Source organism: Jaculus jaculus, chromosome 4, assembly GCF_020740685.1.
Source record: "Jaculus jaculus isolate mJacJac1 chromosome 4, mJacJac1.mat.Y.cur, whole genome shotgun sequence".
Classification (NCBI taxonomy): Eukaryota; Metazoa; Chordata; class Mammalia; order Rodentia; family Dipodidae; genus Jaculus; species Jaculus jaculus.
In genome coordinates this window covers 92,010,754-92,154,932 of record NC_059105.1, presented here as the reverse complement: position 1 = coordinate 92,154,932, position 144,179 = coordinate 92,010,754, and the positions used below count along the sequence as shown (strand labels likewise).

The window sequence follows — 144,179 nt, the reverse complement described above, 5'->3', positions numbered from 1 at the left end:
CCTCATGGCTCCATAAGGTCTCCATGTAGGCAATCCTGCTTCACACTGCCCATGGTCATTTTCAAAACACAAGATCATGCTGCAAATTCAATGACCCTCTCTTTCCTGCATGTCTCATATACCACAATACTAGGTGAGGTGCCAGTTTGTTAGCCAGGGGGGAATACGGCAGAGTTTGAAGAGCAAGACATTCCTTTAGCATTCAGTCCCTTTCAAAAGACTGCATTCGTCCTGTCATTCTAAAGCAGATTAGCTGGCCCAATCTCAATTGTTGTATTCTCACATACAATTGCAATAGAACGGGAAGAAGTTTTGGCCCAAAGATTTCATGTCTGTGCCATATCCCTGTGCTCACACCAGTCCATTTCTATGCAATGCAACCCTGCACAAATTCTTAGGAAACAGGCATAACAGCAAGCCTCTTGCACAAACTGCTTCTAGCCCAGTCCTGCCAAAGCTCTTCCTCACCCTCATAAGCTAAACTTCACAGTTCATAGTTCTTACTGTATTCAGGTCTTTCAACTCTGACCAGAATAGTCAGCTCTTAGGCCATGATTTCAGATTCATCCACATTCTCCTGCAAAGCAATTCCAAAAGGCCAAAGCCACACAGTCAGGATCCTAGAAGGAACAATCCCCCTCCTCTGGTTCCAACTTTACTGTTACAGTCAGGTTTGCATTGCTGGCAGAAATCACCCAACCAAGAACAGCTTGTGGGTAAAAAGGCTTATCTTTGCTTACAGGCTCGAAGGGAAGCTCCATGATGGCAGGGGAGAATGATGGCATGAGTAAAGGGTGGACATCACTCCCTGGCCAACATCAGGCAGACAACAGGAACTGTAGAGTGTGCCAAACACTGGCAAGGGGAAACTGGCTATAATACCCTTAAGCCCACCCCCAACAATACACTGCCTCCAGGAGGCTTTAATTTCCAAATTGCCATTAGCTGGGGATCTAGCATTCAGAACACCTAAGTTTATGTGGAACACCTGAATCAAAGCATCACAAATGCCTATGAGCTTATTTAGAATATCCATTTTTATTCTTCCAATTTTTTTTACTTCAAAATATTTTGTTTTATAACTTCATATAAAAATGAACTTTCAACCGGAGAGATGGATTAGTGGTTAAGGAGTATGTCTGTGAAAACAAAGGACCCAGATTTAATTCCCCAGGACCCATGTAAGCCATGTAAGGTGGCATATGCATCTGGATTTCATTTATGGTGGCTGAAGGCCCTGGCGTACCTATTTTCTCCCATTCTCTCTCTCCCTCTCTTAAATAAAATTCAAAAACATAAAGTGAGCTGGGTGTGGTGGCTCATGCCTTTAATCCCAGCACTTGGGAAGCAGAGGTAGGAGGATTGCCATGAGTTCAAGGCCACCCTGAGACTACAGAGTGAATTCCAGGTCTGCCTGGGCTAGAGTGAGACCCTACCTTGAAAAATCAAAAGAAAAAAAAGTGCATTCCTTTAAAAAATGAACTTTATGTAAATCAAGTAATTATTACTTTTCCTTTAAAGGTTTGTGTATAAGTAATAAAATAATTGCACTGCTCCCATTTTTGCTAATTAAGCGTGACAAAATTTACTTGAAAATAATTGGGTGGTGGCACACACCTTTAATTCCAGCATTCAGGAGGCAAAGGTAGGAGAATCCCCATGAGTTCGAGGCCACCCTGAGACTACAGAGTGAATTCCAGATTATCCAGGACTACAGCAGGACCTTACCTTGAAAACCAATAAAAAATAAATACGTATTTTTGGAAGATTCGGTTTAGAAAAAAGTTTGGAGCTTACATATCAACAGGTCTAGTGCGAGGGCTCTAACCTGGTCTTTTATGCTCAGTAGAGAAAGAAGCCAAATGAGCTCATCTTCGTGCACAACCTAAAACCATCTCAGCAATTGTGTATGCTTCCATTTGTAACAATGTTTACAGAAAATCTGTCATGACGCTTATAATGCCATATTCACTGCATGAAATAGTTGGACTTGAAAATTATAATGGAATTTATCACTTGTCTACTTTCTAAGTTTGTCAGCTATTTTTATATCTATTCTATCAATTACCTCAGTAATGTTGGAGAGAGGAGGCTGGGGAGATTGCCCAGTGGTTAACAGCTCTTGCTAAGCCAGTCTGATGACCCAAATTCTGATCCCCAGAGCCCGTGTAAAGCTGGATACTGGTAGCATTTGTGTCTGTATTCCTGTCATGCCTACAGCAATGGGAGATGAACTCAGGAGCATCCCAAAGCTTGCAGGCCAGCTAGCCTAGCATTCCCATTGGCTAACATTGAAGAAAGACCCTGTCTCAATAAAGGAGGAAGGCTAGGACCTGCACCCTGACGGTGACCTCTTGCCTATACATGCACACCATGGCACACACACACTCATACTTACATATACTGTGCATACACATTACTCAACACAAATATTGGAGGTATACCTACATGGTAATTGGGAGTCCATCTCTGCCTGCCTCCCTCCTGACACACACACACACACACACACACACACACACACACACAAGCACACACGCCAAAGTCTAGGTCAAATACTTTATCGTAGATAGCTCACTGGATGCAACAGTGTTCAGATGGACTAATTTGGGATTCCCAGCAAATTTCCTTAGAATTGGCTGTAGTATCAGAGCCACACTTGGTAGCCCTGATTATTTTGAGTGTCTCTGGCTTGCTTTGGTTGTATATTTTTCCCTTGACTTACCAGTGTGGCAGAGAGTGAAGTGAATATGTCATTGTTTTGGTGGATGGACCCACCTTAGCAGCTGGGGTGAATTGTCCAAAGAACAGTCTGTGTACAGATATCAAAAGTAGCAGGAGAAAAATGACCAAAACACCACAGCAGGTCTTAGCATCTCCACTTTGTACATGAAGAAGTAGACACTAAATGATCAGAGTCCAAGCCTAGCTGTCCTTGTATAAACCCTGTTTAGCCTGTCTTAAAGGAAAAGGCAGGCAACAATAATGGATGAGAGAAGTCATAGTTTATTTCTAATCTATCTTCTGAAGTGGAATCAAGCGTGAGTGTTTGCAGACAACATCTGAACCTGCCCTCTGTGTTGTAGTCAAACAAGACATTTGTGGAAAATACAATATTGTAAACTTTCCATATGAGATTGGGAAAAGGTGTTGTGTACTTAATCCTCTTAATCCAAAATTAAGAACTTAGAATTACTAAGGAAAAATAGTTGTCATTTATAGCTATTGAATGTGTCTGATATTTTGCTGTCTTTGACACTTAGCTGTATTCATTTAAGCTTTCAAAATTCCTGTGAAATAGAGATTTCATGTATAAATTGTAAAAGCATAAGCAAAGAAAAATTTAATGTCTAGTCTTAAAGTATACACTAGAAAGGAGGGGAGTCAAGATTTGAACATAGGAAATCTAATGCTCTTACCCACATAGTACCTGGTTTTGTTTATTGTTGCCACTTGAAGTCGTAATGCTTGTGGAACTGTCATGTGCTAACTGGCATAGCAGATGTCTGTCTGCTACATTGTAAAATTACTTAATAGCGATTCATGTGCAGCACATAAGAACTTATGAAGTCTAGTTTTTTGGGCTGGGGAAAGACTCAGTGGGTAAAGAGTTTCCACATAAGCATGGGGACCTGTGTTCAGATCACCAGCACCCACATAATCTGAAATTGCAGTGCAGGGAGAGTGAGACAATTCCTAAGGCTTACTGGCTGGCTACTTTAACCAAATTGATGAGCTCTCAGTTTAGCCAAAGGCCCTGTCTCAAAGAATAAAGTAAAAAGAAATGGAGTAAGACACCAATGTCAACTTCCATCCTCCACATATTTGCTCACTACACACATAAGTAAATGCAAAAATAAATTTGCACAAAATCATTGTGAAAGTTATTTTTGTACTTTTGTTTTATTTTGTTAAAATTACACATACACATCATTTTACAAATCAAGTAATCCTACTAGGCCTGTTACAAAAAAAAAAATCTGTCTTCTTTCTGTACTTCTTTCAACCAATACCCATCCTCCACAGGCAATCATTTCCAAATCTCTTCATCTTTTGCTTTTGGCATTTATTGCTATAACTTTAGATCTTCTATACCTGATATTTCATCACAGTAATCATGCATTCTTCTCAATATACCATTAGTGCATGATAAACATTTACAGTTTTTTTGTCTTTCCCTAAACAATATGGTATAAGTGTTTGCTTACATAGTATTTACATTGGATTTTGTATCATAAATAATCTAGATATTATTTGAATTTTAATAGAGGATATACATCATTTACATACAAATGCTATGCCATTTTACATAGATAAGAGAATTGAGCATCTATGGGTTTTTCAATGACACAGGAACCTGTCACTATACTGAGGTGTCATGATGTTATTAAGTTTAACATGCATAGTATTATAATTACATAAGTCTAGTTTTATGGCTAAACCATATCATGTTACTGCTTTCCCTAAAAATTAAGAATTTTCCTATTTTTTAATTTACGTGGTTCCCCACAAATGTATTTCTGATTCAACTAACAACTATGTCCCACAAGGTACAGATCTTTTTTACTGTCACCTGGGCTTTCTTTTGTCCTTGCTTGAGTTGGACCTCTAGTTTTTCATGTATTTTCATTCTTGATTTACTCTCTAATTTTGAGGAAACATTTTGTACTATTAGCTTTGATCTTATATGTTAAAAATATCTATTCATTACTGATATTGGATTGATGTTGTAACTAAGTGCAGAATTGTTTGGATGAAATTTTCCCTCTGAATTTGTGTGGCCTTCTTCCATTGTCTTTTAATTTCAATGTTGAAAAAAATCAAAGATGCTATAACTATTGTTTTATCAGTTTTTCCTTTCTGGAAGCATTTAGAATTTTCTGGTTGCTCTGGAGTTTAGATATTGTAGTAGATATGCTTTGATATTGCAGTACATTTGCTTTGTTGAAAATCTGTTTTCATTTATTTTGCTCTGCACTCAGTGATCCCACTTAATCTAAAGCATTATGTTCTTTGACTCATGAAATTTGTAACTAGTTATATCTTGGATTATTTTTCTGCTGTATTTTTCTCTATTATCTTTCTGCTAGATGTCAATTACTTAGACCAGTCTTCTAGTTTTCTTTGTCCAGTTTTTTATCTGTCTTTTTACCTATTGGGGGATCTCTAGTCTTCCTCCTAGACTAGACTATTCTTTTATATTATAATGATTATTACTATTAGTAGTGTATGTGTAGATGTGTGAATGAGCACGTTCATGTCACTGAATGTGTGTGAATGTCAGAAGACAAGGTGTTGGTCCTCTCCTCCTACCTTGTTTGAGACAGGGTCTCTGTTGTTTTGCTGCTGGGAAGGCCAGACTAGCTAGCCTGTGAGCTTCAAGATTTTCCTGACTCCACCTCCCATTGCTATAAACTCATTGGGATGACAAGCACAACACACTTTATGTCTAGCTTTATACCAATGCAGGTGATTTTTCTTGTTTCATGGATGCTGTTCTTTTATCTCTTTGAAGGAATCTTTCTAAAAGACTAGGAATTACATATCCTTGAGTAGTTCTATTTTTTTGCTTATGTGTTTATTTTTGTTTGTATGTTAAGGCTTTCCTAAGATAGCTAACAGTCTTCAGCTGTCAGCTTCTATTGAAAGTAGAATGGAAGGGGGATATCTAGATAACACAAAACTGGAGACTAATCATTATGAGTTCCCTGAACTATTGCATTTTGTCCAGGAAGGCCCAATGTCACTTTATTGAATATCTTTCTTTCTTAACAAATTAGATTTACCAAAGAAGACTCCTTTGCTCTCCAACCTAGAGGCTATAAGATGGTCATAAGCATGCTAAGCCAAGTAAGAAGGTTTGAGGTATCTCAAGATGCAGTATATCAATTTCTTTATCTTGTTTTTTGTCCTCCAGTATTCTCCAAAGTTCCATAGTTCAAGAGCTTTCTGTTTTACCAACTCCAAAGAATAAGCATTTGGTCTTTTGCTAGGATAATCAGGTTAGATTACCTGGACAGTTCTAAATTATAATAACTAATTAGGTAATTTTTTCTTTTTCTTTTCTTTCTTTTTTTTTTTTTTCTTTTCTTTTTCAATGTAGGGTTTCACTCTAGCCGAGGCTAACCTGGATTCTTTTTCTTTTCTTTCTTTTTTTTTTTTTCTTTTCTTTTTCAATGTAGGGTTTCACTCTAGCCGAGGCTAACCTGGAATTCACTAAGTAGTCTCAGGGTGGTCTTGAACTCATGACAATCCTCCTACATCTGCCTCCCAAGTGCTGGGATTAAAGGCATGTGACACCACACCCGGCCCTAGAAGTCAATTTTTCAATAGACTTCCAATAAAGCTTGCTTTTTTGAAAGACAGAGTTTGGCATCTTATTAAATATTTTAGTTTTATTTATTTATGAGTGAGAGATAAAGAGAATGGGCACAACAGGGCCTCTAGCCACTGCAAATGAACTTCTGTTGCATGTTCCACCATGTGCTTATAGCTTACATGGGTTCTGGGCAATCAAACCTGAGGATTGTAGGTCCTTAGGCTTTGCAGGCAAGCGCCTTAGCCACTAAGTCATCTCTCCAACCCAAAGCTTGCTTTTATTCCCACTTTCATCTCACTTATAAAAGTAGCTGGGCATGGTGGCATATGCCTGTAACACTAGTACTCAGTTGTTTGGCAGAACAATTATTAATTTTAGGCAAGTTTGAGGTCAGCCTGACCTATATAGTTCTCCCCTGTCAAAAATACCAGACCCACCTCAGACTCCAAATCCCTTGTATAAACCATTGTAATAGTTGATACAACTCATACATGTGTGCCTGTATACTTTAAGCAATACCTAGATCACTTCTATCTCTAAAACAATGCCTAGGTAAAAGTTGTCACATGGTACTATTTAGAGAATAATGATTTTAAAAGAAAGAAGACTGTGTATATATGTTCAGTACAGATATTTCTTTTCCCAAATGTTTCAATCTCAGGCAATGTGCATGTGATTTGATACTTAAGATAGAATTGGTATTTGTAAATAGTGAATAATCCTTTTTAGTTTCTTTTGAGTTTGTTTAGAACAATTAGTTAAGAAAATCAAGTTTCTTACTTTTGAAGCTGAAAGCCAGGTAACCGTAATGCCATAAAGTTGAGATGAGAAATATTTGAAATGTTAGTAGGAATGAAAAAAATGACAGTGTTGTGCTCTGTGAAGGGGCTTTATTAGTGTAAATAATTTCATCCAGGTATTTATTTAAAACATAAAATATAGCATTTAATGCTGTGCCTGGTACTAAAGGTGCTTTATCAATTTTTATCTTAATAAAAACTAAATAACAACTGAGGTAGGGCTACTATTATCCCATTTTTAGCAATTAGGATATTGAGAACCAAAGATGGTAACATTTTCCAGGTCATACAGTGAGCAGGTGGTAATGTTCCCTGCTGTTTTTTGGAAGACCATACTTAAAGCAGGCTACCATCGTATCTACCATATATGCTTGAGGTGATTTTAACTCCTTCCTCTTTCTGCCCTTGTCTCCATATTTCTCACCACACCATGGTAGGTCTTGATTGTGACAATACTACAAGACATGCATATGTGTAACTCTGTGTAAGTGTTCTGTGTATGTATGTGTGTGTATGTATAGCAGAATATTTAAAAGAGTTTCTATTCTTATCACTTTATTTTTTACTATGTTTTTCCTTTAAATATGACTTGGAGAGTTAGAATTACATAATCACAACCTCTGTAGGATACAATGTTCTCATTTAAGCAGTGAGAATACTAAAATCTGTATTATGCTTCACAGAGGCATAAGGTTCATAATGGCTATATAAAATACTTTCCATGCAATTCATACTGCTGTTACTATTTTTGACTTGGTATTTTATCTTTATTTTTACTCTTTTGGTTTTTTGGTTTTCCAAGGTAGGCTCTTACTCTAGTCCAGGCTGACCTGGAATTCACTATGTAGTCTCAGGGTGGCCTGGAACTCACAGTGATCCTCCTACCTCTGCCTCACAAGTGACTGGATTAAAGACATGTGCCACCATACCTGGCCTTTTATCCCTTTAAACATACAAGGTTTGGAGACTTTTTTTTCCCTGTCTTGGTATAGTGATAGTAAAACTTGGAACATGGCACTCTTAAATGGATTATAACAGAAAGAAACTGCACTGAGTATTTAGGATCAAGTCCCAGTACTGAGTGGCTCCACTGCAAAGTAGGGGGTTGCTGGTTACTGACCTATAGTTGTGAAGACACTGAATTTCAATACTTTACATTGTGCCTGGTATAAAGTGAGAACCTAATGAATAAATATCATGATCACCTTTTGAATAAATAGCAAGTAAAACAATGTTGGAAGAACTGAAGAAGATATAAAGGATCTAACACTTTGACCAGTAGACATCAGAAATACAAAAGTTATACCACTGTTCTTAGCATCAATTTTAAAATTATTAAATACATTTCCTAGGAGCATGTTAGCAGCCATGAAAACAGATTGTTCTAGAAAAGATGATATTCTAAAGAATGAGGATAATGATGCCCTAATCCTTTTGTTCATCATCCAAGGCTCATTGATGATTAGAAATAAAAAATATTAGCAGTCATTATGGAATGATTCTGAGCCTCAGTCTCTTAATCAACATGTAGTGTCCATGTTATTACAGAGAGAAGTGACACTCCCTCATTGAGATGCACAAAGGCATAGAGCCTCTGGAGACTTGCTGCCTCCTTTACATTGCTGGATCTCACAGTATTTGTGAGTTGTCATAGCTTCTCTCTGAAAAGTAGGCCTAGTGCTAGCCCTCACTCTTGTCTGTGGACTTGATTGTCTATTACATATGGAAAGTATATGATGTTTCTGACATCTGTAGTTCAAAATTTTAAGTGTGTTTAAAAGTTAAAATGTTTAAACATGTCATCTTTAAAGACTATTTCTATTTTTTAAAATTATAGAAAATACCAGCTTTAAAGAATATACTGAGAAGAGGCAATTGTTGCCCATCAAACTGGGTTTTTTTTGTTTGTTTGTTTGTATTTGTTTTTATTATAGGATCAATATATTTCTCAGTCTTTTTTTATTGAAAACTTCCATAACTATAGACAATAATCCATGGTAATTCCTTCTCTCCTCCATCTTACCCCTTTGAAATTCCACTTCCCCTCCCAATCAGTTTCTCCTTTATTTTGATGTTATCATCTTTTCCTCATGTCATGATGGTCTTGTGCAAGTAGTGCCAGGCACTGTGAGGTCATGAATACCCAGTCCATTTTCTTTCTGGAGGAGTACATTGTAAGCAGTCCTACCTTTCCTTTAGCTCTTATATTCTTTCCGCCACCTCTTTAGTGATGGATCATGAGCCTTAGAAGGTGTGATAGAGATGTTTCAGTGATGAGTATTCCTCTGTCACTTCTTCTCAGCACCATGGTGCCTTTTGAGTCATCCCAGAGTCACTACCATCTGAAGAAAGAAGCTTCTCTAACCAAAATGAGAGTAGCATTAATATATGGGTATGGATATTAAGAAGAGTGTTTACCAGGCAGTTTGGTGAACATAGTATATACATTTAACCAGACACCTGCAGACATTACACCCCTAAGGTTCATGACTACCCCTGCTGTAAGTTTTTAGTATCAGGCATGTATTTCTTCCCAAGGAGTGGGCCTCAAGTTAAATTAGAAGGCAGTTGGTTTCCCCCATAACAGACATGCTACTATTGCACCCATTGGCTCATTTGGCCTGGCTGGCCAAATTTAAGGCTTGTAGTGCCCACTGTTGATTATCTCTCTCTCCTATTAAACTGCATGCAGTGTAGCTTTTTTCCAGCTTTCTGTCAGCTGGCCTACATGGAGGAGGTTTTCAGCTCAACTCCAGCAGGGTTTCTCAGTGACCTTGCAGCACAAGTATGTGGAGTCTTCAGCAATAGGGTCTTACCATCTATTCCTGGTAGGAAACCAAGAGCCGCTGCAATGACCTGTAATGTTTTGGCGGCATCAGGGACCTCCCTGGCCCATAACTCACTGGAAGGTATCCCATCCCTGGCACTGAAAATTTTCTAGTAACAATCTATGGCTTCCAAGTATTCCATTGTCCACATAAGTAGGTTTCCATATGGCTTACTTATATCCTCTTAGATTTTGATTAGCCTTCCCTCCACCTGTCCTTTACTCAATCTCTTCTCCTGACCTTACTTAGGCCTTTCCACCCCCATTAATATGTTTTTCTACTTACATATATACAATACCATCCTAATAAGTCCCTCCTCCCTCCTTTTCTATTAATTTCCTAGTCTTGGATTTCAGGTTATAAATCAGTCATCCTCTCCTAAAATTCTGAGGTATTTAGGGTGTCTTTTCTGGGTACTAGCCACTGCAGGAAGTGAAGAGTCCCTCAGTGCTAGACCCCAGAGCTATTCTTGCTCTGCTGTTGATATTTTCCAAGACAGATGCTTTCATATTTTGTTGCAGTAGATGGAGATGCTTTTCCTCATACAGACATTGCATTTATTTCTCACTTCCCAGCCTTGCTCCACTTTGTGAGGGGTGGGGGGATTCACATGTGTATGTGTATTTACATGTATATGGAATTGTGTGTATGCATGCACGCACAGGTGCCTTTGGAAACCAGAGGTGGACATTAGGTGTCTTCCTCAATCACTCTACACCTTGTTTTTCAAAAGTGGAACTCAACAATTAGGGTAAAATAGCAAGCCAGCAAGCACCAGGGATTCCATCTCCTCTGGGTGCTAGCATCTGAATTCAGATCCACATGCTCATACAGCAAGCACTTTACCTACTAAGCCATCTCCCCAGACCTCTTACTGTTGTCCTCTTAAAAGAAGGCTCTAAGCCCCTTCCAGATTTATCTTTCTTTTCCAGGTTATAGTATTTATTTTAATTTCTCATCCAGCCGGGTGTGGTGGCGCATACTTTTAATCCCAGCACTCAGGAGGCAGAGGTAGGAAGATCACCCTGAGTTTGAGGCCATCCTGAGACTACATAGTGTTTTCCAGGTCAGCCTGGACTAGAGTGAGATCCTACCTCGAAAAAGCAATATCAAAAAAACAACAACCAAAAAAAAACTCTCATCTGTTAGTAGCCCATCTTCAACTTGTTGTGGTATTACTTATTTTTTTAACCCCTGTGATGTCATTTTAGTGGGTTCTAACAGAAATAAAAATGTGTGCATTGTATATTTCATCTGTAACTGAAGTCATTGAAAATTTTAAAGTAGAAAAAATCTATCATGTATCATTTTACAAAGATCCCTCTGGATGCAGTTTTGATTATGGCAGTATCAGCTAAAATACTAGGTTTACCTTTATTTTCCTAGCATTTCTCCTGCTTTCTTTTGTATTAAGTAGCTTCTTTGTATATTTTACTGAAAAGTTTATCATTGAAGAAGCATGTATTGATTATAGACACTTGTGTAGAAATCATTCATAATGCAGATCATGTTCTTATGAAGTTTTAGCTCTACAAATTTAAATTATAATGTTATCCATCTTAATTAATGTGCTAGCATATGTAAAATACCCTTTTCATATAGATTTGCAGTTAAGACAAGTTGTTTATATTTGTCTCCCTTAAAACATAACCTGGCATATATGGAACTTATATACAGTATGGGTTATTAGGGGCCCATGTTTTGCTGAGGAACATATTTAATTCTTATCCTTCACATCCAATTTTGTTATCCTTATGAGAATTTTTAAACCCATATCCTAATATATACAATAGATATCAAAGAAAGAAATATACTTGTGGCAAAGTCTAGTTGAGGTTTCAAATATCTATAACTATATGATTATAAATATAAGAAATTATAAAACTAGTATGCATTTTCCATAATTAAAATACATTTTAACCTTTCATATAAAAATGATTATAATTTCAGATACCAGTATTATCATATCCATTTGCTGTTACTGTTAATGGAATTTGTAATTTCTGATTACTGCTAAGTACTATAGGTTGTCTTCCTAAATTACATTTGCTTTTGATTTATTTTCAGTATATGTCATTTTTATCTATTCCTGACTATTTAATAAATAAAATAAACTAATACATATATACATATATACATGTAACAGAACAGTGAAAACAAAAGACATTTTATTAAGTAAATAACACTTCTGAAAGGTGTTTTTCAGTTTATGTAAAAGAGAAGAAGTTCTTATTTAGGATATTTTTCTTTAAATTTTTAACATAGGAATTATTTTTAAAACCATGTTATACTGTCTTTTCTTACATAATTTGAATGTCATTGTGATTTCTTGGTGGCTCTGTGGAAATTTTCATGCTTTTTTCTTCCTATTCACAGTATTCAAAGTACTCTATGTGACCTAGATATTGAAAATCAAGGTAGAGTGTGTGCTGCATTGCTGATATTTACTGGGGAAACTCAAAAACATCCTACTTCTACATGCTAGAATTACAGAGTGCACACTCCTTTATATTGCTGGTATTTTCAAAGTACTCTGATAGTCTACACAATCACTTCAAAGGCTAGTATTAAAATATTGTTGAAATTAATTTCAAATAATCATATAAATAATGCTTTGATATTCTAGTTAGAATGCAATAATTATTCTTGCATTGCTTCGGTATCTTCCAGATGAGACTCATTATAACTTTCTCATTTTTAACATATATTTAGAATTATAATCTGGTAAATTTAAATATCTAACTCCAACAAAGAATAATTACACTGCTGCCATTTCTTAATTTGGAGAGAGCTCTGTTATATTATAAAAAAGAAAATGTGGTCTAGAGCTTACATTATAAAATTATATTCAGGTTAAGTTACTTTTGCTATATTTCAGACTACTGGAGAGTCTCTCTTGCAAAAAAATTTTTTTAAATATTGTTTTCATTCAAGAAGCCATATGCTTCTCAGTATCTCCCACAGTATCTTCCAGTATGAAAGCTATTTCATTCTTTAATACTTCTATGGGAAAATGAAAGAAAGAAAACAAAAAGGAAAGCATAGAATAGGTTAAGACATCTGCACAGGTAACTACTTTGAGGTATAATTATATATGTATTGAAAGAATTATTTTTATTTATTCTTTACCTGTGGCAGAAAATTCTAAAATACAGGAAGTGGTATTGCAACACAATCCCTAGCAAAGAAAATTAAAATATAGGAATACTGAAGGTCAAACCTGTAGTTTTATGTCCTTTCATTGATATTGTGCACCAAACTTATTGATAGGTTTCTTTGTACAGCTAGAAAGAGCCACCAAGTTATAGACAGACCAGTGCTTGGAATCAAATCTAAAGAATGGAGAGAAGCCAAAATAAGTAATAAATGATTTGTCCCTAGCTCCCAGTTCAACTTATTCTTTATTTCTCCCATATGAATGTTTCTCAATTAGTGTTCAATAGAACAGTCTTCTAAAAGGTATATCATGAAGATACAGAAAAGATAGTAAGTGCTATTTGAATATAAGGAATTAAGATATACATATACTCAGTTACACACATACATTCTTTCTTTATATTTGTCTTTTGAAACCTTTCAATATCCTAGGGAAAATTTCTGGTGAGTCTTAAATAAAAGAAATCTTTAAATCCAGTTTTCCCAAACTTGTTTGACCATCAAACCCTATTTTACAACTAACAAAATCACATGTTTTGTAGCATTGTGCTCCAGGACACCAGGCTGAGTTGTTTCATTATTACTTCAGTATGGAAGAGTCATGCAAAGAGATTTTCAAGAAGTAGGATATTTGTTGAATGATCTAATGAATGAATTTGTCTGATGTTTAAAATACTTACTAGTGTAACTATTAAACTTTGCATAGGATCAAGACTGTGATATTAAAGTACTCACATTAATAGCCAGACTAATAGGAATTTAACCATCTGTCTTCTTCAGTTTCACAACTCTGTGACAAAATATCTGAAAAATACAAACTTAAAAAGGAGAAAAGATTTATTGTGCCTTGGAGGTATCAGTCCATGTTCAGGTTGGTTTGTTAGTAAAACAGCATGGTGATGAGAGGACATGGTAGAACAGGGCTGCTCAGTTCATGGTGGCTGGAAAGCAAATGTTTGCAGTTACAGGATTTTTGCCTTTATTCCTTCTGGAGGCTATCCTATAGATCCTGCCCACCTTAAAGGTGTGTAATCCCATCCCCTTAGCTAATCCTCTCAGGAAATGTCCTCACACACACCCAGAAATATGCTTTATTAATCTCCTAGACATTTTTCAATCTAATCAAGTTAAAAATTAAAATTAACCATCATAGTATACTTACATTTAAACCATTCACTAATCCTATATTTTAAGCAGTAATTACCAGACATTAAGAGTATTGAGGCATGTTTACAGCAATTGTATTCTACTCTTATCACTTCTTGATAAACAGTAACCCATCTGAAAAGGTCCTGAGGTGTTCTTATCTTAATAAATGAAGCAGTATATTGTGACAAGAGGCACAGAATTACCAGTTGCCAGGAGAACTACATTTTCGATTGCTGATTGACCATCAGATAACTACAATGTTAAGAAAAGACCATTCTCTTCTGAAGGATGAGACAACTTTCGTTTCACAACTAGATTATGAATAACTTTTTTTAACTTAGCAGTTCTATGATAAGACTTGGGAAAATCTGGGCTTAAAAATTTAAACCTTTTTTTGTTGTTTTTTCAAGGTAGGGTATCTCTAGCCTGGCTCACCTGGAATTCACTATGTAGTCTCAGGGTGGCCTCAAACTCATGGCGATCCTCCTACCTCTGACTCCCAAATGCTGGGATTAAAGGAGTGCACCATTACGACCAACAAACATATTTCTGTGCTCAGTGTTAGAGCCCTGGCCACTCAGCAGTTACTAAAACTGTCCAAACCAATAGCTCTTTCAAACTGTCCAAGTGACTCTCCACTTCATTATTTTGCAACCCACAAAGAATAGCAAGTGCAGACACCTCAGAAAAACAATTTAAAGAATAAACAAGAGTTTATTAGAAACAAAAGTAAAAGTAAAGCTCAATTGCTCCTGAGCTAGGAGAGGCCCAGAGTGGGTTAGCTGCCTAGTGACTTGGACCCAGGCTTTTTATACCCTTGGGAGTGTAAACTATCCCTTCAAGATGGATTGGATTGGTTACTCTGAATGTATGTAGGGCTGCTTATATAGGCTGATGAGTTAGACAAACTATTAATGACTTTGTGTGGAGCAGCTAACAAGCTGGTAAGTCTGTATGAAATCTGAGCTTTTGACCTGTTGGAAGTCAGGGCTTTTTGGATTTTAGTTCCTTGATACAGCTTTCTGGACATATAAAATCTCTGCCTATGTACTTATTAAGCCATAAAGATAAGTACTTATTTGTTTAGTGCCTATAACCTTAACCAGCTGCCTATAAAACAGGGACTACCTTGCTCCTAATCCATATCAGTATGGAGGTTTCTGTGTCTCTGCCGCATACATTAACTGACCCTCAGAACACAGGACTTATAATTCTGCACAATGGACCCTGAGCTTTGGAAGGTGTGGTAGAAATGTTTTTGACCTTTGGAATGGGTGACAGAGATGTTTCAGTGCTGAGCACTCCTCTGTCACTTCTTTTCAGCTCTATGATGCCTTTTGAGTCATCTCAGACATCACTACCATCTGAAAAGAGAAACTTCTCTAACCAAAAGTGAGAATAGCATTAATATATAGGTATTAATATTGAGAAATGCTTACAGGGCAGTTTGGTGAACATAATATATGCATTTAGCCAGACACCAGCAGGTGTAACATATACCCTAGGGCTCATGACCTTCACTGTCATAGGTATTTAGTATCAGGCATGTACCCCACCCCCCCTTTAGCAGGCCTGTAGTCCAGTTAGAGAGTGGCTAGTTTCCTCCATAACAGACATGCCACTATTGCACCCATTGGCTCATTTGGCCTGTCTGGCCAAAGTTAAAGCTTGCATTGTCCACTGTTGTTATCTCCACCAATGACTTCTCTCTCTCCCATAGAGCCTCATGCAGCATAGCTTTATCCAGCTTGTTGTCAGCTGGTCTACATGGAGTTGTTTTTCAGCTCAGCTCCAGAAATATTTCTCAGTGACCTTGCAGCCCAAACATGTGGAGTCTTCAGTAATCTTACTGTCTATTCTTGGTGGGAAACCAACAGCCTCAGCAATGGCCTGCAATGTCTTGGGGGCTTCAGGGAATTCCCTGGCCAACAACTCACAGGAAAGTATCCCATCCTTGGCACTGAAATTTTTCTAGTAACAACCTATGGCTTCTGGGTGTGCCATTGTCCAAAACAATAGGTTTCCATATAGATTATTCATACCCTCTTAGATTTTGATTTACCCTCTTCCCACCCTTCCTGTACTCAATCTCTTCCTCTGACTCAGTTAGGCCTTTCTACCCCCAGTAATCTTTTCATCTACTTACACGTATAAACATTTTTTAAAAGAAAGTAATTTGACATTGGGCAAACCAAAGATTCTTCCTCTGGTCATATTATATTTAATGTAACACCCATTTCATATGCTTCATGATGTTATGTTATGTTATCTTGTCTTGTCATGTGATGTAATATGGTGTTAGTCTGGTAAAAGAAACAACAGTGGCTCTGTAGTATTTCTACCAAAATGCATTCCTAAATCTAAAAATTAGGAAACATTAAGCTCAAAATGAGGCATACTTAACAAGTCATCCTATGTCTTTAAAAATGGTTAAGAAAAACTAAAGCTGAGTAGAGGCTCCATCTTAAAGGAAACTAAAGATATTTAACAATTGAATTTAAAATGTGATGACAGACTTGACTGTAGATGCAGAGGGTTGAAATAAATTGTATGAATTATTTTAAAGGGCATTCTTTGTGCAGCTATGAAAATGGAGCCTGGTCTGTGGATTTAATATATTTCTTGATATTTATCATTGTGTTGTGATTTTGAAAAGAATGTCCATGTTCTGAGACATATAAACTAAAATGTACTATGTAGGGGTAAATTGACACATTGCTTTAATTTAATTTCAGAAGAGCAAAATTGATTATAGAGGAAGAATAGATAGAATTGGCTATATAAGTCATTGTACATACATGCATACATAAATGTACAACATATATACAGGAAAAATCTAAACATCTGAGGAATCTGGATGATGAGAAATGAAAGTCTGTTGTCTCATCTTTGTAACTTTTCAGTATATTTGAATTTATTCTAAAATGAAGAGTTGTAATGCATTTTTAAACCCACTGCAAATCAAAATCTATTTTACTGTAGTAGGCTATATTATGCTATACATTCAAGGAAAGTCATGCAGATACATATCTTTACATATCTATTCCTGACTTTATCCAAATAAAAGCAATAAACATAAAAAAACAGCACTGGAATAATAACATATTTCCTTTCCTTTTTATTTATTTATTTATTTATTTATTAGAGAGAGAGAGGGAGAATGGGCATGCCAGGATATCTAGCCACTGTAAAGGAACTCCAGATGCATGTGCCCCCTTGTGCATCTGGCTTACGTGGGTACTGTAGAATTGAACCCAGATCCTTTGTCTTTGCAGGCAAATGCCTTAATGGCTAAAGCATTTCTCCAGCCCTACTTCCTTTCCTTAAAGAAAAGATTATTTATAGTATATTTGTGAGCCATATTAATTTATTTACATTAAAAGCCCCATGTGAAATCAGGCTATTAATGTTTTAAGTGAGTGAATTTAGAAGATATACAATAGACAGCTACTGCAAAAGGCACACAAAACTTCTATCTCTATTCTCTCAATATCCACATTAAGTCATCCTTAATTTCCTGGTTTATTTAGGTATAATATAATCCTTATCTGGGGTCATTTTTCTATATTTTATACTGATTTCCTCAGGAAAAATTTAGTATCTTTTTACAAATTGGTAAATGTTTAAGCATTTCCAGAAATAAATTATTTTTGCTGTTTTTAAAGTCTTTCAAGAGCTGGGTATACTGGTATACATCTTTATTCCTAGCACTCAGGAGGCTGATATAGGAGGATCCCCATGTGTTCAAAACCAGCCTGGACTACAGAGTGAGTTTCACATCTGGGCTAGAGTGAGACCCTCCCTCTAAAAAGTAAAACAACAATAACAAAAGTTCATCATAGTCTACATTTATATATTGGATAAAACTTGTTAACAATATTATTCTTTCTTAATGACCAGATAGCTTCTAAGGAAAATAGCCACATGTCATCATGTAAAATTATGTTATAGAATTAAATCAGAGTTTTTATTTACAGTAGAAAGGATTCAGCATCAATATTGGCCTATTTTTTTCCAAGCACTTTTTTTAGCAATCAAATAATGTCTCACACCAGGATATGAAGCTACATTTGTACGTAACATATTTTTGATAGAGACACTCATTTTTGCTGTTTCTATAACCTGAATATAACGGTACTCTATACAACAACTAGCAGATGGAGAAAAAGAACACTCTAGGAAGCTAACTATAAATACTAGATTAATTCAAGAAATTCAAGATTTTACTAAAGCTTCCTATTATTTTTGAAAGAAATTTACAACTCAGAATTTAAAAAAGAATACAAAATTTCGAGTTGAATTCTGTCTATTGTATCACAGTTTTATCATCCTTCTATATTTAATATGAGGGCCTTTTGTGGTTCTCTGAACTCCTAACTTAGAGAATTTTAAAAGTAATTACATCTGGAATAGAAAAGTGAATATTTTTTCCTCAATCAATATGTAAGTCACATTTGACCTGCCTATAAAGCTTTACATATTAAATTTGTCCTTGTGTTGGTTGGTTGAATGCTCTGTTGAAATGATCCAGCATTTGTACATATATCCTAGATACTATAGGTGATCTAAAGTTATAGACATAGAAAACATCATATCCATCCTCAAGTTGTTTCAAGGCAAACACATTGAACCCATGACAGCATACATACCTCCATGTATTATAATGGAGATATGTAATAAGAGCACCAGACACATACTAGGTAGTTGTAGAAATCAGTGGTTTTGACAACCAAAGAAGATATTATAAAATAAGAAATGAATTTTATGATCCAAATAAACTTATTCCTAATCAACATAAATCTTTTTAACAATATCAATTTATTAAATGTTTATGACAATACTAAATGTTAATAAGTACAGTCATCTATATTAGATATCCATAATAATCACAATTTTATTTTTTAGAAATTATCTTATTTCTTCCCATTGTTGGGCTCTGTATGGTTTACTGAGAGTACCAATTCAGGCCACACAACTCACATGCCACTGACTTTCAGAAGGACTCAAGGAAAAGTATGGGTTTGTTACCAGTAGAAATGCAACTCAAATTCATAGTGTACTAATGAATGATTTCAGTCATTGGCTCCATTCTTATGTGTCAAGAAGTAATAAATCATAATGATGAGCCCTCATCAGTAGGAAAACAGCATGACATGTGGCTTGTGAAAAGTACCACAGGTGAATATGAAGTCAACAGAGAATGGGAATTGCCAAAATGGGGGTCTGGGGAGAAAAACCTGAAAGTGCAGCATAAAGATGAAAGTAGTTAAGGAAGGTTAGCAGAGATGGGAGTTAAAAAGAGGTGATTGAAAGATGGTGTACTGGATTCAAGAAGTTTGCAAAGTTTGATAGTTAATTGTTAGAAAAGATAAAAAAAACTGAATAGAAAGCCATTTATACTTGAAGTTGGGGTGTTGGACATCATTCTTACTTTCAATAATTCTTCTTCTGATTTGCTGCCAACTCTGTTAGGGGAAAATAATTTAATCTAAGCTATTGTACTTAGTTCTCAGTACTTTAATGAAGACTTATGCCCTTACTTTTACTTACCTTCTGGAACAAACATATAGCTATATATACTCTTAGTATTTATCCAAATTTTGAAAGTTGGATGTGCTGAAGTAGCAACAGAATTGATTTTTTTAAGTTCAGTAAGAAAGTTTTTTTTAATTAAAAATCGGTTCCATAATGCCACAAGAAAGCCTATTTTTAAGTGGACTTCAAAATTCAAAGATTTCAGAGACCAGAGAGGCGAATTAAATTTACTTTTGTTTCCACTCATGATTTTGGGTGATTCCAGCCAATTCAGAGTATAACTCTTGAACAGTAAGAACATTGCAGTATGGTGAGAAGTACGCATTGAACAACAAATAATAACCTAACACAGTGATGATCGTGGCAGATTTGGATCATTTACAGTTGTAAATCAAACATGTTGTCTTATGCTCACTATTGACAGGACATGCTTTACAAATATCATTTTTGCTCTCGATTATCTTACATTATAAATTTCCAAGAAGAGTCCATAATACTGGGTCATATAGTTAGGACCTGCAGGATTTTGAAATTTTAAAATGGATAGGTTTCTATCTATATGCAAACTACTTATTTTTGAGACTGCTAACTTACATTTATTAGAAGACTATTATTGAAAGTAAAATAAGGCAAATAAGCTATTTTCATCATCAATGACTACATTCCTTTTCTGTATATTTACTAGCTGGAATTATACATAGTACTGTTTAATTTTTGGGGGCCCTTTCTATAAACATTCACCTTACTCCAAATATTCCTTTTAAGTTATGAATCTAGTTTTATTTGTTTTCAGTACTGATATAATATACTGTAATGGTTGGTAGGGCTTGAATGGCTTATTAGATGCCAACTTGCCAAACTGAGAATGTGCCACAGATTAATACATTATATACAAGCCCATGTTCTCGTTCCAGGCTAAATATGTATATGGGTAGACATATATAAACACGGGTGTGGTAGTTTGCTTCAGGTGCCTCCCATAAACTTACAGGTTCTGAATGCTAGATCCACAGCTGGTGGCAATTTGGGAAGTGGATCCTCTTGGTGATGATATATTATTGGGGGCAGGCTTATGGGTTTTATAGCCAGCTTCCCCTTGTCAGTGTTTGGCATACTCTCCTGTGGATGTTGTCCACCTGATGTTGGCCAGGAGGTGATGTCCAGCATCTGCTCAAGCCATCATTTTCCCCTGCCATTATAGAGTTTCACTTCAAGTCTGTAAGCCAAAATAAACCCTTTCCTCCAACAAGCTGCTCTTGGTCAGGTGCTTTGTGTCAACAATGCAAAGCTAACTGCAACAATGGGCATGAATGTTTCTGTGTGGTTTTTACTACACAGTTTTGGGGTTATATTAAGTTCTGATTATGTATTGCCAAAACTTTGACAATCCCCATTCATGCTGTCTTTCAAGATGCAAAAGACCCTTGAGCAATATTAAACAATATGAGTCCAGGTTCTGTTTTTCTAGTTATGGTCTTTAAGTTTTTGACTTCATGTTTTGATTTGTTTTCTATGGTTTTGTTTTTCTAACTGCTGTAAAATATAGTGAGTTAAAAAATGCCTATTGAACACTCTCTAAACATGGCATAAAATCTAAAATATGGGCTGGGGAGGTGGCTCAGCTATTATATGCCTTGCTTTCAAAGCCTGCCTGTCTGTGTTGAATTCCCCAGTACCTATAGAAATCAAGATACACAAATTAGCACATGTATCTACAGTCCATTTACAGTGGCAAGAAGCCCTGGCACACCTCTCTCCTGTGCCCTCTCCCTGTCTCTCTTTCTTACAAATAAATAACAAAACATTTAAAATCTGAAATAGTATTACATAGAAGAAAATTGGGGCCTATTTCCTATTGCTGACCTTCCATTTAAATTTTTTCCCACAGTTGTACAGCCTAAATTTTATCCATTTGTTCCATTTCTCTGAAGGTAAAGAGGGCTGAATATCTCTTCTTAGAACTCTTGGGATACTAAGTGTGGTGATTTGATCCCCCATAAACTCATATGTTCAGAATGCAAGATCCCCAGCTGGTGGCAATTTGGGAATTGAAGCCTCCTAGAGAAGGTGTGTTATTGCCAGCTTCCCCTTACCAGTGTTTGGCACACTCACCTGCTGCTTGCTATTCTCTACCTGATGTTTGCCAGGAAGTGTTGTCCATCCTCTGCTCATGCCATCATTTTTCCCTGCCATCATGAAGCTTAACCTGAAGTCTATAAGTCAAACTAAACCCTTTCTTCCCAAAAGCTGCTTTTGGCTGGGTGCTTTGTGCCAGCAATAAGAAGAAAACTACAAAACTGAGGAAAGATGATGTGTCAATTGGTACAATAGATACAAAATAATAGTAGTACAGGTCTTACCATCCTCTTGAGCCATGCATGCCTGATACTCTCAAAGACTCTGGAAATTATTACATGGGAGAAACTTGAACCAACACAGTAAAGAACAGCTTGGGAAATATAGCAAACCCTACCTGTCAAGCAAACCTCTCTTTTTGAATTGTTGTGACTAGCCTCCTGCCTGCCACATATACCAATGACTGTGGGATTTTTAGGTTGGGGGAAGGGGTACTGGAAATCAAACCCAAGGCCTAGTCCATTGTAAGCAAGGACGCTTATTAGACTACATCTCCTAATATGTTTCTTCTTTTCACTCCTATTTGTGCATGTCCTCAGTATCAAAGGATTACTGTTTAAAATAATTAATTATCCAAATTAGTGGTTTTAGATATAATTTAACCTCTTAGCTCATGTCATTTAATACCTTATGTGCATACATATGATGATAAATATTCATTGTGATGGTCACAACCTTGGACTTCTCTCATTTTAACATCCTTTCCAGGGTATAATACATGGTGTTAATGAAAATACTGTAAGCACCAAATCCAGCACACTATGGTTTGATAACATGTCATAGACCTAGTGCTGAATCTTCAGTCACTTTATACAGAGTTTGAAGAAGATATACTGCTTTATGTTGTCCATTCTTCTATCAATCAAAAGTCCTCATTATAAACAACATAATCGCTTAATAATAAAGGGACATGTTAAAATTATTAAGAAGTTAATAGACATCAGCAGGACCAAAGCGTCCCTGAAATTGTACAGTTAGTAACCTTATGCAAGCACATATACCAAAACCACATGGAATCCATTAATCTTAAAACCACTATAATCTCCAAAGGCCCTGGTATCTTTTTTAATATTTAATTTATTTGCATGTGTACCTGTATGTATGGGCATGTCCAGAGTCTCTTGCTACTAAAAACAAATGCCCATCCAGCTTAATGTAAGTAGATGGGGAAAGCCAGGGAGGCTTCACAAACAAGCATCATCTCATCTCCCAGCCAGGACCTGGTATCTTTCCCAGCAAAAGAAGTCTCCCAAGAAGAGTAGCATTCTCATGTTTCTTACTTGAAACTTCTAAAGCATTTGATTACTATTATCCTCTCTTTCTTCCTTAATTTCTCAGTGTTTTTTATAGTCTGTTTACTAGTGTTATAATTTTGTGGGTTTTTTTCACTGCTTCCCCTAAATTATTTTCATCAAAAACAAATTATGTAAACTTAAAAAAGACTGAAAGAATATGCCTTGGTAAGGCCTACAGTCATTGATTTGGCTTCCATCATCTGCCTTTGATGTCTGTGTACACATATATAAATGCTCTACATATGTATATACATATACACAGATATACAGTGTCTTCCTTCTTCAAGAAGAAACTCAACAATAAAGACCTACAGGAAGGAAGGGAAGATAAAGATGGCTTGTACTTTGAATTAGAACTTTGCTTCAGAAATTTGATGAGTTGAATGAATACATATTTCTTAAGGCTATCATGGGAGTAAATGAAAATCTATCACTTTATCGTTAGACTTGAAAATATGTTCTCCCTAAGGAGCAATAAGCTATTATTAAGTTCAGTTTGGAAGTGTATCTTTGAATAACCTTCCTATATTTTCTTTTGTAATTTAGAGTATATGTGAGGAACTATATAGATAAGCATGTGAATTGGCTTTTTCTTTTAATGCACTCTCCAGTATTCATTAATTTATGCATATTTTACTTTGAAAACATAATGACTTATGTGAATAAAATGGTTTATATGTTAATTATGAGCTATTCTAAGCAGAGATAAAAATAGTCAGTCAGTTTAATGAAATTTTGGTTTCTTAATAAACTTCAAACTTGACCTGGATCATATTACTATTTTACATTAATTTCCAACTTTGTTGCTCTGGTTTAAGAGTTAAGGAGAAAGTCTCTCCAAAATTGGAGAGTAACACCTCCATTTACTTACTTTAGGCTTCTCTTTTACTGCATAATAAGTTACTTCTTTACAAGTATGAAGGCATAATTAAATTTTCCCTCTTACTTTTAAGTAGATTGCATAATTAAGTTCTTTCTTGGGGAAGTTTCAATTTTTGTTCTATATCATAAATAGTACATCAGCTGTTAAATAAAACTTTTTTCCTTAGTAGAAATACTGAAGAATTTTCTATTCTTATAAATAAGAGACATGACTGCTCCTGATGGCATACACCTTAATCTTAAAACCCAAGAGACAGATGTAGGATGATCACCTTGAATTCAAGGCCACCCTAAGACTACATAGTGAATTCCAGGTCAGCCTAGGCTAAAACGAAACCCGAGCTCGAAAAAAATAATAATAATGAGAGAGATTTTATTTTATTCTGTCTTGAAATAAATTACTAGCTTTAATGGACACATTTTTTCAAACTATTCACTTTATCTAAGTTTGTCTTAATATAGCTCCCAAATGCTCATTATTATAATAAAGTTCACTTAGAATCAGGTATAGCCTAGACATGTGTTATAAACATACATAGGAAAAGTATTTAGAAATATGTAATTAGGTAATTGCAAACACAATTGTTGGTTTTCCCCACTGGAAAACAACCATTTTTTTTGTAGTTGAACCTACCTGTATATGATATTAGTGCACTTTAAGTTGTACATCTTATTTTACCAAATAAGAGGAATTTGGAGACATTTGAAATTATAAGATATGAAATTTGTATTCTTTACTTTTTATTGCTAACACTAAAGAAGATATGTCCTTGGGAAGGGTGGAATAATACAGTCTGATTGACATCTGTTTTACTACATTTTTAGAAACTACTAGAATTTTCCTTATATAAATATTAATATTCAATATAAAAATCCTCAAAACAGAAATAGAATGAGTAAGAAATCATTATCAAGATATCCATATCCAGTAGTATATCAGATTAATTACTTTGATGGACTGTGGCAAGACAAATATGATTTGTTTTGCTTAGAGATTATATCAACAATGTGGGTTCACAGAGACCAACAAATACATAAAGAAAAAAGACTTCTGGTTAAGATGGCTGCTTAGGTACCATGCCAAAGCAACCTAGCAGGAGGGAAAAAGACCGAAAAAACTCAACAAAATACACACTTTAAAAAAGTGAGGTGTATAGGTAATCAAAACAGCAGTGGAGAAGTGGAAGAGATCCAGAGCCCACACAGGCCAGCAAAAGTGGCCCTGGCAGGTCTGCCGACCTCAGAGGCAGCAGCGCACCAGAAAGCCACCAGCAGCAGGAAAAGCCAGGTGAGGGGAGCTTCCACTCACACTGAAGCTCTCCATAACTCAAGAAACATGAAGGGAGAGCAGCAGTGAGCAACAGAGGAGCAGATCACAAGGTAAAAGAACACGTGGAACAGTGAGAGAACTAGAACAGCTGCGGCTTCCTCCCCTCCCCCAATGCCTGTGCCCAGCTCCAGCAAACAGAGCAGTGGTCCCACGACCCAGCCACGCCAATTTGAGTCAACAGTGGGACCCAAGCAGGAGCAGAATCCAGCAGCAATATCAGCGGCTCTGGCACCAGCAGCAGTGGCCCCAGCAGCAGCAGATCCAGCAGCAGCAGCATAGGATCCAGCAGTGACAGCTAAAGCAGTAGCAGCAATGGCAGCAGCAGCAGTGGACCCAGCAGAGGCGACAGACCCAGCAGCGGCAGCTTTAGCAGCAGTGGCGACATATCGAGCATTGGCAGCTTCAGGAGCAGCAGTGGCAGTTGCAGCAGTGGGGGTGCTAATCTGCAGGGCCACAGTTGCCAGGCTCGGTTTGCCCCACAGGAAAAGCCAGTGCCCAGCTCCAGAAATCAGAACAGCAGCCCAGTGACCCAGCCAGCAACTTGACTGAGACCAAAATCATCCAAAAAGGTCACTGGGATTGCACCAGGGAAGGGTCTTACTTGGTCACAAACTGACTTGGATCCCTCAACGGAACAAAAATCTTAACATCTTTGTTGATAGAGGATCTGGTTGTTATAATAACTACTCTTACATAAATATTGGTGCTGTTTTTGATTGAATGTGCACAGTGTTTAGTTAAATTTTACAATCTACCCATATTTTATTCCACTCAGCCTACTTGAATACTCCCATACCAGGGAAACTCAACCACTAGGAACACCTTTGTAGATACTCTGAGAGTCTTAATAGCCACACCTAACACCTTAAGCTCCTACGCTCAAGATACATAACATCAAATCAATTGATACAGCTAAGAATACCCAGTAGCTAGAAAATCAAAGTATTAACTCAATCTAAGATGCAAAAATATATACATTATACCACAAGAAAGACTAAAAAGAAAGACAGTATAAATCCACCTAACAGTATTAATGCATCAGAAATGACCTCCAGTGAAAACGAGTTAGAGGAAATGTCTGAGAAAGATTTCAAAAAAAATGATTGTAAACATGTGCAAAGAAGTCAAAGAAAAAATCAAAGGAATCAAAGAAGAAATCAAAGAGGAAATCAAAGAAGATGCAGGACACCAATTTAATGAAATAAAGAAGGCAATACAAGACATATATAAAGAAATAGAAATAACAAAGAAAAACCAGTCAGAATTACTAGCAATGAAGAACACAGTTAATGAAATAAAAAACTCTGTAGAAAATCTCACCAGTAGAATGGATAAAGGAGAGGACAGAATATCTAAGCTAGAAGACCAGGTGGCTGATCTAATACAGTCCAACAAAGAGAAAGACAAACTTATAGAAAAATATGAGTGGGAATTTTAAGATACTCAGGACCCTATGAAAAGATCAAATATAAGAGTTCAGGAAATAGTAGAAGACTTCCACTCCAAAGGCATAGTAGGCATCTTCAACAAAATCATAGAAGAAAACTTCCCCCAAATTGGGAAAGAGGTGCCAATGCAGACACAGGAAACCTTTAGAACCCCAGCCAGACAAAACCTGGAAAGAACCTCTCCTCCTCATATTATAATCAAATTACCAAACACATAAACCAAGGAAAAAATGTTGAAAGCAGTCAGAGAGAAAATCAAGTTACCTACAAAGGCAAGCCCATCAGGATTACAGCAGATTATTCAACACAAAGTTTAAAAGCCAGAAGGGCTTGGAGTGATGTATTCCAAGTTCTAAAAGATAACAACTGTCAACCAAGGTTACTTTATCCTGCAAAGCTATCCATTCAAATGGACAGAGAAATAAGGACATACCATGACAAAAGCAGGTAAAAGGAACATTTGAAGACAAAACCAGCTCTACAGAAAATATATGATAGGATGTTCCATGCTAAAGAAAAGGAAAAGCACACATACAACGAACCTGGAAAAAACAAGCAATACTCAAATACTACTTAACACAAGAAAGCAAAGGTAGAACCGGAACCACAAAAAAAAAAAAAAAAGAGAGAATGGCAAACATAAATACATACCTTTCAATAATATCTCTTAATATCAACGGCCTTAATGCCCCAACCAAAAGACATAGGTTTGCAGACTGGGTTAAAAAGCAGGATCCTACAATTTGTTGTCTCCAAGAAACTCACCTTTCTACAAAGGATAGACATTATCTTAGGATGAAAGGTTGGAAAACAGTGTTTCAAGCAAATGGACCTAGAAAACAAGCAGGGGTTGCTATCCTAATATCTCACAAGGTAGAGTTCAGTCCAACATTGGTCAAGAATAGATTAGGAAGGATGCTTTATATTGATTAAGGGCACACTCCAACAGGAGAACACTATAATCCTAAACATATATGCACCTAACATGGGTGCTCCCAAATTCATCAAACAAACACTATTAGAACTAAGGTCACAGATAACACCAAACACAGTAGTGGTGGGTGACTTTAACACCCCACTCTCATCAATTGACAGGTCATCCCGGGAAAAAAATAAACAGAGAGGCATCTGAACTAAATGAGGTCATAGAAGGAATGGACCTAACAGATATATACAGGACATTTCGTCCACAGGCTGCAGAATATACATTCTTTTCAGCAGCACATGGAACATTCTCTAAAATGGACCATATATTAGGACACAAAGCAAGTCTTAACAAATAAAGGAAAATTGAAATAATTCCTTGCATCCTATCTGACTACAATGGAATTAAACTACAAATCAGTAGCAAGAAAGGCTATAGAACATACACAAAATCATGGAAACTAAACAATACACTACTAAATGATGAATGGGTCAATGAAGAAATCAAGAAGGAAATCAAAAAAATTTATAGAGTCAAACGATAATGAGAACACAACATATCAAAATCTCTAGGACACAATGAAGGCAGTTCTAAGAGGTAAATTTATAGCGTTAAGTGCCTATATTAAGAAATTAGAAGAGGATGAAATCAGAGAATCACTCCCATTCACAATTGCATCAAAAAAAATAAAATACCTTGGAATAAACCTAACCAAGGAAGTAAAGAATCTATACAATGAGAACTTTAAAACACTCAAGCGAGAAATTGCAGAAGACACTAGAAAGTGGAGAAACATCCCTTGTTCCTGGATTGGAAGAATCAATATCGTGAAAATGGCAATCTTACCTAAAGCAATCTACACATTTAATGCAATCCCTATCAAAATTCCAAAGGCTTTCTTCATGGAAATAGAAAAAACAATCCAAAAATTCATTTGGAATCATAAAAAACCTCGAATATCTAAAATAATACTGAGCAACAAAAAAGAGGCTGGTGGTATCACCATACCTGATTTTAACCTATACTACAGAGCCATAGTAACAAAAACAGCATGGTACTGGCACAAAAACAGACATGTAGATCAGTGGAACAGAACAGAGGACCCAGATGTAAGCCCAAGTAGCTATAGCCACCTGATATTTGATAAAAATGCCAAAAATACTCATTGGAGAAGAGACAGCCTCTTCAGCAAATGGTGTTTTGAAAACTGGATAAATATCTGCAGAAGGATGAAAATAGATTCTTCTCTCTCGCCATGCACAAGAATTAAGTCCAAATGGATTAAAGACCTTAACATCAGACCGGAAACTTTGAAACTGCTAGAGGAAAAAGTAGGGGAAACCCTTCAACATATTGGTCTTGGCAAAGACTTTCTGAATACAACCCCAATTGCTCAGGCAATAAAACCACAGATTAACCACTGGGACCTAATGAAATTACAAAGATTTTGCACCACAAAGGACACAGTGAAAAAAGCAAAGAGGCAACCTACAGAATGGGAAAAAATCTTCGCCAGCTATATATCTGATAGAGGATTAATATCTAGGATATACAAAGAACTCAAAAAGTTAACTAATAAGGAATCAAACAAGCCAATCAAAAAATGGGCTAAGGAGCTAAATAGAGAGTTCTCAAAGGAAGAAATACGAATGGCATATAAGCACCTAAAAAAATGTTCTACGTCACTAGTCATCAGGGAAATGCAGATTAAAACTACATTGAGATTCCATCTCACTCCTGTCAGATTGGCCACCATCATGAAAACAAATGATCATAAATGTTGGCGGGGATGTGGAAAAAAAGGAACCCTTCTGCACTGCTGGTGGGAATGCAATCTGGTCCAGCCATTGTGGAAAACAGTGTGGAGGTTCCTAAAGCAGCTAGAGATTGATCTACCATATGACCCAGCTATAGCACTCCTAGGCATATATCCAAAGGACTCATCTCATTTCCTTAGAAGTACATGCTCAACCATGTTTATTGCTGCTCAATTTATAATAATTGGGAAATGGAACCAGCCTAGATGCCCCTCAACAGATGAGTGGATAATGAAGATGTGGTACATTTATACAATGGAGTTCTACTCAGCGGTAAAGAAAAATGAAGTTATGAAATTTGCAGAAAAATGGATGGACCTGGAAAGTATTATACTAAGTCAGGTAACCCAGGCCCAGAAAGCCAAGCGCCACATGTTCTCCCTCATATGGGGATCCTAGCTACAGATGACTGGGCTTCTGTGTGAGAATGAAAATACTTAGTAGCAGAGGCCAGTAAGTTGAAAAGGAGACATAAAGGGTGGAGAAAGGAAGGGAGGAGGATACTTAATAGGTTGATATTGTATATATGTAATTACAATGATTGTAATGGGGAGGTAATATGATTGAGAATGGAATTTCAAACGGGAAAGTGTGGGGGTGGGGAGGGAGGGAATTACCATGGGATATATTTTATAATCATGGAAAATGTTAATAAAAATTTAAAAAAAAAAAGGAAAAAAAAAAGAAATTAGAAAGGTCGCAAGTAAACAACCTAATGCTTCACCTTAACTCTTGGAAAAAGAAGAACAAGGCAAACCAAAAATCAGTAGATGGGAAGAAATAATAAAGATTAGGGCAGAAATTAATGAAATAGAAACAAAAAAAAAAATCCAAAGAATTAATGAAACAAAGAGTTGGTTCTTTGAAAGGATAAACAAGATTGATAAACCCTTAGCAAATCTGGCCAAAAGAAAGAGAGAAAGACACTAATTAATAAAATCAGAGATGAAAAGGGTAACATCACAACAGATTCCAGAGAAATTCAAAAAATCATAGGGACATACTATAAAATCATATACTCCACAAAGTATGAAAATCTGAAAGAAATGGATGATTTCCTTGATTTATATGACCTACCTAAAGTAAATCAAAATGAGATTAATCACTTAAACAGACCTATAACAAACATGGAGATCCGAACAGTTATCAATAATCTCCCAACTAAGAAAAGCCCAGGCCCAGATGGATTCACTGCTGAATTTTACCAGGCCTTTAAGGATGAGCTAACACCATTGCTTCTTAAGCTTTTCTAGGAAATAGAAAAAGAAGGAATTCTACCAAACTCCTTCTATGAGGCCAGCATCACCCTGATACCAAAACCAGGCAAAGATAGAACAAAAAAAAAAAAAATTACAGATCAATCTCCCTCATGAACATAGATGCAAAAATTCTCAACAAAATATTGGGAAACAGAATACAAGAATTTATCAAAAAGATCATTCACCCTGACCAAGTAGGCTTTATCCCAGAGATGCAGTGATGGTTCAATATGCACAAATCTATAAATGTAATACATTACATAAACGGGTTGAAGGACAAAAATCACATGATCATCTCATTAGAAGCAGAGAAAGCATTTGACAAAATCCAACATCCCTTCATGATAAAAATCCCACAGATACTGGGAATAGAAGGATCATATCTTAATATAATGAAAGTTATTTATCTAGAAAGTGGAGAAACATCCCTTTTTCCTGGATTGGAAGAATCAATATTGTGAAAATGGCAATCTTACCTAAAGCAATCTACGCATTTAGTTCAATACCTATCAAAATTCCAAAGGCTTTCTTCATGGAAATAGAAAAAACAATCCAAAAATTCATTTGGAATCACAAAAAACCTCGAATATCTAAAAATAAACTGAGCAACAAAAATGAGGCTGGTAGTATCACCATACCTGATTTTAAACTATACTACAGAGCCATAGTAACAAAAACAGCATGGTACTGGCACAAAAACAGACATGTAGATCAGTGGAACAGAATAGAGGACCCAGATGTAAACCCAAGTAGCTATAGCCACCTGATATTCTATAAAAATGCCAAAAATACTCATTGGAGAAGAGACAGCCTCTTCAGCAAATGGTGTTTTGAAAACTGGATATCTATCTGCAGAAGGATGAAAATAGATTCTTCTCTCTCGCCATGCACAAGCATTAAGTCCAAATGGATTAAAGACCTTAACATAAGACCTGAAACTCTGAAACGGCTAGAGGAAAAAGTAGGGGAAACCCTTCAATATATTGGTCTTGGCAAAGACTTTCTGAATACAACCCCAATTGCTCAGGCAATAAAACCACAGATTAGTCACTGGGACCTCATGAAATTACAAAGATTTTGCACTGCAAAGGACACAGTGAAAAAAGCAAAGAGGCAACCTACAGAATGGGAAAAAAATCTTCGCCAGCTATGTATCTGATAAAGGATTAATATCTAGGATATACAAAGAACTCAAAAAGTTAACTAATAAGGAATCAAACAAGCCAATCAAAAAATGGGCTATGGAGCTAAATAGAGCATTCTCAAAGGAAGAAATACGAATGGCATATAAGCATCTGAAAGCTATTTATGACAAGCCTACAGTCAACATATTACTAAAACGGGGGAAAACTAGAAACTTTTCCACTAAAATCAGGAACAAGACAAGAGTGTCCACTGTCCCCACTTTTATTTAATATAGTTTTGGAAGTCTTAGCCATAGCAATAAGGCAAGAGACACACATAAAAGGGATACAAAATGAAAGGAAGAGATCAAGTTATCGTTATTTGCAGATGACATAATTCTATACATAAAGGACCCTTAAGACTCTGCTAGCAAATTGTTAGAGCTGATCAAAACCTATAGCCATGTAGCAGGATACAAAATAAGTACACAGAAATCAGTAGCTTTCATATATGCTAACAACAAACACACTTAGGATGAAATCAGAGAATCATTCCCATTCACAATTGCATCAAAAAAAAATAATAAAGTACCTTGGAATAAACTTAACAAAGGAAGTAATCTCTACAATGAGAACTTTAAAATATCCAAGCAAGAAATTGCAGAAGACACTAGAAAGTGGAGAAACATCTCTTGTTCCTGGATTGGAAGAATCAATATTGTGAAAATGGCAATCTTACCTAAAGCAGTCTATACATTTAATGCAATCCCTATCAAAATTCCAAAGGCATGCTTCATGGAAATAGAACAAACAATACAAAAATTCTTTTGGAATCACAAAAAAACCTCGAATATCTAGAATAATACTGAGCAACAAAAATAAGGCTGGTGATATCACCATACCTGATTTTAACCTGTACTACAGAGCCATAGTAACAAAAACAGCATGGTACTGGCACAAAAACAGACATGTAGATCAGTGGAACAGAATAGAGGACCCAGATGTAGGCCCATGTTGCTATAGCCATCTGATATTCGATAAAAATGCCAAAAATACTCATTGGAGAAAAGACAGCCTCTTCAGCAAATGGAGTTGGGAAAACTGGATATCTATCTGCAGAAGGATGAAAATAGATTCTTCTCTCTCGCCATGCAGAAGAATTAAGTCCAAATGGATTAAAGACCTTAACATCAGACCTGAAACTCTGAAATGGCTAGAGGAAAAAGTAGGGGAAACCCTTCAACATATTGGTCTTGCAAAGACTTTCTGAATACAACCCCAATTGCTCAGGCAATAAAATCACAGATTAGTCACTGGGACCTCATGAACTTACAAAGATTTTGCACTGCAAAGGACACAGTGAAAAAAGCAAAGAGGCAACCTACAGAATGGGAAAAAATCTTCGCCAGCTATATATCTGATAGAGGATTAATATCTAGGATATACAAAGAACTCAAAAAGTTAAATAATAAGGAATCAAACAAGCCAATCAAAAAATAGGCTATGGAGCTAAATAGAGCATTCTCAAAGGAAGAAATATGAATGGCATATAAGCATCTAAAAAATTGTTCTATGTCACTAGTCATCAGGGAAATGCAGATTAAAACTACATTGAGATTCCATCTCACTCCTGTCATATTGGCCACCATCATAAAAACAAATGATCATAAATGTTGGCAGGGATGTGGAAAAAGATAAACCCTTCTACACTGCTGGTGGGAATGCAATCTGGTCCAGCCATTGTGGAAATCTGCATGGAGGTTCCTAAAACAGCTGAAGATTGATCTACCATATGACCCAGCTATAACACTACAAGGCATATATCTGAAGGAATCATCTCATTTCCTTAGAAGTATGTGCTCAACCATGTTTATTGCTGCTCAATTTATAATAGCTGGGAAAGGAACCAGCCTAGATGTCCCTCAACTGATGAGTGGATAATGAAGATGTGGCACATTTATACAATGGAGTTCTACTCAGCGGTAAAGAAAAATGAAGCTATGAAATTTGAAGAAAAATGGATGGATCCGGAAAGGCTTATACTAAGTGAGGTAACCCATGCCCAGAAAGCCAAATGCCACATGTTCTCCCTCATATGTGGATCCTAGCTACAGATGATTGAGCTTCTGTGTGAGAAGGAAAATACTTAGTAGCACAGGCCAGTAAGTTAAAAAGGAGACATAAAGGGAAGAGAAGGGAAGGGAGGAGGGTACTTAATAGGTTGATATTGAATATATGTAAGTACAATGATTGAGATGGGGAGGTAATATGATGGAGGATGGAATTTCAAAGGGGAAACTGGGAGGGGGAGAGGGAGAGAATTACCATGGGATTTTTTATTAGTTTTGTATTCAGTGAATACAGTCAAGTTGGTACCATTGTTAGCCTCCTCCCTGTCCTCCCCCCTCCACCTGGACCCTCCTTGTTGGGGTATATGGATCATGCATTGTGGGGTTAGCCATCAGTTATGGGTAGGAGGAAATGTCTCTGTGTATCATGACCCAACCTTTGGCTCTGACATTCTTTCCGCCCCCTCTTCTGCAAATTTCTCTGAACCACGTTGGGTTCATTTTAGGTCTGCTTCAGTGATGAGGTTTTGGGAGCCTCTGTGTCTCTGGATATCTGATTTGGTAGGAGTTGATTGTTCTCTGTGTCTATCTCCTTCAACCTCGTGCTAGTACCAGGTTCACCAAGAAAACAGCACCCTTGCTTGTTTTGCCAATTATTCTTAGTTTCAGCTGGGGCCCTTTTGAGGTATGATGGGGTGGTTTTCTCCTTAGGATCTGCGTTTGTCTGAAAAAGAGAAGCAGATTCTCCAGTGGAGAGTAAAGTTAGCACCAGATAAATGGGATAACCATTATTTTTTATAGAGAATTTAATAGGTGTAGGCCTTCTTATAGCCTGTAATTGGTGGTAGCTTGATAATGGAGAGTGGTCTTATTTTTGGATATGGTTCTGACTTGTTTCCCAGCCAGATGGATATCTTAATCAGTGTCTAGTTAGGAAAGCAAATTATTCTGGGTATTTTATGTTATGGTTTGATTGTAAAATGTCTCGCATATTCTCATATGTTTTGAATACTTGTTCTATAAAGGGTGGCAATTTCAGAAAGTTGTGGAACAATTGGGAGGTGGAACCTTAATGGTGTAGGTATGTCATTGAGGGCATGCTTTATGGTAATATAACCAAACTCTAAACCAAATACATGGAATTTGTCCTTCCTGATGCTGTAGAGATGTGATACCCTCTTGGCTATTTGTTCTTGTGCTTTCTTCACCATGATGAAGCGTCCCCTTGAAGTAAGCCAAAAAACCTTTTCCTCCCATAAGCTACTTTTGAGCAAGTATTTTGTACCAGCAATGAAAAGTTAGCTTCAGGCTGTATAGATGGCTTGGCATTTAAAGGTGCTTGCTTGCAAAGCCTAATGGCCTAGGTTCTATTCCCTAGCACCCATGTAAAGCCAGATGCACAAAGATAGTGCATGTATCTGGAATTCATTTGCAGAGGCAAGAGGCCCTGGTGTGCCATTTCTCTTTCTCTCTCTTCTCTTTCTCTCTGCTTGCAAATAAATAAAATATTTTCTAAAAGTTAACCACTAGCTGGGCATGGTGGCATACACCTTTAATCCCAGCACTTGGGAGGCAGAGGTAGGAGGACTGCTGTGAATTCAAAGCCACCTTGACACTAATGAGCAAATCCCAGGTCAGCCTTGGCTAGAGCAAGATCCTACCTCTTAAAAAAAATAAAATTAACCAATACATTTATGTATTTATTCATTCAATTCATTAATTTTGGGGTTTTTTGTTGTTGTTGTTGTTTTTGGTTTTTTGAGGTAGGGTCTCACTCTAGCTCAGGCTGACCTGGAATTCACTATGAAGTCTCAGGGTGGCTGGGATCAAAGGCATGCACCACCACGCCCGGCTCTCATTTCGATTTTTTTTAAGCAATGTCATTAGCCCACACTGGCCTGGTGACAACAGACTTCTTGGCAGCGATGATGGGAGCTAGGAAAAAATGAAATGTATTCTTTTTAAATTTCATTATTTCCTTTTAATCAACACATGTTAATTGTACATTTGGAGGTACAGTGTGATAAATCAATATATGTATACAGAGTGTAGTGATTAATCAGGGTAATTAGCATTTTCTTCTACTAATCATTTGATTATGGTTGGAGCTTTCTACCTCTTATAGTCCTTTAAAAATATATGTTCTGTGATTATAGACATCCTACCATGCTAGAAAACACTAGAATTTATTCTTCGTATCTGTAGTTGTGATGCCTAACAGCCTCTGTCTAACCATCTGTCCTTCCTATCCTATACTAATTACTGTTGTTCTACTTTGAGAGTAAGTTTTTAATTACAAAAATGCAGTTTTTGGCTTTCTGTAGATTATGTCACCTAATATAATGCTTTCTCTTTCAGTATATTTTGCCACAAATGACAAGACTATTCTTAAATTATTCTAAAATTTGAAAGGAAGAGAATTCTTGAAATTTCATTGTAGGGGCTGGAGAGATGACTCAGCAGTTAAGGCACTTGTCTGCCAAGCCTAACGACCCAAGTTCAGTTCCCCAGTACCCATTTAAAGCCAGATGCACGAAGTGGTGCATGCATCTGGAATTGGCTGGAGGCTCTGGTGTACCCATTCTGTCTGTCTCTCTTCTATCTCTCTCTATTTGCAAGTAAATAAGTTAAAATATTTTTAATTCTTTAAAAAATATATTTTAAAACTCATGGTATATGGCCTTTCAAGTTTTTGAAATACTTAAAATAGAATTCGTGTAAAGCTTGATAAAATTCCAGCAGTTAAGTCATCCAATCTTCAGCTTTTCTTTGTTGGAAGAGTTCTTATTACCAAATGAATCTCATTACTCATCACTGGTCTATTCATATTTAAAGTCCTGAATTCTCTCTAATTTCCACTTGTTGGCTTATTATTGTTCATAATAGTCCCGGGTGATTCTTTACATTCTGTGTAAGTTTTAGCATCTCCCTTTTCATTCTGTTTTCCTTTATGCAAGTCTCTTTCTCCTTTCTTGTTTCTTCTCATGTTTTCTTGTTTAGTCTACACAAAGCTTTATGAAATTTCTTTTCAAAATAAGCTGTTGATGTGGTCTTTGGTAATTTTGTCTTTTTTCATTTCTGAGGTTTTTCTGTGTTTTCCCTTCTAATTTTAGACATGGGTTGATCTTGCTCCTCTAATCCTGAAGATCCACTGTTAGCTAATTACTTAATATTTTCTGTTCTTTTTAAAAATCAGATATTTATTTATACTATAAATGTTCTCCTAGTACTGTTTCTACCATATGTCATAAATTTTTATATATTATGTTTTATTTTCATTTATTTCACAAAGTTTTAAATTTCCTTTTACATTTCCTTCATTACCTACCATTTGTTCAATAACATGATGCTTAATTTCCATTCATACATACAAGTTCTAGAATTCCTTTTATTTTAAATTTCTAATTTTATACCATTATTCTTAGAGAAGACACATGCTATAATTTTACCTTTTTTAAGTGACTGAGTCTTATTTTATGCTCTAACATATGGTCTGTCCTGTAGAATTTTCTATATACTAATGAGAGGAATATGTATTCTGAAGCTAATATATGAGATGTTAGGTCCATTTTTTCCATAAGATAGTTCAATTCCAATATTTCTATGCTTATTTTCTCTCTCTCTCTTTTTTTTTTCCTGTGGTCTGCATGATCTGTCCATTGGTGAAAGTGTAATGTTGAAGTCCAAACTATTAGTGTATTAGCTTCTCTCTCTCTTTATATTTAATAATGTTTCATTTATAAAAGTGAGTGTTCTGTACCTCAAAAAACAAACAAAAAAAAAAGTGAGTGTTCTGCATTACCTAATCTTACTGTTTGTTATATCCCTTGTTGGCAGGCCCTTTGATCTTTGTGGCCTTTGTCTCCTCAGAATTTGTGTTTGTTTTGCTTTATGAAGTAGGGTCTCACTCTAGTGCAGGCTGACCTGTAATTTACTATGTAGTCTCAGGCTGCCCTCAAACTCATGATGATCCTGGTACCTCTGCCTCCTGAGTGCTGGGATTAAAGGCATGCAAGAACCAGCTTCACTCATAATTTTTTATTAAAAGCCATGTTATATGAAATAGTGTAGCTGCTCTTACTCATGTTTTATTTCCATTTCTATGAAAATCTTTTCCTGTTCTTTCACTATCATCCTATATGTGTCTTTACTGGTGAATTGTTTGTAGGCAGCATATCACTGGGTCTTATTTTTAATCCATTTAGAAAATCCACTTTTTAAATTGGAGGAGTGAATCCATTTGTGTTCAAGACAATTACTGACCTAAAGACTCTCCCATCATTTTGTTAATTTTCCTGTAGTCATCATGAGTATCTGTTTCTCTTCCCTTATTCCCTATCTTTGTGATTTAATGGTTTTTCCATGTGGATAAAATTTGATTCTTTTTCTCTTTGCCAATCTATGCTAATGAGTTTTATTTTTTGCATGTTTTTTAAAATACTTTTATTTTTTTTGAGGTAGAGTTTCACTGTAGTCCAGGCTGACCTTGAATTCGCTATGTAGTCTCAGGGTGGCCTTGAACTCACAAGTAATCCTCCTACCTCTGCCTCTCAAGTGCTGGGATTAAAGGCATGCACCACCACATCTGGCTAAATACTTTTATTTATTTATTTGCAAGCAGAGAGAAATGGAAGAGAAACAGAGAGAATGGGCATGTAAGGGCTACCAGCCATTGTAAACAAATTCCTGATACATGTGCCACTTTGTGCATCTGACTTCACAGGGGTACTGGGGAATCAAACTAGGGTCACTAGGCTTTTATTTTAGTTTTTATTTCTTTAACATTTTATTGACAACTTCCATACATGTAGAAAATATACCACAATCATAATCCCCTCCCATTACACTATCTTCTCCCCCTCCTCTATATGTCCTCTACTGAATCCCTTCTTTCCAAATAGTCTCTCTTCTATTTTAAGGTCAATTTTTTTCTCTCCTGTTATATGGGTCCTGTGTAGATAGTAGTATCTGCTACTGTGAAGTCATGAATACCATGACCAATTTATGTCTAGAAGGCAGTATTACAAAGCACTCCTCCCCATCTTTTTGCTGTTACATTCTTTCTGCCACCTTTTTCATAATGATCCCTGAGCCTTGGAGGGCATGACAGAGATGTGTCACTTATTACTGAACACTACTGCCATTTCTTCTCAGCACTTTGGAAGATTTGAGTCACCCCAGTGGTCACTGCCATCTAAAAAGAGAAGCTTCTCTAAATAAAACTGAGAGTAGCATTAATGTGTGGGCATATACATAAGTATTTAGTTGGCAGTTTGGTGGGATAACATGCATTTAGCCAGATAGCAGTAGTAGTTTCCTCCCTTAGTTTATGACCTCCCCAGCTATGGGCTTTTCATTAGGTTTTCAGTACTGGGCAGGAATTCCATCCTGTGTAGTAGGCCTCATAATCAGTCAGAGAGCACTTGACATGCCACCATTTCACCAGTTGGTATATTTGGCCTGTATTTCCAACCATAAAGCTCACAGTACTTTTCCTCTTGAAAAGAAAAATTTCATTTGTTATGGACACACTCATATAATACTTCATTAGATCCTGCTTTTGTCCAGCTGTGTTCACATCCCCATCTCCCTATAACTTTCATCTTGTTACTAGACTGATATTGCAGCTTTCTCCTATGCTCCTGGGACTGCTTTCACCATGGCTCCAGGGATCCTTTAAGTAGCATAGCAATTGGACATCTTTTCGATCCTATGTATATTGACTGCTCTTTCTTGAGCATCTCATATTCATTACAGCTTTCTTCTACAGATAATTCTATTCCTTTGTTTTCTTGAACCTGCACTTTTACAATTCTGGTTATAATCTTCTGGCTATTCTTGGTCTTTCTGTTTTGGTTTGGCTTGGTTTTTCAGGCATTTTCTGCACCCCTTTCTTTTTGAATGTTGTTGTTCCTCACAGTACATATTTACCTACTATTCCTTTTACCCTGTACTTTCCAATGTTAATGTTTCAGCTATCACATGGAAAGTATTGATTCCATGATTCCAATCATCAGCTTCATCTTTCACACTGAACTTCAAATTTCTATAGCCATGAGAGCTGTGATGGCTAGTCTGCATTGTCAGTTTGACTGTAGTAAAAAAAAAAAAAAAAAAAAAAAAATACCACTATGGAAACATACTTCTGACTGTATCTATAAGGACATGTTTAGAAAGGTTTAACTAAAGAAGAAAGGTCTACTTAGACTATGGATGACAGCATTCCATTGCCTGGGACCCTAGACTGACTGAGTAAACAGGAAAAAGTGAGTGGAACAGCAGCATTTCTGTCCCTTTTCCCACTCCTCAGTAATGTTAACATTATTGGCATTGAATGTGCAGTTTGCCAAAGAAAAGTCTTATTTATATTATATGTTATAAGTTATATCTGTACTATTTTCCATTTAATTCATTCAATCAATAAAAGTATATTGACTTTTGAATTATCACCTAGATCATATTTTTAATCTAGTTCACAGTAGGTTTTTTAACAACTTTGTCAGTGCTTTTATTTACGTGTGTGTGTGTGTGTGTGTGTGTGTGTGTGTGTGTATGTGTATGTGTGTGTGTGTGTATACACTGGTATTTTTTCAGTACTGACAACCAAGTAATATTGAGATCAGCCTGCCATGACTTGTTTTTGTGAAACCAAACTAGCTGTCACTGACTTCCTTGCTAAGCACATGTACAATCACCTGTTCATAAATGTTTCTGAGGGTCCTCGCTATCCCTAGAGGTCATTGGCCACCAACATCCCAGGTGCAGGAGGAGTTAGGGGGAGCAGGGTGAGTGCAACAGGCAGTGAACCACCCAAGAGACAGTCTGATGAGTAGTGCTTTGTCTCGTTTATTTATAAACATTTGGGAAAGGTTGAGAAGGCACACACAGATTAGATACATAGGTTTATGGGTTGCTATCTAATGGACTGGTGTTGGAAGGCATAAGTTGTGAGGCAGAAGTTGCAAGTGAGATAACAGAAGCAAAGGGAAAAGCTACGTGACTTCAGCCACATGTTGTATGGCTACAGCAACAGGGAGACTGTTTACTACCATATAAGGGTCTCTTGGGCAGCTGGCCACAAGGTCAGGAACTGTGGGGGTTGCAGAACCTTAGACTATGGAATGCTCAGGTGCTTTGGAATAGAAGGGAGGGCCTGGTCCCTTTTCCTCTGGGCAAAGATGAGGCACAGTATGACCTCCTCACAAGAGGGGAGGGCCAGCTCCAGCACCAGAGTGGGTTCTTGGTGATAAGGCTGGCTGCAACTCCCACAGCCCAAGGTTCCCAGCCATGTCCGACAGCCCAGGCCAACTTTCTCACAGTCCCAGTCCATGGTTAGCAATGCCCGACATGTTTCTTATAAATATTGATGCTCTAAAACCTAATTAGTTTGTGGTCTCTACATTCTTTTCCTTGAATGTTTCTTCAATTACTATATTTTCTGAAAAAAATATATTGTCTATTAAAGAGTTTATGTGTATAATGGACAAACTACTAACACAGATTTTTATTGAAGGATCTGTCTTTAAGTCATCTGAAATATCACAAACATGCTTGTGGACTTTTTGATTATTGCTACTAACAACCTTAACATCTAAAGTTTGAGGGATTTAGGATTATTTTCTTGTTAATTTTGTGCCTTCCTTTTATTTGTTCTTGTTTTTAATGTGAAAATTTGCAGTTATGTCTTGTAGTTGCATGCTGTGTTTAATAGATAATTTGGGGCTGGGGAGAATGGTTGCAAACCCAAAGAACCCAGTTTTGATTGCCCAGTACCCACTTAAAGCCAGATGCACAAGGTGGTGCATGCATCTAGAGCTTGTTTGCAGTGGCTGTAGACCATGGCATGCCCGTTCTCTTTCTCTCTCTCCTTTTCTCTCTCTCCTTCTCTCTCATAAATAAACAAATAATTTTTTAAAAATAATTAATTTGCAGGTCAACATCTATTTTTTATTCCCTTTGGTATATCTTTCTAATATAAATAATGAATTAATACCAAGTCATACTGCTTAACCATGAACAATACATGCTCCCAAACATTATCTAATTTATTTCAGAGGTGTTGACTGTATAGGTCATTAGACAGGCTTAATAACCAGTTGGTCAGTGTGACTCATGAGTATCCATCTTGAGAATTATCAAAATTAAAATAATAGGGCTGGAGGGATGGCTTACCAGTTAAAGTGCTTGCCTAGATAGCCAAAGACCCAGGTTAGATTCCCTAGGACCCACATAAGCCAGATGCACAATGCACAATGTGGCACATGCATCTGGAGTTTATTTGCAGTGGCTGGAGGCCCTGGAGCTTCTATTCTCTCTCTCTCTCCCCTCTTTCTCTCTGTCAAGCTAATTATTTAACTAATTAAAAATAATAAAATATATCCCAGTTAACCATTAAAACAAAAGCTATAGTAAAGTCTTCAGTTGGTGCCAGTAGTTAGAAATAAATATTATTCTGTATTGGTTACCATGGATATTTTTCACTCACTTTAGATTGATTTGCCCAGAAAAAAAAAAATTGCTTATGTCATTATTTTTCAATGTCCTTAAAGCCTCTGAAGATAACTTCAGTATTTTGACCTCAAATTCATTCCCAGTTTCTAAGAGTTTCTCTCTGCTAAGGATTCTTGAAACCCAGATGTAACAACCTGATATATTCAGTGTCAGTGTCAAGGTCATCATCATGTTTTTCTTTCTTTTTTGGTGTTTGCGTTCTCTTTTTAAGTACTTTAAGTCATCAAGGAAAAAAACTAAAGAATACGAAGCATCTTCACATTAAAAAAAAATTGCAAATGTCAGATGCTTTCATAAAGGTTTTTTGAAACCTTTATGAAAACTCCATAGTAGTGAACCTAGAAAAATATTATCTGATTTGACTAATTAGGTTTTGTATATCTCGATGTTATGTGTGAATGTTTGTGCATCTAAGTTAAATATTCAACTAATGAAGACTGCCCTAGAATATATATAACTTGGTCCTTCTTAAGTAGTCTAACTTCTTCATGCCACTTATGTGAATCTCCTAACACTGTCCAAAGTTAATTCATACACTATAAGGAAGCATGCTATACATTACTTAGTTTTGAGCCTCTAGATTTATAATATAAGTTTAGGACATGTTTTTTGAATTAACATTTAATGTAGTACCTGAAGATAAGATAAAAAGAACATGTTCACTATGTCACCTAGTTAAAAAAAAAAAAAACCTGAAAATTGATGGTACTTTGTGTGAAAAGGAAACTAATTTTACTATAATTTCTAGACATTAACATACTACAGTCATAGCTGTGATATTTAAATATCATTTACAGTGAGAAAAACTTCTTCAACTCCCTTTTCTTTGCTTGACATTGAGAAACATCTCACAGTCCTTCCATATCACCATGAAACTACTTTATTCATCTAGGTTTTGTAATCTCCATAATGTAAATGTTTATAATTCATTTGCTCCTTTCTAGTTAATAGGAATTTACCTATTTTGTAATTTTCACCCTAATGATCAATAAATACTACAGGGACTAATATTTTACTTAACTCTTCCTTTGTGTGTTTGATTACTTATCCTATATGTATTTGATTATTTTTTTAATTTTTTATTTTTTATTCATTTATTTGAGAGCGACAGACATAGAGAGAAAGACAGAGGGAGAGAGAGAGAATGGGCGCGCCAGGGCCTCCAGCCTCTGCAAACGAACTCCAGACGCATGCGCCCCCTTGTGCATCTGGCTAACGTGGGACCTGGGGAACCGAGCCTCGAACCGGGGTCCTTAGGCTTCACAGGCAAGCGCTTAACCGCTAAGCCATCTCTCCAGCCCTGATTATTATTTTATGAAAATGTTTGTTTGTTTGTTTGTTTGTTTTTGAGGCAAGGTGTCACTCTAACCCAGGATGACCTGCAATTCATTCTGTAGCTCCAGGCTGACCTCGTACCTCAGCATCCAGAGTGCTGGGATTATAAGCATAAACTATCTTGTTAGGATGGAATTTACTGTTTGAAATGATACAAATGTTTTTGTTTGATATAGATATTGATTTTATGAGTAAATGAATACTTTCATCCTTTTATTTGTATTTTCTGATTGCTATTAGGATTATTTCTTTTGCTTACTAGCCTTTGTACATATCTTTTTCAGTCTTTGGGGGGGGGGTTGTGGAGAACCTTTGATATTTTTCCAAATAATTTGTGGGTGTTATATATTCCAGATATTAATACTTTTTTGACTCATATATTGTATATCTGTTCTCCCAGACTATGACCGTTAAAGGATATATATCTATATATTTATATTTATTTATATATTTGCAAGCAGAAAGAGAAAGAAAGTTAGTATAAGTATTTGCCACTGCAAATGAACTCCAGATACATGCACCACTTTGTGCATCTGGCTTTAAGAAGGTACTTGGGAATCAAACTTGGGCCCTCAGGTTTTGCAAACAAGCACTTTTAACCAATGACCCATCTCCCTAACCCCTGAAGCCTTCTTTTAAATATTTTATTTCTTTATTTTAGAAAAAGGAAAAAAGAGAGAGAGAGAGGGAGAAAATGGCTGTACCAGAGTCTCCAGCTACTGCAAACAAACTCCAGATGTGTGTACCTTCTTATACATTTGGCTTACATGGGTCCTGGGAACCAAGCCTGGGTCCTTTGGCTTTGTGTTTGTTTGTGGTAGTACTCTTCTGTTAAACTATTTGCCTGTTTCTCCACAGTACTAAAACTTTTTAATATATTTATATTAATAATGGAAGAACAATTTTCTTGATTTTGTATATTAGCATTATGTTCAGCTAACCTCCCCTTTCTCACTGGTTCTAACTTTTCATTTTGAAGTTTCTGGATAAATGATCTTAATGACTTTAAGTCCTGACCATCTTTTCTCTTTGTTTATATAAGTATGCCTATATAAGATGCATATTCGAGACCAACTGAATTACACATAAACATCTGTGGACGAACCCGTTTGTATCAACTTTTTCAGATTTTATCTTTCCCTACTTGTTGCCCATCCAAATTCAGTATGTACCCTTCCACATCAGGTAGACTTGAGATATTTTCCACAATTTCTATTGTACTCTTCCTTCCATGCTTTAAAAATGTATTTATGAGCAGTCCTTTGCCTTAAACTTGATTCACTCTAATTGGTATGTGAGTCTGGGGAAAGTTTTGAAGGTACAATATCTCTTTGTGACATAAATCTTTTCTGATCTGTTATATAGTTACTGTTCTTTCTCATTTATATGAGCATTTATCAGTCATTTTATTTTATATAAGTCTGTGTTTGTGCCTCTCACATATTAAGTCTTTAAGCCCAGATTATTTCTGTTATTTCTCCTTCTTCCTCTTAATGCCTGTGCTATACATTTTTTAACTTCCTACAGAGCTTATTACAATTGAGATTCTGTTGTTCATATCTGCAGTACCACTCACCTCGTGTCTTGTACCCACAAATCCTCAGAACCTTTGCTCTATTTTACATTGATTTTCTTACATGTTTAAAAACTTTTAATTTTGAAATAATTTAAAACATTCATAGTAGTTACAATAGTACAAAGAAGTTGTTGTACAGATTCAGCCATTGTTAGAACTCTGCCACAGTTACATTGCCTTTCTCCCTCTTTGCCTCCCTCGGTGTGTTAGGTAGAGAGCATGTGTGTGTGTGTTGTGTATTTTTACAATTTGACACTAAATTGTAAATGTTACGTGATCTGCTTTGCTTTTGCTTCTTATGCTCAATAAATTAGATAAAATGTCCAACTCTAGCCAGGTATGGTGGCACACGCCCTTAATCCCAGCACTTGGGAGACAGAGGTAGGAGGATTACCATGAGTTCAAGGCCATTTTGAGACTACATAGTTAATTCCAGGTTAGCCTGGACCGGAGTGAGACCCTACCTTGAAAAACCAGAAAAAAAGGTCCAACTCTATCCAATGTTCACTTGTCTGATAAGTCATGTTCTGCTCCATAAGGTCCCACTTTGTATTGGGCCATAAAATCATGACCAATGACTTCAAATTGCCATTCAATACTATCTGTCTGTATGAATAATCACTTTTTAAATCTGTAAACACATATTGGGGGGTATAACATATCTATGGTGCCTTAGTACCACAGTTTAATCAGGTGATCTATTCTTTATGATTTTAAGTGTTCTAAATCATTAAGATTTTCTTGAGGACTTCTGAGTAAAAATGGCAGCATAGGAGCCATACCAAACCAGCCTATGAAGGGATTTAAGCAAAATCCACTCTTCTTCCAAAAAATGAAGGTGTATAGGTTTTTTATTAGCCACAGTGAAGAACCAGAAAGAAGGAAATGGCCAGAATCCCACTGAAGCAATTGCACCTTGATCTGCACTGTTAACACAATCTGCACACCTGCCAGACACTGAACTCCAGGAACAAAGACCAAACAAGGGAATTTTCCAACCTCATAAGCCTCCTTGCAAAGTCAAGAAACTTGAAGGGGAGAACGTGGAGATTAGCTAAGAAGCTGCTGAAAGATACAAGTGAGACAAGCTAAGGAGTTCCAGTCCAAATCCAGGCTTTCTTCACTCTCCCATCCCCTGGACATCAGAACCATGAATCTCCAGAGATCACATTCAGCCACCACTCCCTTCACCCCACCTCAAGGCATTCAGCACAGCTGATCAAAACACCAGCTTCACAGTGCAACATGGAGGGATCAAGGTGAGCACTTAGCATTGGTGAGATTGGAAGCCACCCCTAAAGGTAATGAAGCCAACTGACAAAAAAGTAGGTACAGAGACCTGCACTGGAAGTACTAATCTCTCTTTCATTGTCAGGACAGGTTATAGGTTACAAATTCTTGGGTTGGCTTGCCATTATCAATTAAGCTGTATTTGGGGGATGGTTATTATTGCCTTGGATGCATTCAGATGTATAGGGCCTATGTCTTTTCCTTCAATAATGATTTATTGGGGGAAAATCTGATTCAGATCCAGGCTGAACTGGAACCTATTTCAGAATAGAAATCTTAGTCTCCCAGCTGACAGGTTAAGGGTCTTGAGCAACAAACTCTTAGGGATTATGACTTTATAAGGTTATCTGTTTGTTTCAATCCCCACATTTGGATACTTTGTGCTGGTTTTTATTGAATGTGTATATTGCTCAATTGAATTTTAGAATTGGCCAGTAAATTGCTCCACCCAACCCACTAGAACACTTGAATAGCAGGAAAACTCAACACCTAGAATAACTTCTATGGTTGGATTAGGGTACAGGAGCTACAAACTTGGCACCTTAAACTCCTACTCTTAAGGTACATAAAGTTGGATTTCCAAACCTAAAAGCACTACAGATTATTAGAAAACCCAAGCATCAAATTAACTCAGGATGCAAAAATCATAATATTATAATATAAGAAACACAAAGAATAAAGATAAAACAATCCCACCAAAAATTATAAAACCATCAGAAATGGACCCCAATGAGACTGTTTTAGATGAACTGCCTGACAAATATTCATTAAAAATGGGGCCTGGATCGGGCTGGAGAGATGGTTTAGCGGTTAAGCGCTTGCCTGTGAAGCCTAAGGACCCTGGTTCGAGGCTCGGTTCTCCAGGTCCCACGTTAGCCAGATGCATAAGGGGGCGCACGCATCTGGAGTTCGTTTGCAGAGGCTGGAAGCCCTGGTGCGCCCATTCCCTCTCTCTCCCTCTATCTGCCTTTCTCTCTGTGTCTGTTGCTCTCAAATAAATAAATAATTTTTAAAAAATGGGGCCTGGAGAGATGGCTTAGCAGTTAAGACATTTGCCTGAAAAGCCAAAGGACCTCAGTTCAATTCCCCAGTACCCACATAAGCCAGATGCACAAGGTGGCGCATGCATCTGGAGTTTGTTTACAGTGGGTGGAAGTCCTAGTGCACCCATTTTCTTTCTCTCTTCCTCTTACCATCTCTCAAATAAAAATAAAAATATTTTTAAAAGATTTCAAAAATGGTAATTTTATCTATATTCAAAAAAATCAAAGAAAAACCAAAGGAATTAAAGAAGAAAACAAACTCCTGAAGATATTCCAAGAGAACACAGGAAACTAGCTTAATGAAATAAAGAGGTCATTAGAAGACATGAGTAATGAAATAGAAATACTGAAGAAAAACTGGGCAGAAATTATAGCTCTGAAAAACACAGTCAAATAAAAAACTGTGGAAAGTCTCACCAGTAGAATGAATGAAGAAGAGAACAGAATATCTAAACTAGAAGACCTGGTGGCAGATCTAATACAGTCCAACAAATAGGAAGACAATCTAATAGGAAGGTATGAATGGGAATTTCACGAGATCAGGACACTGTGAAAAGGTCAAACAAGAATTCAGGGTGTAGAAGAAGGAGAATTTCAATCCAGAGGCTTAGTAGGCATTTTCAACAAAATCATAAAAGGAAATTTTCCCCAAATTGGGAAAGAAATGCCAAATGCACATAGAGGAAGCTTTTAGAATACCAAACAGAAAGAACCTCTCCTCACTATGTTATAATTAAACTACTAAATACGCAAATCAAAGAAAATATATTGAAAGCAGTTTGAAAAAGTAAGTTACCTACAAAGGCAAGCCCATCAAATAACAGCAGATTACTCAACACAAACTTTAAAAACCAGAAGGGGGCTGGAGAGATGGCTTAGCGGTTAAGCGCTTGCCTGTGAAGCCTAAGGACCCCGGTTCGAGGCTCGGTTCCCCAGGTCCCACGTTAGCCAGATGCACAAGGGGGCGCACGCGTCTGGAGTTCGTTTGCAGAGGCTGGAAGCCCTGGCACGCCCATTCTCTCTCTCTCCCTCTATCTGTCTTTCTCTCTGTGTCTGTCACTCTCAAATAAATAAATAAAAAATATTTAAAAAAAAAAAAAACAGAAGGGCTTGTAATGATATATTCTGAAAGGTAACTGTCAAGCACATTACTCTATCCTGCAAAGTTATCTATCCAAATTGATGTAGAAATAAGGACATTCCACAACAAAAACAGACTAAAGGAATTTATGACAACTAAGCCAGCTAGAGAAAATACTTGAAGGACTCCTTCACACTGAAGAGAAAGCAAAACATACACATGAGGAAATAGGAAAAAATAAACCATACTCAAATAAGAGTTAAAACATGCAAGTAGGGCTGGAGAGATGGCTTAGCAGTTAAGCACTTGCCTGTGAAGCCTAAGGACCCCGGTTTGAGGCTCAATTCTCCAGGACCCATATTAGCCAGATGCACAAGGGGGCGCACGAGTTCGTTTGCAGTGGCTTGAAGCCCTGGCATGCCTGTTCTCTCCCTCCCTCCCTCCCTCTTTCTCTCTCTCTCTCTCTCTCTCTCTCTCTCTCTCTCTCTCTGCCTCTTTTTCTCTCTGTCGCTCTCAAATAAATAAATAAAAATGAACAAAACATGCAAGTAAAGAGAAAACAGGAAGCACTACAAAACAAGAAGAATGGAGAGAATAAATACATACCTTTCCATAATAACTCTTAATATCAATGGCTTCAATGCCCCCACCTGAAAACATAGGCTTGCAGATTGGACTAAAGGGCAGGATCCTGCTGTTTGTTGCCTCTAGGAAACTCATCTCTAAATAAAAGATGGGCACTGTGTTGCGGTGAAAGGATAAAAAAAAATGATCTTTCAAGTAAATGGGCCTAGCAAACAAGCAGGGCTTGCTATCCTAATATCTGACATGACAGACTTCAAACCAACATTAGTGCAGAAAGATAAAGAAGGTCATTTTATACTAATTAAAGGAACACTCCAACAGGAGGACATTATAATCCTAAACTTACATGTAACTAACATGGGGGCTCCCAATTTCATCAAACAAATAATACCAAACACAATTGTAGTCAGTGACTTCAATACCCTACTCTCATCAATTGACAGGCAAAAAATAAACAGAGAGACATCTGGATTAAATGATGTCATAGAACAAATGGACCTAACAGATACCTACATAACATTCCATCTAAATGCTGCAGGATAGATATTTTTCTCAGCAGCACATGGAACATCCTCTAAAGAGACCATATATTAGGACACAAAGCAAATCTTAACAAATACAGGAAAACTGAAATAATCCCTTGTGCTCTATCTGACCATGATGGGATCAAATTACAAATCAGCAACAAGAAAAACTACAGAGCGTACACATATTTATGGAGACTAAACAGTACATGATTGACTAATGAATGGGTCATTGAAGAACTCAAAAATGAAATCAATAAATTCATAGAATCAAATGATGATGAGAATACAACATACCAAAACCTTTGGGACAAAATGAAGGCAGTCCTAAGAGGGAAATTTATGGCTCTAAGTGCCTATATTAATAAATTAGAGGGCTGGAGGGATGACTTAGCAGTTAAGGCATTTGCCTGCAAGCCAAAGGACCCAGGTTTGATTCCCCAGAACCCAAGTTAGCCAGATGCACAAGGGAGCACATGTGTCTGGAGTTCATTTGCAGTGGCTAGAGAACCTGGCATACCCATTCATTCTCTGTTTCTCTCTTTGTCCCTCCCTCTTTGTCAAATTAATAAATAAAAATAAAATATTTTAAAAAATAGAGAGTTCACAAGTAAACAACTTAATGCTTCATGTTAAAGTACTGGAAAAAGAAGAATAAGGCAAACCAAAATACAGGAAGAAATAATAAAGATTAGGGGAAGCCAGGTGTGGTGGGGCACGCCTTTAATCACAGCACTCGGGAGGCAGAGGTAGGAGGGTCATCATGAGTTTGAGGCCACCCTGAGACTACATAGTGAATTCCAGGTCAGCCTGAGCTACAGGGAAACCCTACCTCAGAAAACGGGGAAAAAAAAAAAAAAATCCAAAGAATCAATGAAACAAAGAGTTGGTTCTCTGAAAGGATAAATGAAATTGATAAATCCTTAGCAAATCTAACCAGAAGAAAGAGAGGAGAAGCAAAAATTAATTAGAGATGAAAAAAGGCACCATTACAACAGATACCAAAGAAATGCAGAAAATCATAAAGATATACCTTGAGAATATATATGCCTCTATGTTTGAAAATTGAAACAAATGGATGATTTTCTTGAGTCATATGACCTACCAAAATTAAATGAAAAAGAGCTAAGTCAATTAAATAGACCTATAATAAGTACAGAGATCCAAGTATTTATAAAAAGTCTCCCAACTAAAAAAATTTCAGGAACAAATGGATTCACTGGTGAGTTTTACCAGACCTTCATGGAAGAACTAACATCACTGCTTCTCAAACTTTTCCATAAAATAGAAAAGGAAGGAATTCTACCAAACACCTTCTATGAAGCCAGCATCACCCTGATACCAAAACCAGACAAAGAAGAAAAAAATTACAGACTAATGACCCTCATGAATGTAAATGCAAAAGCTCTCAACAAAATATTTGCAAACAGGGCTGGAGAGATGGCTTAGCAGTTAAGCGCTTGCCTGTGAAGCCTAAGGACTCTGGTTCGAGGCTCGGTTCCCCAGGTCCCACGTTAGCCAGATGCACAAGGGGGCGCACACATCTGGAGTTCGTTTGCAGTGGCTGGAAGCCCTGGCGCGCCCATTCTCTCTCTCCCTCTATCTGTCTTTCTCCCTGTGTCTGTCGCTCTCAAATAAATAAATAAAATATGAACAAAAAATAAAAAAAAATATTTGCAAACAAAATATAAGAATATATCAGAAAGATTATTCATCCCAACCAAGTAGGCTTTATCCCAGAGATGCAGGGATGGCTCAACATACACAAATCAATAAATATAACATGTATAAATGGACTGACAGACAAAAATCACATGATCATCTCAATAGATGCAGAAAAGGCATTTGACAAAATCTGACATCCTTTCATGGTAAAGGTCTGGTGAAATTGGGAACAGAAGCAACCTATCTCAACAAAATAAAGACTGTTTATGACAAACATACAGCCAACATAATACTGATTGGGGGAAAAGTTGAGCTTTTCCACTAAATTCAGGAACAAGACAAGGGTGTTCACTGTCCCCACTTTTATTTAATATAGTACTGGAAGTCTTAGCTTTAGCAATAAGGCAAGAGACACTCATAAAAGGGATACAAATTGGAAAGGAAGAGATCAATTTATCATTATTTGCAGATGATATGATTCTATACATAAAAGACCCTAAAGACTCTACCAGCAAACTGTTAGAGCTGATAAACACTTAAGCCACATAGCAGAATACAAAGTAAAGACCCAGAAATCAATAGCTTTCCTATATACTAACAACAAACATGCAGAAGATGAAATCAGGGAAACTCTTCCATTCACAATTGCCTCAAAAAAATAAAGTGTCTTGGACTAAACTTAACCAAGGAAATGAAGGATGTCTATCTACAATGAGAACTTTAAAACACTTAAGTGAGAAATGATTTTTCCAATCCATGAACATAGGATGTCTTTTCATTATTGTGAAAATGTCAATCTTACCAAAAGCCATCTACACATTTAATGCAATCTCCACTAAAATTGTAATAGCATTCTTTACAGAAATAGCAAAACAATCCTGAAATTCATTTGGAAGTACAAAAAATTCAAATAGCTGAAACAATTTTGAGCAACAAAAATAATGCAGGTGTTATCACCATGCCCAATTTTAAGCTATATTACAAATTCATAGTAACAAAAACAGCATGGTACTTGCACAAAGACTCATAGATCAATGAAACAGAATAGAGGGCCCATCTGATTTTTGACAAAAATGCCAAAAATATTTATTGGAGAAAAGACATCCTCTTGAACAAGTGGTGCTGCAAAAACTGGGTATCTATATGTAAAAGGATGAAAATAGATCCTTGTTTTTCTCCATGCATAAGAATCAAGCTCAAATGGATCAAGGACCATAATATCAGACCTGAAACTCTGAAATTGCTAAAGGAAAAAGTAGGGGAATCCCCTCAATATGTTGGCATAAGCAATGACTTTCTGAATATAACCCCAATTGCTCAGGAAATAAAACCACTAATCAACCAGTGGGATCTCATGATATTTCTAAGCTTTTGTGCAGCAAAGGATGCTATGAATAGAGCAAAGAGACAACCTACAGAATGGGAGAAAATCTTTGCCAGCTCTACATCTCACCAATTAGGCTACACTGGATGACCTGTAACCTTCAAAGACCTGCCTGTCTCCATGTAATGGTATGAATGTAAAATGTCTCCCATAGCCTCATGGGTTTGTGATTAAGCCTCATATTCGATCTTTGGCTTATAGAGCTTTTGGGAGGTGGAGCCCTGCTGGAGGAAATGTGTTACAGGGAGCAGGCCTTGCTGTTTTATAATTTATCCCACCTTGCTAAAGCTAACTAGTCTTTTTGCTTCCTTCCTGCTGATAGGTGATATTGTGAACCAGCTTCCTGCTTTTGCCATGCTTTCCCCATTATGAACCTTTCCCTTGAAGAAACTAGAAGTAAAATAAATCCTTTCATTCTAAATGGTACTTTTGGTCAATTGTTTTGTCCCAGCAACAAGAAGGGAACTGCTACACTCTACCTCAGCAGCACAGTCACTAGAGGCATATGCCACCTGCCCAGTTTTTATGTGGGTTTTGGTGATCAAATTCAGATCTTCATGCTTGAAATTTGCTACACCCCTGCTTCTTTCTTTCAATTTTTATTTATCAGTTTCAAATGAAGAAATATTTGCTATGAAACTGACCATTTTCTTTCTTACCATGATTCTCTCACTTTGTGACAGGTATTATTAGGATATTATTCGATATATCTACTTGAGAGTTTTAAGTGTTCCATTTAATAATTTTTAAACTAATAAAAATAAAATTCTTCAGTGACATCATCATTTCAATATGAAATTCAGACTCCCAGTCATAGTATTTAAATACATATATGTTTTATCCAATATGATCTAAACTGATGGCCCATTGATAGAAAAGATTAATTAAAGCAGAATAACAAAAAAAGTATTCATAATTAAACATTTGTCTTAACTTGGGGAAATATATAAGTCAAGGCATTTATCTACTCTGTTGATTTTCATTAAGTTTATAAATTGGTATCAGTTGACTTTATACCAATAAGGTGATATCAAATAATTCTCTTTTTTATTATTTATTTATTTATTTGAGAGCGACAGATACAGAGAGAAAGACAGATAGAGGGAGAGAGAGAGAATGGGCGCGCCAGGGCTTCCAGCCTCTGCAAACGAACTCCAGATGCGTGCGCCCCCTTGTGCATCTGGCTAACGTGGGACCTGGGGAAGCATGCCTCGAACCGGGGTCCTTAGGCTTCACAGGCAAGTGCTTAACCGCTAAGCCATCTCTCCAGCCCTCAAATAATTCTCTTAATTTTACTCACTTTCAGTAATAACAACAAGTTAGGGAAAATTGCAATATGATCTCAATGCAGAACTACTTAAGATTTTAAGGGTTCTCTAGATGAGAACCTCATTGTTAGTTCTTAAGAGACTGATATTAAGCACTGGGGAGATGGTTTAAAACATTTATCCTGCAAGCGTGTTTTCCACTACCTACATAAATCAAAATGCCTAAGTGATGCACACATCTGTCATTTAAGCATACTTATGGCAATAAATAGCCTCTGTCTCAAACAAGGTGAGAGAACCAACAGTCTAAGATTGTCCTCTCACTTGTAGACACATGCAGTGGCAGGTTCTGCATAGATATAAGCATCCTTTTATATAGTCCTTTTTCATCAGCTTATCAAGTATTAAGTTCCTAAACTAAACCAAGAAAGTATGACTGACAGAATGATTGGTTGGGGGAATCATACAAGAAATAAGAGCAGAAATAATCATCCCATCTGCTTTCAAGAGGAAATGCAATTTGATTAATCTAGCAATTTAAGTGGAGGCAAGCTAAGAAAGTTTTTTTTTCTGTAGTTTATATCACAGTATGTTCTTCAAGTAAACAAAGGCAATATTGCTGGAAAGTTATTCTACATCTGGCAAATGTCATTATCAGAAAGTAACTGCTTAGGAGTAAAGTGGCTTTTACAACTTAACATATCTATATATGAGCAGCCCTTACGTCAGAGGTGCTATGTATCTGTGGCACCAAGGCTGTTGTCACAGATGCATTAGGATGTACTCTGCTCTGGGAACATTGTCAGGATTTTTATAAGCTGTATTCCTGATACTTTCTAAAACAAGTTTTCTCTAATCAGTCTGTTACCTATCCCAAGAGTATATAATCTCAGTAAACATACTCACTATTGAACTGAAAATTATAAAGTCAGTTTTATAAAACTTTTCTTGTTTTTCTAGCTTGTAGAGAAATAATAGGACCAGGAAGAACGTCCGGTTCACAGGAGACTCTTATAGGATTTCCAAATATTACACACAGCATTCAAATTTTCCAAAATCTATTTTAAAACTCTATCAAAAATAAACATGCACACCCAACAGTGCTACAACAAGTTGTAAAACCTTCAAGATCACAAAACAAAAAGCTAGGTTACTAGTCTATATTTTCATGAACTGATGACTGAAGCTTCCCTACTAATTTTCATGTGAATAAATATTTCTTTTGTTTTTAAGTTTATGGTTTGTCTTTTTTTTTTTTAAGGTAGGGTCTCAATCTGGCTTAGGGTGACCTGGAATTAACTATGTAGTCCAGGGTGGCCTCGGAATTTACAGCGATCCTCCTATCTCTGCCTCCCAAGTGCTGGGATTAAAGGTGTGCACCACCACACACAACTATTGCCTTTTAAAAGCTTACACCCAGTATTACATACCCAAATGAAATTAAGTGAACAAGAATACTGTTAGAGCCTATGTATATCAGATTGAGTAAGTGCATGCAAGATGTGTCAGCATCTGTCTGCCATGAATCCTTACCATTCCTCAAAAATGTTGCAATGACAAGTTATTCATAAAATATTATATTAAAGGAAATTTTTTACTTAATTTAAGTTTGCCTATTTTTATATTCACGAACATAAAGTTGAATAATGACTGGATACAATCATTCCATTTTGGAACAAGGTTTTCTTTTCCTTCAGGCTTCTGGACAATTTTAGTAGCAGAAAATATCAAATTAGCAATTTTAAAAAATTATTGCCATGTACAATAGGTTCTCTATAGTAATATGATTCCTATCAATGATATAAAGGCAAGAAGAATATAGAAATTATTAACAAAGATGATTTCCAATGGTAATTGTCATGAAAATCCTTTGATGTCTTGCATTACAGTAATCAAAATAACTCCATCTTATTGATGAATTTAACTAAGAAATATTATGATTTGGCCTTTTAAAATAATTTTTTTACTGGCAAATAGCATTTTGTGTTTAACATATGAGAAAGTTCTTTTTTATTAAACTTTTTATTGACAACTTCCATAAATATAGACAGTAAACCTTTTTATACCTCATTTTCAGTGGAAACACTGATAAAATAATTGGAAACCAGTAATCTGGTCCAATCTATTACAAATTGAAAAATTAAAGCTCAATCTAAGTGTGTCATGCTCAGTCATATAACTAGAAAATTGCAGGTACTAATAAACTCTCTGACTCTGAGTTAACTGCTCCTTCCATGATATGTTAAATCAGGAAATCCTTAAGAAAAATGGATTCTATTCGACCTCCAGTCAGTTTTGGTTGGATAAACACCTGAGGTTACATACCTTCTATATGTTTGTGAACTAGTCTGTAGTTTGAAATATTAGTAACAATAACTTCTACTTATGATTATATTTCATTCTGAAAGGTGAGAAAAATGAATTCATGATAGAGCACATTACTTGTAAATCATATATCTGATTAATACATTTGGCAATTATAAACATAAGCTATAAACAAGGAATGTATGTACACTGAAGTAGAGTGTAAGAACTGGTATGGCATACGTGTAAACAGAATTTAGGGAGATTAATGAACAAATAACTCTTAAGCAGAAGAACAGATTACTCTTCTTGTTTTATGCCCTAGGAATTCCTCATGCTTCTACCTTATTCTTTTCCTGAATGTTCTTTAGAACAAGGACTATACTTTATAACTCTCTATCTTTGGTGGTGGGTGTATATGTGTGTTTGTGTGTGCATGCATGTGTGTGTGTTGCTAGTGATTGTACTCAGGGTCTTCAGCATGCTATGCAAGTGCTCTACCACTGAGTCTGTAGAACCAATCCTAACCCTTATCTCATGATGACTAAGTACTGAGCCTGGAAAGTAGTCCATCCACATTTTCATTATCCTTTTACCTGTTGCATCTAGGCCATTTATAGTTCTTAACTATCATAAATAGAGGTAAAGTAAACATGAATTTGTAAGTATCTTGACAATAGAGTATGGAATCCTTAGGGTATTATACCCAGGAGTGATATGACTGAGCCCTATGGGGTGAGGCAGATGCTCTTGCTGATCCCAGATTTTACTGTTTTTCTTTGTTTCAGAGCTCCAGAGATTTTCTGGTCTCTGCTCCATTACAAGATTGGGGTTACTAACAATGCACGGCCCTACCCAGCTGTTTGATATGGGTCCTGGGAATGAAACTCAAACCATCTCTCAGGTTTCATTGGGCCTTTCTGCTTGCATTGAAGTGCCCTTAATTGCTGAGCCATCTCTCCAGCCCGAAGCAAGAATTTATGTATGTTGTAATGATTGCTACATGCCCTGTGCACACAGAGTTTACTTTCTTTTTATAGAAGATAAATACCGGAAGGATAAGCAGTAAAATATAAAGTGTGCTAGATAATGATAATACAGAGGAAAAGGCAAAGGGACTATAAATGAGCAGACATGGCAAGAGAAGATAAAGTTACTTAATTTCTCCTGCACTAGTTCTAATTCTAGAATTAAAAAAAAAAAAAGAGGAAGCCTTAAAGGGCTGTAGTAAAGTATAGCTAGATGAGTTAATAACATTTGTATGTATAAAGTGTTCAACATGGTTTCTAGAAGATAGTAACATAGCTTTAGTAGTATTCAGACATTTGGCTAAAATACCAGCACTATAGACATCATTTTAAATATTTTGTTTTTATTTGTTTATTCATCTGACAGAGAAAGAGAAAGAGCAAGAATGGGTGTACCAGGGCCTCCAGCCACTGCAAACAAACTCCAGACATGTGCACCCCTTGTGCATCTAGCTAATGTGGGTCCTGGGGAATCGAACCTGGGTCCTTCGGCTTTGCAGGCAAACACTTTAACTGCTAAGCCATCCCTCCAGCCACTTAGACATCATTTTAAATGTTTTTTGTTTTGTTTTGTTTTGTTTTTTGGTTTTCAAGGTAGTGTCTCACTATAGCCCAGGCTGACCTGGAATTCAGTAGGTAATCTCAGGATGGCCTCAAACTCATGGCAATCCTCTTACCTCTACTTCCCAAGTGCTGGGATTAAAGGCATGCGGCACCATACCCGGCTCATCTTAAACTTTTTATTGATAATTTCAGACATATGGACAATACCCTGATCACAATACCCTCCTATCACCTTCCCTTTGCCCCCCCCATACTTCCTCTGCTGAATCCCTTCTTTTTTCTAATTAGTGTCTCGTCTATTTTGATGTCATCATGTTTTCCTCCTATTATGCAGGTTTTTATAGGTAGCATTGGCCACTATGAGGGCATGAACAACATGGCCACTTCATGACTGGAAGACAATATTGCAAAGCAATATTAACAGATATAAAATCTTTTATATTAATCTTCTGGAATGGAGATCTTTTTACATGGATTTGGTGAAACTCCAGGTTTCCTGGTATTCTTTGCCTCTTTAACTCCTGAGTGCTGAGATTAAAGGTGTGAGCCACCACATACAGTTTCGATTAACTCTAAGCTAATTTAGCATTCTATGCTTACTTCTGTCATAGTCAGTACCATTCAAAGTTAACCTGACTGCCCAACTTCCTACTCTCTTCCCTTAATGCCTGTGCAGTAAGTTCCTTGAGTGTGGGAGGAGTTCTCCTCATGTTTCAGTTTTCAGGGATCATCACAGTGCTTGTTCACACAATTGGTGCTCATAAATATTTAAGTCATTAAATATGATGTCGGGAGTGCCTTTAGTATGTTAAGATTATTGACACAGTCATTTAACCTAGGTCCTTCCTCCCTTCAGCTGCTCTTTTGTCTCTCCTGGCCCCTCTTGAGGAACAGAAGCCTTCAAGGATATTGTCATTCTTTTGTTCTTATATATCCCCAAATCATTTCTGGTTTCAAAGTAGTAACATTGTTGAAGAAAAGTGGACCTAAACACAAACAAAAACTCACTAGGCTATCAGGAAGACCTACAGGTATAGTAGTACCCTGTAAAATAACTGTGGTCCAGGATGTGGAATTTGCTTTTACTTTTTGGTCTAAAACAATCTAGAATTATAAAAATGTAATATCCATGCCAGGTTGCTTATTTTTGTTTGTTTGTTTTCTGTGACTGAAATGCTTAACACCTGCTGTCCAGATCACAGTGCTTATGAAATACACCAAAAAATTAGAAAGTTGTACAGTGGCTATGGGAACAGAATAAAATAAATTAAATGACTAAGCAGATTATTTTACCAAGGCTGAAAAGAGCCATGTCGCAAAAATGGTTAAAGCAATGCCTCTCTGAAAGCCAGGGGAAAGATGCCGTAAAAGTTATAAGGTATCAAATAGACCCTATGAAAAACCTTGTGAAATTTGTTTACTTATTTTCTAAAAGAAATAATCTTTTAAATCCAGGATGGGAGATAATTAGTGGCATTTTGTATATTTTTATAATGATTAATTCTTTGATTCCAAGATGAATTCCTGAGACAACAGTAACATGATATTGCCACCAGTGGTGCTAAGAAAGAAGGCAGAGGATTGGAGTTACTTGGGTTACATCTACTAACTCAAGAATACTACCATCTCAGGGCCAACACAGATTTATTAACAAGAAAATGACAGTGGGGGGAGGGGTTACCTGTGTGCTTGGGATTTTAAGTGGTTTGCTACTGCTCCTACACTTACTAATAAAGCATGCCAGTCTGCTTACCTTTTGCTATTCTGAAGAAACTGAAGTATAGGATAAATGATGAATAAAAATGAGTTGTACCTCTAATCAATGGTGCTGTGAGTTCTGAAGGCCTTATCTCAAGATCCTTTCTATTCCAGAAGTTGGAAACCCAGATGCCTACAGAGGCCAGACTGGTGGGATGAAGCAGGAGGCCACTGCAGTGAACCGGAAATCCAAGTCCTGTCCAGAGGAGCAGCTTCTGCACTGCTCCAGATAATTGTGGCAGGGCAGGAATGTTGACGTAGTGTTACCACATTGTCTAGTTTCTCAGGTAAAGCAGGAAATTTAAGTTTTCATGTCAAATTTTTAGATTTAAATATTGTCAATTTTCTTATATTATTATCTATAATCCACATACAAGGCAAATACATTTATAGATGGGAGTTGGTTTAAAGTTCATTTTACAACTAGTGATATATATGTACATATATATGTATTATTTTTATTATGTATAATATATGTAATTAAATAAATAATGCTATATTTATTATATTAAACATATCACATAATAATATCAGGACTTTTTTATTTTCTGCAAGCTTTGTTATTCATTAATACTTCCTTTAAGATACTTTTTGATTCATTTTGTGATTTTAAAATTTGCTTCCAAATGTCCACGTTCTGTTTTCTTTGGTTACACTTTCTCTACCACCCTCAGCATTCCAGTGAGTGGTAATTCCCATGCTAAATGCAATCTCCACAAGATACCACATGTGATTCCTCACAACAGCTATAGATATTACTACTTACTTATTTTGTTTCTTATGTGTCAGTTCAATAACAGATCATGTATTGCTTGTAGCTTATATACTTTATGGACTCCTCTTTTCAAAATCTATATAAAAACACACTCTTCTTACTCTTGTTTCTTGGTAAATTTTACAGGTATTTTATTAGGCCATAGCTATCCTTTACATATAATTATGTTTGATGTAGATTGATTGAATTTGAGTAATCCTAATTATTTATACATATTCAGAGATCATGTCTTTGGATGAGTTTCTCAATGGCTAAACAAAATAAATAAATAATCCAACCTTAAAAGGGGCAATAATCTGTCTCAAAAGATGTCTACACACCAGAAAAATAAAAAATGAGATAACACTTCACTCCAGCAGAGTATAATTATTGGAAAAACAAACAATACCAAATGCCAGGGTAGATATAGACAAAAGAGAACCCTACACAGTGTTAGTGGGAATGTAAATTAGTGTAGGATAAATGTATGTGAGTCCTCAAAGACACAGAATTGCCTTATGCCTCAGCAATCTCACTAGGAGGTATATATATCCAAAAAAAAATGAAATTAGTGTGTTAAAGAGATATTCCATAGAATGTTCATTGTAGCACTATTCACTGTAGCTCAGATATAGAATCAACTTAAGTTTATATTAGAAGATGAATGAATTAAGGAAATGTGTTATGTATGCACAATGGAATATAATTCAGCCTTTACAAAGAATGAAATACTGCTATTTGCAGCCACATGGAAAAATCTGGAGGATATTATGTCAAGTCACATAGTAATATCATAATAAAGACAAATACTGGAAAATCTCACTCATGTGGACTCTAAGAAAGATGATTGACTTCATAGACATAAGTAAACAGTTGTCAAAGGTTGGAGTGGCAGGAGAAAGGGAAGGACGTCAGTCAGAAAGTACCTAATGACATTTAGATGGGAGGAAGAAATTTGAAGATATTATGCAAAAAAGTGACTATAGTTGATAAAGATAAATTTCATTTTTGAAAAAATATAGACATTAACTGTTTTATGTTCTCAATACAAAAATGATAATTATGTGAGGTAGCATATTTGTTAATTAATTCCATAATGTATGTAATAACTTCAAAAAACCATGTTGTATATGATAAAAACAGATAGTATTTTCTATATGTCTAAAAATACATTTAAAATTTTAAGAACAGGGCTGGGAAGATGGCTCAGCAGTTAAGGTGCTTGTCTTCAAAGCCTAACAACCTGGGTTTGATTCCCAGTACCCACATAAAGCCAAATGCATAAGGTGGCACATGTGCCTCGAGTTCGTTTGCAGTGGCTAGAGGCCCTGACATACCCATTCATATCTCCCCCCCCCCCTTTGCTTCTTCCTCTATCTTTCTCAAATAAAACATTTTTATAAAGAAATGAAGCTGGTTGTTGTGGCACACACCTTTAATCCCAGCACTCCAGAGGCAGAGGTAGGAGAATTGCCATGAGTTCAAGGACAGCCTAAAACTATGTAGTGAATTCCAGACCAGCTTGGGCTAGAGCAGGACCATACCTTGAAAAAAAAAAAAAACACAAGAAAAAGGAAAAAGTCAAATTATTAATAAAAAAAAAAAGAACAAATAATCTAGAAGTCAGGCATGGTGTCTCATCCTTGTAACCCTAGCACTTAGGAGGCTGAAGATCACTGTGTGTTAGAGCCCAGCCTGGGCAATATAGTGAGTTCCAGGTCAGCCTGAGAAAGACCTAGCAAATATATATATACTTTTTTAATTTTTTTATTTACTTATTTGAGAGTGACAGAGAGAAGTAGAGAGAGAGGAAAAGAATGGGCATGCCATGGCTTCCAGCCACTGCAAATGAACTCTAGATGCATGTGCCCCCTTGTGCACCTGGCTAACGTGGGTCCTGGAGAATCGAGCCTTGAACTGGGGTCCTTAGGCTGCACAGCCAAGCGCTTAACTGCTAAGCCATCTCTCCAGCCCTATATTTTTTTTTAACTTGATGTTTAAGGTTGCTGGGGAAAGGATAATTTAGGAATTTGTATGCACTATCAAATTAAAAGTACAAAACTTTTTTCATAAATTTATTTATTTACTTAAGAGAGAGAAAGAATGGGCACACCAGTTCCTCTAGCCACTGCGAATGGAATGTCAGACACATATGCCACCTTGTGCATCTGGCTTATGTGGGTACTGGGGAATCAATCAAACCTGGGTCCTTTGGCTTTGCAGGCAAATGCCTTAACCACTAACTGGGACAACCTTGGCTCTCATGGAAGGAAAGATGTACTTTGGATCATATCCTCATATACTTGCATTAGACAAATATAATTGTGCTAGTGGTAGATTGAAGGGATGAAGCCTGACATGTGTTTCAGGTCTTTTACAGAGGAATTATCTGAAATGTGTATTTTGGAAGAAGTTGCCTGGCCATCCAGCAATGACAAGAACCAAGTGGAAATAATAACTGGTGTAAAAACGGGGTTATCCAATCTCAAACCTTTTTTTTTTTTTGAAGGAAGTTAGTTAGTTAGTTAGTTAGTCAGTCAGTCAATTAGTTGAGACAGAGAGAGTCAGAGGGAGAATGGATGCACCAGGGCCTCTAGCCACTGCAAACAAACTCCAGATGCATGTATCACCATGTGCATTGGCTTACATGCATTGGTTCTGGGAAGTCAAACTTAAGTCCTTAGGCTTCTCAGGCAAGCACCTTAGCCACTAAGCCATCTTGACAACCCTTATATCATAATTTCTTGAGGAGATAACATCTGATTTAAATTGAGCGGTCAGAAGAAGTCAGTGCAATAAAAGAAAAGTCACAACTCGAGTCATCCAAAGCCAATTTGCAGAGAATAATTTTCACATTTAAAAAAAGCAAGAAAAAATTAAAACATTCATTTATCAGTCATATCCCTCAAAACACACATAATGTGCAAAAACATACTTCAACCTTCCTTTTTTTCTTTTAAAGGGAGGAAAGGTTTATTTGAGTTTGCATGTCCAAGTCACACTCCATCATTGCTGGGAACACATGGTAGCAAGATTCTGAGGCACCTGGTCATAGTCCATCATAAGGAAGCAGAGGTGTATATGTATATATGTATGTATGTATATATTTATATTCCAGGACCATCACCTATAGAATCGTGTAGTCCACAGTTGATAAGGATATTGCCACCATAGTTAATATAATCATGATAATTCCTCACAGACTTGCATAGAAGCTAACCTAATCTACATAGTTCTTAGCAGGTGATGCTAGACCCTGTTGACAGTCAGCATAAACCATCACATTCAGCCTGGTCTGACCCAGCATAGCACACAAAATCCAGAGAGGAGTCCTTACATACATATCATGATTTATACAAAAGATATTAGAGCTACCATTTTTTGTGAGAAACAAGATACTGTTTTATGTACAGATTTCTGTGTAGTTTTGTTTGAAAATTCCCATGTGTGCATATGTGTCCTTATGTATGGAGGTCAAAGAATAATCTCAGGTATTATTCCTCAAAAACCACCCCCCTTTTTATTTCATTTTCTTTTGTTGTTGTTGTTAGTTGAGAGCTTTGATGTATGAACATACTATTGCATATTGGTCTCATTCCCATCAGGCTATGCTTTTATGTCACTCTCCCCCACTCCCATGTCATTGAGGTCCCTCTTCAGTGGGGCTATTGGAATACAACAGTCTCTATGAGGTGGGGAACCGTGCCTCAAAATACATCTTCCCACCCTGTGGTTCTTATATTTTTTTCCACCGCTTCTTCCACATTGTTCTCTATGCCTTGGAGGGTGTGTTATGTCTCTTTTAGTGTTAAGCTTTCAGCAGCCTCTGATTTTCTGTTTTGATAAGTTTTGAGGCTCTTGGGGGATAGCTACCACCATCTCCCTGAAGGAGGTCCTCAGGCTAGCATAATCTGCAACTTCCTCTGTAATGTTTTCTGGCCCTGACAGATGTGATACAGATGACCCCTCTTGAACGGGGCAAACAGCTTTCTTCCTTGTGGTACTGATGGGTCTTTGGTATCCCCCCTATTCTCTGCTATCTGTTAAAAACCAGATCTCTAGCCAGGAATGAGAGTATCATGGATCAACAGGGATAAGCATAGACATTTAGAAAACTTTTTTTATGGGCATATCCTCTCCATTTTTTTTTTTTTTTTTTTTTTGAGTCAGGGTCTCACTTTAGGCTGGCCTGGAACTCACCCTGGAGCCCGTAGTTGGCCTCGAACTCACAGCAATCTTCCTACCTCAGCCTCCTGAGTGCTGGGACCAGAGGTATGCACCACCACACCCTGCTTGGTTTTCATTATTATCACTGCAGGACTGTTTGTGAAATAAATACAAATTAAGTCTGAAATATAAGGTCTGTCCTGGAACTCTGGTATCAGTGAGATGGAGATAGTTTTGGTATCACAGTATCTTTTCTGTTTTAACCTGGTTATATCAGGCTTTAATGATACCACATAAATGAGAAGGGTCTCCAGGAGACAGGAGGGAAAGATGTGCAATACACCACAAGGAGTAATATTAAAATGCTAAATCTGAAAAACACAAGAAAGTGTTCACTACTTTTTACAATAAAAACTATTAAAAGAAACCATGACTGCATGATAGATTTCTATAAAAGAAAAAATTATCAGAATCTTGGAAGCAAAAGAAACTTTACTGTTTTTCAAAAGAAACCGTACAAGAGTTTCTGAAGTTTAAGAAGCACACATTAAAGAATGTACCAAGGGACCTAAAACTGGGAGAATTATCAAGATGAGTACAGCTTTATTAACTGTAATATTTCTCTCCAATTTATTTTATATTTATAAAAGTTTTGGAGAAAAACTATATACACAGAAGGAGTTAAAGTAAATAAATTAATGCATGGCTTTTCTCCCAAACTTTGTGTAGAAGGTGTTGTGTATGTATGTGTGTATTTGTGTTCATGTTAGCATGCACATGTATGTGTGTCTAATATACCATAATTACAAATCTTTCTCTGGGAGTTAGGGAGTTGGTTGAAGTAAAGAGCAAGTAAAATGGTTTATGTAGAGTAAGTGGGTCAATTTGGATGAAAGCAAGTTTAGTATGATGTATGGTTTTAACGGTAGAGAACACCAAATCATTGGGTATACCTAGTAGTTTATTTCTGTTATAAAATTATGCAGCTTCTCAGGTTTCTATATTAAATGTACAGTTTACATATTTACTTATGTTTCAGGCTACATTATTGGAATTTTGAAGTCATGAAAGCTTCAGATGAATCAACCTACAACACCGTGGATTCATATTGGAAAATAAAGAGAAAGTTTAAAGAATGTGGCCTATAAATGCGGGTAGTACCTGAAAGTATTAACTGACTCATGCTGTAAAAATAAGACCAATTCTAAAGAGTAGAGATTATTATAGTCCAACTTCAAGTTTCAAGACAAAGTAAAGACTACACTCCTCCCTCCCCCACTTCAGACAGGTACCAGCATAGGTGAATTATGATCTTCCCTAGTTGGAAATACTCATTTTTGCCCATGTAAACCATGCCTAGGAATTAAATATTGGTTATTTAATGTAGGTTATAATGGAAAACTGATTTTCGCAATGGCAGATTTCAAGGACTTAGTTCCAAACTGAGCTGAAGCTTCCCAATGCACTTGGTACAGGCTGGGGAAAGCTGTGCTGCACTGGCCCATTTTTGAAGGCCATCATGCTCTTTACTATAAGGATATCATCTTACTGCTGATATCTTTGGAGCGTCCCAAGCAGACACAGAAAATGAATGGAGGCAAAGAGTGTGACGGAGGGGACAAGGAAGGAGGTCTTCCTGCAATACAAGTTCCTGTGGGTTGGCAACGACGCGTGGATCACAATGGAGTACTTTACATCAGGTGAGCTCTTACCTGTTATGTGTGAGACTGCCAAGCTGGCAACCTTAAGATTAAGGAGGTGGAGACTGTTTCATTTTGAGGGAACAAAATATTGTGACTGACAGCACCTGATGCAAATTTGAACAAATGAACTCTGTGATAGAATTACACAAGTATTTTTATTCTATATTGTTTTGCAACATCAATTGCCTTAGATTGCCAAAGAGAATTTTTATGCATTGTTTGGATCTACCTACATAATGTATCATTTTCATTCTCTGTAATAAGGATTTGAAAAAAATGAAAATGTTTAAAAGAGACAGACAAGCAACAAAATCACACTAACAGCAAAATGGAAAGCACTGACAGTGTCACTCTGTCTTCAGTGTGCTTCCACTTGCTTTTCTGATACTCAGGTTACCTATATACCTATCCATATGTAGTTTTAGTTATTGGACTTTTTAATGCCTGGTCTTAACTAAAAATAGCTTCCTTGAACTTTTGGAACAGTTTTTAAAGAACTTTCTTGAATGTAACAGTAAAAACAAAAATGTTGCAATGCAATGTTTGGAGACTCAGATTTCTGGTTTTAAAAAAAAAAGGTAGATGGAATAAATGAACTGCTACCAAGAAGTTTTAGAGCTTTAAGTAATCGGCGCCTAATGTATTTCTTTGTAGTTTTTCAACAAATACATGAAAGATTTGAATATCATAAATCTTACTTTGTGATGTAATTTTTAAAACTAGGAAAAATAGAATTTTTAAAAAAGATACTACATTGCATCATTAAATAAATGCTACTACTTTCAGCATGGCTTTGTATCCCAGCATCATCAGAATTCTGCAATTTTTAAGCATAAATTTATTTGCTAGAAATGGCAGAATATGCTTGTCATCCCAGTACTTGGGAGCTAGAAACAGGAAGATCAAGAGGTCAAGACCAGCATAAGCTATATAGTGATTTTGAGGCCAACCTGGGCTACATTGAGACCCTGTCTCAAAAAAAATTTAACAAAATAAATAAAAGCCCAAAAGAAGGATTTGTGAGATGACTCAGTGGGCATAGCACTTGCCACACAAGAATGAAGACTTGAGTTTGGATCCCAAATACCCAAATAAAAGCCAGGTTCAGAAGTACATGCCTGCAATCCTAGTGCTGGGAAAGTGGAGTCTGGAGGAATTTCTTTTTTTTTTTTTTTTTTTTTTGGATCACTAGTTTGGTTGACTTTAGGACCTCTGAATTCCACAAGAGACCCTGTCTCAAAAATAGGGTGGAGGGCTGGAGAGATGGATTAGTGGTTAAGGTGCTTGCTTGCAAAACCTAAGGACCTAGGTTTGATTTCCCAGGACTTGTATAAGCCAGATGCACAAGGTGGTGCATACATCTGGAGTTCATTTGCAGTGGCTGGAGACCCTGCCATGCGCATTGCCCATTATCTCCTCTCTCTCTCCCTCTCTCTCTTCCTCTCTCTCTCTCTCTCTCTCTCTCTCTCTCCCTCCCTCCCTTCCCCCTTCCCCCCCTTCCTTACTCTCTCTCAAATTTTTTTTATAAATAAAACGGGGCGGATAACTACTGAGGAAAACAATTGATTTCATCCCCTAGCACATGCATACATATACACCTGCATACTTGCATGTGTACACACTATACATACCTATAGAGACAAAAAAAACTACATTTATATGACTGAGATATTTTTGTTTTATAAACACAATTGATTTCATGCCATATCTCAGAAAGTCAGTTCAGATAAGGGGCTATTTGTGTGTGTGTGTAAGATTTTTCTTCAAGTAAATTTAACTCCAGTTGAAATTCCTTTGTCACATAAATTTCTTGTTTCTGTAATTTGAAGATGTTAACTGTGGTTCTAGGATAGAAGAGTAGAGAAAGTGAAGCTCTCATGGTAAATAAATGGACAGTGACTTGGGGGTTAATCTTCTTAAAGTCTGCTTACTGCCAGCATAGTCAACAGTTGCTAGGAATACTTTGCCATTAGCATAACATTACAAGATACCAATGATACATGTTCAAGTTCATAAAGAGAAAATTTATGTTAAGCCTGGACAAGTGACTCAAAAGTTCTTTACTTCAGTTTTATCCTTAGGAAGGATTATGGCTATGAGCAAAAATTAAGTTAAACAATCAAAACCCAGGTTAAGGTCTAAGAACCTGTCAGTTACCCTTATCATGATGTTCCAAAGTTTCAGTAGAAACTTGACTGCCTGATATTCCTGTTAGTTAGTATGTTAGTAGTTAGTAGTTCTCCAAATCTGAATTTATATATTCAGCTTTATTATTATCATGAACTAACTTTTACAGGTAAGAAAAGACACTTTCAAATTAAATATAGCAAGCCAGCATGGATCTGAATTTTTTTATAGTTAATCAAATTACTGCTTGAACATTAGCCTACCTTCTATTCCTTCCTCTTCAATGTAGTTTACTTATCATTTTTAGGGTGGCCCCCAGCTGTCCCTGCCTTTCAATGGCATTTAAGTCAAACATGAGACTTTCCACCTGCTTCAAATCTTTTGAGCTTTATTTATACTTTAACACTAGTAACTGTTCTTCAAATTGTTACCCACAAGTTAATCAAAGAACTACAACTGAAGGAAAGAATCTAACAAAAAATTGAAAGTATTTTTTAAAGTATCTCATGTACTCTTAATGGGATTTAGGAATTCTTGACTTCAGTTTAAATTTTGCAATTAAATTCATCTAGGAGTCTATCCATATACTTTGTTTGAAGGAAAATATTGAGTGATTCTTTCCCTCAAATTCATTGATTGTTCTTGTGAAAAGATGAATAGTATATTTTTGTCACCTATTTTTTTAAATTTTTTATTTATTTATTTGAGAGCAACAGACACAGAGAGAAAGACAGATAGAGGGAGAAAGAGAGAATGGGCGCGCCAAGGCTTCCAGCCTCTGCAAATGAACTCCAGACGCGTGCGCCCCCTTGTGCATCTGGCTAACATGGGACCTGGGGAACCGAGCCTCAAACCCGGGTCCTTAGGCTTCACAGGCAAGCACTTAACTGCTAAGCCATCTCTCCAGCCCTGTCACCTTTGTCTCATTAAATTAATCAAACTTCCAAAAGCAGCTTGTTGCCCTCTCTGTCATAGCAGAACTCATCTAAAAAGTAGCCTATGTAGGTCATGAGGCCACATTGAGCGTTTTCTTTTGTGCCCAAGTCACTTGCTCATAAACAAATTATGAATTGCACTTAAAATATGGTTCATTTCTAAGTTCAAAATAAGAGTATTGTTTCAGGGTGGATTTAACCAAAGGGCATAAGTGGGTTTTATAATCATAAATGAAAGATTTTTCAAATTAATTTTTCAAATTAAATCTAAGTATGATGTTCATTTAAGTTATAAATTCAACCTGTTAATGTTAAAATGTCCTAAAATGTAAACTGTCAATTTTAAAATAACCCCCACTGTAAGTAAAAGTCAGGCTTGTATTTATTGTCTAAAATAAGACCTAATCAGTAGACCTGAAGTTAATTACTATGTAAAGATTTTACTGATGGAAGAACCTGCCCAGTTTCCAGCCCCACAGCTTATAGGTACCTTTTGACCATCTCAAAAGTCAGAAATATTCTATCTTCTGTCAGCTCTACTTGACTCCTCTCTCCCTCTGCAAAACTTGGCTGCTTAGTATAATTTTGAGTTGGACCACACTCATCTACCTTCAAAGAAACACACTGGTAGATTGGGGTCAAGAGGAAAAACATTATTTCACACAGGAATAGCTTGGTTTTAGACTCCAAGAAATAAGGGAAATCCTGTATGTGCTAACTTTTCAGATTTACCAACTGTCTAGTTGGAACTTTGACATGCTCCTAAATTTCACTTTCTCTTTGAAGAGTCTTAAAAGCAAATATTATAGTTTAAGATTGATAGCAATTACTTCTATGTAGTTTTCTTGTTCCTTTCTTTCATATTTCTGTCCTTACTTAAGAATAGTGTTTTTCCCATCATTAGTCCATCCTTGGTTTTCAAAATACTTTTGTTGAATTTTCTATGAAAATCTGTATTTTTCTGAGAAATATCTTGGTTCAAAAGAAAGAATAGCATTAAAGGCTATAATTTAGTAGCTAGCATAATATTGACAAAGAAAATGCTTTCCCTAGTGGAAAAATATCCTGTAAGGACAGTAAGACTATAAATTACACCTTTTCATATAATATGTGCAATCAAAATTATTTCCTGATGTTTTTTCAAACTATTTTTACAGTCCCAGTGGTTCTTTGTTATCTTGCTTGGAGCAGGTTAAAACATACCTGCTTACTGATGGAACATGCAAGTGTGGCTTGGAATGTCCTCTTATTCTTCCCAAGGTAACCATTTCACAATAGAGCTACAGAATTTTTTCTTTTTTATTATTTAGGTATTTTATATATTTCCTTTTCTCATTTGGCATTTCATTTTTATATTAGTTTTCTAATCATATATTCATTTCAGTTCTTTTATTAGTAATCTTTTATATATACATATAGAAATACTTAAGGACTAATGTGATTCATTTTGAAAGGTGCCAAGCCTATATTCATATTAAATATTTCATTGTACCTTTTGCTTAGAGCTCTGTCTATGGTTAGTGTTTTACAGTACAATATTTTTGTTCACTAGTATAGTTGTTCAAATCTACTGTGTTCCTCTTAGCATGGATGTTGGTAAATCTTTCACTACAATCACAAAACTCCACCCTCATAGGAAAAATATGAAACTGTTTTACTACTTTACAATGTAAAGCAAATCATTTTAAAATGGTGGAATATTATTTACTATGGAAATAGATTATTCTCTGAGTCTATACTACAGTGCTATTTTTAAATAAAGATTAAACACCTTTTTCCTTTTTATTTGTATGTCACACTTTAAAAATAAGATTTGCATAAGTAAGATTTTCTAAACAGATAATACATTTTCATACCTATGAAGATAGTCTAGTAACAGAAGGAAATGAAAAGTAAGCATGTGTTAATATCATAGCTTTTCATTTTATTCTTTTAAACTGTGCTTCATATGTTTTGTAGTATTTTAACATCAAGAAGTATCTAAAATTAGAAATATCCCATATTATGTCCTTCCACATTTTTTGGCTATTTTAGAGTTAGTATAATTTTCATTATTTATTATGCCACTAAAAATTGTGAGCTCAGCAGAAGTATTAAATTATATGAAGTTGTTTTCCTTAGATATAAAACTGTGAGAAAGTTTTATTCACATTCTTGGCTTAACCTTTTTGAAAAAAAAAACAAGAAGATCTTTTGTTAATGTTTTCACAGACATATTCTAAATGAATGCTGTGCTTTTTCCAGGTATTTAATTTTGATCCTGGAGCTGCTGTGAAGCAGAGAACTGCAGAAGATGTTAAGGCAGATGAAGATGTCACAAAGCTATGCATACATAAGAGGAAAATCATTGCAGTGGCCACGCTCCATAAAAGCATGGAAGCCCCACATCCTTCTCTGGTCCTTACCAGTCCTGGAGGAGGAACAAGTATGTTAATATGGCTATCGGGTTAGGAATCTTCCTCTCACTCCACTCTGAGGGAAGGAATTGCCAAATATTTTTCCCATTCCACATTTCAAGCATATGTAGTGCTTTTAAGGTTTTGTGTAATGTATCATTATTTTTTTACAAATAGCAAATTTGTCCCAAAAAATTACCATGGAGCTATTTTTCAACATCTCTTGTCCAGGTTACCTAGTTACAAAGTCAAAATAAATATTATTTAGCAAATAAAAGTGTTATGTAGGTGAGTGGAGCCTAGTTAGCAAGAAAAATTGATAATTGGTTTTTAGGAAATAAATATAGCCGTTTTATGAAGGCCTGGATTTCATTGTGTAATATCAAGTCCTAAACATACCTTGACAACTTTTTTTTTTTTTTTTTTTTGAGGTAGAGTCTTGCTCTAGGTTAGGCTGACCTGGAATTCACTATGTAGTCTTAGGGTGACCTCAAACTCAAATGATCCTCCTACCTCTGCCTCCTTAGCAATTCTGTTAGAAGTTAAACCTGTTATTCTTTTAGTCATTTGACAGCTATTTATTGAATATCCACCCAAATAGGAATCATGTGCCCAACAAACACACTTTTTTCCTAAAATATTTTCAATGCTGCAATTAAAAAATGCACATATAGCTCATTGAATATTTATCTATGCTTAAGTTTGATTTACCAATTAACATGTTATTATAGAAGTTGCAGATAGTATCATAATTCACCTTTAAATATTTGCTTTGACATCCATTAATTCTTTGTTAGAAAGGCTAGAACATCATTATGTGGTATATCACTAAATGTATAGAACTGAAGGATATTCTACTTTATAACCACCATCTCATAATCACATTCAGAAAATTTAATATTGACCTAATTCTGCTTCCTAATATTCACCCTATATTCAAATTAATTCAATTTTTCTAACTTTTTTTAAAGTAGATTTTTTAAAAAGAATCTGGGATGTAATCAAAGATTGTACACTGTAATGAGTTGTAACATTTCTTTAATCTTCATGAGTTTCCCAGCTTTGCAGGTCATTCCTTAACTTGGATTTACTTGGTCGTTCACTCATATTACATTTATGCTCAGGTGAAACATATGTTATTGGGGAAAATGTATGGATAATGTGATACCTTCATCAAGAAGCTCATCATGGGCTGCGTGTGGTGGTTCATGCCTTTAATCCCAGCACTTGGGAGGCCAAGGTAGGAGGATCACTATGAGTTCGAGGCCACCCTAAGACTACATGGTGAATTCCAGGTCAGCCTGGCCTAGACTGAGACCCTACCTCAAAGCCTCCCCTCAAAAATCATCTCATCATGTCAGTTAACCCCATATTGATCATATTGATGGCATTAAGTTTGATTACGTAAGGTTGAGCCCATCCTGTTTCTCCCCTAATGGTTCTTGTGTACCTAGAATTGAGGCTGAGGAACTTCTGTTTGTAAAGGTTAGAATATGAGTTCCCTTCAAAAGAGTACAGTATACTTAACACTAAAACAACAATTCAGAATAAAATGCACATAAGTACTAAAGCGTTTGTTGATGAAGGACAAATGATGCTGTTCTACAAAGTTCTGAAAAAATAGGAATGAAAAATGTACAGTAGTCAAAGATGGCTTTCTGGAAGAACTCACAAAATAGTACAATTTAGATATAAGAGAGATGAAGAAATTATCTTCAGTATAAGTCTAGATAATTAAGATATGATGTGGTGGGCTGGAGAGATGTCATAGTGGTTAAGGTGCTGGCCTGAGAAGCCTAAGGACCCATGTTTGACTCACCAAATCCCAGACCCACAAAGGTGAGGCAAGTGGAAAGTATATTCTTTGAGTGCTGTGGCTGAGGCCCTGGTGAACCAATTCTCTCTTTCTCTCTCTCTCTCTTAACTATTTCTCTCTCGCTTTCTATAAAATAAAAATTAAAAAAAAGATATGATGGGGAAACTAATCTGGCTGAAATGGGAGATTAAGTAAGTGTAAGTAGAACAGCTACACATCATACAGATATTTAAAGATTCACGCTTAGAATTTACATGAAGAGGGCAGAGAAAGGCAGATTTGGTAATTGTTAACATAGAGTGTCTTTCTACTAACTCATTAACCTTGAAGCTTCAACAGGAATCATTCAAAAAAATTGCCCACACGTGTAATCCCAAGCATTGAGGAAGTGGAAGCAGGAAAATCAGGAGTTCAAGGCCAGTTCCAGCTGCATGGCATTCATGAGACCAGCATAGACTACATGAAACCATGTTTCAAAAAAAAACAAAAGATGTCATGTACACGGTACCACATACTATGAACTAACCTCTTGGGACTGACTTTTTGGATATAATGCATGAATAGTTTTCTCCTTGTTATTGCTAAGTACAATCCAGTGGTAGGGACATACTGCAGTCTACTTAATCATTCACCCCCTGAAAGATGTCTGGAATGTTTCTAGTTACAGGCTATTACAAATAAAACTGCTGTCAATGTAAAAAAAAAAAAAAAAAGAAATTGTCCCACTAGGATAAGTGAGAATAAAAACCTTTAAGGAAATATTTCTTTTGACATAATATGGTTTTATTTTATTTTCTAGGCATATATAAATTTACTTCAGTGAAAACACATGCAAATCTGGCATTATGTGGGCATTGGAGAATTAACCAGGGCTGGTAGGCTTTGCAAGAAAGTGCTTTTAACAGCTGAGCCATCTCCCAGCCCTAATTTTAATTTTTAATTGACAGTGTTAATGCTTGAATATAATTTTATTTGATCATCATTCCCTCTTAATACCTTCTTTTGTTCCCCCTCCCCTTCTCCCCTTCCACTGAACTCCTTCTTTCTAACTTAATCTTCTATTTTGATGACTTTTTTGTTCTTGTTTTGGCCAACCTCCATCATCCACATTGAAATGTTTATAAACTCAATATTGTGTACGAGTCAGTAGAGGTCAGGGACTTAGAAAGGAACCATGGGAGGAGGATGGGAACATAAGGGAAGGGTACAATAAATATGTAAGCAGCAAGACAGAATACTGTAGAAGACTAAAGTGAGTCTCAGGCAAGGGAAATAGAGAAGAGGGGAGGGGACAAGGAGAAGAAGGGAGGAGGGAATGAAGGAGAAGAGGGATAGGAAAGAGCTGACCAAACCTAAAGAAGTTATGAAAAAGCCATGGGGAAACCTGCTTCTTTGCCAAATAAATAAATACAATTAAGAAAAAAAATATAAGAAAGCTCTGGTTTGGGCAGACTGTGTGGAGGTGGATAATTCTGCTTGTAGAAGCTATAAGTTAGTACAAGGTACAGTTTTTATTTTCTTTTTTTAACTTCTTTATTAATTAGTTTTGTATTCAGCAAATAGAGTCAGTTTGGTACCATTATTAGGCTCACCCGTGACCTACCCCCTCCCCTTGGCCCCTCCTTGTTGAGATACATGGGTCATGCATTGTTGAGTGAGCCCACAGATATGGGTAGGATAAAAGTCTCTGCATATCCACAAAATTTCCCTGAGCCATGTTGGGTTCCTTTTTGGTCTGCTTCAGTGATGAGGTGTTGGGGGCCTGTGGGCCTCTGGCTCTCTGATTTGGTAGGAGTTGATTTTTCTCTGTGTTGATCTCCTTCACCCTTCTTCTGGTATCTGGTTTACCAGGAAAATAACACCCTTGCTTGTTTTGCCAATTTTTCTTGGTTTCAGCTGGGGCCCTTTTGAGGTATGATGGTGTGGCTCTCTGCTTAGGATCTGCATCTATCTGAAAAAGAGAAGCAGATTCTCCAACAGAGAGTAAGTTAGCACCAGGACAAATGAGATAACCCTTACTTTTTTTTTTAATAGAGGATTTAATAGGTGTAGGCCCTCTTGTAGCCCATGATTGATGATGGTGGCTTGATAATGGAGAGTGGGCTTATGTTTGGATATGGTTCTGACTTGTTTCCCAGCTCCAGCTATGGGTCCCATACCATTGAGGGGATCAGTTAGCCAAATCAAGAGCAGTTGGTTCCCCACCATGGCTGTGTGCCACTATTGCACTTGTGTGGGCATCACAACAGGCTACTTGCTGCTAAGTAGGTTAGACCATGAGTTGCTTGGACAGATATTGGTCATTTTCCCCCAGTTGCCCATGTAGCACCTTCTGGCACTAGATGAACTGACTTCCTGGGGACTGACTCTCTTCCAGCTTCCAGCTTCCAGCCATGCCATTCCATTTTACATGTCAACCACATAAGGTGTCTTCAGCAGTTGGGTCTTACCACTAACCTTTGGTGGGTTATCAAGTACTCTGACAGAAATCTGTCTTCTTTTTAGGAAACCTTGTAGGTCTCTCTTATCAAAAGCTCATTGTGGATGTTAGCCACATGCTGGTACTGGGAGTTACAGGTCAGTGCCCACTGAGAAAAGGAGGAAAAAGATAACTAATATACAAGAGCTAAAGAGAAGAGAGAGAGGGAGAGGGAGGGCAGCAAGCTGTAGAAGATTAAGGTTAGTCTTCATCATACCCTCTCCAGTGTCTTGTGGTTCAGTTGTTCCCATTAAGGGCCTGGTAAAGGTTCAGTCATTTGGTCTTTTAGGAAGTAGAATTTTATGGTACCATTGCTGTTTCAGTCTGCATTTGTGTTTCCCATCCCTCTGTTATCCTTCCCTCCCTCCCCACCCATCTTAGTGTCTAGTCCACAAGATGCTTACTGGGTATGTAAGGTATCTTGGGTAGATTCAGGTTAGGTGTTATAGATGAGTGAGACTATGTGGCGCTTTTTTTTTTCTGTGATTGGGTAAGTTCACTGAGAATGATCTGTTCCAGGTTCGACCATTTTTCCTCAAATTTCATTGTGTCATTTTTTTCTTACTGCTGTATAGAATTCCATTGTGTAGATATACCACATCTTAGTTACCCATTCTTCTAGTGATGGACAAGGTACAGTTTTTAAAGTACAAGCTAGCAGCCACAAAGTAAAGGAATATTTGATAGTAATAAATTATTAAATATAAACCACTGACTTGACTTCTAGGTGTAGCTATTTCCCATGTTTTTTTCTACCTACCTTTCCAGTGTTCTTGTACATGCTCTTATATGTGCCAATGTCACATCATTGCATATCAAAAAGTTTTGCTCACCAAGTTGAGGTTTATGTATTTAAAGTTTCAGAAATATAGCAGAGTAAGTTTGCCTCTCCTTAAGTAAGTGCATAAATATATATTGCTTCTGTTTATTCTTTTAGAATATCCATTTTAATACATGTGCAAGTATCTGGTGTGTGCCTAGCACAATGTCCTATGTATTTGAATACATTACTTCTTTAATTAAAACCTTGTATAATCTCCCTTAACAGGAAATAAGCTTCAGCTCAGTTTATCTTATCTTCTATTGTTCATTCCCAACATTTCATGTATTACACACAATCATTATTCAATCAAAAAGCCTCTACTGGGCTGAAGATATGGCTTAGCAGTTAAGCACTTGCCTGTGAAGCCTAAGGACCCTGGTTCGAGGCTCAATTTCCCCAGGTCCCATGTTAGCCAGATGCACAAACGGGGTGCATGCATCTGGAGTTGGATTTTAGTGGCTGGAGGCCCTGGTGTGCCCATTCTCTCTCTCTCTCTCTCTCTCTCTCTCTCTCTCTCTCTCTCTCTCCCTCTCTCCCTCTCTCCCTCTCTCCCTCTCTCCCTCTCTCCCTCTCTTTCTCTCTCTCTCTCTCTCTCTCTTTCTCTCTCTCTCTCTCTCTCCCTCTCCCTCTTTCTCTCTCTGGCTGTCACTCTCAAATAAATAAATAAAAATAAATAAATAAAATTTTTAAGCCTCTACTATACTAGAATCAGAAAGTCTACATTTCCCAAAGGAAAAATAAATATTCATTGCTTTCTGATACTGCTTGACTTCTGTTGAGAAACACTATCTTAGAAGTTTATATGATTTAACCTGTATACTGTCTTGCAAGTAGTAGAAGTATATTCATCTTAAAAGTGTAATTATCCTTTTAAGTATATATGCCTCTGATTGCAAATGGGTCTAACTGCTAATATGCTTTAAGTCTCAAAGTGGGCCTGAAAAATATACAGTGTGATTCGTGCTGCTTTCCTCTCCAGTGCTTTAGTAGACTCATTGGCATTTTCTCAGAGAGCCCAGCTGGAACCTAGCATTCTTTTCAGTACCACTCTGGATACAGCCACCACAAATTGATGGGAATTGCAATATGAAACCAGTATTATTTGCTATCTCTGTATTAGAAGGCACAACTTCATAAAATACTTAAACATCCTTAGGGGGCTTAAAAAAAAAAAACTTAAGCCCAAGATTCTGACATGATAGAATGAAAATTCTGTATGATGAGCCAACTTGCTTTTGTTACCTATATTCTGTCTGATCTCCAAAAGAACTGAAGGGATTCTGAAATGGGAGAGAAGGAGAAGTGTGGTACTGTCAAAAGAGAATACTCAACTGGAACTAGTATTAAAGGTTTTAGCACCCCAACTAAATTTTGCATGAGACGTCTGTACTAATAAAAGAATTGCAGCCTCTTACCTAAACTACCTAGCCAATCCAGCCAAAGCCAGCTTTATAATTAAGAAATTCTTTTAGAATGAGTAAGGATAAGCATGGTTACTATGATTACATTTATGCTTGTTATCACTGCTACTATAAAAGATTGGGAATCACATTCATTCAATTCACAGAAATAAAGATTCTTACAGTGAAAATGTGCGAATAAGGAAATGTACTGTAACTAACCTAAGAAAGTTTTAATAAGGTAACAGTGTTAAACCGTTAGAAGATAACACATTTTCTTGTAGAAATAGTAACTCATTTAAATAACATAGAATAGATGCCACACAGATTGATTTTTTTTAAGTCTTTCAAGTGAGTCTACACTTTTTCATTTTCTTTTTATAAATATTTTTTGTTCATTATTTACTTATTTATTTGAGAGTGACAGACAGAGAGAAAGACAGATAGAGGGAGAGAGAGAGAATGGGCACGCCAGGGCTTCCAGCCACTGCAAACGAACTCCAGACGCATGCGCCCCCTTGTGCTACTGGCTAACGTGGGACCTGGGGAACCGAGCCTCGAACCGGGGTCCTTAGGCTTCACAGGCAAGCGCTTAACCACTAAGCCATCTCTCCAGCACACAGATTGATTTTCTATTGCAATGTAACTGTGCTCTTAAAAACTTCAGATCCAACAAAATAGTAACATTACCATTTTTACCTGAGTTTCAGTCTTAATTTTGTGTATTCTAAATATTAGTATATTAGAATAATGTCAGTATATAATGATTTATATGCCCATGTTTTCCCAACAGATAAGAGGTAAGACCAACCAAGGATAAATAATGAACATAATACAACTTACAGACCTTTTTCCAATAGCATAGGCTCACATCTTTTGTTTACAAATTTGTATTCCCAGATGCCCTACTTGATTTCCTCATTTTCCTCCCTCCCTGCCAATAAAAAAAGAATTGAGACTCATAACAATTTTTTTTTCTCTTTCACATCAGATGCAACTCCTGTAGTACCTTCACGGGCAGCCACTCCAAGATCAGTAAGAACTAAATCTCATGAAGGAATTACAAATTCTGTAATGCCAGAATGTAAGAATCCTTTCAAGTTAATGATTGGGTCATCTAATGCCATTGGAAGGCTGTATGTACAAGACCTGCCAGGAAGCCAACAGCAAGAACTCCACCCTGTCTATCCCCGGCAGAGATTGGGCAGCAATGAGCATGGACAGAAATCTCCATTCCGTGGCAGCCATGGAGGCCTGCCCAGCCCAGCATCATCAGGTTCCCAGATCTATGGAGATGGCTCAATCTCTCCAAGGACTGATCCTCTTGGAAGCCCTGATGTCTTCACAAGAAATAATCCTGTTTTTCATGGAGCTCCCAATTCCAGCCCTATTCACCTGAATAGGACTCCTCTTTCTCCACCTTCAGTAATGCTACATGGTTCTCCTGTACAGTCATCCTGTGCAATGGCTGGAAGGACTAATATACCTCTTTCCCCAACCTTGACTACAAAGAGTCCAGTAATGAAAAAACCAATGTGTAATTTTTCAACTAACATGGAAATACCACGAGCAATGTACCACCACAAACCACCCCAAGTCCCACCTCCCCCTCCTCCACCTTCTTGTGCTCTTCAGAAAAAGCCATTAACATCTGAGAAAGATCCACTTGGCATTCTTGACCCTATTCCTAGTAAACCAGTGAATCAGAACCCTATTATCATTAATCCAACCAGTTTCCATTCAAATGTCCACTCTCAGGTACCTGTGATGAATGTAAGCATGCCTCCTGCTGTTGTTCCTTTGCCAAGTAATCTTCCTTTGCCAACTGTAAAACCTGGTCACATGAATCATGGGAGTCATGTACAAAGAGTTCAGCATTCAGCTTCAACCTCCCTGTCCCCTTCTCCAGTGACATCCCCAGTGCACATGATGGGGACTGGAATTGGAAGGATTGAGGCATCTCCCCAAAGATCACGCTCATCTTCCACATCTTCAGATCATGGAAATTTCATGATGCCACCTGTAGGACCCCAGGCCACTTGTAGTGGCATGAAAGTTCCACCCAGGTCACCAAGGTCAACAATAGGTTCCCCAAGGCCATCAATGCCATCAAGCCCTTCTACCAAGTCCGATGGACATCATCAGTACAAGGATATCCCTAACCCATTAATTGCTGGAATGAGTAATGTACTAAATCCCCCAAGCAGTGCAGCTTTTCCCACTGCACCTGCTGGAAATGGTTCTGTAAAGAGTCAGCCTGGTTTGCTGGGAATGCCTTTAAATCAGATCTTGAACCAGCACAATGCTGCCTCCTTTCCAGCAAGTAGTTTACTCTCAGCAGCAGCCAAAGCACAGCTAGCAAATCAAAACAAACTTGCTGGTAACAACAGTAGCAGCAGTAGCAATTCTGGAGCTGTTGCCAGTAGTGGCAACACCGAAGGACACAGCACTTTAAACACCATGTTCCCTCCTACTGCCAACATGCTTCTCCCAACAGGTGAAGGTCAAAGTGGTCGAGCAGCATTAAGAGATAAGCTGATGTCTCAGCAAAAAGACTCATTACGGAAAAGAAAACAGCCACCTTCCACAGTGTTGAGCTTGCTCAGACAGTCTCAAATGGATAGTTCTGCAGTTCCTAAACCTGGACCCGACATGCTAAGGAAGCAGGGTCAGGGTTCTTTTCCTATCAGTTCAATGTCTCAGTTACTGCAGTCTATGAGTTGTCAAAGCTCTCACTTGAGTAGCAATAGTACCCCAGGTTGTGGGGTCTCAAATACTGCTTTGCCTTGCTCTGCTAACCAGCTGCATTTTACAGATCCTAATATGAACTCCAGTGTTCTTCAGAATTCACTGACCCAGAACATACCTTTAAGAGGGGAAGCTGTGCACTGCCACAATGCAAACACTAACTTTGTTCACAGTAACAGTCCAGTCCCCAACCACCATCTTGCAGGTTTAATAAATCAGATTCAGGCTAGCGGGAACTGTGGGATGCTCAGTCAGTCGGGCATGGCTTTAGGAAACTCATTACATCCCAATCCACCTCAGCCAAGAATTTCAGCGTCCTCCACTCCAGTGATACCAAACAGCATTGTTAGCAGCTATAATCAAACAAGTTCTGAAGCAGGTATGGTCGTATTAGAAAAAAGTACCCAAAGGTACTAAACTTTTCTACATTTAAAAAAATATGTACCAAAATATTTATTATAAGAAATGTTCCTTTCCCCACTGTGAAGATTCTCTTCATTTCTTTAGTATTTATAATTTTATTTACAGATCTCTAGGGATTTGTCCATTGGAAAGAATACCAGTAAAGGGGATTACATAGGTTTCTGTTATTTGTTGTCCATCTGTGTCATACTAAATATGGTCTGACTTTCAATTGGTTCTATAACCATTTGACTACAAACTGCAAAAGCAAGTTTCCTGGTTTAAGGGGCATGTCTATGATCTATACCAGCCGAAAAGCCATTTCCCTCAGCTTTTGTCTGTATTCAGGTAAATGAGAAGGTCATCTTGAAAAACACAAAAGGGCAAAAAGAAATGGATGCTATTTTTCTTGCTGCTGAACAGAAAGAGATGAATGGATAGGAAAGGGTGACTGATGTTGTATGAAGCAGGAAGCTATCTTCTAATGTGTTCCTCATCTTAGTTTGCTCCTCTTTATTATTTGTTTGAGAAAATTCAAAAAATGCTTATTGGCTACTTCCTTTAAAAGATAATAATTTAAGTTTTCTAATAAAAAAGGCTTGAAAACCTGATTTCCAGAATTTTGCTCTTGAAATTGTTTAAATTTTCTTATAGAACTAAACCATGATTTTTGTGCATTGACTTTTAGGTTTTGAACTCAAACTTAGTTTAAATATTCATGTCTACTATTAATGTAGATAAATTTATTTTGAAGTAGACACATTAGAAAATGAAGCATGTTTTGTGCAATAAAACCCTCAAAATTGTTATAAAAAATGAACCGAAGTGCAAAAGAGGTAAATTCATTAAGACATTTGGAAAGTTTACCATAAACCACTAGAGAGAAAAATACTCAAAATTGACACTGAAGATTTCAGATTTATGGAGAAATGTCAGGGAGAAAATAAAAGATGATTTCAGGGACACTATAATTCATATAATTTGAAACCATCAGAATTTTAAAAGTAGATTGTTTGGGGCTGAGGATATAGCTCAGTGGTGGATCCTTTACCTACCATATACAGAGCCCTGAATTCAGTCACTAGCACCACAGTATAAATTGACAGAAATAGAATTGCTACTAGTAATGAGAAGATTGACCAAGGCTTTTACCAAGAAGTTATCATGTAGATATGTATAGGCTGTTACACCACTGTACTGGATGAGCTTTATAATCTACATGTCTATTGCTGATAGTAAAACCAAGGGTTCTCCTTCCTGGTGTTGCCAACTTATACCTGCCATGCTTCATAATTTGCCTTATGTGTTGTTTTGATGTCAGTATGTAATGAAATGCATCTATAAGCTTAGAAGATATTTGAAATGATTAGTGCCTTAATATTCTTAGTTTAAGGAATCTCAAGAAACTTTATGTTTCTGAGGGCAATTAAAGGATGCAAAAAGGGCTTCCAATTTTCACTGCCTTGTATGTCATTTTAGATAATATCACACAACAAATAAACACAAAGTTTAATCATATGCACTTAGAAGGTTAAAGCTACAGGAAGTCTTTTAACTGTTTTAAAATGTATAATATTTATTAGCACCACACCGTCAATCACTTTAGTGAAACATTTTAGTTTCATTATATAGTTTTGATACCCTTTACCTCTGTTTACATTATGTCAGGTCTAAGTTCATATATGCAAAGTATATATATTCAATAATGATATGTTTCAGTGCATTTAGGATGAAAAAATGCAAACGCTTATTTATATTGTTTCCTTTGTCAGATTTTTAGACTAATTTCAATGGTCTTGGTCACTTATTCTCTTCTTCCATTTATCTGTGTAAAACATATGACCTGGACTGCTAGTGCTGGGGGTATCAAAGCACATGAGTTAAGACTTTATCAATATAAGAAAAACTTTATCATTACAAGTAACTAAACAGAATAAGAGCAAGTATCTAGCAGTGTTGTAGATGTAACCAGTCATGTGTAAGCTAACATGAAGCATGTGCTTAATAAAAGTCAAGGTCAATGGTAATTTTGAGAATAGTGGATGTCATAAAATTAAATAATAATGGATGTACTTAGATCTCATTGCATCTGGTTATGAAACGGGATTGATCTATTAATGAACTCTTTTGATGAGGTAACTGTTAAGGAGGTCTTCAGTGCCATGTTTCTTTTTGCTTTCATTGAATTATGTCATCTAAATGTACTGTTGAAATTGCCTAGCTTAAATACCTGTTTACTTTGACATTTGTTCATTCATCATATAATCATTCAACAGTGAAGTTGGTCATTCAGAATGAGACAACAGAGGATAGTGACAACTATCCCTGTAAGAGTGAAGGAAGACACATTTTAGTTGAGTTGTTTTGTTTTTTGGTTGTTTAGTTTTGAGGCATGTTCTCACTACATAACCCAGGCTGGCCTGGACCTCATGATCCTCCTGCCTCAGGCTCCTGAGTGCTGGATTATAAGATGCACTACCACATTTTATTCTTAATGTGTTGCATATAGCTATCATGGAGTAATTACTATGTGCCAAATTGTTTTCCCGTATTATTCATAATCCATGCAGTTTTCTAGGGTTTAAGGTATTATCCTCATTGTATGGATGAGGAAATCAAACTTCCAAAATTCCAAGCATATGTAACTTAATCAAGATAAAACTGAGGTTTATCTGATATGAAATAATTTTCATCACATATATCTAAAATATTTATCTAAAACATTTAGTATCCAAAAGTGCTGTTTTCAATTTCAAAATTGTTTAAAGTGTTTAATAGAGCACAATTAAACACAATAATATATATGATAGACCCACATTTGTAAACATTTAATGTATATTTAGATTAAAGTCAATTTTTCGTCCTCTTTTTGGACTCTTATAGTATATAATAATTAGAATGTCTTGGTCAGAGCAGATGAAATGTTCAAAATATCAAGAAAACTGCACCTTACGTTTGAAACACATTTAGTGGCCTTTGTGTTAATTAACTGTCACCTGACTCAGTTAAGAATAAATTTTGTAGTGAGTGATATGACAGTTGGCCTTCAAAAGATGTGATTGTGCTGGTTATGTCTTTGCAAGCATGGCATCATGGTAACGATGACACACCTATAGGTAAGATGGTCCAGATTTTTTTTGCCAACAGAGCCTAAACACAGCTCAAATGACCTGCTCACCCCAGTGCCTTGCCATTGTCCTAAACAGCAATTCAGAAATACTACATGACACACAATTAGAAGAAGAAATGATTTTCTCTTGTCATTTTAAAGCGCTTGATTCAATAGGTAACTAATGTTCAAAATCTCTTTGAAAGAGCACTTTTCTGTCTTAGTCACAAATACTGATTTTTTTAAAGCCTGTGAATTCTTTGTGTTCACACTTAAAATGTGCTATAACTCAAGTATACAAATTGAAGGCAAAGATTGTAATAATCATATAAAAGATACTATATACTTAGAAAACATTTCTTAAACTTAAGATTACACAGTCTTTACTAATTCTGTTCATTTTTAAATTGTCTTTCCTCAAATGCTTCTGAATACTATGTATTAGAATATTTACAGGTGTCTAGTAGCTTTTTGAATATCAACTTGCAAAGCAAGCTTGGTTATTCCATTAAAATATTTACATCCTAGAAGTGCCACTTAGTGATGTTCTTCCCACGGTAAAGCAATGTTCCTGTGGACCTGGAAATCCATCAGTAGTGTGTATTTAAAACATGTTAAGTTTTTTAAAGAAGGACAAATTTAATTACCTCCTAATTTCCAGTATGATGAAATCATGAAAATATTTCACTATATTTTTCTACTCCTTTTTCTAATACAAAAATAAGACATTCAGCCAACTCTGTTAAGCATATGATATTATCCTCTGAGGGAAAAGAATATGAGCTTGTGACAGAAAAGAAAATAATGCATTGACTAATAAGAATAGAAATAAATCTGTAAATAAATATATGTTCATGAGTATATATATATATATATATATATATATATACGTATATATATATATATAATATATATGTATGTATGTATGTATGTATAGTTTTTAAGCTGCAAAAGAAAGTGTTTTCTTTCTGTCACAAAATATGTTTGAAACTCAGGATAGCCAATGAAATGGTAGGTACGAGACAATAAAATAGAGAAACCACAAAAGAACACTTTGAGTAAAAGACTACAAAGTACTGAGTTTGGTAGTTTTGCTCCATGTGTTTACTTATTCTTAGAACATATCACTGAAGAAAACAAAGAGAAATTATCATCCCCTGCATTTCCTAAATGATGTGACAGGTGCAGAAAGATTAAAAATGAAAAGACTACAGAGCAGACAGTACTAAGCCACCCTCTTGATGTAGGAGGTTTGTGCAGATATTGCAATACCACCCTCTTAGGATGTGGGAGGTTTATGTAGACTAAAGGAAACAGAGGCTCGCTGGAAGTTGTAACCACATTACTTAAAGTTGCTAGTGAAAGTACTTCTATCCGAATTTTTTAAAACATAGAGTTTTATCCTCTTATGATGCACAGGGTATATAGATCAAAATTGTCCTTTGTTCCTGTTATATAAACAAACAGTAAAACTTTATAAAATTATGGACTGGTGATTAAAAGTATGTCTATACTTTCAGTTAAATTTTTGCAAAATGAGCTGTTGTTTCTTTGCTGTATGATATTTTTATTATAGACAATGTCTTGCTCTCTAAGGTCTCCTAATGGGGCTACAATATTTGTTTACATATTCCAGGTTTAATGTTTCATTGTATACAATGAAGTTAAAGTATATTTGACTTTAGACACTGAGTCTATGTAATCAAGAATGATAACAGAACTCAGAGTGATATATGTTTGCTGATTAAATGATCTATTTTGTACCTTGGAAAAAATAAATGGTCCCAGTGTACAAGTTGGGAGAACTTTATTCCACTATAATACATTAAGTTCACTTATACAATCACCATAAATTTTTCTGTTCTCTAGGAAATGCCTGAATTGTATAAACTAGAAGCACATAGTCCAAAAGGATTTAAGCAGTTTTGAAAGTATCCACATTCAACTCTCCCAAATTTTACTCATAAAAAAAGAGTTATAGGGGCTGGCAAAATGGCTCAGTGGGTAAAGTGAGGACCTGAGTTTGGTCCCACTCCTCATGTAAAGTACCCATTGTGGTGGTATGTGACTTTAATCCTGGTGCTAGGAGACTGAAACAGGGAATCTCTAGGGACCTCTAGCTGGCAAGTCTTGAAGCAGAATTGGTAAACTCCAAGCTCAGTAAGAGACCCTGTATCAAAGAATAAGGTGGAAAGTAATTTAGGAAGACATCTGACACTGTCCTCTGTTGCCCACACACACATGCAAACATAGCCATAAACATATGGACATGTATGCATGCATGCACACTACATGAAAATGTTTTGAAATATCCCTATAGTCTTCAAAATGGATTTCATTTCCACATGCATGTAGTACTAAATAATTCAAACCTGTAAAATTCTCACACTCTAGGAAATTAACATTAATGCCAGCCAAGCAATGAGTAAACTAAAAATTTATTGTTCATTATGATTTCAAATTCAAAATAAAAACTCACCTTTTACAGATCAGAAGTGAAACTAGACAACAAAAGTCTTAAGGAGTTGCTAAAGGACTCCTGAGGTTGGAAGTAGTCCAGGGAAGCTTAGAGTATCTATTCAGGCCCCACGGGCACAGATGTAAGAGAGCACTTATCACAGATACCCATGAGCAGGGCGTCTATGCTGCACAACTCCCTAGGGACCCTTTTTCTACCACAATTTAACAAGCATTCCTTCAGCACAACGCCACAGACCATCCCCTGGAGAATAACAGTTCTGAGACCTGATCCTAAATTGGTGTTTTTCAACTCTTTTTATAAAACTTTTCCCACATTAAGAAACTCGCTAGCATAAAAAACCACTAGAAAATTTTTTTCCTTTTAAATTTTATCTATTAACAATTTTTATACATGTTTATAATGTATTTATCTCACAATCCCCTCCCATTACCTTCTCTTTCCCACCTCCTCATCAACCTCCAACTGAAGTCCATTTTCCTACTAACTAGTCCCTTTTCTACTATGCTGTCCTTTTCTAACTTGCGTGTGCAAGATCTACTGAATTTAATTAAGGTTGCTTGTATGAGTATGGGTGTAGGGGGAGATGCAATTTACCAGAGAGCTCATATAACTTATCAGTGTCTACATCACTGAAGAAAATTAGTCATATTGTTAATTTTTTATTTATTTTTTTTATAAAAAGATTGTACTCTTGGACCCACTCACCCCTGCCCCACTTTTGCTGAGGGTCCTCTTCAAGGGGTTATTGGTCATTGTGGAGAACAAGAGGCCTCAGTCAGTCTCTGGGGGGAGGGAGCACAGTGTTGACATTTAAATATATAATAAGTTTTAGTAAGAAAGACTACATATTGTGTACTTTGGCATTTGCAATCTCAATCTTTCTTATCTCATCCTGTTTTGCCTAATTTTTTCATCATAGTCATGACACATAAAATTATTTCAACACCCACTTACAATTCATGACCAAGCACTTATGTATATAAGCTATCAGGAACAGTTTCCATTCTAGGAATTTAACACAAAATACCTGAGCCATACAGTAGCCTATTTTTCCTTTCTGTTTTACTTGTTTAAAAACACTGGTTGTAGCAAGTTAAATTGATTTTTGCAGCCCACCAATATGTCACAATAGTGTTAGACTTCATGAAGTAATTAATTCAGCATTTATTATGCACCTGGGATATTGTAGTCAGTCTTAGCACTACAAATAAAATAGAACCTAATGGGATACAAAGTTGACTACATTTATTACAAATTCAGCACGCTGTTCATTAAATAAGGTAAAACTATCACTTGTGATATTGATGAAGCATTTCAGCTCATCTCCACACAAATATTAAGAAAAACATGATGAAAAAGACATTTATTTGCCTAATAGAAAAGAGCTTTGTTTGATCTGATACTTGTAAAGTCTCTTAAAATTAATTCCAGTAGATTCCAAGGTATTTCTGTGTTGAGGTAATGAATATGATCAGTCACAAAAAAAAAAAAAAAAAAACTTTCCTGATTTTCATTCCTTTACCACCATCAGACTGACCTAGACATAGACGTAACTCATAGACGTCCACCATATCCCTTTCTGCTTTCCTTTCTCGTCTCTAGCAGCTTGTCCTGCTACTCTCTTTTCCCATCCAACTCGCCTTCTTTGTGCTTTTGTGTTGGGTGCTTTTCTCCCTTCATTGTGGAGAACAAAATAGCCACTGGTCCTTAGCTAGAGCTTCCTTTCAATTGCGTAGAAAGAAATGCTAAGAATTTGTATCAGAATTCAAAGCAAAAACTAGAAGTTAATATATTTTTGTAAATGTACACTATCATATCCTATTACCAAAGTTTTAAAGTACTAATAAAGTCTTGTTGGAATACTTGGATTTCTTACAAAAGTCATCTTTTAATTTATTATGCTATTTGTATTAAATCAGACCTTTAATAATGAGGAAATTTCAGTATTTCAATGGGATTAAAAAGTAAAATATAGGCTGGGCATGGTGGCACATGCCTTTAATCTCAACACTCAGGAGGCAGAGGTAGGAGGTTTGCTGTGAGTGAGAGGCCAACCTGAGACTACAGACTGCATTCCAGGTTGTCATGGGCTAGGAAAACAAAATAATAAAGTAAAATGTATTGTACTCAATACTATGTTTTATCTCCAAAGGGTCTATTTTTATTAAGGATTACCACTAACCCTGTGTACAATGAAAGTACACTTAGCAAAGCAAATTATAAAGTTTCAATGCTGATGATATATTTTTGAGACTTACTTATATTCTTAAATTTTATGGATAAATTCTCGATTTGGCCACATTAATTTTTTTTTTTTTTTTTTTTTTTTTTTTTTTTTTTTTTTTTTGGTTTTTCAAGGTAGGGTCTCATTCTAGCCCAGGCTGACCTGGAATTCATTATGTAGTCTCAGAGTGGTCTCGAACTCATGGCTATCCTTTTACCTCTGCCTCTTGAGTGCTGTGCTGGGATTAAAGGCATGCACCACCCCTAACCTGGCTACATTAATTTTGAAAAATCCTTACCCATAGTATTGTGTTTATTCAAAATTGGAGATTAAAGTAAAGTGATGACATTTTTAAACTTCATTAGTCTTCTAGGTATAGGCTTTTTGGTCCTTTTTGTACATATAAGATGTGTACCAATATCAACATTTAAGAGTGAGCCATGTAAGAATTTAGCATGATATGGACTGACTTCTCAAGGAATGCTGGTGCTCCAAGAGGCAAATTGAAACTAAAGCAAATAAAAACATGTCCACAACTTAATAGTAAGAAATAGCCTTCAAAAACCCTTTCAGAAATTTTGCTGATGCTATTTCTGTATACACACCCTTGTACATTCACATCGGAGTTGTGTGTGCCCTAAAATGTTTTTATGCAGAAGTCTACCCACTAAGCAAGGTAGCAGGGTCATTTCCTTGTTGATCCAGACCCTCTCAATCTTGTAGGGGGAGACTTGTGGTTTTACAACAGCTAAGTTTATTTGAGCAGCTTTCTTACCAGTTCTTCTCTCCTAGTCTGAAAGCAACACAAGGAGAAAGAAACTGCCAGTTCATGGTGCCTGTGGTGAAATCATCTTTTTCTGATTAAAGGACTTCAACCTCCTAACTTGTTCAAGTATCCTGGTTGCCTTTTGATTATTTAACTGCAAATGTTTAATGAATAATTTACTCTTTAAATAACTTTAACTGTCCCTTTTGTTAGATCAAGATTAAGCATCTTGACTGGGAAAAAAAAAAACACTTTCTTCAAGTATTTCAATGTAATATAAAATTTTTATGCAGAACTATGCAATGGGTTCGCCACATAGTGCCTTTTTATGGTTAGTGGTTCAGAAATAAGACATCTCCATGATTCACTCCAGCTATAACAATTTATATAAATTCACATTCTACTTTGACTGACTCCAGACATTAATGCATGACTTTAAGAACTCAGAACTTTGGGAAGGGCCTTTCCCACTGTGAAGTAACTTTTGTACATTTTATAATTTTCATAAATGTTTACAATACATTTTCATAAATGTGTATGTTTTATTATAAGGCTCTTGTTACTTTCTTTTATCTCTTGTTTCTCTTTCACTGAATCACTCTTGCCAGCTAGTCTATGAGGTGATTTTTTTGGGGGGGTGGGTGGTTGGGAGGGTTAGTGTTTTGAGGTAGGGTCTCACTCTAACCCAGGCTGACCTGGAACTATGTAGTCTCAGAGTGGCCTCAAATTCACAGAAATCCTCCTACTTCTGTCTACTAAGTGCTGGGATTAAAGGTATGCACCACCAGTGCCCTGCTGATTTTTTACTTTTTAAAATACTTGGGAGCATTCTAAAGTAACTTGTCATCTTTTAACCATCTCCTGTCCAATGTCCTTATTTCCTCACACTGAACTAGTACATTGGAGAGTTTTCATTTCATTCATATCCACCCGCACCACATCAAGTTTTCTTATTTCATGAAGTTGAATGCAAAGTTCATCTCAGTGAATTCATTCAACACACACATTGAATATCAACCATATGATAGATTGTGTTAGTTTTTGGAAATATAGAGGGAAGTAAGTAAGTGGCTCTTGCCTTTAATGAATTCAAATTGTTCCCTGCTTGTTTAAAGTGAAAAGTTTTTAAAATATTTTTATTCATTTGTAAGGAGAGACAAAGAAGGAAAAAAGGAAAGACAGAGTGGGGCATGCCAGGACATCTTGCTGCTGCCAGCAAACACCAGAGGTATGCATCGCTTTGTGCCTCTGGCTTTATGTGGGTACTGGGGAATCAAGCCCAGGCTGTCATGCTTTGCAAGCAAGCACCTTAACTGTGGAGACATCTCTCCATCTCTAAGTGATAAGTTTAACCATGACAGGGAGCCAGAGATTGTAAGCCATACGCATATTTTCAGTCATATTTCTTTGTTTTAGGGAAACACACAATTTTATTCCCCTCCATGAACCTTATTATCTCCTATTTTTAAAAATTACTTATTTCTGGGCTGGAGAGATGGCTTAATGGTTAAGGCACTTGCCTGCAAAGCCAAAGGACCTTGGCTCGATTCCCTGGGACCCACATAAGTCAGTTGCACAAGGAGGCGCATGCATCTGGAGTTTGTTCGCAGTGACTGCAAGCCCTGGTGTGTCCATTCTCTCTCTCTCTCTCCCACTCTGCCTCTCCCTGTCTCAAATAAAAATAAATAAAAATTAAAAATTACTTATTTCTACCTAGATGTACATCAGTCAAAAAAATTATTAGACTGCTTAAGCATTTTCATGTAGAATAAACTATTAAAGTTTATATAGTAAGTGTTCTATTTATATTATACCATCATATAGCTATTTGTTTTTTAACTTTATATTGACAACTTCCATAAATAAAAACATAGCATGATCACAATCCCCCAACCAATCCCTTTTCCCCCCACCCAAGCCCCCTCCAATGAAACGCTTCTTCTTTACAACTAGTCTCCTTTCTAGTTTGATATGAACATTATTTTTCTCCTATTATGTAGGTCTTGTGCAATTAGTGTCATCCACTGTGAGGTCATGAATATCAAGATCACTTTGTGACTGTGTAATTCTTAACTACTGGTTTATTTATATGTGTATGTAAGAAAATCTTGTTATTTTGAAAGTTGTGTATGTCAGACAGAGACAAGTGAAATGCTAATGTTGGCTTTTAAAATATTGAACATTTTGAAATTATTTTGTTTCACAAAATTAACTTCATAAAACATGTAAAATTCATAAAGGGTAATTATAACTTTCATTGACAGCTTCCATATATATACACAATGCACCATGATCAGATCCACTCTCACCACCCTTCTTTGTCCCCCTTCACACATTTCCCCTTCACTGAGCCCCTAAGAAGCACTTTCTGTCTCCTTTGTATCTCTACAAATGCCAGGCCAAATGTTACCATTTATGTGGTTTTCTCTAACACCATCAGTTTTATAATTGTCCCTTTATTATGTACATATACACATATAGATGGATGTATAGCTTTTAGCATGCTGCATTATAGTAAACACTTGCTAGTACCTAAAAAATAATTTCAAAATTCCTAGTTTATAATAAGTTATCAATAAATGTATATTTGAGAGAGCAAAAAGAATAGAGATTTCTGTATTATCACTTTACCTAAATGAGTTCCTATAAGGGAAATAGCTATGCTTTTTTTTTTTTTAACTTGTATCACCTTTTCTATCCTGTTGGCCAACAGAATATAACTGTTTCCTGAATATATTTATTGGAAATTAAAGAAAATAAGTGTCTTGATCTACATATTATTTTTAGAAAGCTGATACTATTCAACCTTTCTTGCTGGCAAGGTGAAAACGTACCCACAGTAACTGTACTTTGTATTCTAATTTCTCAAGAATATTTTGATGGATAGCTTTTAAAATAATGTCATCCCCAAATGGCTACTTCCTTGAATCATAAATATTGATGTTTCTCTGTTGCAAATTAAAGTAATAAAAATAATCTCTAAGGAAAACTTTCATCTACAAAGGCTTACCACATATAAGTTACTATTCTGAAAATATGTTCTTCCTATGTTCAGAAGAATGGTGAACTCTATGTTTAAATATGTCATTATTTAGCAGGCAGGAAAAATTGACAGGGATAGTGATTACTAGTGAATAGATTTTCACTAGCTTATTTAAAAGATTGTTTCCAGATACAAATAATACACTTTTGTAGGTATGGAAATAGCAGCAAAATTTTAAAAACAATGCAATATTTAAGATGTTGATTGTTTTGTGAAAAAAATCTGAATTAATATTTAAAGAATTGTATACCATATGCCTACCTCAGCATTTGGTATGTCTTCTTATCCTAATCTTTGTGAACATAGTCATTATTTCATGATAATGTTTCATAAATATTTATATATTTTCAAAGGGTTTTTTAATGTCAGTCCTTAAATAAAACAGAGATTTGAAAAAGCCAACTATGACAGATGGGAAAAATACAATCCTTGCTATAGAGATGCTCTGTAAGGGGTGATGGTATGTTGAGTTGACTGACTAGTGTTACCACAACACCCCTACTATTGATTACTAATGTTTATATATATACTTACTTATTTGTAAGGACTTTCACACTTTGAAAGCCTTTTACTTATTTTGATTCTCACAATAATCATGCCAGTGATAGAATTTGTTTTCTAAGGATGTCCTGGAAAAATTTTTCTTTAGGAAAAATTCAGAGGTAGTTGGGTGTGGTAGTGTATACCTGTTATCCCAGCATTTAGAAGGCTGAGGCAAAAGGATCATAAACTCAAGGGCGATCCTGGAAATTGGGCAAAAGCCTATATAAAAATAAAACGTTCAATGATATAATTACAAAGTCTAATCAAAAATTAAAAATGTTCACTATTGAATGAAAATAAAAAAACATCATATCACTACTACTATTACAATTATGGAAAATTCCTATGTATTTGGATAAAACTTAATGCCAGCATGCTCAAGTGTAGTTTATCATAAGAGCACAGCACAGAAGTAAAGTGTTTCAATGATTTTGGATTTTGGGTGACACTTATTCATTATACCATGTATAAATTTAATAGCATAAAAATTTTAAAGGTTTAGCAGTATTATTCAAATGCATTTATTACATAAAACCATGAATCTCTTTTACGTATGTGGGTGTTTTTAGCTTCTTTTCAATAGAATATTGTTTTTTATCCTGTCACACTCTGAACATCTGGATCACTGAGGGTGATTTCAAAGACTGTATGTGCCCAGGCTTATAACCCAAGAGGTGAATGTTTGGCTGATCTGGGTTAGGGCCCATATTTTGGTTTGTTTTGGTTTTGTTTTGTAGTTCATTTCTGCACGTAATCCTATTGTATAACTTGAATTCAGAACCATTAATACAATTATAAATAACAGATGAAATTGCATAATAATTATATTAAATTCTCTCAATTTTAACTTTTAGCATAGACTTTAAAGAATAAGGTTGCTATTTTGGATGAAGACTGATTTAATTTAAAGAACTTTAAATGCAAATTATCTTTATACTATTAAGATGACAATAATTATTAATCATTACTTTTATTCACTCTTAAAAATAATGATAGGGTGTTGGTGAGATAAGCACTATTGTGCATTGTTCATGGAAATGTACATCAGGTGTGTATTGGTGTATATCCCTTGAGAGTAGCTTAACAATAAGTATTTAAAATCTTATAATATGTAAGGATTTGTGTCTCTGGAGTTCCACATTCAAGAATTAATCCTTAGAAAATACTTGGGCAAAATGACAAAGATATATTAATAACAATGCTAATCATATTGTTGCTTACAATAGTAAAAGATCAAAACAATCAAAAAATTCATTACTGGTTTGGTTAAATTATTATGGTAATATATAAACCTAGTAAAATTATGCTTATGTAGCTGTATCAAGGGAAGATATTTACAATATATTGATAGATGAAGAGTTATAAAATGATTCTGCTTAATTTTAAAGCATATATGTAAGCCTAAATGTGTGTATACATACAGGTGGGAAAAACCAAAAAGCTACCAGTAAAATATTTGTTATCAACATAGGTGCTTTTCATTATCTGCTTTATGTTTTCAAGCACCTTCTAGTTAAAGGGGTTTCTTTTATTCAATAAAAGAAAGTGATAGTCTAATAAATAAAGGCCAGAAACTTCCTTTATAAAATCTACCCAGTTGAATGAACAAACCACAAAGCCTTCTCCTGTGTTCTTTGCCTTGGCCAGCTGTGAAAAAGAAGCTGTGTAGTATGAGTATGCCAAACTTTTTCAAAACATTTAGTTGAAAGTAAGTTAAGTCTTATTAGCAGATGCAGAGTCATCTATGATACAGTTATTGCACTTTCAATGAAGGTGTCATGTAACAAACTGAAATATAACTCGAGAAATTTAGGAGTATTCTTGCTTACTATCCATAATAAGTAACAGGGTTTCTTTTCTCTCATTTTAGGTGGTTCAGGCCCATCGTCCTCCATAGCTATAGCTGGCAGCAACCACCCTGCCATCACAAAGACAACATCTGTTCTCCAAGATGGCGTCATAGTCACCACTGCAGCTGGACCCCCACTTCAGAGTCAGCTGCCCATTGGGAGTGATTTTCCTTTTGTTGGCCAGGAGCATGCACTTCATTTTCCATCCAACAGCACTTCAAACAACCATCTTCCACACCCCTTGAACCCCAGCCTCCTCAGTTCTCTACCTATCTCTTTGCCAGTGAATCAACAGCATCTCCTAAACCAGAATCTATTAAATATCCTCCAGCCTTCAGCAGGAGAAGGCAAGTCTGAGATCAACCTCCACCCTTTAGGTTTTCTCAACCCCAATGTAAACGCTGCTTTAGCTTTTCTCTCCGGTGACATGGATGGGCAGGTCTTACAGCCTGTCCACTTTCAGCTTTTAGCAGCCCTGCTGCAGAACCAAGCCCAAGCAGCTGCCATGCTTCCCCTGCCATCTCTCAATCTGAACATCTCAGATCTTTTGCAACAGCAAAATACCCCGTTACCCTCATTAACGCAGATGACAGCCCCACCAGACCATTTGTCAAGTAATCAGTCAGACAACAGCCGAGCTGAGACCCTTTTAACCAGTCCCCTGGGGAACCCCTTACCGGGCTTTACAGGCAGTGACACTACTTTTAACCCCCTACTCCTCCCAGCTGTCACTGGGGCCTCAGGATTAATGGCCTTGAATCCCCAGCTGATGGGAGGTGTCCTGAACTCGGCATTGGCCAACACCGCTAATCATCCAGAGGTTTCCATAGCAACCTCCCAGGCAACCACTACCACAACCACTACATCATCAGCAGTGGCAGCACTGACTGTCTCAACACTTGGTGGGACAGCAGTGGTGTCAATGGCAGAAACAATGCTGAATATATCTAATAATGCTGGGATTACACCTGGTCCAGCTAAACTCAACAGTAACTCTGTGATGCCACAGCTACTTAATCCTCTACTGGGGACAGGTCTGCTTGGTAAGTTAAATTTTTTTCACAAATTTTTTAAAAGAAACGTTTTTCTAATTCTAATTTCTCCTTTTTAAAAACTCAATTTTGTCACACTATTTTTTAGAAGTGTTTTTGTTATGTCACAGCTATCTTAAGGAACTAAATAGGACAACTACACAAAACCATAGTTATACAAACATGAAAATGACTTTTTCCTTTACCCTATTCTAGCAATACTAAATATCATTTTAATCTGCTTTCTCTTATCTTCTCACTCTGATGCCACCTAAAACCTAAACCTAGCCTACCATCATTCTCTTAAGCCAAGTAGAATCATTTTTAAATAATAAAGCATAGGTATATCTTAAAAAATAAATTTTATTTCAATATTATTGGTGTGGCATCACAGGGTTGGTATGAGCAGCTGCACTGTGGATGGGAACAATTTGTAAAAGTTTTCCAAGTGAACCTTAAATAAGTAGAATTAAATACTTGTCCAGCAAAGCAAGAACCAAGGTGTCAAAACACTCAAAGCCAAAGTGTGCCCAAGATCAAGTTTCAGGTCCCTCTTGGTGATGCTAGATTTCTTACATCAGAATTGTGTGTTCATTAGACCTTTGTGACTTTAAAACAAAGCCTTTCATGTATATTACCTTTAAAAAATATTAGAAAAAAAACTCAAGTAGATATAACTGATGTGTACAGGTAACTGCAAAGTATAGAGATGGTATCCATAAAGCCTAGGAAGACAGGATACTGTTCATGAGGTTGTCAAAGGCACCTCCATGTGTTAAAAACAATAATTGTTCACTATCCTACATTTTATGAGCATCTTTAAAAAATAACATTATCTACTTTTCAAATAATTGTGGTAATCATTATAGTTAGATAACCTAAAAAGTATTACAGGTTAATATGTTTCCAGCTATAGAACAATTTCTATGATATTGTTCTCAAAATAATGTCAGCACTTTTAAAACAGTTCTGAAATTTAAATATAAACTTATTTATCAATGCTGTTCTTGGATATAATTAATAAAATAATATTTATAATAAGTTCACAATGAATTCTAATATATTATTAGCTTCTTTTAAATTTTGATATGAGGTGGCCAACCTTTTCTCCAAAGCAAAATGCATAATTCTAAAATCCTTAATTTTATTTAGTAGTACTTATTATAATTATGACTTGGAACTAAAATTTTGAATGAGACCATATACCTCCTCACTTTAATCATCTGGTCAAGTATTTATTGCTAAGGAGATATTTCAACCTGTGATTGTAGATATTTTCGTAAAAACAAAGAGAATTATTAACTCTTAAGTTCAACATTAATGAATAGAGGAAAGGCTAAATAGTCTTTATAGAACATAAAACAAAGAAAGCTATACAAGATAAAACTAAATAACAAAGCTATTCATTTCTTACTACTTAGTAAGACTGAAAAAAGATGAAAAAATTACCCACCTGAGTTCAACTTGTACTTTTTTTTTTTTTCAGGAATTCTCAGGTACAAATATTAGCATGGAATCTCTGAAGAATCACTGACTTACACTTTATGTTTTTCCAACTGTAGGTGATATGTCATCAATAAACAGTACTTTGAATAACCATCAGTTGACTCATCTGCACTCACTGTTAAACAACAATCAGATGTTCCCTCCAAATCAGCAACAACAACAACTTCTCCAGGGGTACCAGAATCTGCAGGCCTTCCAAGGACAATCCACAATGCCTTGCCCAGCTAACAATAACCCAATGGCTTGTTTGTTTCAGAACTTCCAGGTACTTTTCCTTCTTGGGCACCTCTAGTAGAAAACAATGTTTGGGTTTGTTTAAATGCTTGAGTTAGGAGAAAGAGTGAAAAAAGTAAGTTATATGGTCTTTCATATCTATTTACTCTAATTTCTCAGTGTTAAATATTATTAAACATCCCAGTCTTATATAAAGGTAATTTTGTTTTGTCTGAAGAAGTTCTACCTTTGGTCGTGTTACCCTCTTGAGCCTTCTTGTGTTTCACTTTTCTCTCATGAGTAAGACTCATTTTCTTAACATGGCACACTGACCTCTCTCTTCAGCCTTAGTTCTCATCCCTCTTCTACTGGCTTAAGAACATGGACTTTTGGTTCTACAAAGCAAATAAATTCCTAGTAGATTAAAGGATTAGATGGAAAGAGTAACATTAAATGAATATAGAAAAAATAGATAAGACTTTTAATAAGATACATAATATCTTTGGAGTCTCATTGCATATTCTAGGTTGGCCTTGAACTTGCAATTCTTTTCTTTGACCTTCTAAGTCATGGTGTTACAAGCATGCAACACCACACACTATAGATAATGATAAAATAGAGAAACTCCTTAAGAAAGACCCAAAACCTAAATCAAAGGGAGAAGTACAAACATAAAACCTTTCACTTCTATATTGTCAAAGATACTCTAAATACAAGTCAAAGGGAAATACAAGATTTCAGGAAACATGTGCATAGTGCATATAAAACAATTGGCACCTATAACATAAAGACATATGAATTAATAAGAAAAGGCATAATTAGCATGATAAGCAATAGACATATACGGTCCACAGAAAATGAAAGATTAATCATTATCAAACATACAAAAATAATAGTTCTATACAGCATTGTATATCAAATTGATGATATCCATGGCTGACAAGGCTATAAGAAAATAGTTCCTCTCAGATTATGTTAGTCTGTTGAATACTAGTTCAGTTGTTTTTTTTTTTTTTTTTCCCTGATTTTTCCTTTTGTGCCAAGGCCTCAGGCCTTGTCCGTGCTGGACAAGTTAGCCAAGTGCTCTACCACTGAACATTCCCAGCCTGGTTCAGTTCTTTTGGAAGATAATTTTGTAGCATGTTTTATCTATTAGCCCAGAAGTTCAACTCCTGTGTGTGTACTTAAGAGACATCTTCAAATGTGAATGAAAGAGCATATGCCATAATGTTCCTCACAATATGATTTATGGTATCCAGAATTATGAATCATTTAATTTTCAGTTAAGAGGGAAACAGTTAAGTAAGATACCATATGCAGCCTCCTAGTAGCTTAAAACATTATATAATCTTACATAAACCAATATGAAATATATAAAATATATATTAAAAATTCTAATACCATTGCATCAGCAGAACAGAACTGCAGTACAATTCCACTTATGTTGAAGAGGAAGAGGAAAGGGCAGGTGGGCAGGAGACTAGGTATCTACCTACATGTTTTACCACACTGAAAAGTGTCTCTAAGGATGCTCAATGGCTCTGGTAACTTCAGAGAAAGGAAATAGGCTTGTAGTTGAGTGGGAAAGTATGAGTCAAAGTGAAAAGCAGTGATGATGACTTCTCTTTTGTGACAATAATAAAATATTCATGCACATCATATGTAGTGAAATAATTCAGAAAGGAAGATATTATACATAACTATGTTAGCAAGAAATGAAGCTAAAGCTTGAAAACAGTCTACCAGACTTGGGCATTAGGAAATGGCAGTGACTTGGTAGAATGCCATTTAGTGGGGAAGGTAGATGCTGTAGCCAGACTGTGATGGTAGAATGGTGAGTAGGATTCGGGGAATTAAAGAGTGGGGATTATTGTTTCAAAAGCTATACTATGAAGAATATAAGAAAAATGGGGCAGTACTCCAAGGGAACCATCAGGTTAAACACAAACTTAAAATGTGGGACCAAAAAAAAAATGTGGGATCGATTCACATAATCATTGCTAAAAGGAAGACCCAATGAGGCATGATCCCTGAGAAGTCTTGAGATCAGAGCCTAAGTGGAGAACTTTTAAAACAGGCATAATTGCTAAGAAATGCATGCTATCAGAGAGCAGGGAATCAGAGTATAAGAAACAGTGGGAGCTCTTACCAGGAGCTGTTTTGTGTTAAGATCATCTCTCAAGATTATAGTGGGAGATGGTCTGACAATCATCTTGAAGAATTAGAGAAAGATTTGAGCAGTTGTGGAGAAAATGATATCTAACCAGAAGATCACACAGTTACAGATGGGCAAGAAGAGGCTCTAGTACATGATAGAAAACATAAACTGCTGTTCATAAGACACCCATCATGTGGATATAGACAAGGCAAGCAGTTGAAATAATCCCAGATTAGAATTGTGTCTAGCAAGTTATCTGTAACTTGAACCCCAAGTTTCAAAGACCTATAACACCACTATGTCAGTGGAGTCATACCTAACCACATCCTGTGTCCAAACACTCCAAGTGTAATTTTTCTATAGAATGTTTGCCAATGATAACTTTTTTTAAAAAAAATGTTTAATTATTTCAACCGAAGAAATCAGACAAACATACTTAAGATATAAGGTTTTTCATATCAGAGTGACTTTTTATTTTATGATGATTGGCTTTTCTTCTTTCTACTTCCTTCCTTATTAGATCATTTTATCTCTTTGTAAATCTTCAAAATTATAGTCTTTCTCTTTACAGTCCCTCTCTCTCTCCCTCTCTCTCCCTCTTCCTCCCTCCCTCCCTCCCTCCCTCCCTCCCTCCCTCCCTCCCTCCCTCTCTCTCTCTCTCTCTCTCTCTCTCTCTCTCACTGTTTCCTGTCTATTTATTTAAGGTGAGAATGCAAGAAGATGCAGCTCTTCTAAACAAAAGAATAAGCACTCAGCCGGGGCTCACTGCACTTCCTGAGAACCCCAACACTACACTTCCACCTTTCCAAGATACACCTTGTGAATTGCCACCGAGGATTGATCCATCTCTTGGTCAGCAGGTGAAGGATGGCCTCCTTATGGGTGGCCAGGGGGATGCCTCCGTAGATGCCATTTACAAAGCAGTTGTCGATGCAGCCAGCAAAGGAATGCAGGTTGTCATCACCACTGCTGTCAACAGCACGACTCAGATCAGCCCTATTCCAGCCCTGAGTGCCATGAGTGCCTTCACTGCCTCTATTGGTGACCCATTGAATCTCTCCAGTGCTGTCAGTGCGGTCATTCATGGACGGAACATAGGAGTGGACCCAGACAGCAGACTGAGGAATGCAAGAGGGGCTCGGCTGCCCAAGAATCTAGACCATGGGAAAAACACAAACGAAGGAGATGGGTTTGAATATTTCAAGTCAGCAAGTTGCCACACATCCAAAAAACAGTGGGATGGGGAGCAGAGTCCCAGAGGAGAAAGAAATAAGTGGAAGTATGAGGAATTCTTAGATCATCCAGGCCATATCCACAGTAGTTCTTGTCATGAAAGGCCCAACAATGTCTCTACACTGCCATTTCTACCTGGTGAACAGCACCCAATACTGTTACCACCAAGAAACTGTCAGGGGGATAAAATTCTGGAGGAAAATTTCAGGTATAATAACTACAAAAGAACTATGATGAGTTTTAAGGAGAGACTAGAAAACACTGTGGAAAGATGTGCACACATTAATGGGAACAGACCTCGACAAAGTCGGGGCTTTGGAGAGCTCCTGAGCACTGCAAAGCAAGACCTAGTCCTAGAGGAGCAGTCTCCAAGTTCCTCCAACAGTTTGGAAAGTTCTCTAGTCAAAGACTACATCCATTACAATGGAGACTTTAATGCCAAAAGCATGAATGGGTGTGTGCCTAGCCCTTCAGATGCTAAAAGCATTAGTAGTGAAGATGACCTAAGGAACCCAGACTCCCCCTCTTCAAATGAGCTGATACATTATAGACCAAGGACGTTCAACATGGGCGACTTGGTCTGGGGCCAAATCAAAGGACTAACTTCCTGGCCTGGGAAATTAGTAAGAGAAGATGACGTTCACCATTCATGTCAACAAAGCCCGGAGGAAGGGAAGGTATACCAATCTTTACTCATTGTCACATACTAACCTTTGTTGAAATACCAATTATTCTGTTTTGTTATCATCACTTTGGATTTGAATGTAACATTCTTCATGACTCTGAGGTCTCACAAGCTTCTGGAGCATAAAAATAAAGAGGGGATGGTTATAGTCAACAAAATGTCCTATTGACAAGGAATGAGTTGTGAAGCACCTGAGATCCCATTAGGCTTGGGGTCTCTCTAACTCAAGAACCAGATTTCCAATATTTTATCAACTCTACTTTCTTCTCTGTTTTTACCTAGTTCTTTATTCCATAAACAGAGGAGAAAGGCAAATATTTATGAGTGGGAAAAAATATAGCTGGAGGAAATCCAGGAATTTGGCAGAAGTAGGAGTGCTCATAGGTGGCAGGAAATGCCAAGGGACAGCTCCCCTCCATATGCTTACACGTGACATTTGGCACTGAGGAGTGGGCAAAAATCTAGGCAGAGCTGGAGCCATTTCTGACAGCAGAAGGTAGCATCTGAGTTTAGAGTGGTATTATTTCAGGGCAAGTTCTAGGCTTTTGTAACATGTGGAAATGTTTAAGCTCACAGTCTGTTTCCACTTGATGCACTCTGATCACATAAATTAAATGAAAGCTTCTCCATAAAACTACTATTCAATTTAGAAAAATTAGTAGGGGTTTTCTGGCCTTCCCTCCCCTTTCTTACAAATGGTAAGACTGGCTTCAAGAAATATGCAACATGTTTAAAGTTAATAGTAACAGTTTTGTTTGACCAGGAGAAAATTATGACAATTTCGTTTATATGATGAAGAAATATACTTTTTCATCTTCTTAGATAATAAAAAATGGTGTATGTTGTTCTCTGAAAGAGTGTGTTGTGTAGAGCTATTTCAACTCTGCTCAAACTTTCACTAGTGCTTAGATTTAACAGCAGGAAACCAAAAGCATTTTTGCCAACACAATAAAAGGACTGTCTTTCTCCAAAGGACCAGGAGGTCCTTAAACCTTTGCTTACAATACTTAATATATACTTATCAAAATGCACACTGGGCCTGATGTTTCTACTTTTGATAAGAAAATGAATTCCATACTCCTAGTCACAAAACATTTTCTTCTTATGCTCTCTAAAGCCAGACAAACATCAGTTAGGTTGATAAAGCTAAATGTTTTTGACAGTTTGCTCAAGAAATAATTAGAAACAGCAGAAGTAGGCTTTTGTGATATAAATGAATTGTTACAAATACTAGATACAGACATTGAATGCCTTACTCTTTCTGTACCAATTAACCAAGGTTTTTTTTCAGGCACCATTTTATAAACATCTAAAGAAAGCTCATGCACCCCATTAACCATTTTTCCTGTGCTAAGTTCTGTGTCTAGTTATCTTTGTACATTCCTTATGAGAATAAAATAATGCATTTTGAATACACTTCACATTAAACATTGTTTGTGATTCATCTGTATTTGAAAACTGCTAAGATTGAGTTTTTTAAAACCATTATCTAAGACTCTAAGAAACATTTATTTTGGGTCATTTAAAAAAGCAACTAGTTTTTATTCCTATAATAGTGTTTTAAAATCAAGAACTTGCTTCTAAAAATTCAACAATCTTACCCTCATTGACTGTCATCAAAATTGTGTGTTCTTAAGTTAAAGCCTTTAGACCAAGATATACATTAGAAGCATTTGTTGGTAATCAAAACAACATAATTTAACATATTCATTGTGAAGTTAAAACTGAAAATATATAATAAAATAATAATATATGAAATATTTATTCATTATTAAAAAGCAAAATACAATAGCCTCAAAAGCTTCCACGCACTTAGCATTTTTTAAAATGTCTGCTTTTCAGAGACTACCTCACTTTTACATACAAAAAAAAGAAAGTATTACTTTACAGAACTCATTTTTCTTCTGTAGTTCACAAAACAAAGGAAGGACTTTCTCACCTCATTTACTGATGCCCATGTCTCTGATAGGAAAGGTAAAATTTCACACAGATCTGTTAGATGTCAAGCTCAGTGGCCTTTGCCTAATTTATCAGTGACCCTGATTCATGACAGAAAGATTAACCATGTTTGACATATATATAAGGGAAGGCATATCTATTTGAGAAATATCTCTAGTAGCACACTTTTTAAAAATTGTCCTTTTGGGCTAGAGAGATGGCTTAGCGGTTAAGCGCTTGCCTGTGAAGCCTAAGGACCCTGGTTCGAGGCTCGGTTCCCCAGGTCCCACGTTAGCCAGATGCACAAGGGGGCGCACGCATCTGGAGTTCGTTTGCAGAGGCTGGAAGCCCTGGCACGCCCATTCTCTCTCTTTCCCTCTGTCTTTCTCTCCCTGTCTGTCGCTCTCAAATAAATAAATAAATAATTTAAAAATAAATAAATAAAAAATAAAAATTGTCTTTTTATCCAAGTGAAACAATTATGATGGGAGTTTTATTTGTGTAGAACCCCTTGGTGCTCAGCAGTGTTGGATAAGTAAAGCCTTGAGCATTAATAAGCAAACTTTTGCTTTCAGGAAGAGAAGCAGTACCTGAGATTCCCTTCTATGTACTAAAATGCATGACACTTTAATAAAGTCTGCAGAGAAAGAGACTTACTCATAAACAATTTGTTTGTTATAGTAAAACTTTATTAGTTTCACCTTGTTGTAATGGAAAGTAAGATCATTTCCCCTGGTGTCTATCTTTGTAGTCTCTCAAAGCAGTATTACCTCAAACTTTTTTGTCTTTCATAGTATTTGTAGGTCCAGCAAAGTAAATTAAGCCAAGATTACGTGAGATACCACCAGATAAAATCTATCTTAACTCAAATTTTTAAGTATTTATGATCTCTGCACTTCCACCTCCTCCCTACAACCAGTCATTTATTATTTTCAGTTATAGTCTTTTCCTAAGAAAGCCACTCCCAGCTCTTCCTGGAAGCAGACAAATAGAGCAATCAATAATTAATAGATCACAGATTACTGTATTCAAACAAGCTAGGCAGATCTTGTGTTTCATGTTGCATGCACAGCCTCTGATCTATATCAGGACACTAGTATCTGCCAATGTCTGATAGTACATTGTCCTTCACTAGTATTCTAGCAGTATAGTAAATAATTTAGTCAGTTGATTATCTTCATGTTTGGTGAGGTATAGTAGGTATCAGAATTATTGATAATTCATTAAATCAGTCTTTAGATTTCTGAGATAATTTTCCAAGGTATACTGAATGACTACAGCACAGAGAACAAGAAAGAAAGCAGAGCATTGCAGAAGGAAGGATGGGCCTTGGACATTCTGATGTGAGCATAATCAAGGGCTACCATGTTTCCACCCCCGTCAGTGCTGCAGCTGTAGGCATGAATGGCCATTCCCAGTCTGTTATGTGGAATCCAGCTCCAGTCTTCTTCTGCAGCAAGTGTTCTTACCCACTGAGACATCTCCCATCTCCCTTTATTCTCTATTTAAGACAGTTATATTAATTTGGACTCTACTATTATGATGTAGTTGATCTTAGTTATTTTTTATACATTATCTGTGAATAGAGATTTACTAACCAGACTATGGGTGAAGGATGTGATAGGATAGGTACTCAATAAAGAAATAGTTTGTGACTCTTTATGAATTTTAGCACATAGCATACGAATTGTATATCTGAGTATAAATTAGTGTTAACTGTCAATGTCAAGCAGTGTTCTACCTGGAAATATTTTATTTTTAATTTTTTTATATATTTGCAAACAAAAAGATTAAGAATGAGAATGGAAGGCTGGAGAGAAAGCTCAGCAGTTAAGGCAATTGTCTGCAAAGCTTAGTGACCCACGTTTGAATCTTCAGGACCCACACAAAGCCAGATACTATAGTACATGTGTCTAAACTTCATTTGCAGTGGCTACAGGCCCTGGCATGCCCATTTTCTCCCTTCCTCACTGCCCCTCTCGCTCACTCCCTCACTCTCTCACTCTCTCTCCTTGAAAATAAATTAATAAAAATATTTTAAAAGTTAAAAAAAAAAGAATGAGAATGAACATACCAGGGTCTCTAGCTGCTGCAAACAAACTCCAAACACATGTGCATGCCACTTTGTGCACCTGGCTTTACATGGGTACTGGGGAATCAAACCCAGACCATGATGCTTTGCAATTAAGTGCCTTTAAACACTGAGCCATCTCCCCAGCCACAGCAAGTATTTTAAAAGTTTCTTGAGTGAAAATTAAAGTCTTTGTTTCATCAATATTTCTAAAACGTATCATTCAAGCTTTCTTCCTCTACCTTTCAACCCCCTGTCCACAATCAATATTGACCAGTAGCAGGGCTGGAGAGATGGCTTAGCGGTTAAGCGCTTGCCTGTGAAGCCTAAGGACCCTGGTTCGAGGCTCGGTTCCCCAGGTCCCACGTTAGCCAGATGCACAAGGGGGCGCACGCGTCTGGAGTTGCAGAGGCTGGAAGCCCTGGCGCGCCCATTCTCTCTCTCTCCCTCTATCTGTCTTTCTCTCTGTGTCTGTCACTCTCAAATAAATAAATAAATAATTTAAAAAAATAAAAGTAAAAAAATATTGACCAGTAGCAATTTTTAGCAGTATAAGAAGCAAAGTTGGCCTGAATCTTATGTGTATTCCTATTCCAATATGAAAGCTTTGTGACCTCACTGGGAGTGTTGTGTGCCTTGTATTATACTGTTCAGGAGGTGGCATCTCCTTTTTCTCCTGGTTAGTTTGTTGTGAGGGGCAGTTATAATTGTTCTAAATGTACCTGTGCAAGTTTCTTTCTGAACTATGAACTTTAGTTCCTTGTGGCTTAATGACCATGAATAAAACCTGCTGTGTATCCATGACCAGATACAAGCACTTCCAGATCTTACAGATCATAGAAAAGGAAAATGGTACCCCTGGTATCACATATATCTGTCATAATGTGTTATGATTTTTTTTAAATCTATGCAGCCCTCAGAGAATATGATGATATGGTTATCATTTTTTTTTTTTGAGGTAGGGTTTCGCTATAGCTGAGGCTGATCTGGAATTCACTATGTAGTCTCAGGGTAGCCTTGAACACATGGCACTCACTCCTCCTACCTCTGCCTCCCGAGTGCTGGGATTAAAGGTGTGTGCCACCATGCCAGACACAATTATCTTAATATACTTATTTTAGTAATTGTTTTAAAGTTAAGAAGATATGCAGTTTTTTAAAGATATGATAAAAATTTTCATATGCCCTTTTTGATGTTACATGACCTAGCCTAAAAAGTTGCTTCAAATTTTTATTTTGTTTGCATAGATCAAATGCAAATGAAATATTTCTTTTCAATGAAATATTTGTTATTAGACAGGTAGAGAGATATTTCTTAATTGCCAGGAAAAACATCCACATGGAGCACCAATGGGAGAAAGCCCCCTTCTGATACCACACTTTGACTTTTTTCTACATGGCTGTATTTGGCAAGTAGTAGTAAAGTGCCTTTATGAATAATTGTTCAGAACTGACAAAACATTATTATTAAACTCATAATCAGAGCCAGAGGGATGGCTTAGCAGTTAAGGCACTTGCCTGCAAAGCCAAAGGACCTAGGTTCAATTACCTAGGACCCATGTAAGCCAGATATACAAGGTGGTACTAAATAAATAATTAAATAGAAAAAAATTTTTCAAGCTCATAATCACATTTATTTTCAGGCAGCAGTTTCTTTCTGTCCATTGAGCAGCAGCATGGACAGTGGGGTACATGACCAAAAAGGCTGTGTTCATGTGCTGGGGTTATACAGTGCAACTTAAGAAGCTGAGTCTGAAAACCCACTTTGGGAGGAGTGGCCTCCTGTGAAGTTGGAATAGTTCACTGTTAAGAGCGTTCTCTCTATGTTTGATTAGCAGTGGGACATAATTTGTGTTCTTTGGCACTAGAATCCTATGTCAAAAGTGTTCTTTGTGCATTCGCTTTGCCTTACCTACCTTCCCAACCACTGTCAGAAATGAATCCTTTCTGTATTCAATCAATATCCGTAATATTTGGGCTGCCTGTTGGCTGGTTGTGTGACAGGGCAATCAATACTCTGTAATATCAGGGTCTCCTTCAAAAGGAAGAAGAACCATTTTTAGAAGTAATAAGATAAAACCCAGCCCAACAAAGTCAGTTCCTAGCCAAAATTTGAAAGATAGTAAGAAAGAAAACCTAGGTAAGGCCAAAGATGCTGAAAACTAAGGAAAAAAAAAAAAACTCAACTGAGTGATAATCTAGGGTAAGGCGATAAACTTTGCTGGAGTGAACTGCGGAATATCATGACCTTTTTTTTTCTGAACAAGATTAAGCAGGATGGGCTGGAAAGATTGCTTAATGGTTAAAGCACTTGCCTGTGAAGCCTAAGGACAAAGATTCAATTCCCCAGAACCCATGTAAGCCAGATGCATATGATGGTGTGTGCATCTGGAATTTTCAGTAGCTAAAGGTTTGGTGCACCCTTTCTTTCTTTCTTTCTTTCTTTCTTTTTTTCTTTCTTTCTTTCTTTCTTTCTTTCTTTCTTTCTTTCTTTCTTTCTTCCTCTCTCTCTCTCTTTCTCTCTCTCTCTCTCTCCCTTTCTCTCTGCCTCATAATTAAATAAGTAAAAATAAAACTACTTTTAAAATAATTTTTTAAAAAGATTAAGCAGGAGTCAGAGGCCTGTCCTCCTTTATTCAGGTACCTAGACTTAGCAGTTCACAAGCTGTAGGTGCCAATTTTCTGTAGAAGCAAAAATAGAATTTCAAATCTGAGACAAAAATATGCTTCAGTGACATGAATTTGAAAATACTGTCTCCTAGAAATTCAAGATTGCCCCAAACTTTTCTTCTCTTATATAGTATGGCTTTATAAGAAATTTGTTATCACATTAGAGTAGACTTACTCTCCTACTATAATATAAAAACACTGCTGTCTCAGTCAAACAGGAAAGGCAACAGCAGAAAATGCCAAGGTGCCACTGGCTAAGGTTGAAACACTGAGGATGTGCTTAGCTCATCTGCATCATCAGGGTTTCGTGTATGAGTTTCCTTTAATGCTATTGGTGTTCTGTTGTTTGGAAAATTAGGTTTATCCTTGCTTTTACAAATAAATCAACTTTTTAAGCCTAAAAATTGATGTTTATCACTAGTTCTAATTCCTTCAAAAATATTGAATGTCAGCCGGGCGTGGTGGCGCACGCCTTTAATCCCAGCACTTGGGAGGCAGAGGTAGGAGGATTACTGTGAGTTCGAGGCCACCCTGAGACTCCTTAGTGAATTCCAGGTCAGCCTGGGCTAGAGTGAAACCCTACCTCAAAAAACCAAAAAAATAAAAATGAAAAAAAATATATATATATTGAATGTGCTGGGCGGGGTGGTGCACGCCTTTAATCCCAGCACTTGGGAGGCAGAGGTAGGAGGATCACCGTGAGTTCAAGTCCACCCTGAGACTACATAGTGAATTCCAGGTCAGCCTGGACTACAGTGAAGCTCTACCTCAAAACAACAAACATATATATATATATATATATATATATATATATATATATATATATATATACACACACACATACATACACACACACACATATATATATGTATATATATATGTATATAAATATATATATACACATATATATACACACACACATATACACATACACACATATATATACACACACACACACACACACACACACACATATATATATATATATACACAATATATAGTGTTACACTTAAGTTAGTAGTTTCAAAAGATGAATTTTTAGGGCTGGAGAGATGGCTTAGCAGTTAAATGCTGGCCTGTGAAGTATAAGGACCCCAGTTCGAGGCTTGGTTACCTAGGACCCACGAAAGCCAGATGCACAAGGTGATGCATGCATCTGGAGTCCGTTTGCAGTGGCTGGAGGCCCTGGCACACCCATTCTCTCTCTCTATCTGCTTCTTTCTCTCTTTGTCTGTCACTCTTAAATAAAAATAAACAAAAATATTTTAAATAAATTTTTTAACTTACTACAAATATGAGTGTTAATACATAATATTTTTCAAAATAATGAGCCCAATGAATACTTAATACTTGCTTATTGCTTCAAGTCTTTGTTTTCTAGACATCAGCTAAAGGTACATATTACCTATATTACTATTTACATTTTTTCTTCCAATTCACTTATAAATTTATTTAGTCAACAAATATCTTTGAGCATTTATGTACTAAGCACTATTTAGGCCACTTTTTAAATTTAAACTTTTTTATCTTAAAGTATCGTGTGTGGGTATTTTGCTAATATAAATTTACATAATGATTTAAATTTTGTAAAGGTTTGCTAATGTTCCACTGACAGTAACTTCACTGTTGGTAAGCAGTGGTACTTAGGGAAAGACTACCTTGGTGTTTGTAAAGCAGTTTAGTGTTCATGGTCTTCTGAGATGTCGGCAAACTGTTACCATGTGCATCTTCACCTTCACTTTACAGAGGAGAGAACTGGAGTTCAGAGAAGAGACATTGCTGAGGACACAGGTCACAGGTAGTTCAGGCAGACCCAGCCCTGGTCTTCCAACTTAATCAGTGTCCCACACTCCCAGAACACTCCAGAAAGAAAAGGGAGGTTGAAAACAGATGTTTCATCTCTGTCATGAAATCTGTGGTGTGGCCTCGCTCCATCCTTTGTCTTTAGTATGACAGTTTTACCCCAGCACTGAGTAGAAGAAAAGAATCAAAAAAAAGAGATGTTGTCAGAGGCTGGAGAGATGGCTTAGCCATTAAGGCATTTGCCTGCAGAGCCAAAGAATCCCGGTTTGATTCCCCAGGACCCACATTAGCCAGATGCACAAGGGGTGCAACACCTCTGTAGTTCATTTGCAGTGGCTGGAGGCCCTGGCACGCCCATTCTCTCTCTCTATCTGCCTCTCTCTCTCTCTGTCACTCTCAAATAAATAAATAAAAATAAAAAATTTAAAAATATTTTTACTTATTTATTTGCAAGAGAGAGAGTGCACATGGGCATGCCAGGGCCTCTTGCCCCTGCAAACAAATTTGAGATGCATGCACCAGGTTTTACAACTGGATTTACATGGGTACTAGGGAATTAAACCTAGGCCAGTAGGCTTTAAAAGCAAGTGCCAAGCCAAATGTGGTGGCACATGCTTTTAATCCCAGTACTCTGGAGGCAGAGGTAGAAGGATTTCCCTGAGTTAGAGGTCAGCCTGAGACTACATAGTGAATTCTAGGTCAGCCTGGGCTGGAGCGAGATCCTACCTTAAAAAAAGAAAGTGCCTTTAATTGCTGAGCCAACTCCCTAGCCCAGACTTTATTACTTCTGGAATGTGCTATATGCTACTATGTTGACCTTAAATCAAAATTAAATTATCAAATGTTTAATATGTGCCTTTTGAACAAAATAAACAACTAGAGATTCAACTTTGTTCAGAAAAGCTCTTTTGTTACCATATAATATTATCTAGCTTTATGAGTCAATAACCCCACTAATCAAACTCTGAGACTATACATTGGAAAATTATGTCTAAAGAAATTGAATAAGCCAGGCATGGTGGCACACGCCTTTAATCCCAGCACTTGGGAGGCAGAGGTAGGAGGATCGCCGTGAGTTCGAGGCCACCCTAAGACGACATAATGAATTCCAGGTCAGCCTGGGCCAGAGTGAGACCCTACCTTGGAAAACCAAAAAAAAAAAAAGAAATTGAATAACTGAAAAAGTTTTCAGAATCAAAAATATTTACCATTTATGTATTTATACATAAGGTAATATGTGAATTATAAATACATATAAATTCTAGATACTTTTATAATCTTTAGTCACATGCAGAGTTATGCAATTATTAGTGACAGCATTACTATTAATATGAGGCTGTGTAGGCAAATTATGACTATAAATGAATTATAAAGTCCTCTACTAATTTCTCACTAAGTTAAGAATTAAATAACTTAGGAAGTCCTGGCTGATAATCATTACAAGAAACTAAGATTATAATTACAGGTAAAAGTATTAAATGTGAAAATTACTTGCTACTTTGGTGTAAGTTTAATAAAAATATTTGTATATTTAAACTTTTAAATATTATCTTTATATAGTTGATTTCTTCCTTCCTTCCTTCCTTCCTTCCTTCCTTCCTTTCTTTCTTTCTTTTTTTTTTTTTTTTTTTTTTAGGTAGGAACTTGTTTTAGTTCACACTGGCTTAGAATTCACTATGTAGTCTTAGGCTAGCCTTGAACTCATAGTGATACCCCTACTTTTGCCTTTCAAGTACTGGTATTAAAGGCATAGACCATCATTCCTGATTTCCCAGTACTTTCTTGATTTACAAGGTTAATTTATAAGGGAATGTTCATTGAATGAGTAATCATGATTTCCATTTGATAAGAATTTGAATTTACCTTATTCTCCTCTGATATAAATTTGGGAGGGTTTTTTAAAGAGTTTCTTGAATGTTGTGCACGTATGCCAATTTTTACCTAGAATTATTATGTATATATAAAATTATATGTGCATTTCACAATTGAGAAAAATACTAAAGTTCTGAGAATAATCATATGTTTTTCCTCTGTATATGTATATCCTGTCTTAGCAGAAATGCACAATGATATATGACTTATTTACGTCTAATTTTAGAAACTGCTGTCATTGCTTTCTCTTTCAAGGCCAATGAATCATTTATAAATAATATACTTCATTATGACAGTGCCTTGGAGCTTCAGAGGTAGATATGAAGAAACTATAGTAGATGAGTATTCCAAAATAAATTTTATATTTCTGGAAAATCATTCAAGTATTTAAAAACTGAAGGTGAAATTGGGTTTTTGTCACATAACATGTTATGTTGGCACATAATAATTTCTATAAAACTATATTTTGATTTAAATAATTTGACCTAGTTTCCATACATGTGTGTATGCTGTATAAACTACATATATACTTTTCATATATGAAATGACTATGTATTTCAGTGTAGGGTCGAATTAGTATGATGAAAAGAGGTTGAGTGTTCAGGGGTCAGAGCTAAGTTTCAATCATAGCCATACTGCTTAAACTCAGTCTTATCTGCAGTACAAAATAATATTACTTTGCAATATTGTCATATTAAATGCTAAAACAATGTCTTACACATAAAAATGCACAAAAAGTAGCCAGGTGTGGCAGCACATGCCTTTAATTCCAGCACTTGGAAGGCAGAGGTAGGAGGATCACCATGAGCTCAAGGCCACCCTGAGTCTACATATGAATTCCAGGTCAGCCTGGGCTAGAGTAAGACCCTACCTCAAAAAAACAAAAAGTTTTTATTGTCACTTATTCCTTATTTAATTTAAAAATAAAAACTGAGGATTTAAAAATTAATTTGACATAACAAGTTTTTAAAATTAAGACCAATAGGGTAATGTTGCATCTTATTTTGTTTCATGTGAACCTAAATTCTGTGACCTGATCACTCTTTTGAGATCTTTCATAGCAACAGAGATCTAATAGATGCAAAATGGCTTTCTTTCACCTGACAAGAAATTCATTTAAATAGAAATGGAAGCCTGGCCTGACAACCCATGAGCTACATAGTCAAAGTCTGTCTCAAAAAAGATGCAATTACTCAATGATTACACAGTGTGTATAGCATCGTCTACATTCCCTCCATGTGAGTGAATTCAAGGTAAAAATCTCACTTCTAACATGAAATATGGAAAATATATTCAGAAACATTTATTTCTTTTAATGTATGGATACATTCTGCTTACTTAGGCTCTTCTACTCCTCCAAGAGGGCATGGAATGTGAAGTGTGATGGGAACAAAGATGTCCCTTGTCCTGGCACATACTGGATCATGTTTCCCTAAAGAATTTGTGTGTATGAGATATTTGGATTCTTTATGGTAAAAAACCAGACTATGATAAAGAATACATCTCCATTACTTGACTGAACAATTTGAAATGCCTGCAGTCGGACATGACAATGGAACATTTTATTTTTATTGTGTGAGTTTGGAGACGCCACAGAGAACTTATTTATAAATGATATTCATGAGTGATTCATGAAGGTTTAAAGATAAAAGTCAATAATACATTCTTTGCTTATAAGTGTTTATTTTCTTACCCATCAGGCATTTTCACAAACTCCAAGTTTTTATATAAAAGTGCTCAGTAATGAGGAGCAGACAAATAAGGGATCGTTTGGGTACTTGCCTTGAAGCTGTGTTTACACAGCAAGCAACACTGTTTTCCTTACATTGATTTTTTTTTTTTTTATAGATCAATAAAAATAGCAAAGTTTTTCTAAAGGCATTTTTATTCAGTGGTTGAAAACAAGTTGTCCTCTTTATTGTTTATCTTGGGATAGAGCAGCAAAGGCCACACACACACACACACACACACACACACACACACCACAGCCCCACTGTGTGGTAAAACTGTGAGGACGGAGCAGACTTTACAGACTGGCAGTGATAAGGCAGGAATACTACACACCCACCAGTATCATGAGGTCTTACCATCTTCCTGTGGCAGCAAGGACTACACGAGGATGCAAGCCCACTTGTTTCCTGGCTTCTGCAGAGCCTAATGTATCCTATGGAACAGTGGCTGTCCACTAGGCTGTGTCTAATATGATGTTTCATTCTAATGTTCACAGCAGGAAGGTAGACCACATAGCATTTTTAAAGTGGGGGAGGTATGAGACTTAAGGCCGGGATTTATAATATATAAGATTTAGGGAATTGAAGTTTATTTCAATTCCAGGTTCTGAAAACAATATTTTCAAAATGTTGTTGATTTCAAAGCCAAAGTATCTTTCATTTCTACTGAATCTACAGACTCAACCATTCATTGAACAAGGACAGAAAATGTAACAGGATACTAAAGATTAAATGTCCCTTTCCCAGTTCATCACCCACTGTCCAGCAAGAAAGTAAAAGTCATGTTTAATAATTACAGGTCTGGGTAATGTGGTTTGGTCTTCATACCTTCACTCAGGTGGAGCCCGAGAAATTGAAGACACTCACTGAAGGTTTGGAAGCCTACAGCCGTGCCCGGAAAAGGAACAGAAAGTAAGCACAAAATTTTGTTTTCCACTTTGATTTCCAAGGATATGATTCACTGGTTTTCCTTCAAAGGGTCAATGAAATCTCATTGATTTGGTACATGTTGTGACCTAAGTACCATTTGATAGTTATCATCAAAGAGCACCATGAGAGACATGCTGTGTTAGCTATTACAAAAAAATTTTTCCTTAATAAGTTATAGTTACATGGTATGTGAGATATGCCTACTCATCAAGTCTCCCTTCCCTCCATACTCATCCCCCTTATTTGTTGGGAATGAAAATGTGATTAATATTTCTTTGAGTGGTAAATATGCTCTGGAAGTTTAGTGAGTTCTGTCATTTTTTGTTTTTCGAGGTAGGGTCTCACTCTAGCCCAGGCCAACCTGCAATGCACTATGTAGCCTCAGGGTGACCTTGAACTCATGGTGATCCTCCTACCTCTGCCTTACGAGTGCTGGGATTTAAGGCATGTGCCCCCATGCCCGGTCAGATTTCTGTCATTTTTAATTCAGATAGTTTTGGGGGGATTGTACCCAGCTGCAAATGTAAAAATTTTAGTAGATTAACCATGAAAGTGATGCTAGTGATTTTTTAAAATTTATGTTATTTACTTGAAAGAGAGAAAAAAGGCAGAGAGTGAGAGAATGGGAGCACCAGGACCTTCAGTCACTACAAATAAACTCTAGACACATGCACCACCTTGTATATCTGTCTTACATGGGTCCTGGGAAATCCAATCTGGATCCTTTGGCTTTGTAGGCAAGCACCTTAACCTCTAAGCCATCTCTCTATCTCATAATGCTAGTGATTTTTTTTATGTTGTTGAATGTAAGTTGTCTTTGGAATTATAACAAGAAATTGAACTTTGTGTATTATTACTCAAATTTTCATGAGTTCTCATTTTCTAAATAAAGTATATAGATAAGTAGATGATATTAGAAGCTATTTGGATGCAATGTGGTTTTATGTATCCTAATTATTAAGATGTCATAAAAAGAAGTAGAAGGAAGGAGTCTGTCTTAGATCTAAGTCTGGCACATCACATAGTTATTATCCAGACTGAGATGGAGTGTGTGTTATGGGACAGTGTTTAGATAAGGTCAGAAGTGAACTGAGGGAAAGCATTATATAGGAAGTTATAAGAGATATGACCAGAGGTATAATGAGTAGCAGCTATATCTGAAGGGCTTAGTAGGACCAACAGAATCTTTATTTGAAGAGGCTGAAGGAGTTTGATAATGAGAGTTTTCATGTGATGTGTGGCTATGGAGGCAGATAAATTTTAAGAGAACAGTCTTGGAGATGGAAGGACATGTAGTAGAGCATACTACAGTAGACAAGGGAGGATGAACACAGAAACTACAAGGGCAATAAAAGGAATAGAAGAGAAGGCCTGGAGAGATGGCTTAGCAGTTAATGTGCTAGCCTGCAAAGCCTAAGGACCCAGGTTCAATCCTGTATAAGCCAGATACACAAGGTGATGCAAGCACACAAGGTCACACCTGTGTACAAGATGATGCACATGTCTGAATAATTGCAGTGGCTGGAGGCCGTGGCATGCCAATTCTCTCTCACACACGAGTGTGGTAGCACACACCTTTAATCCCATCACTCAGGAGGCAGAGGTAGGAAGATTGCCAAGACTTCAAGGCCACCTTGAGATTACATAGTGAATTCCAGGTTAGGCTGGGACAGAGTGAGACCTTACCTTGAAAGAAAAAAGAAGTCTGTTGGGCTTGCCTCAAAAATAAAATATAATAATAAAATAAAAGGAATGGGAGAGAAGAAATGTGGTCAGGAAATATTTAAGAGGTAAAATTAACAACATGGTGAGTGATGAAACTATGAAGACAAGTAACCAAGGACATATAAGAGACTTTAGCCTGCATAGCTGGGAAGGGGAGTAGAAACAAAGGCTAAAATAGGAAGATCGAAGGAGCTGTTGTATGCATTCAGGGTATTTTTGGGATAGCTGGATACAAGTCTAAAAATGGAGACATGTCATTTGACACACAGAGATACTCTGACCCATTTGAAAACTAGGGAACTCATTCCTGAATGTAAGGAGAAGTGGATATTGAGTAGAATAAAGAAGACATGAAGAGTGACCCAGCATTAAGAGGAGAACCAGGAGAGAAAGTAGAATCTTAGAAAACAACTATGGAGAACTGTGGTAGTCACACCTGTCATCCCAGCATGCGAATGAGATGATGCAGGAGGATTACTGTGAGTTTGAGGCCAGTCTCAGCTACAGAGTGAGACCCTTTCTCAAAAATTAAAACAGGGCTGGAGAGATGGCTTAGCGGTTAAGCGCTTGCCTGTGAAGCCTAAGGACCCCGGTTCGAGGCTCGGTTCCCCAGGTCCCACGTTAGCCAGATGCACAAGGGGGCGCACGCGTCTGGAGTTCATTTGCAGAGGCTGGGAGCCCTGGCGCGCCCATTCTCTCTCTCCCCCTCTATCTGTCTTTGTCTCTGTGTCTGTTGCTCTCAAATAATAAATAAATAAAAAATGGACAAAAAAAATTAAAACAAAAATGGGTGGAGAGATGGTTTAGTGGTAAAGCACTTGCCTGTGAAGCCTAAGGAAACTAGTTTGAGGCTTGATTCCCCAGTACCCACATAAGCCAGATTCACAAGGTAGCACATGCATCTGGAATTTGTTTGCAGTGGCTGGGGGCCCAGGTATGCCCATTCTCTCTTTCTCTCTCTCTCTCTTTCTCCCTCTTTTTTTTTTTTTATCTCTCTCTCTGTCTCTCTCAAATAAATAAATACAAATAAAAAAAATTTTTTAAAGACAGGGCTGAAGGGATGGTTTAGTGGTTAAGTGCTTGCCTGCAAAGCCAAAGGACCCAGGTTCGATTCCCCAAGACCCATGTAAGCCAGATGCACAAGGAGGCAAATGCATCTGGAATTTACTTGCACCTGGGTTGATTCCAGTTGTTAGCCATAATGAATTGAGCAGTTGAGCAAATATCTCTGCAGTGAAGCATGGAGCACTTAGGATAAATGCCCAGTAAGGGAATGACTGGTCTGTTGGTAGCTCTATGTTCATCCTTTTCAAGAGTCTCCATATTGGTTGTACAAGTTTATATTCCCACCAACAGAGGATGAGGGTTCCTCTTTCCCCGCATCCTTACCAACATTTGTTGATGTTAGGTTTTTTAAATGATTGCCATCCTTATTGGAGTAAGGTGGAATCTCATAGTTGTATTAATTTGCATTTTCCTAATGGTTAGGAATGTTGAAACTTTCTTAAGTGTGTGCTAGCAATTTGTATTTCTTCCTCTGATATCTCCCTATTCAGTTCTCTGTCCCATTTCTGGAGTGGGTTGTTTGATTGTTTTTTTAATGTTCATTCATTCTTATTTATTTATTTGAGAGTGACAGAGAGAGAGAGAGACAGATAGGGAGAGACAATGGGCGCGCCAGGGCTTCCAGCCACTGCAAAAGAGCTCCAGACATGTGCGCCCCCTTGTGCATCTGGCTAACATGGGTCCTGGGGAATCAAGCCTTGAACCCAGGTCTTAGGCTTCACAGGCAAGCACTTAACAGCTAGGCCATCTATCCAACCCTGATTTTTTTTTTTTTTAGTATTATCAGTTTTTTATTCAGCAAATACAGGCAGTTTGGTACCATTATTAGGCTCATCCGTGGCCTACCCCCTCCCCATTGGCCCCTCCTTGTTGAGATATAGGGTCATGCATTGTGGGGTCAGCCCACAGTTATTGGTACAGTAAATGTCTCTGCATATCATGACCCAACATTGGCTCTGACATTCTTTCTGTCCCCTGTTTCACAAAATTTCCCTGAGCCATGTTGGGTTCATTTTTGGTCTGCTTCAGTGATGACGTGTTGGGGGCCTCTGGGTCTCTGGCTCTCTGATTTGGTAGGAGTTGATTTTTCTCTGTGTTGGTCTCCACCCTTCTGCTGGTATCCAGTTCATCAGGAAAACAGCACCCTTGCTTGTTTCGCCAGTTTTTCTTAGTTTCAGCCAGGGCCCTTTTGAGGTATGATGGTGTGGCTCTCTCCTTAGGATCTGCATGTATCTGAAAAAGAGAAGCAGATTCTCCAACGGAGAGTAAGTTAGCACCCAGGACAAATGAGATAACCCTTACTTTTTTTATAGAGAGTTTAATAGGTGTAGGCCCTCTTGTAGCCCATTATTGATAGAGTGTGGGCTTATGTTTGGGTGTGGATCTGACTTGTTTCCCAGCTCCAGCTATGGGTCCCTTACCACTGAGGGGATCAGTTAGCCAAATCAAGAGCAGGTGGTTCCCCCCCATGGCTGTGTGCCACTATTGCACTTGTGTGGGCATCACAACAGGCTGATTATTTTTTATTGTTTAGTTTTTTGACTTGTTTGCAATGGCTGGAGGCCATGGCATGCCAATTCTTTCTTTCTCTCTTTCTCTTTCTCTTTCTCTTTCTCTTTCTCTCTCCCTCTCCCTCTCTCCCTCTCTCTCTCTCTCTCTCTCTCTCTCTCTCTCTCTCTCTTTCTCACACACACACACACACACAAATAAAAAAATAAATTTAAAAAAGAAGACAGAGTCTGAAATTTTCGTTGGGGGTGGGGGGTAAACAATCAAAAGAGGTCCAGTAAGACAAAAACAGCAACTTCTCCATGGGGCTGCCAATTTAGAGTCCCAGTGATTAAGTGATTAAGCAGAGTGCTCATGAAGGAAAGAAGATAGGGACATAGAGAGGGAAGGTAACAAGTTATTTACTCTCCTTTTTATCCAATATGAAAACCTGGAAGATCACAACAGAAGAATTTTATGAAAATGACTTACTATTTTGTAGACTAAGGGGCAGAAGAGGAAAAGGCCAAAACCAGAAAATGCTAATTGGTGCAAGAAAATTAAGAGATTGATTTTTGGTTCAAATCTTATATCTGCCACTTTTTAGCTATATGCCCTTAGGTGTGTTGAACTTAAACTCCCTGAGCCTAAATTTTTAATTTCTAAAATAGGATATTAATTCCTTCCTAAGGACTGTTATGATATAGATAATACAGAGATCCTTATATAGAGACCTGCATATATAAAAGGTGCAAAAACCCACAAAATTGTAATATTTTTGCCAGCAAAAAATAATCTAGGATCATATTAAATATTTAGAACTTTGTGCAGTCATTTTAATTATTAAGATTTTAAACTCTACTATACAACAAATACATATCTGTAAACTGACAAACTAACTACATCCCAATCACATAAGAATTGCTAACTTAATTATTTAACACATTACTCAGAATAATACTTAAAATAATACTTAAAATCAGACAGAGCATAATTAGAAAATATTCCATAGCTTTTTGATATGTTACCATTTTTACCTAAAGAGAAGTAAATCTTCTGTTTATATCTACAATATTTTTAGTCACCTGATATCATATAAAGCTGGAAAGTGATAAAGACATACTTTAACTTTGAACCCAATAAATACTCCATAGCTTATTAACTTTTTAAAATTTTCATACTTTTTAATGGGTAATATTTTTCTAAAGTGGCCATCTTGAACAGAACTATGCAACTTCTCAGTCAGTGCTCTCTCCTGCTATCATTCTGGCATTTGAGATATGTGTATGTGAGTGTGTGTGTGTGTGTGTGTGTGTGTGTGTGTGTGTGTGTATATATATATATATATATATATATATATATATATATATATATATATAAATTTTTATATGAGGAAGGAGGAAGAGAGGGAGAGTGAGAAAACTGTCACACCAGGGCCTCCAGCCACTGTAATCAAACTCCAGACATGTGTGCCACTTTGTATACATGTGCAACCTTGTAGTCTTGTGTCACCTTCTGTATCTGGCTTACGTGGGACTTGGAGAGTCAAACATGTGTTCTTAGGCTTCTCAGGCAAGCACCTTAACTGCTAAGCCATCTCTCCAGCCCACATTTGTTCTTTATAATTAGTGAATAATGTGTGACAACATTGTTAGTGGAGATAAGAAGGTGCAGTTATCTCCATTAAAAACTAGAAATGTGATTATACTAGCATCTATTGCTTAATCAAGTATGGTTTACAGTATGTATAAGTAAAATATTTGTTAGTAAATGTCAGCAGGGAATGGAAAATACTAACAAAAACTCCACAGGGTGGCCCTCAGGGCAGGAAAACTGAACTTTGGCTAATGGTTCATTTCCTGAACTCACAAAGCATTCTCTTCTCCTCTGGACTTCATTCTTCCTCAGCACAAGACAGTGTGAAAATTGGTCAGTGCACTGATATATAGGGAAGTCAGTGTTTACTTCCTGATTCTGCCTGTGTCCTCAAATAATTCCATGCTCTACATCTGTGCACTTCTTTACCTTCCAAATAGTCCTTTATTCATCTATGAACTGTTTATTACAGGCAAAACATTTTGCTATGTATCTTAAGTTAATACCTGTTTTTACAAATATTTTCAGTAACTTACTGAACATCAAGATGACAAAATTCCTAAAATTCGAATTTTTCATGTAATAAGTAATGATGTTGAATCATTTTTATACTTTCATGGCAATGTTATATTTTTTCATAGATAATTAAAATTTATTGAAGTTATTTGTAATTAAATGTTTTCTTAATTATATAATTATAAGTGATTTTACTCATTATACCTAAAAAGTCAGAGAGTATTATACAGTTGTTACAATGCCTACATCATACGATTGATATAAATATTAAATGAGATGCTATATGCAAAAATTACCACAATTCTTGGCACATGGAAAATTTTCAATAAATACCTATTTTGTCATTAAGATTGAAGATAAGAGAAACATGTTCTCTGATGATTTTTATTGAAATATTTTAGCTTTTTTTTTTTTAGCTATTTGGGACTTTTTAGGTATAATCGATTTCAAATCCATAGACTCATTATCAAAATGCACAAAACTATCTTTAAACTATTTTATTTTATTTTATTTTGAGAGAGAGAGAGAGAGAGAGAGAGAGAAAGAGAAAGAGGCATTGAGAAAACTTAAGTCTAAGCCAGGCATGGTGGCTCATACTAGGGAGGCAGAGGTAGGAGGGTCACTGTGCACTCAAGGCCACCCTGAGACTGTATAGTGAATTCTAGGTCAGCCTGGGCTAGAGTGAAACCATTCCTCAAAAAAAACCTTAAGTCTGGCCAGGCATAGCGGCGCACGTCTTTAATCCCAGCACTTGGGAGGCAGAGATAGGAGAATTGCTGTGAGTTCTATGCCACCCTGAGACTACATAATGAATTCCAGGTCAGCCTGAGCTAGAGAGAGACCCTAACTTAAAAAAAAAATTATATAAAAACCTTAAGTCTAACAGTGATTAACCAAAATATATCTAAGCAGAAACCCCAGAAGCTACAGAGAACTTAGCACTAAACTAGACTGCTAACAGACCCAAGGCTCAGGGACTATTGCAGAAGAGGGGTTGGGAAGAACTTCAAGGGAGTAGAAATTTCCTGAAGCACAGCTGCCCCCAATGTGCATGCACATGCGCACACAAATTGATGTTTTAATTGCCTTACACTGAAAACCAATAACTCAACCTCTGCCAACTTTGATGACTGGAGTATACTGGGCTTGAGTTTCTTCCCAGTTACCCAGGATCATGCTTAGTAAACTCCTCAAAGTAACTCCACATGATGACCATAGTGCCTAAAACTGGAATGGGTAGGTCAATACATGGATAGGTATATTTATGATGATATGCATACTGTGCACAAGGCAAAAGGAATGATTAGCTTATGTTATGCCAACTTGACTAATGCTCAGAAATGGTATGGTAGAGCTAGTGCATACCTTTAATCCCAATATTTGGGAGGCAGATTCAGGAAGATTGTGAGTTGTAGAGCAGCCTGGGCTACAAAATGCTGTCTCAAAATAATAGTAATAATGATGGGAAAAGATGAGATGTATATCATGACACTCTTTGTATGCACATAAAAGGACATGAAATAATACTAGGTCTTGCTCATGGATATGTCATATACAATATAAGAACAACCTACAAGCTGGGAAGGTGTGTGGGAGAGAGTGTGATTAGAAATAGTACACAAATAGTAATAACAGATTTATGTTTTAATTCTAAAAAAGACAACAGAAACCTGTAAGCTATTTGTAATTTATGTTGGGATTGTTATTTTATTTTGTGAACTTCTTGGCATTTTTAACTTTCTAAGAATGTAAATAACATAAAAGATAGAGGCTAGATTATGTAGCCAGAAAAAGTGGGGGAGAATAGTGTTGAAATTATCTTTAGAATTTGATTAAAACCAACATAATAATCTTTCAGTTGAACTGACTTAAATGCACATGTGTTTCCCAAAAGCCATAGTGTTTACTTTGGGTGATATATTTAGCAAGTAAATGCACACTCTATGTGCTTAGAAGTGTAGTACTCCGAGGTGGAAAACTCAGAGTTCTGTAATGTGCAGAAAGAAACAAAATGAATTGTCAGGTCACTGCGTATAAAACCTAGTAAAGCCTATATGCTGAGAAGTGTTATCTAAAGGCATTCCACTGAGGTTCAGAAAGGTTCTAACTACTTATGTAGCCACACTAACTGGAACTGTGAGCCAAATTCTCCAAGAGTTTTAAAATTTCCAGCCTCTGTGTAGATGCGGAGATTGGAATTAACTTTTGGAAGGCAGAGGCAACAGGCTGTGGTTAAAAAAAAAAAAAGTTTGCCTCTGTAGCTTTTCTCTTAATTTTCCTGATAGGATAAATGGCCACCTTAGTATTCAGAAGATTTGAGAGTAATTACTTATATGTACAAAAGAGGAAATCAAGTAACAACTCACAGTGAGAAAAGAGTATATGGCCGCAGAGAAGGGCAGTGCAGATTTACTTGATTGCAATAGTTGGTGGCATAACAGCCTCATAGAAGACACGTTCAGAAATGACATATGGGGCTGGACAGATGGCTCAGTGACCAAGGTGCTTGCCTGAAAAACCCAAAGACCTAGATTTGATTCCCCAGTTATGTTTTCACATAAAGCCAGATGCACAAAGTGTCACATGCATCTGGAGATCATTTGCAGTGGCTAGAGTTCCTGGAACACCCATATTCTCTCCTCTCTCCCTCTCCCCTCCTTCTCTCAAATAAATAAAAAAAAATTTTAATTTTTGAGAAATGAGAGATGCATTGTACATTGTTCATAACAAACATATAATGGTATGTTGAGTAGCGAACAAAAGTAGAAGAAATGATAAATACCCTGAGATCATTGCTGTTTATTAGTCCAAATGGTCACACCATTTAAGTTTGAAAATGGTGTGGACCAAGCTTCCAGCATTATGCATGGCAAGGTAATAAGCTGTTCCTCACATGTAACCTAAAGTGCCCCACAATTTCCGCCTTCGCTTGCTTAATTCCACAAGCCAGGTTACTCCAGAGAGGGCCGAGGGAGCACCCTAGTGGCCATAGCCTGTAATTCAGTCCCTCTGCCCTCCAGCCGCACAGCCTGCAGACACCATATGCAGCAGACTGAACCTGGGAGGATATATTGCGTTCCAGGGCAGAGACACCTGGCCCAAGTTTCTCTCAAATTCACCAGAATGTGGAAGCGTGTAGCAGGTGGTAGGATCCATTTCCCCGCTTCATGTGTTCAGTTGTTTTAGTTTTGTTACTTTACTTATCTGTATTCAGTGGAGAACTTCAGAGTGATGTTTTTGTCAGCTGTATTGTTCAAATGTGAATATAAATTGAATTTCTCTGATGGAATTAGTACTTTTGTTTTCTAGTTAGGTAATTAAATTGAGATTTTTTTGTTAATTTATTAATCTGGTATGTTTTCATTAATTCCAGAAGTGGAAAACTGAACAACCATCTAGAAGCTGCTATTCATGAGGCCATGAGTGAACTGGACAAAATGTCTGGGACTGTAAGTTGATTTATTTTTTCATTAGTCTATGCTTCTTTGAAAATGAATTATATTAAAATTTCTTTAGCAAATTCTCTTGCATACTGTCAAGAAACTTACAAATCAATACTAAATTACTAGGCTAGACAGAAAGCCTAGCAGTATTAACTATGTCTTTTTTCTGAGATAAGTAAATTTTGTTTGCCTATATAATATTCTTTTAAAATGTAAGCAGCAGTATTCTGTATTTGGCTCTGTGAACACCAGTGGCCTTTCCTTTTACCAAAATAGTCAATAATGTAAGTTTTATTCTATCCATTGTGCAAGGGAAAATGAAATAACATTTTGCTTAAAAATCAAGAGTATGTTGAATCCCCATTTTCCTTCTGCTACCTTAAAAATAAAATAATTGGTACAATATCCTGTTGTTCATATATACTATAAATTCTGAATTTAAAGTAGTGTCAGAGCCGGGCATGGTGGCGCACGCCTTTAATCCCAGCACTCGGGAGGCAGAGGTAGGAGGATCGCTGAGAGTTCGAGGCCACCCTGAGACTACATAGTGAATTCCAGGTCAGCCTGAGCCAGGGTGAGACCCTACCTCGAAAATAATAATAATAATAATAATAATAATAATAATAAAGTAGTGTCAGGCTGGAGAGATTGCTCAGTGGTTAAGGCACTGATGACCTGAGTTTGATTCCCTAGTACACATCTAAAGCCAAATGCACAAAGTGGCATATACATCTGGAGTTCATTTGCAGTGGCTAGAGGCCCTGGTATGCCCATTTTCTCTCTGTGTGTGTGTCTCTCTCTGTCTCTCCCTCTCTCTCTCTCTTTCTTCCTCTGTGTATGTGCCTGTGTCTTCTCTCTGTCTCTCCCTGCCTGTAAGTAAAATTAAAACATACAAAAAAAATGAAGAAGTAGTATCTACTTTACATTTTTTATTAAACTATTTATATCTTAGTGTTGAGTGTAAAAAGTTTTATCGTTGTCCTCTAGTTCACACATGGGTCCATATGAACACATAAAACATAATTTTATCAATCTATAAAAAATATGAAAGAGCTGACTTATAGTCTTAATAAATACTTCATAAAAAGTCATTTCTTTTACCTGACTCTAGTTAAAGTTAGCTGAATTCTAACAACCCATTAATAATGGGTTTACAAAATGTTGGGATTAGTGTTGGCCTTCTCAATTTTGTGATCCAGATTATCATTTCACAGAAAGATTGACTGAGTCCCTAAAACACTGAATTCCTGATGGACTTATAGGAAAAGTCTAGACCAGAGATTATAAACTCAATGTCTTTTAAGGCTAGACAAATTGGGTGTCAGGATAACTGCACTTTCAGTGAGCTAAGAATTGCCAACTAAGATGCACTGGTTAGAGTAGAAGATCTACCAGCTCCCAGGCTCAGATACTAGCGCAGCAAAGGCCATTGCTCGCCTGAGTCTGGTTGAGAAAGGGATTATCCATATAATCACTCAGGGGCCTAGATTCTTTCTGTGTCTAGAGCCCACCATTTCATAGGACCTTGTAGTATTCTATATATCCTTTGGTCCGGCTTGGTAAGTGAAAAGGAGTACGCTGAAGGCTGTCAGTACAGTTTCTATGAACTCATCTCAGAAACTTATCAATTTTGACTTCCATTGACCTGGACCAGTTAAATTACCATTTTTACTCCATTGGGTTATAGTATGTACTATACAATGTGTCTTACCATAAAAAAAGGAGATGGGTTTGGCCATCATCTACTACTCTCTGCCCCAGGACATTTAGCTTTTGTGGCCATCAGGCACTGGAGAGTGACAAGGCAACCTGGACCATGCGCTCCATCCAGAGGCCCATCCTCCTTCATGCTGCAGCAGAGTTGAGCCTTGTGGGAGGCTAGGCTGATACTGCAAGATTTCCCCAGCTTTCCTGAGAACCCAGAAGTACAGAACTAAAACCTCTCGTGCTACAGTTACCTTCTTGGTACTAGACAGAACAGTTGACAAGAAGCAATTCATAGAAGAAAAGGTTTATCTTACAGTGTTGAGGAAAAGTTTCATCATGGTGAAAAAAAGCTGAAAGCTGGCTTGCATCATCACATACAGCAGCAGCAAGGGAGTAGCAAAAGTGAACTAGCTAGCAAGGGGGCAGGGCTGTCCAGGCCCAAGGTCTGCCCTAGTGACAAACCTCCTGCAGCAAGGTTCCACCAACCATAGGTTTTACCAGCTGAGAACCAAGTATGAAGCTTAATTACAAATACATGAGGCTATGGGAGACATTTCACATTCAAACCACCACATTTCACTTTTGCAATTATTTGAAAAATATTATACACTATATGGCTAAATTAAAAACCTTTTTAGGCCACATTTAGTCCACAGATTACTAATTTGTAGTTATAGATGAAAATACCATTCTTCAATTATTTAAACCTTTTCATTTATGGAATTTAGTTATGGTTGTTTTAAATATATTTAAATATATTTAGAAATGTTTTGGGGGCAAGAGACAATTTGAGAGACTCAAGAACATTATCTTAAATTTTTAAATACTGTTTTTATAAAGCATTTTATATTCAACTCAAAACTATTAGCTTTTGCTATTGTCTAAGGGGGTGTGTATATGTGTGTGTGCACACACATGTGTGTATGTATAAACTATGTATGGGGTGTGTGGCATTTGCACACGTGTGTGAAGATGCACGAGCCCAGTATACGCATGTACAAGACCAAATGAGAACTTCTTTCTCTATGGCTCATTTGAATATTTCCTTTGGACTGAGAGGTCTGCAAGCCCCAGCAATTCTTCATTCTTCACCTCTCAACAGGGCTGGGTTTACAGACACACAAAGCCATAACCACCTTTTAATATATGAATTGACCCCAGGTAGTCTCACACCCTAATACCTAAGTGGCAAGTGCTGTTAACCACTGAGCCCTGTTCCAGTCCCCGAAAAACACATAATTGAGACAGCTGATGGTAGACCTCAAGAACTATTCATGCATATCTCTTTTTAAATCTAAGTTCTGTGATAATACATTGGTAGGCTGAAACTGGCTTGGCAGAAGTGTTTATACCATGGAAATTGGCAAATGCTACAATGAACTTGTATCCTAACATTGATTGTTAGATATTTGTTTGCCTTGAGTCCCTTTATTCTTCTGGGTCTTACTTTGTTACTTCCCAGTAGTAGCCATGTTACAATTTGGAGCACCTGATTGCCTTTCTCCTGTCCCCCACAATATGTCTACTATCTAGTGCACGGGTACTGAGCACAGCCTTGGTGCTACTCATTCTTGCATTAGTATAAAATAATGGGTCATGTCCATTGTTCTCTTGAGCTCACATAAGCTGAGACCTGCCAACTGATGGTAGTAGTATTCTGTTTTCCATGCAGATTCTTCTCCCATGCAAACATCTTGAGCTACATGTGCATTGTCCTAAGATCTCTGGCATTTCCTTGTAGCTATAGTGTGAACACATGAGAAAGCAAGCGTGTTTGGCATGTGCGCACCTTCCAGGAGGTGGTAAGATGGTGACCCAGGGGTCTCTGGCAGGAAAGGCTCTATATTTGTTTTAAGTAGGCCACAGCTGCTTCTTGCTCTCCCCTCCCTTGCTTTTCTCCAGTTCCTCCCTGTGCTCCACTGTTCAATAGCATCCCCAAAGTGCTGCCCTGTTTAGGTTCTACTGCTGCTCATGCCTGTCGGCAGACTGGGGTTTGCTAAAAGAAAATTTTAATGTCTTAGGATATCAGTGATAAAATGTGAAGCCACAGTGCTTCCTACCCTGCTTATTTGTCAGAAGTTTTATGATGTCCGTGATTTCAGCCTGACTTGTTTTTTTTCCCCCACCTTTTCATTTCCAGGTTCACCAAATCCCACAGGGAGACAGACAAATGAGACCCCCCAAGCCCAAGAGGAGGAAGATCTCCAGATAACAGAGACTACTCCTCTAACACGCAGTGTTTATCATAGGAGCATTCACAGATACATCTGTATATAGGTGTGTTGATATGGCCACTGTTATATCAATATTTAGACTATGGCAGATTGCTACCCCATGACAGGGTGCTAAAAGGGACAATGATAGAGAAGTATTTTGATCAGGAAAGGATAATGAATGCTGGAAAAATCTAATCAAAACCCCTGTATGATGAGAGTGATAAATGGTCAAGAGATTGCTGAGAAACTTTTTCTATAATACAAAAATTGTGATTATAAGAAATAGTCCAAATGTTTCTGAAGAATTTTCAATGTTGTAAATAGAAAATACAGAATTTCATGGTGATATAAGAAATGTAAATATTGTATAATATTGTCATGTACAAGCGTACCTAATGCACACTTTATCTTTTATTGTACAAAGAAATAGTGTACAAAATTCTTTGGTTTCTATGGAGTACACCTACCAGAGACTACCAGTGTAAAGTGATAAATAAAAATACAACCTAAATGCTTTTCTATGATAATGTAAAAGATGCTGTTTTTGTATTTAACAGCAGAGAGAAGGCATGATGATATAATATCTGAATCATGACACACACTTCACACCACTGAGTGTTCATTTATATTGTCTCTCTTGAACAAACCTTGCCTGGAAGCACTGGACTCAGTTTTGGGTATATCAGAACTTTCAGCTTTGTAAATTTTGTAAGGGATGAAGGCTCACAGTTCTAAATTAAGAATTCAGAAACTGCAGCCATTTGTGACAGAATAGGCTTTATTAAAAAAAACTTATATGAACCATTTTACTCAATCATTTATGTAGCTGATATTTAATTTTATTCAATCATTTATATAATTAATATTTGATAGCCACCTATTGAACTAGATAGCTTACCACCAATGATTCTCAAAATTAAGATTTTTTTCTGTGAATAATATCTGACAAGGCAAAACTTTCCATCTCTACACATGGAGGCAAATGCTGCACTTTGAAACCATAACAGAGGCAAGCCTGATTATAGTTAAGATTTTTTGTAGTGGCAAAAATAAATACATAAGCAAATTTCATATCCATATTAATTCATCAGTATTTCTTAACCCAGAAGTTAAGGTGGCTTATAAAATTAATAGTAATGGTAGTTTTTATCAGTATTATATAACATATCAGATTTATTTTATTTAAAGAATTATTTATATCATTCACAGATTCTTATATATATCATTGTGGCTGAAATATACAAATTAAATACATTCACAAAGCTATTTATGTTAAGAAAAATGTGAAACAAACATAGAAAAGTACTACATTACAATTATACAAACCCAAAACTGTGAGCCTTTTAAAGTACCAAGTAATTAACAAGAAATGTAGCACAACATAATTTTCCATCTTTTTTCACAATTCTTGTAGTGGTGGTATTCCTTATCTTCCAGACAGTTGGCAGAGTTTTAGGCCATGTGAATTAGAGATTGTTAAAGAAGGGATCCATTATTCCTTCTCTTGAAAACATCAGCTCTCACCCCAAACCACCAGAGAGTACTGCCTGTCCTTTGGCCCAGGCCTCCTCTGCTGCCCAAAACTTAGCTGCTGGGAGATTTTCCTGAGAAGGCTCTGGACCCCAGATACTACCACCTTCCCACTTCTCTCAGACTCCTCAGTCCAATCATGTGGCAGAGTTCTGGTTACTGAGGAAAAAAGAAAACCAAGGTCATTACTCAAATAGTTTCTTGGGCTATAGCAACATAGCACACCATGTGGGCTGGCTTTTGATAGTAACAGTTCTGAGTTCTTCTCCCAGGTTTCCTGTGTCTCTCTGTCCCTTCTGCTCCCACACCGCCCCTTGCCCTCAGACCCTGATGGGATACAACCAGCTCTATAGGTCTCAATGGAAGCTGGAGTAATTCCTTCAGGGGGTAAGTCCACTTCCTCTTCTGTGCACTGGTGATGGGGTGCCTGCTCAGTCCTTCCTAGAGTCACATGAAATAATCTTTTGTGTAATTCAGTGGACATGTTTTTGGTACAAGTTGATATGTTTGGTATGTTTAAGACATTTTTTTTTGCATCAACCTGCTTTCCTTTTATTTTATGTTCATATTTGTATTTATTCACAGACATGTATGTGTCTGCATGTATTATGTATTGGTTTACAGAAGACGTTTTCATCTTTTGGCTTTCCATCTTCAGACGGAGTTAGCCATCCCTTCTTTTGGGCATTTTGAGTGAATCTTGTTTGTATTTCTTCACCATTATGCATGTTACATCAGCAACCATGTATAAAGTAGGTGTCTACCCATGATCTCACAGGTCGCTTATGGCGTTGCTGTGAGCGCTAGGTGCATTTGTCTCAATCCACTCGGGCTTTCCTCTCTCACAGTGGATGGGTTCATGTAAGCAGTGAATGTAAATATTGTCAGTATTTTAGGTCGTGCAGTGCTGTGATATTTTTTAAGTGTTGCATCTCCTTTACAATTAAAACATTGGTCACTCATGCTTCACTTCTGCCCATAGAGCCATTTCATTCTCATTGTACTGAAGCCAAATCATTTTTAGTGAAGGCTAGACTTTCTATGTTAGTAATTTTTTTTTTATTTCCTAAAGTAACCTTCTTAAAAGAAGAAAAACCCAAATATGAAAAGAGAAGGATTTTTGTGTTTTTTTGCTCCTTTAAAGACCATAATTGTCTCTGCTAGAAAAGGAAATCTAATTTATTTTGTGGCCCTGGACAGTTGTAGGGCACATAAGGAGAATAACTACATATTTAAGTAGTTTATGAGTAAAAATTAACTGAGAGGCTCTTCAGAGTGTGATTTATCCTGTTCATAGAATTACAAATAATCCACAACTTTTAAAATGTCTATTTAAAGGAATATTTTTGGCTTGTACTTTTCAGTTGCATTGTTAATGAAGATGCTTGAAGAACAATCATCCTCATGGTGCCATGAGCCGCAGCTAGTCATTTATTGACACTTTGACTTGGAGTCTTGCTGGGCCTGTTCTTTTAAGTAAATGTAGTCTTCTTACAGGAACATACAGCTACAGAATTGTGGGAGGAGCAGAAGCCTCTGTTGTATGTTAGCTTGTTTTTGTTTTTGTTTTGTAAGTTTAGTAAAGATTCCCTTATCGTATTAGTTGATTCTTTTTCCATTGTAGACCATGATGGCACATTGGTGTGAACTTTGGTTCTTCCATGCAGTTTGCAGTGTCCCCTTATAAGTCAGAAGCAATTCTACATTAGGATCTTAAAATCCAAGCTGCTTGGGATGGTGGTGGCACAGCTCTTTCTGGCTGAAAGCCAAGATTCTAGACCTCACTGAAAATCTAGTGTATTGTTTTTATTTGTTGGTTTATTTGTTTGTTTGTTTGGGGTGGGTTGACCATTTATGTCCAAATAATACCATGAGAAACTCAAAGTTTTTCAGTATAGTTTGCAAGTTTTACATTACTCAATCCATTCTGAGGATATGAACAAAAGATGTCAACCAGTCATGGCTGTAAAACTGAATGAATTTATCTTTTTCTTTCATTCATTCTTATCACATTTGCATTAGCCAAAGAGTTAATAGCATTAGGAATTCATATGTGTAAACAACCCAGAAGTGAGTATTAAGTCAGTGAGCCAAAAAGCAATAAACAACTCAAGCATGAGAAATCTTGCTAACAGTGGGGAGTCTGATATAGAAAAAAATATATAAAAACTATTATCTTCAAATATGAAAAATTAATTTGTATCTACTGTAAATGTGTATGATCAGCCTTATCTGCTTTATACACACTGTGTGTGTGCCTCAGTGACCTTTTATAAACCTGAAAAGTGGTTGATTTATTAATTTGTTATGTAAATATAAAGTTGTCTATAAATTGGAAAGTTTGATGCCATATGGCTTCATAATATACAATGTGTTTTGTAACATCATGCCGTCATGGATTAAGTATAAATACACTGGATTGTCTGTGTAGAAGAATAGCAATTTACATTTCACTTGAATTTCAAATGGATGTTTTTGTCCAAATGGTTTTACTATTAGAAAAAGAAAATGACTTGAATATTTTCAATGTGAACAAAAATATGGTTTTGATTTAACCAAAACTCCTTTTCACACTCAAGACTGTTCACGTCCATGCTAAATGCTTTGAATGATAAGATTTCCACAGGAATTCTATGCCAGGGATCTACCTAGCAAACTTCCCAAGCTGAATCATTTTACTTAACAGGAAAGCTAGAAACCTTTCTTTTGAATATTAGCCAGAGAAGGTGCCCCACCCTTCCTACTGCTTTTCAACTTATTCATTTCTACTGTTTCTACGTATCTTAAAAAGCATGACATCAATAAATACAGCCTAGTTCTTGTGAACTCCTGGGCTACCAAGTATCACCTCCACCCAGGACTTCTCAGCCTTGGGTCAACTGAAATTTTCGGTCAGGTCATTTTTGTTCAGGGGGATATCCCTGGCCTCAACCCACCACATTCCAGTAGCCCTCTCTCCCAGATCATAATAATCAAAAGTGACTGCAAATAGTGTCAAGTCTCTCTTGAGGTAAGGAGGGTAAGGGGTTCAAAATAGGATTTGATAAACACTGCCTCAATTGAGCCAGTTAGGGTGCCTGTGTAACATACAGGGAGATTTGCACACTATAATCAGCAGGAAATGGATTTCTAGAAGCAGCAAAAAATAGTGCCAAAGGTGTGTTTCTCAGCCCATGGTTAAGTAAGTGAATATATTAACATCAGCTCCACTTTAAACTGGTTACTCAGATCCTAAGACCAAGTCAATCATGTCTGAGGCAGTGGCTAGGAGAGTTAACCTAAGTATATGTAGTGCAGAGTTTGCAAGATGACTGAGTGTCCACTTGGAGAAATACACGGAGCTGGGGAGGGGATGGGGGGAGGTTTCCATATGGTGATGTAGCAGCCTCTCTTGGGACAAGATAAGAAATTTTCTCCTGGGGACCATGTTATATGTATGTTTTAACAACTCTCTACTGCAGCCTGGTTCTGGAGTCAGTAGTTTCTGGATAGTCTCATCACAATTCTTAAAGAAGCAATTCATAAGATCTTAGAGGAATCACTGATGTATGTATCCACTTAAATCTTTATTGAGTACCATTGTGAGTGACATCCTGTGAGAAGTAATGAAGATTCTAATAAGCAAGACAGGCCCATTTTCTGCCCTCACAGAACTGATGGAGGGGATAGCTAAATAGAATAAATAGAATCAATGATAAGGGGCATGTTAGGAGAGCACATTACATGGATACTGTTCTTATCTAAAGGTATTGGGAACTTAAAGGAGTATCAATCAAAATGAATTAGGCAAAGAAGAGGATGGGACCGGAAAATGCTGAGTGAGAAGTGTTAGAGACCATGGAAGGGCAAGAATGTATTAAGCTGTGGAGGTTTAGGGAAGTATGAAGGAGAATGGCTAAAGAGCCAGGGGACTCGGGGTAGGTCTTGCCAAGACTTTGCACTTACCCTGGGAAGTTACTGTAGGCTTTTAAGGAGTGATATGTGTAAGTTCATTTTAATGCAGTTTGAATATTCTCAATCTGACATCAAAATCCTCCAAAATGTGAGCCGGGCGTAGTAATGCACGCCTTTAATCCCAGTACTGGGGAGGCAGAGGTAGGAGGATCACCCTGAGTTTGAGACCACCCTTGCCGGGCTCTTCCCCGGGCAGGTAGTGCTGTGGAAGGACCAGGCCTGCTGGTTCCTCCCAAGGTGTTGAGGAGGAAGATGAGCTTCAGACGACTCAGAAATCTCTCCTGGCCACCGGAGAAAAACCACACTGAGTCTGGAGTCTTTTCGAAGCAGGAACTCACAGAAAAAAAAACTCGCTTTATTACTCTGAGCAGTTGCCAATATCATGTTGGGGACGAAGGCGGGGATTTTAGAATGTGGGGAGAGGTAAGGGCCAATAGTAAACTGTAACTATTGAAATAGTAATTACAGTTGCCAAGCAGAGGTAGCAGGCAAGAAGCCATTAGGCGTCTTGCTAAGTCCTAGCTGGCCAGAGACAGGTCGCCAAACTTTAGCTAGGCTCAGGAAGTTCCACTAGGCCTCACGCCTGGGCTTTTCAGGGCCCAACACACCCTGAGACTACATAGTGAATTCCAGGTCAGCCTGGGCTAGAGTGAGACCCTACCTTGAAAAAAAAACACAAAAATATCCTCCAAAATTTATAGCTTTTTTATTGCTATGATAATGTCTCTAGAGGAAAATTCCACACCTGATTTCATAGGATGAGTCATAGTCAAAATGCAAACACACTAAAAATTTATATAAAATTACCTTCAGTATAGGTATAAACTATATGTGAAACAATTTCATTTGGGGTTTATACTTGGGTCTGATTCCCAAGATACTGCATTATGTATATGTAAATATACCTAAACCCCAAATCAATCCAAAATCTGAAACACTTCTCATCTCAAACATTTCAGGTGAGGGATACTCATGAGGCCTGTAATCATGAAGAAATACTACTTAGTACACCTACAGTTATAACCTAGAACTTCATTTCTTCTACACAATTAGGAAAGCACAAGTGTTTATGTTTTGATGATCAAAGGTTGAAAAGGTTTAAATTCCAGAGCATTTTGCTAAAGCAGTGCAGGGGAGGGGGGCAGCAAAGCTTTCTGAGCAGAATGCGAGGTAAGTGTAGGTCAGATGTGGGCCTCTGGAGTGAGCACCTCATGCTGCACAAGCTCCTGGGAACTAGAAGCTGCAGTGAAAGGTGTGAGATGCTGAAGCTTCCAGTTGAGCACTGAGTATTAAGGAAGCACAGGAAAGCCAGATCACAGAGTCAGAGCCCACAACCAGTCATCTGGCTACCGGATCTCTGCCCCACAGCAGGGGAGAACGCATGGCCTTTCATCATTCCATCCCAGCCTGTGATTATATACATGTTCTTCCCAACCACAAGTAGTCACCTTTAGACTCAGTGAGCAGTGAACTTGGGGGCTTTTGAAAGCTGGTTATTGTTTTGTTTTTTTTTAAGGCAATATTATAGCATGTATCCAATCCTGAGGTCTGCAAATAACCTTTCCCTCCAACACAAGGTCCTGTACACAGGAAATACACCCCCATATGGAGGCAGTCCATTATAGTGGTTACAAACTGGGACGTGGAGGGTCCCAATTGATAGGCATTCAAATCTAGTTCTGCCACTAGTTTGACTTTGGACCAGTCCCTTAGCTTACAGCTTTCCTTATCTACAAAATTGGGTAATGCTAGGACTTGCCTTGTGGGTATAAGGATTGAATGACATTACACAGGTACAGCTCTTAGAGCTGATCACTATTTTTTTTTTATTTTTATAAAAAATTAATATTCAAAATTCATTTTTAAACAACTATTCTTATTTATTTATTCATTAGAGAGAGGGAGAGATCGAGAGAGAGAGAGAGAGTAAGAATGGGCACACCAGATGAACTCCAGATGCAAGCACCACGATGTGCATCTGGCTTGTGTGGGACTTGGGTTCTTAGGCTTCGCAGGCATGTGTCTTAACCACTAAGCCATCACTCCAGTCCTCAAAATTCATTTTTAAAAACTCATATAACTCATTTTTTAAAGAAAGCAACTTGACTGTATTAGTAAGCTTTCTATCACAATAGTTAAAAAAAAAAAAAAACTGAAGCAAAGAGAAACTTTTATTGGGCCATGGTTCTCGAGGTCCCAGCTCAAGAACATGTGACTCACAACTTGGACCCCTGGTAAAGGCACCACATTATTGAGAGAGCACTCACTTCCTGACCCTGGAAATGGAAATGTGATGACTCAGTGTCCAACAATCCACTTGAACTTATATCAGTGACCTAAGGACCAGCCCCAAGTTTTGTGTCCCAAAAGTTTTACAACGCTTCCCAATAGTGCAGCTCCTGGGACCAAGCATTTATCGCATTATCTTTGGATAACATGATCCAAGCTACTACTACACTCATTTAAAAAATGGAAAAAAATAATAATAAACAAAAAAAAATGTGAAAGAGGCCACTTAGGACAGGCCACTGGTGAGCACCTGACAGGCTTCTGCCTGGGGCCAACAAAGATATATGTAGGTTACACACTTAGAGCCAGGTGGACCAGGCAGGCCACTTGGCACAGGTCCCTGCCCCTGACTTGAGTAGACCACATGGAGAAGCCTAGGTCCAGTGAGTTGGTCATCCAGATGCTTGTCTGTTACAGGAGTGGTCCCAGCCACAGTCTACCCTTGATTACCTTGGTAGAGCCACTGTTGCTCTGTTCATCCAAGGCTAAGGGTTTATCTCTCAATGTGCAAGGCAAGTAACACAAGAAATTAAGGCAACATATCCCCATCAAAAATGTCTAATCCAAGCCAGGAGTGGAGATGCATGCCTTTAATCCCACACTTGGGAGACAGAGGTAAGAGGATTGCTGAGAGTTTGAGGCCACCCTGAGACTACACAGTGAATTCCAGGTCAGCCTAGGCTAGAGTGAAACCCTACCTTGAAAAAACAAAACAAAAATAATAATAATAATTAAAAACTAAAATTTAAAAATGCCTAGTCCAAGATGGGCATTGTGGAGCACACCTTTAATCCCAGATCTCAGGAGGCAGAGCTAGGAAGATCACCATGAGTTCAAGGCCACCCTGTGACTACATAGTACATACTACAGCCTGGGCTAGAGTGAGACCCTACAAACAAACAAAAAATGCATAGTCCAATATTGGAAATCACTATTGATAACTAATTAGAGGGAATTCCAGAAAATGCATTCTTAAACATAGTTATAATAAACATGTAAAACAAACTTAAGATGTAAGGAGGACATGAATAAAAGCTTGAAAGAAATGCTAGAGAGTCATCTAAAAGAATTGAATAGACATCTGAGTGAAATCAAACAGGTCATGAAAAATTGCCTGAATGAATTCCAAGCAAACACAAACTATTAATTAAATGTAATTAAAAAGTCAAACCAAAGAATGAAACTAGAACTCAGTGGAGAGATAGAGACACCTAAGAAAAGCTTAACAGAAATCAAGAATGAAATAACTCAATTAAATAGCTGCCAGAAAAGCCATATCAATAGAATAGTTCATGGGAAGGACAGGACATCAGGACTTGAGGACAAGACAAAGGAAATAGATCAGGAGGCAACAGTTCCTGACAAGTTTTGAAAAAAGAGCGGGACATGAAAGAAATGTGGACAACTTAAAAAGAAATGTTTGAATCATGGAAATACAAGAAGAAACAGAACTTCAGGTCAATGGCATAGAAAATGTTTTCGATAAAATTACAGAACAAAAATTTCCAAACATTATAAAAGAGAAGCTCATCCAGGTATAAGAGACATACAGAACACAGTATAGACAGAACCAGAAGAGGAATCCCCACATTATATTATAGTTAAAAACTAAACACTTAAGGTAAAGAAAAAGCAACAAAACTGGAGAGAAACAGTTTGTCATTTATAAAGTCCATAAGAATTACATGTGATTTTCCAATGAAAAGTCTAAAATCCAGACGTTCTTGGAATAGTATTTCAAATATTGAAAGATCATGGCTGCCTATCAAAACAACTATATCAAATAAAATAATATAAAATAAGGGGAAAGAAAGTATTTCCGTGATAAAAGCCAGCTGTATAAATATACAGGCACTAAGCCAGCCCTACAGAGAATACTGGAAAGAATACTGACTGAAGAGAAGAATAAACCTATCAATCAACAACAACAAAACAATTAAATAATTAAATCAGAACAGTTGTTACAAATTGAGATCAAGAAAACACCAAACTCCACAAAAACATTGACAGGACAGGTATCAAGCTTTAAATAACAACCAAATATCAGTGGATTGAATTCTTCAATCAAGACACAGGTTAATAGGCTGGATCAGAAAATAGAATCCATCAATTTTCTTTCTTCTAGCCCACCTTACCATAAAAGATATATACCAACTTAGGGTTAAAGGATAGAAAAAGATATTCCAAGCTAAAAGAAATATGAGGCAAGCAGATCTGGTTAAACTAATATATGACAAAACTGACTTTAAAACAGAAATATCCAAAAGGCATGCAGGACAATAGAGGGAGCAATTTGTAAATGTAATATTCTTAAACACATATGCACCAAGCATAGGTGCAGTTAATTTTTTAATTTTTTTATTAATTAGTTTTGTATTCAGCAAATACAGTCAGTTTGATACCATTATTAGGCTCATCAGTGACCTACCCCCACCCATTGGCCCCTCCTTGTTGAGGTATATGGGTCATGCATTGTGGAGTTAGCCCACAGATATGGGTAGGATAAAAGTCTCTGCACATCATGACCCAACATGTGGCTCTGACATTCTTTCCGCCCCCTCTTCCACAAAATTTCCCTGAGCCATGTTGGGTTCATTTTTGGTCTGCTTCAGTGAAGAGGTGTTGGGGGCCTCTAGGTCTCTGGCTCTCTGATTCGGTAGGAGTTGATTTTTCTCTGTGTTGATCTCCTTCACCCTTCTGCTGGTATCTGGTTCACCAGGAAAACAGCACCCTTGCTTGTTTCACCAGTTTTCCTTAGTTTCAGCCAGGGCCCTTTTGAGGTATGATGGGGTGGCTCTCTCCTTAGGATCTGCATGTATCTGAAAAAGAGAAGCAGATTCTCCAACGGAGAGTAAGTTAGCACCAGGACAAATGAGATAACCCTTACTTTTTTTATAGAGAGTTTAATAGGTGTGGGCTCTCTTGTAGCCCACAATTGATGGTAGCTTGATAATGGAGAGTGGGCTTATGTTTGGATATGGGTCCCATACCACTGAGGGGATCAATTAGCCAAATCAAAAGCAGTTGGTTCCCCACCATAGCTGTGTGCCACTATTGCACCTGTATGGGCATCACAACAGGTTATTTGCTTTTAAGTAGATTAGACTATGAGTTGCTTGGACAGATATTGGTCATTTTCCCCCAGTCGCCCATGTAGCACCTTCTGGCACTAGACATGCTGACTGTCTGGGAACTGACTCTCTTCCAGAGCTGATCACTATTAAACTGTAGTGTGAAAGAGTTTGATTGGCAAAGCTCTCACCCAACCCCCACCTCCTGCCCTAGTCATCGTCAGTGGAAGGGATTGCCAAACATATGCGTTGTATTTGTAATATTGGGAAGCTGCTGAAGGGAGGACAAGGTCTCCCTTTGCAGAGGTCTTCTGAGTTCCTCCTCCTTAGCCCTAGGTGTCTGGATCTGCTAATCCAGTGTGTCTCCTGTGTGAATTCTATCATTCATGATACTGAGTACATAAATGGATCCACAAAATTATTACCCAACAAACTAATCTAGAAAATTCTTCCTCTAAGAAGTTAAGTGAATTTGTTGAGGTAAACAGCAAAATCAGAATTTGGTGGAATTTGAGAACCTTTGACTTTCAGCCTCAGAGTGAAGTTGAAAAGAGCTCTACAAATAACTAGCTAAAAATTTTAAAAGTGTCAGCACCTAGAATCAGTCAAAACTGCTTAGTAAGGGTGATTATGTATTTAATTTGAGAGAATGACATTTGGAATCTGAAGTTCTTTACACCCAATGCCTCTGTGCCTTAGGACCAATCACTAAAAAAGATCTGAAGCCAGACACCCAGAATGTGAATGCAGTTATGCAGGAGCTGTGTGACCTTCAGGCTAATGACCTAGTCATTTCCTTAGTTTTATCACCTGAAAATGGGCTTGAAAATAGAAGCTACCTCATAAAACTTTTTGAAATTTATGATGTAGATGAGCACTTAAAAGGCAAGTAAGTGTTATGTAAGTTTAATCGTTGTTACTGTTAATAGCTGTGTATGTAATATTTAATTATATCTATGTTAATATATAATAGAAGCTGAGCTTCTCTTCCATGCACAAATGAGAATGACATGTGTCTCTAAGAAATAATCAGTCTTCCATGGAGTGGCCACTTAAAAGGGTCTAGCTGTTCACATTTAACCGCCTGTTTCTCTTCTCTGATTTAAACACAAATACTCATATGATTTTAAGCAAACATGAGTCAGGAAGTTACTAGAAGAGTTGAGTATGAGAGGGGTGGGTGGGTGTATGTTGCAGTGGGTGGGTTTCATAACTCCTAGGATGAGTTATACCCAAAAGATTAGCATAAAAAAGAAAAGAGATAGTGAGAAGTGCTTTTTAAAACAGAAGAAAACATAAAAAGCATAAAGTAATATTTTTAAATGCTACAAAAGATTATCATTTATTTTTTATTAGAAGTTTGTATTCAAATGCTGTGCCTAGACTTTGCATACTGTGACAACTGTGGCATATCTTGCTAGGAGAAGTTGCAGAAATGTCCACCAGGGGTAGAAAGAGGTGTAGCTGACCACTTAGCTGCTAGGGCATCTGTAGAGTTTCTTGTCTGTGGAGCTCCTGGGGAGTGAGGAAGATTACATGTGGGGAACAGCATGCAGGGATTGACTATGCAAAGATTTGGTCCTTGGACAATGACTGAGTGGGAAATCTCCAGTGACCTTTTGCAGGTTTGCCCCCTTTCCAATCAAATAGGGATTATTTTGAATCAGTAAACATCTTCAAATTTCATAATAAGAATGGAGGCAGGTGCTTTTGATTTCAGGCTGGTTCTCACTAGTTCTGACTTACCTGACAAAAAAAAAATGAGATGACAAAATAAATGAAAGCATGGTTTCACAGGAGCTGGACTGAAGAAACACTGCTGCCTCTGGGCAAGCCATCTGTGTGGGCAGAAATCACCAATGGCCAGCAGACCTGAGACACCACAGATCCCAAAGGGATTGAAGCATCATGGAAAGAGGGACAAGAGAAAGCATTGTGCTGGGTGGGCTAACAGAGACTATGTTTGATGATCATGTCATGAGCTGATAGATTTCTGAGCAAAGAACAAAAGCAAGAAAAGTGGTATTGTATCTACCTCCAGCTGTAGCTTTCCTTTTTGTTGTTAATTTGAGACAATGCCTCACTATGACCCAGGCTGGCCTCCAGTTAATTATCCTATTGCCTCCACATCCCAAGTTCTGCATTTACAGGTATGTACCATATGTCTGGTTAGCTTTCCTTTTTCTATTACAATAGTTTTCAACAATTTTACCAGCAATTTCTATCAGTAAAGTAAAATTGAGGACATACTTCATATGTATGTGTGTGTACTATTATGTATTCTACTGAATTAATATACTTTATATTATAGCCAGGTGTGGTGGCACATGCCTTTAATCCCAGCACCTAGGAGGCTGAAGTTCAAGGATTCCCATGAGTTTGAGGTCACCCTGAAAATACAGAGCAAATTCCAGATCAGCCTGAGCTAGAGCAAGACCCTACCTCAAAAAAAAAAAAAAGTGAAGACTGTATATTATAAACACAATAGAAATTAGGAAACACTGAGATAAGTTGATAAAAGAGTTTTTGTTCCTTCCCTTCAATATATGAGCCTGCATCATGCCCTGGCTGTGTGCATACAACTTTGGAGATCCCTAGTCAAAACAACAAAATACTAGAAGGTTATCATATGTTGCTTCTGGGAGCATAAGCAGCTATGGAAGCAGACCATCAAAGAGGACTCCTGGGAGTGAGATCTCACTTTTCTTACTCAAGTTTGCATGCTTAGTACTGTTAATGCTGATAGAGAGATGAAAGGAAGAACATTCCTGAAAGTCTGATAACTGACATGGGATATCTGATTTGAGAATAACTTTGGCATCTGTATAAACCTAAGAACTGTGCAAATGCATCTCTATGGATCTGACACAGGCCACTACCAGGTTCTATTACCTGCTTAGGAAAGTCACCTACCCAGTATGCAAGGGAAGGACCACAGGCCCAGTACTTCCTGTGTCACACTTGGTAGAAGTGAAAAGATACACCAAAACCACTATAGAACTTCTAGCTCACAAACCTGGACCAGGCACCCTAAATTGTCTACTTGTGTAGTCTGCTCATACTCAGCCTCAGGATAGTTTTGGAACTTCCTGGACAAGTTCCAAAGATATTCCTATTAGCTTGTCCTTGCTGGGGAAATCATCTGACCAGAAGCAGCTTATGGGAGGAAAGGGTTTACTTTAGCCTTATAGATTCCAGGGGAAGTTTCATCACAGTGGAGGAAGCTGGCTCACTCCATCATACATGCACAGAAGAGAGAGAAAAACCAACATCCAGCATACATGGCCAGAGTTCAAGATGGCTCTCTACACACCTAGTAGGGCTAAACTCAAGATTAGTCCCCAGTGACATGCCTCCTCCATCAGCTTGCTAAAGACTAAGTAGGAAGCTTAATCTTAAATTACCTGAGGCTATCGGGGGGTATATATTTGCATTCAAACCACACAAACAATATATGGAAGTTTGTTCAAAAGGTATTGTGGGAAAGAAGCTGAACTGAAGTAGGTTCTAGTCCTACCTCTGCTGTTTGCTGTATGTCCTTCAGTCTTGACATTTGTGAACTTGGGTTTTCTCATCTGCCCCCAAAGGCACCGATGTTACCTTAACTACCACACAGGGTTACCATAAAATCCACATGAGCATGCCTATGAAGTTGTTTAGCAAATATTGTGCAAATGAAGTCAGATAGTATCCAGGCCTATGTATTAAGTTCTTTTCAAGGTATAAAAATTAGGACTCCTAGAATTAACCACACTGAGAAATTTTCTCTTGAGGAGCTTGAGTCTGAACCCAGAGTTTGAAGGCTTTCTGAGCATACAGAATAAAGCAGGTAGGAATGGGAGGTAGCTTACTCAGCAAAGTGTTTGCTGTGCAAGCATGAGAACCTAAGTTTCAACCCCAGTTTGTATATAAAATGTCAGGAGAGGTGGTATGAGCCTATAATTCCAGAACTTTGGAGGTGAAGACAGTGGATCCCTGGGGCTCACTG

General features: G+C 36.9%; 1 protein-coding gene across 4 annotated transcripts; it reads left to right on the top strand.

Moving 5' to 3' along the window:
* The first annotated feature begins 60,103 nt into the window (after positions 1 to 60,103).
* Mbd5 (methyl-CpG binding domain protein 5) lies at positions 60,104 to 133,227 on the top strand. Of its 4 annotated transcripts, none has more exons than XM_004651826.3 (11): positions 60,104 to 60,272; positions 65,946 to 66,606; positions 70,829 to 70,931; positions 71,916 to 72,096; positions 79,577 to 81,712; positions 95,773 to 96,099; positions 98,346 to 98,554; positions 101,365 to 102,570; positions 115,500 to 115,573; positions 125,355 to 125,430; positions 129,272 to 133,227. In XM_004651826.3, exons 2-11 carry the CDS (start codon positions 66,494 to 66,496, stop codon positions 129,341 to 129,343), a joined length of 4,497 nt encoding a protein of 1,498 aa, XP_004651883.1. In that variant the 5' UTR covers positions 60,104 to 60,272; positions 65,946 to 66,493; the 3' UTR covers positions 129,344 to 133,227. The 4 variants fall into 4 exon arrangements, with proteins under 4 accessions (XP_004651883.1, XP_045004033.1, XP_004651882.2 ...); XM_045148098.1 differs by having other exon boundaries at positions 115,461 to 115,573; XM_004651825.3 differs by having other exon boundaries at positions 95,773 to 96,795.
* The last annotated feature ends 10,952 nt before the right edge of the window (positions 133,228 to 144,179 follow it).

Bases quoted from the DNA above. Each gene is read 5' to 3' on its own strand.
- Mbd5 (XM_045148097.1), top strand. From the start codon at position 66,494: ATGAATGGAGGCAAAGAGTGTGACGGAGGGGACAAGGAAGGAGGTCTT. The intron at 102,571-115,460 runs GTATACCAATCT...TAATAATTACAG, and splicing joins AAAGCCCGGAGGAAGGGAAG to GTCTGGGTAATGTGGTTTGG. The intron at 115,574-125,354 runs GTAAGCACAAAA...CATTAATTCCAG, and splicing joins GCCCGGAAAAGGAACAGAAA to AAGTGGAAAACTGAACAACC.